Source organism: Pleurodeles waltl, chromosome 9 (assembly GCF_031143425.1).
Source record: "Pleurodeles waltl isolate 20211129_DDA chromosome 9, aPleWal1.hap1.20221129, whole genome shotgun sequence".
In the NCBI taxonomy this organism is placed as follows: Eukaryota; Metazoa; Chordata; class Amphibia; order Caudata; family Salamandridae; genus Pleurodeles; species Pleurodeles waltl.
In genome coordinates, this window is record NC_090448.1 from 277,336,363 (window position 1) to 277,480,541 (window position 144,179).

Sequence of the window (144,179 nt, forward strand, 5' to 3'; positions counted from 1 at the left end):
TTGAGGGTCTACAGTACCACACTTAAGGCTCACTTCAGAGCTACACGGTGGACTCCCACAGATCTCCTTGAGATTAAGCAGATCTGGGATTTAGCTTTCCTGATGTGGTTGATAAGGCCATTATTGTCTTTATAATGGTCTACTAGTCCATTGATGCCAACTGCTGTATTTCCAGCAACTATGAGTTGAGATCAGTACTTGCTTCTGCAGCGGATGCTGCATTTTGTGCATAATAATGCTACATTATTGCCACATGATTACCCTGATTGTAGCCGTCCCTTTAAGATTCACCCTGTCCTTGACCATCTAGTAGATCGTTCCTCAAAAATCCATGTTCCAGGGAAAGATATATCTGTGGATGAGTCTCTGGTCTTGTTTAAGGGGTGTTTGGTTTTCAGACAATAAATTAACAGCAAGACAGCATGTAATAGTATTAAGCTGTATATGCTGTATGAAAGTGCCCCTGGATATACATATAATTTCCGGGTGTACACTGGTAGGGATTCTTCAATTGAACCTCCTGGTTGTCCTTCCACTTTTGAAGTCAGTGAGAAAATTGTGCAGGATATTGCCAGAGCACTTTTTCACACAGGTCACCATTTCTATGTGGACCATTTCTATACTGGTGTGCAGTGGGAAACATCAATCACAATATGTTCCTTACAACACAATACCTTTACCTTACATTCATTACCACGCATATGCCTTTCCCATGCATTGCCTTTACCACGTAAATCTTTACCATGCATATGCCTTTACCATGCATGCCTTTACAACAAAATGGTGAATACATATCAGGTATATATATATCCATACATATATATATATATATATATATATATATATATATTACTTAGATGCGGTCGCCACTAGGTAGTTAGGACCTAGTTTTTAGAGAAGAAGCATTTTTTGTCCTGCTAATAACTTTGGCGCACTTTAATGAATCTTCACAAAATTTTCCAAGTGAATATGACGCTCACTTCAGCATTTGTCTTGAAAGTGTTGCGGTGATCCGTCAAGTGGAGGCTGAGAAAGAGTGGGGGTTCCAACATGCTTTTTCACTGTGCATTTTTCTATAGGGGTTTTGAACAGGAATAGCGCCCAAACCACTCGACAGAATTACACCAAATTTGGCAGAAAGGTAGCCCTTGGTCCAGAAAGCAACCTTCTATCATTTGGTATAAATCCATTCAGCAGTTTTTAAGAAATGAAAGAAAAAAATAATTTGTATTAATTGGCTGCCAACCCTCTAACAAGGAACTGTTGGCAGCCATGTTGGGCTCTGCTTCGGCTTAAAAATAAGAAAAGGGCCAGGGTAGGGATCCCCTAACCCCTTAGCTGTGGTGCTGGCGTGTTTAAATGCAGGCCCGAGGTGGGCCAGTTCCCGGAAACATTGTTGTTTAGAATGTGGGAATGGTGCCTGGCCCTCTTGCAGCCCTCTGGACCCCCACCTCCCTGGGGCTAAAATCATTATCTGTGCAGAGTGGCTATCTGCCCCTCCCGCAGCACCGGGAACACCCACCTCTTTGGGGCCATTGAAATTATATGTGCAAGGGGCTTTCCAGTCCCCCGCAGTCCCAGGGACCACCACCTCCCTGAGGTATTAAACAAATTGAATGCAGAGAGCCACACAGCCCCCCACAGACCCAGGGACCTCCCTGGGGGTTCAAAGTAAATGAATGAAGGGGTTTCCCAGCCCCCCTGCAGCCCCTTCGACCACCACCTCACTCTGGCTTTAAACGTAATGGATGCGGGGCCACCTGGTCCCTCTGCAGCCTTGGGGACCATCACCTCCCAGGGACTTCAAAGTAAATGAATGCAGGGGTGCCCGCCACCCCCACAGCCCCAGGGACTGCCACCTCCCCAGAGCTTCAAACTAAATGACTGTAGGTGGGGCACCCATCCCAGGTATCCGCCACCTTCCTGGGGGTTTAATCATAACTAAGGGCCCCTCCCTGGGACTAGATTACATTGGAGGGGGGTGCACAGCCCCAGTCCTGGAGCCAGTAATGGCCCAAAGGACCATCACCCCCTCAGGGCCAGCTCTTGCTATGAGCTGTTTGCTTTGACTTGGTGGGAGTTTTGACAGTCAGAGCAAACATTCCACTTGCAGCATGTGTGAGCTGTCAAACAGCTCTCACTTGCTGGAAGTGGAGGTTTCCTCTGCTTCCCTGCTGGCAGAGATGCAGGCTTGGAAACAGAAGACACAATTACTCTCACAGAGAGGGAGCTGCATCTTCACAACATTTTTAAAAATAATATGACAGTCACTCCAGCTGCTGTCCTGAAAGTTTCCGGTGATTCCTCAAGCAGAGGCTGTGAAAAAGGGTGGTCCCAAAATACTTTTTCCCCATACGATTTCCCAAAGGGATCATAAACACGACTAAAGCCCCAACCACTAGATGGAATCACTAAATTTGTCAGTAAGGTAGCTCTTGGTCCAGAAATGTAACATTTTGTTATTTGGCATAAAGCTGAAAGCTGTTCAGTAGATATATAAAAAAAAACATAAAAAAGTGTATATCTAGTGGCACAAACACTTTGCAAAGCCTCACGATCTCGTGCAGAGATCAGATTGGCTGCCAACACATAAACCAGGAAGTGTTTGGAGCCTATTTGGAACTCAGCTGAGTCCCAAGCAAAAAGATAAAAAATAAAGAAAAGGGGCAAGCTTAGAAGAGGCCACTTTTTAAAATGTTACACTAGATTTGCAGATGCACCTCAAATTTCAGTGAAAATTAAAAAGAAAAACATTGTTCTGGTGGGGTCCGTTGGGGTCCTGAGCACCTGGGCTAGGGCGTCAGGGTTTTCCTACCCTGCCCCCTTTTCTTTTTCTGAAGGCTGTGCGTGGTGCAGTGCTGGTAGTTTAATGTGGCTTGTAGGTGGTTGGCCACAGGGCCTGGCTGCAGCACCCAATGCAGGGTTGGGTGCTTATAGCGGGTAGGTCACAGGGCGTGGTCATAGGCCAGGCCCTGTGCCCAACCCACACTGCACATGGCCAAAGTCTTAGGCTGCAGACCAGACCTTGCAGCTAACCCCTGCCACACTTGGCCAAAGGCCATGCGTGGCTTGGGGATGGGTGCTTATAGCGGGTAGGTTGCGGTGCCTGGCCACAAGCCAGGTTTTGCAGTCAACCCCCCCCTGTGCTCGGCCAAAGGCTGTGCGTGGTGCAGGGTTGGGTGCTTATAGGTGGTTGGCTGCAAGGCCTACCCACAGGCCAAACCCTGATGCCCACGGCCAAAGGCCGTTTGTGGCATAGGGTTGAGTGCTTATAGGAGATAGGCTGCAGAGTCTGGCAGCAGGCCAGGCCCTGCTGACAACCCCTGCCATGCACAGCCAAAGGCTTTGTGTAGCACAGGGTTGGGAGCTTATTGCGGCCAATCCCTTGCTGTGCATGGCCAAAGGCCATGCGTAACACGGTCTCAGGTGCTCATGGGGGGGGTTAAGCCAGGGGCAGGCTGCTGGCCACCCCGTGCCACCCATGGCTAAAGGCCATGCATGGCACGGGGTTGGGTGCTTATAGAGGTTAGGGTATAGAACCTTGCCGCAGGCCATCCCTGCCATGTACAGCCAAAGGCTGTGTGTGGCGCAGGTTGGGAGCTCATTGTGGCCAATTCCCTTCTGTGCACGGCCTCAGGCAGTGCGTGGTGCGGGCTTGGATGCTTATAGCGGGTATACTGCAGAGCCTGGCCGCAAGCTGTGGCTAACCCCTGCCGTGCACAACCAGAGGCCATACACTGCAGTGGTTAATTACTTTACGTTTGATTAACGTAAAGTAATTAAAATTACTTCACTTTACAAAATACATTGAAATTCACTGAAAAAACAAAGGTTACAAGGGCAATATAGTTAGGTAATACAATTAAAAAAGCCATAGAAATTCACTTTAAAAAACAAAGGTTACAGGGAAGTTATAGTTAGGTTCACATTTTACTGATACAAAGCCATAGAAATTTAGCAGTTATACTGATAGTTATCTCAATTAACTATAACTCATGCCCTAAGGTAACTGTAACTCATGCCCTCGCCATGCACTTTTAATTAAAATATTACATCACTCATGACATCTTTTATAAGACTAATGTAACATTTGCAGTAAAAGTATTAATGAGATAACTGTATATGGCGGGGATAGGAGTTATCATTTGCCTCTCACTTTTGCTGTTGTTTGGGAAGTTTCAGGTTGATTCGTTAAGCGGGCCGAGAAAAAGGGGGGTCCCAAAACATGTTTTCGACATGCAATTTCCAATAGGGATTTTAGACATGACTACAGCAAGAACCTCTAGACTGAATTAAACCAAATTTGTCAGAACGCTAGATCTTGGTCAAGAAAGTGTGCTTTTTTAATTTAGTGCAAATCCATTTAGTAGTGTTAGAGTTCTTAAGGGAAAAATAATCTGTAATAATTTGGAAATATATATATAATGCAGCGCAATTTGTGACCTGTAAAATCATTGTGCAATTCAAATTGGTGATCTTGTCTCATTACCCAGTACTCTCGGCCGAGGGACAACCTGCACAGTGGCCCCAAGCACAACGGCCTCTCCATCCTGTGATAAACAGTGGTGACTCCAGAAGTTAATTTTAGGTGGGGCACACATTTAGCCACAGTTCATGGAGAAACAGAGACCCAAAAATCATTCACAGACCCACACAACCATTCACACATCCACACACCCATTCAGCCACTCACACACCCACTAACACACACATACACACCACTCACACAATCATTCACACCCGCACAGCCACTGACACACGTCTCTCACAGACACACAAAACACCTCACACACTCACTCACAAACACACACAGCCATTCCACACCCACAGCCACTCACACCCCCACTCACACAGTCACGCAGCCACGTATACACCCAACTGCCCACTTAATCATTCAATAAATCAGTTTTTGTAAAGCGCGGCTGCTCACCCGTGAGGGTCGCAAGGTGCTGGTGGGGAGGGGCCGCATCCGAACAGCCATGTTTTGAGGTTCTTCCTGAAGATGGTAAACGATGGGCTTTGTCTGAGGTGCAGGTGGAGGTTGTTCCAGCTCTTAGCTGCAATGTAGGTGAAGGATCGTCCTCCGGCAGTGGTTTTGCAGATGCAAGGGATGGAGACTAGGGCAATTGGGTGGAGCGGAGGGACTTGGCGGGGGTGTCGAAGGAGACGCAGTGGTTCAGATAGGCTGGTCCTGCGTTGTGTATCGACCGGTAGCCAGTGGAGGGTCCTCAGGTGTTGGGAGATGTGTTCTCAGCATGGGAGGTCCAGAATGAGTCTGGCGGAGGCGCTCTGGATGAGTTGTAGTTTTTTTATGTTTCTAGTTGAGGTGCCGGCATAGAGGGCGTTGCCGTAGTCGAGCTTGCTTGTGACTAAGGTGTGGATGACTGTCCTGCGACAGTCTGATACATTCGAAGATCTTCCAAAGTTTGCAGAGTGTGTGCCAGCAGGAGGAGGCGACTGAGTTTACCTGGCGGGTCATGGATAGGGAGGAGTTGAGGATGATGCCTAGGTTGCGGGTGTGCTCAGGCTTTGCAGGGGCGCGCTGAAGGATGTGGGCCACCAGGAGTCATCCCAAGCTGAGGTGGCATTTCCGAAGATGATGAGCTCAGTCTTGTCGGAGTTGAGCTTGAGGCAGCTTTCTCTCATCCAGGAGGCGAAGGCTTCCATTCTTGAGTGGAAGTTCCTTTTGGGTGTGTCCTGGTCCGGGTGAGGGAAATGATGAGTTGTGTGTCATCGGCATATGAAATGATGGTTATACCCTGGCTTCTTACGATGGCTGCAGAGAGGGGCCATGTATAAGTTGAACAGTGTGGGGCTCAGTGAGGATCCTTGGGGGACTCCGCAGTTGACTCCTGTGGGTCTGGATGTGTAGGGCAGTTGTCGGACCCTCTACGTTCTCCCGGAGAGGAAGGAGTGGATCCATTCCAGGGCTCTTCTGCAGATTCCTATGAGTCTGGTGCACAGGGTGCTGTGGTAGACTGTGTCAAAAGCTGCTGAGAGGCCAGGGAGTATGAGCGCTGCAGTGTCGCCATGGTCTAGGAGAAATCAGATGTAGTCGGTGGCTGCCAGGAGGGCTGTCTCTGTGCTGTGGTTGCCGCGGAAGCCAGCCTGGGAGCTGTCCAGGGAGTTGTTGGCCTCGATGAAATTCCATAGTTGTATCTTGATTGCTTTCTCCAGTACTTTGGTGGGGCAGGGTAGCACTGAGATGGGTCAGAAATTCTTTAGTTCTGATGGGTCGGCCTAAGGTTTCTTCAGGAGAAGGCGTAATTTGGTGCGCTTTCAGCCCCCGGGAAAGGAGCCAGTGTTGATTGAGCAGTTGATTGTGTTCCGGAGCTCGGGCGATGGATGCGCTGGTTCTGAAGTATATGTCACGTGGGCAAGGGTCCGTGTGGGATATGGAGTGGGTCCTGTTAATGATGCTGACTATTTCCTCTGTGGAGAGCATGTACCAGCTGTGGATGGTCTTGGTGGGTTCTGGGGGGGAAGGCTCGGTCACAGGTTCTGTTGCCAGGATTTTCTGGGAGGAAGCTGTCGTAGTTGTCCTGGATCTTGCAGTGGAAAAAGGTGGCGAAGTGGATGCTGGTGACTTTGGAGAGGAGATCTGTGAACTCGTTGATGAGTGAGAAGAGTTCCTTAGAGTTGTGTGCAGATGAGTTGATGCACTCCTTCCTAACATTTTTGATTTTTTGGCTGTGGGCGGTAGTAACCTCTGAATGAGGTGAGGTTTTTCTCTGGTTTGGCTGTTCCTCCATTTTGTCTCTAAACGTCTGCGTATACAATTTGATTCTTGGAGTTCGGTGGTGCACTAGCTAGCTTTCTTAGGTACGCATTTGGCCAATGTCAGCCGGAGGGGGGCTAGACCATGTGCGCATTTGGTGATCCATGTGTTGAGATTACGTGCTGCTGTGTTGCCGTCATTGGAGGGAGGGATTTGGTGAGCAATGAATTTAGCTTCTCATTGGTGATTTAGTTCCATTTCCTGTGGGGGGGCCCTGGGGGTGCGGGTGCGGCTGCTGGGTGCAGTGATTATGAAGTGTATGCAGCAGTGGTCGGTCCAGTCTGGGGTGGATATTGTCTCAATGGTGATCCGGTTGCTTGAGGTGAAGATCCGGTCCAGTGTGTGTCCTGCGATGTGTGTGTGTGCGGAGACCAGCTGTCTGAGGCCGAGGGTGGTGAGGTTGTCGAGTAAAGCAGTGATGTTTGGATCGGTGTGATCCCCGAGGTGGAAATTCAAAGTGTTGTGTGACGCCAGAGCCTGGGGGGTAGCGGTGTCTACAACATTGTCAATGAAAGCTGGGTGGGGTCTGGGTGGCCTGTACACTAGGGTGCCACAGATGGAGGTTGGAGTGGACCAGGAAGTGAAGGTGGTCCATGGTGGTGCATTGTTCTTTTGGGATGGCCTTGACACGTAGTAAGGACTTGTGTACAATGGCGAGTCCTCGGCCCAGGCCGGGAGGGTAGGTCCCTCCTTAGGATGCTGTATCCATCGGGAATGGCGATGGCGATGTCTGGCCCGAGGTGGGGTTGGTCCAGGTCTCGGTAAGTAAGGCAATGGCTGGTCCAGCGGTGTCGATCAAATCCCAGAATTCGGGGGCGCGCTTGTGGAGGGAGTGGATGTTCAGGGGCAATCAGGTGATGGGTTTGTGGAGGCTGTTGGTATCTCTGTGTGCTGAGAGTACCTTCAGATTGTTGAGGCCAGCGCTGAAGCTGCAGTTCCTGCAGGTGAAAGGTCTGTGGATGTTCTTGGGGGAGATGATGCAGCAGTTGCTGAGTCATCCAGTGTTGAGGCAGGGGATGGTCTCGGTGTCGTAACGGATGCAGGTCAGGGGTTGGTTTAACGGAGATCCAGGGTTCCGTGCCCACTGCACGCGGATGCTCTGCAACCGCCATTAAGGAGGGGAGGGGGTGGGGGTATTGGTCAGCTGGGAGGCAGGAGGGTAGGAAAAGGAGCTTCTCGAGGGGATAAGGGGGCAGAGGTAAAGGAGGGGGGAAGGGAAAAGAAAAAGAAAAAACAAGTGAAAAAGAAGAGGAAAAACGAGTGAAAAACTGCAGAAAAAGTGAGAGTGAAAGAGCAAAAGAGAGCAATAGTTACTTGTGATGGCCACTAGACCACTAGGGATGAGGCGCAAGGAAGAGCCTGTGGGTGGAGGAGGGCCTCGAACTGAGAGTCAGGAGGCTCTCCGTTCGTCCCAGTCAAAAGGCAGAGGCAGCAGGCAGCAGCCAGCAGAGCTGGGGAGGACAGCAGACTCTGACCAGGAGGTCAGTGCAGTTGCCCAACCAACGACTCACAGACCCAGATAACCAGTGGGTTGCTGCATGCAGGGGGGATGGCCACAGGCATTGGACTGCAAGTAAGGGTATTTTTAGGGGTTAGGGGTGGGTAAAGGTATTTGGGTGGCACAGGCATATTTAGGGTGGGTAGGGCATTTGGTTGGTAAGGGCATTTTAGCGTTTAGGGTGGGTAAGGTAATTTGGTTGCTACGGGTGTTTTGAGAGTTTAGGGTTGGTAATGGTATTTGGGTTGTAGGTGTGTTTTAGGGTTTAGGGTGGGCAAGTGTATTGGGTGGCACCAGTATTTTTAGGTTTAGGGTGGATAAGGGTATTTGGGTAGTATGGGTAGTTTTAGAGTTTAGGATAAGTAAGAATATTTGGGTAGTAAGAGCATTTTTAGGGTTTAGGGTGGGTTACTGCATTTGGATAGTAAGTGTGTTTTGGGGGTTTAGGATGGGTAATGGTATTTGGGTGGTAAGTGTGATTTAGGGTAGGTAAGGGTATTTGGGTGATGTAGGTATTTTTTATGTTTAGGGTGGGTACCTGCATCTGGGTGGGAAATGTAGTTTATGGGTGGATAGGATATTTGGGTGGCAAATATATTTTAAGGTTTGGAGTGGTTACGGATATTTGGCTAGTATGGTTATTTTTAGGGTTTAGGGTGTGTAAGGTTATTTGGGTGGTAAGGGTGTTTTAGGGTTTAGGCTGGGTAAGGGTATTTGGGCGGTAATGGTATTTTTAGAGTTTAAGGTGGGAAAGGACTTTTGGGTGGTAAGCCATTTTTAGGGTTTAGGGGTAGGTAAGGTTATTTGTGGAGTAAGGGTGTTTTAAATGTTTAGGTTGGGTAAGGATATTTGTGAATTAAGGGCCTTTTAGGGTTTGGCGTGGGTAAGGGTAGTTGAGTGGTAAGGGTTTTTTTAGGGTTTAGGTCATTTGGGTGGTAAGTATATCTTTAGCATTGAGGGTAGCTAAGGTCATTTGGGTGGTAAGGGCTTTTTTAAGGTGGGTAAGGGTATTTTATGGTTTTGGATGGATAAGGAATATTAGGTGGGAAGACTGCTTTAGGGTTTAGGGATGGGTTAGGGATGGGTTCGTTTTTAGGAGACGAGGTGAAAAATTATGATGAATTTCTATATCTATATATATATGTAAAAATATACATATGTATATATATATATATTTCATACACAAGTCCCGGAATACAGGAGCTCCATACAGCGGTCCTGGATGGGCTCCGAGAGGCCCTAATAAATCCTCCAACACTCCCTTAAAATATCAGGAGAACCAGGACACCTCCAAAATGAAAATATTTCTTGAATTAATTTATTCCAGCATAGACATCCAATTAATTAATTGTAAAAGCATGTGTGGTTAAGTCATGTCCTGCATGTTAAAGGCATCTGTGTGGTAAAGTCTTGTGTAGTGAAAGCAATGCATGGTAAAGGTATTGCGTGGCAAAGGATGTGTGGTAAATGCATATGTTGTAAAGGCATGTATGGTTCCATCACATACCTGTGTGCAATTATTTAAAATATTGTTCAGAGTGGGCACTGTGGCATGTGGCACAATCTGCTCTAAGCATAAAGGTTATCCTAAAGAGCTTGTGTGTAAAAAATGAGAAAAGGAATAGAGCAGTGTTTTGTATAGTGATGAACTTCTTCCTGTGAAGCTTTCAGACAAAAGAGATGTCCACATGCTCACAACTATTATTGATGAAAATGCAGTGCCTGTGACTGTTTGGGGTCTGGTTGCAGAAGTGTGCAAAACATTTTGCAGTTTAGACTACAAGCAGCACATGGGAGGTGTAGATGGAGTAGATCAAAGGTTGATGGCTTACAATGCTGGTCTAAAGTCCTATATCTGGTTCAAGAAGTAGGATGTTAATCTATTTCATTTAACATCCTTCAATACTTACGTGGTTTTCAGAGATAGTTCTCCAAATTTCAAGATGAGTTTTGTACAGTTTCAGCAGCCTGTAAAAGGCAGCCTTGTTGCAACTAGGCAAACAAGTGTTCTTATAGTGAGAGTGGTAGAGTAAGTAGATAGATTGAAGGAACACCACTTTCCTGAATACCTCTGAAACCCCAAAACAACTTTCCTTGGCAGAGATGTAGAGTCTGTGTGCAAAGAGGAGTACGAAAAAAGAGTCTAATGTACTGCCCGAGTGTCCAACTAATCCTGGAGTATTTGTGTGCCCACATGTTTTAAATTGTACCATACACAACTGAAGTATTGGGAGCATCCATAACATCAAAAGGGGACTGACTGCTTTATATTGCTATATATTTTCTGTTTAGATACCTGTTTCGCAGTAGTTTGAAGTACTTAGTTACACCTATTGTGTATGCAGTCATAGTTGGTAATTCATATTCTACCAATAGGTTTATTCTTCATATTCGAAAAGAAATTGGTCTTTTTAGTTAGATGTTTTATTTTTTGCTAATCTATTTACTGCAGGAGTCATTTAGAAAAGAAAGTGGTGTTGAGCTTCGTGGTAATGTCTCAGTTGCATTTGGCTGACAGTGTGTATGGGCTGACATTGTGTAGACTGGTGTTTGGCTACTTGTATGTGTAGTGACCAGCAGCAAGTCACTACACACACACCATCACCGAAAGGCCAATTCACACATGCAATCAGCTGCCAGGTGATTGCTTTGTCTGAAATGGTGTCTGGCTGGTGGTGTGTGTGTGGCTGGCATATGGATGGCAGTGATTGTGAATTGGTGTTTGTGTGTGTGTGTTTGTGTGTGTGATAGTGACTTGCTGCTGGTCACTACACATGCACTGTCAGCCAAATGTCAGTCCACACACTCCGCCAGCTGACAGGCAATGTGTTTTCTGTATCAGTCCTGGAGACATATGAAAGAGATGGGCCTTTGAATGGCACTGTCTCTTGATGTGAGTATTGTAATGCGCTGGACCCATAATATGTGGTGTGAATGGTATTGTGTGTGAGACAACTTAAATGTGTGCCAATGGCCTGTAAAGCAGTTAGGACCACATGTATCAAAAAGTGGATTGCAATTTCCTAATAGTGAATCTTTGCAATTCGCTGTTAGGAAATAACAAACTGGGATGTACACCTACGTGTCTCATTAATATTCATGAGGCAGATCACAGTTTGCGCCCCATTTGGGTATTGCCACAATCATAGGGATAGTGGCCTGCTGGAAGCAGCAGACCGCCATGTCTGTGATTGCTTTTAAAAAAAAGCAATTTTTTCTTTTTAAATACAGCCTGTTTTTCTTAAAGGAAAATGGGATGCATTTAAAAAAGAAAAATGAAAAGTTTTCTTTTAATTTTCTAAGAGTAGGCATTGGTCCGTGGGACAACTGCCTGTTCTTATGTGCCGTTTGTGACTGGAAAAATACTTAGTATATCTGGCCCTTAGTGCCATGTCATGGCTTTACATCTCATAAGCTGTGAGTCACTAGTTTAGTGATTTCCACATTTTAGTTTTCATGAAATATTTGATAATATAATTTACACTTTGAACATTTCATTCACCCTCATGCTAAATCCAACCAGCAATGTGTGTGTACTCAAGTAGTAGATGGTGAGGCAGTAATATTTGTCTTTTCTGTCTTTCTCTGCCACAGTTTACATTTTTTCCAGGGAAAATCTACCAACTATGAGTGAGCAGGGTATGCAGAGTTCCACAATGTGGAATTACGCAGGGTGAAAAGAAAACTCAGCAAACTCTGCCTAGCTCCATAGGAATGGTTGTAGTTGTGCTCAGCTGCCCTTCTGTGCTGATTGGTGTGAGTATCGTGCTCTGCGTTGCAACACGAGTGTGAACAGCACCACATGCTCACCCGCATGCGCAGCCATCTTATTTTTCTTATTCTGTGCATGATGCTGGGCCTCATTTTCAATTCCTGCGATATCTTAGCCATCATTACTTTATCCAGCTCAACCTGCTGGGCATCCAGTTTGCATGGCATGGTGAGTGATAGTAATTATTACTAATTTTGTTTCGTCCTATCCTATAATGCTATTTTTTTTTCAAATAGCATGCTGCTCACACTCAGAGGTAAATTAAGTTAATGTAACGTAATGTTGCTAATATTATGTGATCCAATTTGAGCAAGCCAGGTGCTCGGTGCTAGCTAGTTACCTTCCCCTACTGTCAAGCGAATATATTTGATTAAAAACATTTGTGTTTGAGAGTGAGGCCAGGAAAGAAAGTGTGATTAACTGACTCTGATTTCATGTTTTGTGAATGGGATACTCTGTGACGAACGCGCCCAATAAAACAATAAAATCTATATATCACGTTCCTCTCCTTGTACTTCAGTGCATTGTTTTTTCCATTGTCTACTTACGACAGATAGGATATCTATACATGACGTGTAGGACATATTAATCACCATCTCCCTCTTTGGAGTCAGAGAAAAATTGAAAGGCATGTGGAGAAAAGCAGGGCCATTAGAATCAAAGATAAAAAATGTTGTCCAGTGCAGCTGACCCAGTTGCAAACTGCAGAGAGTACCAAATTTGTACCCGATGTGCTAGCTTACACACTTCCAGTCAGTTAGCACAATAAAAATAGGTTACTTGTACTCCATAGTGGATGATGCCTTACTCATTAAACAGAGTTATTTTTCTTTTTTTCATGCACCCCGCGATAGGTATCTCCATTCCTGTTGCCAGCAGACACATCCCCACATGACCACACACCTACATTCACGCACCCCTACTCACCCACACATTCACTTACAAACACTCCCACACACTTGCACCCAAACACTCACTCAGATACACACATTCACTTGCACACACACACTCAAACATACACATCCATTCACATGGACGCACTCAGACATACACATTCACTTGCATGCACGCTCTCAGACATACACATTCACTCACATGAATGCTCTCAGACATACACCCCCTCCTCCCTGCATTCACACAAACATACATGTACTCACATACACACACACACACAACACACCCCTACCTCCTCGACATACACACACTTACACACACACACAGACATTCCTCCCCACCCGCATTCATACACTCATGCAGACACCACTCACATTGACACAACACCTCCCTCTCCCCCCCCTTTCAAGACCATCAACTTATCTGCTTCAGCGAGGTGGCCATCCGGGAGGGGATGGATCCCTACACTTTCCACCGCCTGCACCATACCCCAAATCGGGCGAAAATCAGCACAATGTCGTAACATGGCGTTCTTCAGACCACCAGCACTGGCGGTCTTTTGGCGTCCGCGGCTTCAGCGGTCTTACCGAAAAGCCACCAAAGTTGAAATGGGCACCAAAGTGTCTATGTGGTTTTTATGAAATCCTTCAATAGAAAATAAATCACTCAGTTTTTTTTAATCGTATGTTGCCTTCTTTGTGCCAGTCAGTGGTTTTATGTGAGGCATGTGTTGTTAAATTCATGGATCTCCCTGTGACTGACTTTCCTAATCACATATACAATTCCAATGGCCCTAGGGGACTAGCAATTTACTTAAACTGTATCATTATGTAATTTAAAAAACAAGTGTTCGCACAGATCATTCTTCATAATTTCTCTTTTTTCTTTTTTTTCTTTCTTGATATAGCTAGTTCTGCTGGTGCACTACTGACCCCGCAGGAGATCGTGGCACGGCCTCTGGTGGCAGAGGCACGAGGCCATCAGGGCACACTATCAACAGCTGGTGGATGAGGAGGGCCCGGCACATGCCCCTAGGCCCAATCCCACCAGCCAACCACTTGCGCCTCCAGGGCACATCACTGCCACCGGCAGGTTGGAACTGCTCGTCCCCCTGCCACCCTCCTTTCAGACCAGAACCACCATTGCAACATGGTGTGTGAGCTGGTGCACTTGGACCATAGGATGGCATGCCTTGTAGCCCAGATTCAACACCTGCTGACCCTCATAGAGAATGCCCTCTATTAGTACTTTTATAAATGTTTTGTTTTGGTGGTAGGGAGTTGTGTTGGTTGGAGAGGGTGGAAACTTAGGCAGGGCCTTTTTCTTCTTTATGGACAATTTGGACATGGACATTTATATATTTATTTTGGACATTGGTTGGGGATGGGCAAAAGTGTGGGAGAGGGCCCGGTCCTGTGGTGGGAGGAGGGAGTGGGTTTTATATTTTATTAATTATATGTTAGTAAAGGGGCAATCTTTATAATCCACTTTATGTCTGAAGTTTTTTTGTGTGTTTCACTTTAACTTTGCACTGATGACTTTCGCGTAGCCTGACTTTTTATTCTAGTCATCAAAGTGTATGCCAGTTAAGAGAGTATGCTGCCATTCTCTATATTGCTTACAGAAGCAGAGCTAAACAAGTACTTATCTCATCTGCAGTCTAAGTTAAATATGTACTAAGTAAAGTAGTTCACTTTACCCTATAGTTCTCATACTTATAGATGAAGTGATGGTTGGCGGCGGCTCACTCTGTCAATCTCCCAACACCTTTACTGGAGGGTTTCCCAAGGTGCATTCTTTATGGTAGTGTGCTAACAGGGCAGGCATTGCAGCTAGGTCCCATTCCCACCTAGGTGATCTCCAACTGTAGGATTAATCAAAAGGATCACAGGCAACTAAGTTGAAAGAAAAAATAAGAGTTAGTAGGTTTTACATATACATTTATATTATTGCTTTAAGAAGACTGAGGAAAGACTACTACCATCATGACACATCAAAGAATACCACGTATTATACCAAAAACTAGCAGTCGGAAATTATTCTGAGAATGGGTGAGAATTTGAAAACCAGCATTATGAAATCCTCAAGTCAGGAAAAATGTAAGCATTTTATTTACATATAACAAATGTCTGAATGATGATGTTGATGTTGAAGAATGATGTTCTTACTTATGCGTGGTTGGGTAAGGGGGGGCTGGTGTTGGCTATTGCTCAGGCAATTGAAGATCCTACAGTGAGTTGGCGTTGCAATCAACCACATCCACCCAATCAAGTGTGTGATCTGTTTGGTGTAAATTAAAAATCACAGAGCCTGGGCAAGAAGGTTAGGGTTTTGATGAATGGATGGGAAAGGGGGTGTGAGGAAAGAGGTGACAAAGAGAAACACAACATAAGGACTATATTCATCAGGGCGATGAGCAGCACACCATCCTCATCAATCCATTGTGGAAGGAAATGAAGGAATGAGTATGATAGAGTTCAGTTGAATACAAACAGTAATTCTGCCCCAGAGAGCCAAGGTATTAGATGTGTATATGTTCTGTCATCTATGTTTGAAAAAGTTCAATTATGGAGCAAATTGAACCCACCCTGTTATAAAAATATGACTGTTAAAAAAAACGATACTGCATTGCCAAATTGGGTGGTGCATCTGCATTCTTCTTGAGAATGTCTGTCACTCTTGGGTGCCTGTCTGAACAGGTTCAGTAGGTAAGCAGGAGGGTTGAGCTCAGCTTTCATTTGTGCAGGACAGGAGAAGTCTTGCAGAGTGTAAAACAGAAACTGTATTGTACAATCAAGGAGAAGGACAGAAGGAAGGTAAGCTTCATGAAGAGTGTACCAAGAAGACTCAGAGGCAGAGCAAACAACACGAGTACTCAGAGTTTCACTTTTGCCAGAAGTGCAACATACATACTCATCAGCATTTCACAAATCAGCACCACTCTCCATTCCACGTAGTTGAGGAGTAGGCCTCAGAGTCATGGTTTCCCTCTTCTAGCTTTTGATGAGCTAGTCCCACCTTGAGTCCTTCTATCCTCCTCCTGATTCTGAGTAAATCTGTCCCAGTCCCGATTCAAGCAAGATAGACGTGTAGTGCACTGCTGTTGAAGAACAAGTAGAGAAATAGAATTGCAGTATGTAGTATAGATTTGTGTTTGTTAACTAAAGTGACCAGTCTGGTTTCTGAAGAGCCTGAAAAAAAGGAGTGTACTGTACAAGTCAATTTTTGCTCAGTAAGTTTGCAAAGGCCAATCACCCTCCGGAAAAATGATCACATTTCGGACACCAAACAGTGCAATCCACCAAAATCAAGTTTACTATTAACTGAACATCCTCCCTCACTATCTGCCACAACATAAATCATCAGTAATCATTCACAAGTACTCACTTATTGGTGCAATAGTTGTGGTTAGTTACCTCTTCCAATCTGAGCTTGAGTAGGTTAGGTACACAATTGTATCTTTGATGCGGGCAAGACATTTGAATTTGGTATTGGAACTCTTGTAAATCATTGATCATTTGGGGCAGCCTTGCTAAGTGATACAAAAGAAAGCTAGACATGCAAGGGAGGCAGGTATTGTCACTGTCCAGCTCCACTGCACACTGGTCCAATCTTACCAAATACCTGACTAAGAAATGGTGGGGCAGCAAAAATCTAACACAAACATAATGTTTCACAAGCTATTTTTTTTATAAAGAAATAAGCTCAACGAAAAGTTCTATGATGGCACCGACATACTGAGTCTGAGAAGTGGAGTTCATCCTACATCTCAGGTGATTCACACAGAAGTTGGTCAGATAAAACACTTGACTCTGACCAATCATTCTCCTCCTCCGCCTCCTGTGCGGTTTCAGGAACAGTGTAATCATGTGGTATGAAGTGTTGGATCATTTTGACCATGATCAGTTTATTCATGTTTTGAGGCAAGAAATTGGTCCTTCTCACTGTAACAAATGTACCACCTGCACTGAACACACAACTAGCAGACACACTGGCTACAGGACAAGCCAGATACGTTGCCAGCCTGCTAAGCTCTGGCCAATGGCAGATCTTCCCATACCAATATACAAATGGGTTTTGATCCACATAGACCTCTTTTGGGTCATCCAGATACTCCTGGAACATCCTCTGAATGGTCATTGGTGCTGCTACTTGCTCATCCTCTTTTGCCTTCACCTCTGCACTGAACGTGAGATCTGCCACTTGATACCAAGCCAATGAAGGTTTAGGTCTGATTCTTCTGTTGCTGGTGTTCTTGTTGCTGATGTTGGCTGCTGGGTTGAGACAAGTCTGCTGTCTCTGGAATTTGAAGGTGGCACCCCAGAACTGTGGAGTGAGACTCTAAGTTCCAGACGTTTTTCTTTCTGATGTCCAGCTTGTTCAACAATCCACCTCTTGTATTTTGAAATATCCCCTTCAGAAAAAGGAATGAAGGCGGGCAGAACTTTTTTGAACTGTGGATCAAGTAGTGTGGCACAGATGTCATTTTTGAATGAGAAGATGTCATTTTGAAGCATTACATAGCAAACCAAGAGAACGATTAAGCTCTCAACCAAGGCATGCGCCTTTGGGTTTTCGTTCACACCGACAAGTGTGAACCTTTTTAACACCCTCTTTAGCTGGTCCTGTAGCAGATGCAACAATGGGATAGCTTGGCCGATCGTACTGTCCTCTTTGCTAACTTCCTGTGTGAAAACCTCAAAAGGGAGTAGCATCTGTGTCAGGGATTTGAGTAGGCCCCATTTGTCCACATCCATGGTCATAGCTTTCCCAACTGCATCATCTCTTGACATAGCCATTAATCTGTCTGTACTGCTCAAACAGACGTTGCAACATGTAATAGATTGAGATCCAACATGTTGGCACCTCCAGTATCAGGGCTTTAACTAGTACTCGGTTAGCACGCTGAATAATTGCTTCTGGGCTTTAAAAGAATGGCTGAAATGAGTGCAGATTTGTCTGCAGGTGATCAATATGTTGCTGACTATGTCTTCTTTTTTTAGAAAGTCTTGGACAACCAGGTTGAGGCAGAGCGCCAAACACAGGACCCTGAAATAGCCACTGTCTGCCATTGCCTTGACTATGTTACTGCCATTGTCTGTGGCAACAAATCCAATTTGGAGACCTCTGGCCACAGCCATTCAGATTCCTTGCTGTTAAATTCATCCAAGATGTTTGCAGCATTATGTGATTTCTCCATGGTGACCATGGCTACTGATGCATGCCACTGAACGCTCTTAAAACTTAAAAAAGTCCCAAACTGTGGAGAAGTACTTTCCTAGTGGGCCAATGCCTGAATAAGAAATGGAGATAGTTGGGTGTGTTGTCATTTGCTTCTCTGTAGTGCATACCTCTTCTGAGGTATGGATTGGTACTGGTCTCAGCTGGGTACTTTACAAATATGCGAGCTGGCAGTGCTACCTGTGCCACATCCCTCGGAGCAGGTTGAATAGTAATGTCAGACTCCTCTGTGTCTACTTTCACAATGACTGGCTTGTTGTTGTCATCCTCCTTATCATCTCCTTCTAAGTCTAAGGCTTTCAGGAACTTTTTTTTCCTTGCCTCTCCTTGGGTCTCCTGAACTCTGTCAGGGTCTACTTCATGTCCCTATCATCATCGTCATCAGAAGTGGTGCTTGGAGAATATGGTGGTGTAGTACCCTTACTTTTCCTTGCTGGAGATCTCTGAGCCACTGATTCTAAAAGAGGAGGTTCTTGCTCAGCAGGAAGCTCAACCTTCTGTTCTGCTCTAACTTCAGGAAGATCTACTATTGCTGGATGTGACTGCTGTCCACTTTACTCTGTTTCCTGAAACAATTGCGTACTACTTTGCAAAAGGGACAAATCTAATTCAATATCACTGTTCGTTGGTGTCATCATGATGAGTGTGGCTGACTCACTGACAGAGATGGTCTTGGGCTTATGTTGGATTGGTGGTGTTGATGCAGGAGTGCTGCCCCCAGGTTCCTTTCCTGGTGCGGCAGGTGCACATCTCCCAAAAAAGGTTGTGGTCGACACAACATTGGTGGAAAGCTGCTTCTTCTCACTGACCACTTTCTTGGGCACAACTTTCTTTGGGGACATCTTAAAGGTCTCAGTTGGCAGTCGCACTAAGCTGCACAAGCGGGAGAGGTTGGAGGACTGAAGTCACTGTATAGGCATTCTGTTTCAAAGTACTGCCGGTGATGTCTCTTCTTCTCTTGTGCACCTAAAAGCCAACAAGCAAGAAAAATATTTAGTGAAACGTGGCATTGTTGCAGTTTGAATTAGTACAGACAAATGCAATATCAGGGTGATTGGTTACTTAGGTAATAAAAAATCGACCACTTTAAAGTCAAATCATACCACCATACCATAAAATTGAATTTCCAATAAGGAAACACAAAATACATATATAGTTCTTTATTTTATATCTATCTGTTCTAAAGGAGGCAGTCAGGGAAATGCAGGAGTAAATGGAATGATCTTTAAAAAAATGAAGGTTAGTGTGCGCCTGTGGCAGGCAAGGTGGTCTAGGGGGAAATGGAATAAATAATCATTAAAAAAATGAATGATGTTGATGTGTCTGCAGTGCACCACAGCCAGGGTGTCCAGGAGGAAACAGAATTATACCTAATAAAAAAACTGAATGCTGTTGCTCGTCTGAGCGTCAACAGTGGATGGAGGCAAAATACAAAAAAATAAATAAATACATTAAAAAAAAAAAAAATCAAAATTAAAGGAAATTTACAAATCTAAAATAAAAAGTGAAACATTAAACTGAAAAAATTAAAATATAAGTCAATAAATAATAACTGCTGATATTTGTATGGGAGGATGAGAAGAAACCTATTGTGAGGCAAGGAGGTTCAAAATAAAAAATGCATGTAATATAAACACTGTTCATCAAAATCATATTCATAATATACAAATACTACAATGATCCTCAAGTATATTATTAAACTGATAGCACATCCATCGAAACAAGCCTATGGCAAAGGCACACTGGCTGAATACACAAAATAGCCACCAGCCACATGGTCAAACAACAACAGCGAGCAAGGAAGCATGGGAACAAAGAAGACATGCAAGCCTATTCCTAAAACAAACTGGCTGGAGATTAAAGTGGCCACCGGGTCAAACAACAACAGTGAGCAAGGAGGCATGGTGAACAAAGAACACATTGTTGGCTCCGTTCAAGAACTCCGCACTCCTCCGTGTTGCATGGAGTGCCGAATTTGGTAAACACGCAAGCGGAGCCTGGGCCTACTACCAACCTGGGATATTTCCATACACTAAACGCCAGGGGGACTTATTGGGAGATTTTGGAGAATGCTAAGTGGAGGGAAGTTTGTGGCTTCCCACAGATTCCAGAACTTTCCTTCACAGAAATGTGAGGTAAATGTGTGCTTTAAGTCAAAGATTGAGGTTTGCAAGGGCTTCTGGGTAAGTAAACTTGGTGAGATCCATGCAAGTCACCCCACCCTGGATGTCCCTAGGTGTCTAGGTTTAAAAAATGTGTATGTTTGCTGGGTTCCCCTAGGTGCCTTCTGAGCTAGGGACCCAAAATCCAAGGTTACCCACATGGCAAAAAAGAGACAGTTTTCAGTGAAAAAATGTGATGTGTCCATGTTTCTTTGGACTCTTTTATATCGCAGGCACTAAACTTACCCACAATAGTGTGGGTACATAAACTAGTAACTGTTATTACCAATTGTACTTCTCTGCATTTGTGCCTTCCAAATGTAAGCCAGTGTGTAAGAAAGACTTTTTGAGAAATGCCCTCTAAATCACATGCTAGTATGGGTACCCACAAATTCAGAGATGTGCAAAGAATTGCTGCTCCTAAACTCCATATCGTAGGCCTATTCCAGTTACACATAGATTTTCTTGATAGCTATTATTCATTCTTTATATTTTACCATACAAATTGCTCCATACCTGGTACACAATGAAAAACCTTTGTAAGGTGCAGCTCAGTTATTGGTTCTGGGTATCTCGGGTTCCTGGAAAACCTACAGACCTTATATATCTCTGTAAATATCTGGGATCACCTATGGGTTTCACAGCAATTTCCACCACAAACTGGAAGTTGGTTGAAAGCACAAAAATCAGATAAAATGGGCTACGTCTTTGAAAAATGTACAAATTGCGGATTTTTTTTTTATTCAGCTCTGCATGTTCCCGAAAGCTGGGAAAATGGTGACTTTAGCACAGTGTTAGACATAGCATCCTTGGTGTGGTTTCCCCTGCCTTTTTGCCTCTGCTTCCTATTTTTTGACTGTGTGCTAGACTTCGCTTTGCTGCTTTTGGTACTCTGGGCACTTTTTTTTTACTGCTGACCAGTGCTCCTTGTGCCTGTCTCAATCTAAGGGAGTAAACCCAACCCCATATCTCAATGGGACGGCAAGGGTCTGCCGGTTGTCTGGATGGCAATCCTCTCAGGAAGTTGACGAGTCAACGTCAGGATCAGCAAAGCTGTCTGTGGTATGGTGTGCGTCCCAGGACATGACTGGAATGCCCTCTGTCCTCCTTATGCCAATGTGTTGTTTACATAATAACCCATATAGGGTTCTAAGGACAGGCCATGAAGTACTGATGTGTCTAAAAAGAAGGGACTGGCTTCTGGGCTCCTGGACTTGCAATACAAATTAGCATACCATGTACTGTATATGAAAGCCTTGAGCAGGACACAGAGTGCATGTTGTACAAATGGCAGATAAAACATGTAGGGTGAACAATTCAGTCTTCTTGGAAAGAGGCAGCTGATTAAAATATAAAAACAACAAGTTAAAAGCTGGCTGTGCTAAAAAATATGACAATTAATAAAATGCAGATTAATGTAAAAGGCACAGGCTACGGGCCTAATGCTGAAATGAGGGTGCCTAACCAAGGTGATAAAGGGGTCCTATAAAAATATGGCTAGGGATTACTTAACTGGTTTAACAACTGGTGGGATTCTATTCTCAAGTATGCACCATGACACCAGCAAGTGTCCCCTTAACAAGAAAGTACTGCAAGTAGAATGATAGTTAGCTTAGATTTATACTGTAGTTCAGGCTTCTGCCATTCTCCCACCTTCTTAGTGAAATAGGGTTTAATTATTTTTTGGATCTGTGTCTGAGGGTCTGATTTTCTTTTGTTCATTAGGAATAGGTGACATAGTAGATTGTTCTTACTCATTCGACTTTTTTAATGGCATTACACTCCTTGTGGTTCATGGCCCCAGAATTATCATATCATATTTTAAAATGCCCTGATTCCTAAGGTTCTAAAGAAAGTCATTAGGAAAAAATTCAGAAAAACATTTATGAGATTGGGAGGTAATTACAATTGTGATTGCAAATTGTATTCATATAGTGTTTCCTACCACTCACAATGAGTACTATAAGTAGTAGAAGTACTAAAAGAGTATTTACTCACGCCTACATGCTCTGGTGGATTGGTTCCATAACTTCCACTCTCCCTTAGTAAAACTGCAAAGACAGCACAGTCTATTTGCACTAAAGGATAAAATTCTACTTAGTACTTCCTGAAAGACTTATGTCCTCAGAGCAAGCTTTTAAGCACCAGGTCTCACTCCAGCAGGGGCTCCTTCTTCTATGGTCATCTGGGCCCTCTTGAATTTAGGACGCCTTCTGTTTTTTTGTGTCCATGAAGCATGCAAACAGGAGGTCAGCCACCTAACACTTGGAGAGTAATGCCAGTCTTTGTGACAGAAGGAATCAGGAGTTTCAAGACTTTGTTCCAGTCTGACCTTGTTCTTCAGATTTGGGAGCAGCTTTATCAACAATTTGCACTGATACAAAGCCATCAAAAGTGACACAATTGAGCACAAAGTATTGATTTGTTAATTTACTTTCCACCACAAAGCTTTTATTACACTGGAAAGTTCTAAAAACAAATGCTAAGTAGAAAATTCCACTGTTAAGCATTGCATTGCATTAAAGGAGCATCACATGGGTGGTACATGGACATTCCAAAACTACCATCCATGTTTTTTGAAGGAAAGTCCTATCTACTAAAATATTTTGACAGGGCTGTTTACCAAATAATAATACCTATTGGAGGAAGGCACTAACATGGGGAAATGTTTTTATTTCTCAAATGTTTCAAATTGTCCATGTGTGATGGACTGTATGACACATAAAATGCTTTAAAAGTTAGAACGAGTCTTAGAATATTGTTTTTGCACTGGAAGTGTATCTTTCCAATACAAACCAATGCTAAACATCATGCACACACATTTTAAATATGGTGCAAACGTGTGTGTGGCACTTGGAAGCCTATTTGAGTGTCAGCACAGAAGATGACAGCTGCAGAATCATATATTTGAAGATTTGGCTCTGTTCTGTGTTTTCACCTATGCATAACGCAGCACTACAACTTTAGTTACGTAGAATAACCTTTTAATAAATCTGCTCTGTGTTCTTCCCAGGCCCAGGAATTGATTGAGGAGATGGTGGTGTTGAGATGTCAGTATTATCCTAAGCACTAGCCAGTGATTTGAGAATTTATCTCTCCCAATCCTGTCAACTTCCTCCCCAAATGAACACCTTTTTCAGCACTTTCCGTTCAATTTAAAGTAAACTTTTCCAGAAGCCACAAATCCAAAATTACTAACCTCTTTTTCAATCAGAGGTGACTAAGGGCCTGATCTAAGTTTTGGCAGAGAGACATACTCCAACACAAATGGGATGGATATCCCGTCCACCATATCACGATCCCATAATATCCTATATGGATCATAATATGGCAGAAGGGATATCTGTCACGTTTGTGATGGAGTATTCCCTCCGCCAAGACCTACATCAGGCCCTATGTCTCTTCCTACATGACTACTACTAAGACTTGGAGTTAGAAAGTCTAAGAGAGCTCTGGAAATGAATCTGAGCAGATCCTGTCAGCCCCATTTCACATCGCCAAAGCAGAAGAGATGATGTGAAGGCTGTCCAATATTCTGTCAGCTGTTCATGTACCCACACATAAAGGTATGATGAGGAGTGACCAGTGGTGGCTGACTGCTTTATAAAGTGGCAATCAGGCAGGTACTCCATGAATGCCCTTAGGTGCAACCCCAGAGCTCTCAATCACGGTTCTTTATAAACAGTGTTCATAGCGGACCAGGATTAAGAGCTCTGGCATTGAGGCTGAAGGCAAATTTCTCACACTGCCTGACAGTGTGTAAATAAAAATAAACACAGTAACAGTACATAAAATAAAATAACAAAAGCGTACTTACTTACCCCTCTCCAGTTCATCACAAAAAGGCAGCAGGAGGTGTCTGAGACACTTCCCCTAACCAATCCAAACTCAGCGCTGGCTCAGCACTCCTACAGTTCTGTGCCACCTCTCCACCAAGCTGTCTAAGATAGCTGGGGTTGGAGAGATTTAAAGAACGCATATCAGGCTGGCTGGCACAAGATAGCCAGCCAAAGTGGCATGCCCACTTTAAACTTTAGGTGTGCACCATTCCTCCTCCCCTGCTGCCAGTCAGCAGTGATGCCCCGCTTCCAACACTTGGCTCGGGCTGCCTGGTAGCACTGAAAAATAAAATGGTAATAAAATAATTTTAGTACCATTTTATTTTTCAAGTTTGCTGCACTGACAGCAAGGTGGGCAATGCTCCTCCGCTCTTGTGGGGGCACCACTGCTGGGAGTGAGAGATATAATACATCCACTTTACATTATTTCACTCCTGTGCTGGACTGAGTAGGTCTTGATAGAATCTATTCAGGAGCAAAGGGGAGAAGCACAGAGCATGCGAGGTATGGCTCATGCTTTGTACAACCCCTTTTTCTACCCCTGCCAGGAGCAGGAAACAGCCCTACAGGCCATCCAGTTGTTTTTTCCTGAAAGTAAGTGAAAGAAGAACATATGACTCGTTTGTAATATATAGAGCTCCTGTGCACCAAAGTGATAGAACCTAAACATCTGTTATTTAAAGTTGATAGTTGACCACCATGCCGGGTGTGTAGGCTCATAAGAGCGTTTGTCCAAACGTGAGCCTTAGAAACTCATTTATTCATAATTATGGAACATTTGCAGTTATTCTTGTTTTCAGTGAAAGCTAAGCATTCAGTAATTACGGGTGTTAGAAAAGTTGGACTAATTTACTGGTTCATAAACACAGTAAATAATTTGATTAAAATGGAGCGACTTTCTTACTTTCCCTCGTTGAGTAGTAGGCTGAGAGAATGGGTGACATTATATTAGGGTCTTATTAAGACACCTTTATGAACAGTCTATAAATATTCGTTTATTTGGGGAAACATTTCCATTAGCATGCCCACACTAAACTTTGTCGTTGACAAGTATTTCACGATTGAATGAATCGGGGTTAACGTATTGCTGTATAGATAATTTTTAATTCTGCATTGCATGATTAATAATCACATTTAACAGCTGGAGCGAATAACAACTCAGAATATTTCCAGTTCTTACAAAGATGTTGAACCTTCTGCGTCTTCTCTGGAACATAGAAAGTGAGACATGTGCTTTTCTAATTCTGGCATCTAACAAAAACTCATCAAGGTGTTTGATTTCTGCATCTAAATTTCTTTTCGAATTCCCTTTGTGTGATTTCTATTAAAAAATTAAGAACAAGTTTAACCAATAATATTCATCATACTTCTACCATCTACACTTCCTTCTTCCTCGTGGAATCCACATTCACCCTATTGACTTCTAGTCAGTGCTTTGAATTACGATTTACGGTGGTTGAACAGGCTGCCATTTGCTACTCCATATATTTTGCTCCTTTACTGATGCGGCAGCTACCCTGAATCATTCTTACTTTTTGCAATATTAGCCACCTGCCATACATTTTTTTAAAAGGATTTGTTCGAATGCTCGTCGGTAGCGCTCATTTAGAACCCACGTCAACTCAAGTGGTACTACCTGATACACATGGACGTCACTTAGGGGTCGCACCTGCGACCCCTGGTGTACCCCTTGCGACCTCTGGCACTGCCTTTGCGACCCTTGGCCTTAGAGGTGGCAAAATCAGTGCCTGGAACACAGCGGTAGCTCGTCCTAGCGGACATGTGTTGGGGATCCAAGTTTCAGTCATTTTTTATTACAAAAATCTTGAATATTATTATTCACTATCTTTGTAATAAAAAATTGAGTATAGTTGGCTGGAATATGACCCTATCTGGCAGGTAAGGTAAGTAAAATGCTTTTGAATGTATGTGGTATGCATGCTTGTGGGTGAGTATGTTTTTATGTGAAAGAGAGTGTGTGACTGTGTGTGCATGTGTAAGTATGTGTGCGAGTCGCAGTAAAGGTCAAATGTCATGTGATGTCACTTTCGCCACCCCTAACATGTGGGTCAATTGACCCCCATGCTGATACAGTAATTGGGTTGCAACAATCCGGACCTGTCTTATTGCCACAGGACCGAAAGTCGAGCATGGTGCATTATTATTATAATTTCAAATTTACCATATTCATGAGAACCGAGTTACAACCAACGTTTTGCTGGTACTGCTCACTTTTTCTTTTCTGGAATTCGGTATTACTCCTTTTTTATGATTTGTTCCACACTGCTGAGTATGCTCCAAAATGCTTAAATATGTAGTCACATACATAGGCACCTCATTTTCAGCACTACCATTGGCCACTAAATGAAGTGGTCTACTGTTACTTTTACCTACTCATTGTTTTAACTACACAGGGAAAGGTTTATGGACTGACAAGGGAGGGCGTTGGAGGAAAGAGGCTTTCCTAAATTTCTTGTTTTTTTATTTTTGAAGAATGCGTTACAACCTCAAACAGTGACTGAGGTTATTAACAAATTCCAGTCAGGACCCACTGTTGCTAGAAAGAGCTGCTCCTCACTCTAGCATATAAAACCATACAAACCATTCCCTCTCCGTACCGCGCCCAGTTGGTCACTTCCCACACTCTGTCACATTCTGTTCAATCTTTGAATGTTATTATGGTGGCAGTACCTAGACCCCGTGTGCCCCTATCAAAGTTCAGATCAATTGAACTACTTGTTTGTCTTCTTTGCGCCACACTCATTTACTAACTCAAAGCCATTTCCTACCTTCACCAACTTTAAAAACACTAACTACTTAGCCGTAAATATCTGACCTATATGTCTCCAGCATCCTAGAAGGTGTAAACGTGTATACATGTAGATTTTCTCTCTCTATGGAGTGTGTCTGAATTAATTATATTGTAAGGTTCGCATCCTTGCCTCACTCTGCAAACACAGGCTACATCATATCCTTTAGGATACCTGCTACTCATTTGAAGTTTGAACAGCACATCTTTTAGAAGCTAATTCATTGCTAAATAAATGTAAGAAAATGAAAGAGCAGGATGAAGAAAGAGAATGTGTGCAGTCAGGTCAGATGGTAGTGCACTGAAATGTTGCAGGCTGGAACTGTATCAGATAGAGGAGATCAGAGTTTTAGAAGATCAGCAGGTTTCTATACATGAAATTGACTGGTCTACCCGTCACTTATAAGTGCTCTTTTCTGTCTTGGGTGCTCATCTCCATATAGTGTGTCTGCTGCATTAGGAATTTAGGCCCTCATTACAACCCTGGCGGTCAAAGACCGCCAGGGCTGTTTCGACGGAAGCACAGCCAACAGGCTGGCGGTGCTTCCCATGGGATTACGACCGCAGCGGAAGCGCTGCGGCGGTTGTAAACCCCCCAGGGCAGCGCTGCTTGCCGCGCTGCCCAGGGGATTACGAGTCCCCCTCCTGCCAGCATTTTCATGACGGTGTGAACTGACATGAGAAGGCTGGCGGAAAGGGGAGTCGCGGGGCCCCTGGGGGCCCCTGCACTGCCCATGCCTTTTGGCATGGGCAGTGCAGGGGCCCCCTGCCACGGCCCAATGGAGCTTTTCACTGTCTGCATAGCAGACAGTGAAAAGCACGACGGGTGCAACGGCACCTGTCGCACCGCCGCAACACCGCCGTGTTGCAGCCGAGATCCCCTCTGGGCCGCCCGCCGGCCCAGCGAGGATCTCCAAATGGCCACCGCAGGAGTGCGGCTGCATTGGCGGCCGCGCGGCGGATTCAACTTGGCGGGCGTCGCTTGCCGCCCGCCAAAGTTTAAATGAGGGCCTTAATGTCCTGTATGCCAAGAATACCATAGGTATGCCAAAAACTTTCTCCATCCTCTCCCAACATTCCCACCTTTTCTCTCAATATGTGTCAAACCACACACTTTTATAAGTATATTGTTTCCAGAAGCAACTGCATTACTTTGTTTCTTTTTCATCCTGTGCAGACAGTTATGTTACTCACAAACCTACAGCACTCAATACTGATGTGCATCACTGCAGATACGCTCCACAATCACTCATGTCATTAAATAGACATGTTCTATCCACCCTGATACAAACTTCACTAAATAAATCTTAGCACTAATGGTGGAGGCACAGCCTCATACCTAGAGCAAAATTAGTGGTGACACCTCCTTCAAAATAACTCTTCCTTCACAGAATACACAGAAAATCTTCATCCATCAAAGCACATCTACTATCTTTGAAACATAGTTTCCAAGAAACAGACTTTAGGTTTCAATGTAAAGCATTCCCCGTCCTTGCTAAACCACTAAGACTTCAGAATCTATAGACTTGCACTTACCAAATAGTTAATTGCCAATTTCAATCTACTTCTCTGCATCCAAGCGACCATGCTTTCCCTAGCCTTGTACCAGTAGAAAGCAGCTAGCACAGAGCCAAAACAAGAGGTCTATGCATTTTAGAAAGTGAATGTGTTTAAGAACTTTTTGCTAGGTCTACAATAGAGGATCTCACAAAAAGGAAAAATGCCCATACTGTGAAAACCAACAAAGAACATTGCACTGGTATGTGTTTGCCAAAGTTAGATTTCCTTTGCATAGCAATGCTTGACAAATGTTTTACAATAAATACCTTGTTCCATTTATAGTTTTTGGTACAACAGCAATGGGGTGTAATGAAGCATGCTTTTCCATGGGTAAGGACCCAATTAGTTATTGACTAGGGTGGAGTTAAGAGGGCCATGACAAAGCAGAGAGCACAAATCACCCCAGTCGTACATGGGCGTGCACTCCCTATTAGACAATACAGATATTGTAAATCAGGACGTTAACATTTGGGGTAAAATTCACAAAATAGTTTGTAAGATTGCATGCTTTTAATGTACTAAATAGGTGAAAGATAAACATTTCTGTTGTTTTTTTCATTTTGGGGATAGCACTCTGCTGTTTCCATCCTATTTCAATGCATTGAGATGAATAATTGGTTCTGAAGTTCACAAAAAAGAGAATTTAGAAAGGGTGATAAAAGACTTTAGTTACAATATAATCATATATTGATGGTAAATTAATTTTTGGAATTTTTGTGACTTCTAATGGGATTTCACTTTATGAAAAATACTGATTCTCTGCTGGGGGTTGATGAACCATCTTTGACAGCAAATGGTTTCCCTCCGTCATCTTCTGATGGAAATTATAGACAGCACTAAAAAAGTAAAATGACAGCCATTTTCTAAAAATTCACAAGCATCATGTCCACCCACATAAGAGAACATCTCGACATGCTGAATAAAACATGGACTGCCACAGCAGGAGCAGTCTATTGTGCTCTACTGTAGCCTCACCACTGAATTTGAATACACAACCATTGTGCTAAAAATCCACATTCATAACAAAAGTGAGCCATTCCTAAATGCCATGTTCCTGGAGTGGAAGCTGTTGCATGTAAAGTCTTTCCTATGGGGCAGGCTGAAGTAAATGAACATTGAGGAGTTAGTGCAGATATGAAACTAACTGTGGTGAAGTATGGGTTTTTAATCATTTATGGTAAAGTATACTTTTAAAGGGTTAAAAATGATTAATTGAAGAAATTCCTACGGAAGTCCAGTAAACTCTTTCCACATTTCCTCAGACTACCCGTCATGTTGCTAAATAGCTCCTTAATTTTAAAATAGTAACATTTTGCTAAATATAACAGCTTTTTTTTAAATTATAGAATAAAATGCATTAGAATAGATTTTGTGAAGTGCAAAAAGTTACTTCCAGCACCGTAGCTTATATTTAAAATGAATGGATTTGCCTTAATATGGTTAGTGACACCTTCACTTGTTTTTGGACAATTATTTTTTCTTTATACCATGACATCCTATTGTCAGTAGTTCCATCACCCTGCATGGACGTGCACTGGTTTTTAAGTAATTGTTTGTTAATGATTAGATAAAAAATAATAAAACATGGTTACAAATATGCATTTATGATTTATAAAACGGTCTCTATACACCTTATAAATGAGAAAGTTCGAAAAAAATAATATTTAAAATATGTGACATTGTAACCTGGACAGAACAATGAAGCAGCAGTTTTAAAACACTGTGAAAACCCTTGAGGACTCCCGAGATTTCATTAGACTAAGTACATTTTAAATATGTAGTGAAGATAGATGAAAATTAATGCTTTGGGGACTCATTCATTTTAGGAACCTGTAGTTCCATAGATGAGAACTACATACATTTAAGATCGGACTGGTCCGACTAGGCATCGGGCATTTCCCCGGGAGGCTGGAATGGGGGCCCGTTTTGTTATTCGGGCCGATTTTGTAGTGTAACTTTTGTGGAGTTTTGAAAACACCAACTGCGGAGTTCCTTGTATATCCAGTAGTTTTCAGGCAACAATAAAAGCATCAAGTAACTCTGGTGATTAATGTTGCTAAAGAGGGTGTGTTTGGGTAGAAATAAATTCTTATTAGTAAAGCCAACCCTAACCTCTGTGTTACTTTCCTAATCCAGGGCTTTTGCTTCTCTAGACCAAGCACTCTTACCAAATGCCTACCAGTAGGCATGACATGAATCCTACACCTTGTAGTCTCCTTTGTCTTATGTAACATTTCCTATACACTGATGTACACAAGTATGATTCATTGTCTCTGTATTTGTGTGTGATGTAAAATGCTCTGACACCCTATACTGGTATAGGATGTGCTATAAAGCATATGAAATACATGTGAGAGAGGAGGTATGGAGAGATGAGGGGCACTGTTGGAAGGTGATAGTGAGGAGTTCCAATAAATGTTTTTGAATCCTGGTGGAATGTAAGGTCATCATTTACTAATCTTTAATAGCTAATGCAATTGAATAAACAATGTAAAATGTGTTGCAGATTATGCCATTTTTGCCCAAATTTTCTTGGGGCAAGAACATCCCCCCTCCAAACAATTCTTGTAGTGGTCAGGCTTGCATACTGCAATCAATATGCACTGTATGGGAGCTGGTCTGACAAAATTTGCCAGGACTGCTTTGGATTCCCAGTCCGGAACTGCATACATTTTCAGCCTTCTTACAGTAAATAAAAGATTCCAAGGCTGTCTTCTACAGCAGCATGTCTCCCAGCTCATGCACATTCTGTGAGGAAGGTGAATACTCCAGTTTGTGCGTCACAGAACACCCAGTGATATGTGGGTTGACACTGTAATGAGGCGTTTCCCTAGTACTGGCTATGAATTTCCAGGGCAGACATTAGATCTAGAGTCTAGCAAAATGCAGCATTTTGGTGGTGTACAGATTTCTGATTTACAGTGTGCTGAAATAATGGTGTTGGTACCCAGTTAAATACTACTCATTTCATCAACCTAGGAGCAATAAAAGACAAAGCAGAACTCGTGAGCTGCATGCTGCACACAGATTGATGCTGCAGGCGCATAAACCGTATGAGACAAGGGAATCATAATTGACCATTCAATTCTCAATAATCACAACAGATAACCAATGTCAAAAGCACACCATAAAGATGACACATAGTGAAAATTAGAGACTACCGTTACCCGTAGTCATGAGCAAATTGGCCAAACACACCTTGAAGACTCATTAACTGTAGATCTGCAATTCATGAAAATCAGGAGGGCCACCAAGGACTACGACCAATTTCTACTAATCATGATATAAATGCTTGCAAGACTTTTTCCACGAATATCCTTTGGTCCCCTCCCAACACCGGACTAAACCATTGCCGGTATGCATCTTGTTGACATTGGCAGAGTTTACATGATTCATAGGAGGAACGTTTTGTGTAAAAAAAAAAAAAATTGCACTAAAACATGACACATGTGACCGGTAGCAGGACTTGAAATCAACCCACATGCAAACCATTGGTGTTGGACTGGCTTGTCAGTCACTCTGGCTTTGCCAGGTGGGCAGCTTCAAGGGGCCAGTGTGTGAGGTATTTTGTTTCATCAAGTGAGCCATGACGGGACCAAAAAAAGAAACAAGTTTCGATCCAGCCCATTCAACAGTGACAAAGTGTGCAATAGACCAGTCCACCACATCAAATCAGTGTCTAACAATTATCTATAGTATTCCAGAAAGGGAAGTCAGATCAGAAATTATTTTATTGAGGTTGACAAGAGGTCGTTGTCTTTCTTTGTAAGCAGTTTCAAACTCCACAGAGACAATACTTCTGTTGCGAGCTGCTTTCCCAAGTTGAGCAATTTCAACCTCACACAACATTGCACCCAGCTGACTCAGAAATCAAGAAAGGCCAAAGTCATTGACGTTGTATTTGTCCAAAATGAAAACGTAAATTGCCAAATGTAATATAAATTTAATGAAGGTATCTTGCATTTACCAAATCTCATTCCTTTTGGCATTAGCACCGAAACAGTCAGCATTACCCTTTTACTCACAGATTGACCCTTTTGTCGAAAGTTACAGATTGACAAACCTGCATATATTTTGCTAAAGTATTACACTTCACAATGACACGTTTTACCGACAGCGCATTCTACACACATCTTCCACCTGCTGCAACATGTCAAGCTGTTATGAGCCTGGTTATTCCAAGACCAACAACTTGGAATTAACCAAGCTTGCAATAGCTGGCAACTGGATTGGTAATAGCAGACAAAATCTACTGCAACTGGGCCTGGTATCTTTAGCCTTGATTGCTGGCCATCTCGCAACGAGCACAATATTACTGCACAGTGGTGTAATATAACACAGAAATAAAGCCCAATCAAGCAGTGGTGAGTGAACTTTCTAAGGCAAATGTGTAAATTTAGGTGGACTCATATCATCACAAGAATTTATGGGTGTTTACAAATCCCTTCCTACCCTGGAAATGGCTGGTGTTTTTCGCCTGACAATGACAGCAAATCTTTATAATCTAAAATACAAATGAAATAATATTCTCCCTGCAGAGGTAATCTAGTCCTCTGAAAAACGCTAAAAACAATAACCACTACATATCTGACGCCTACAATTTACTGTATTATGCTGACATGCATTCTAGTCCTTCTTGTACTGGGGATTCTGGTAGTGGGCTAATGTGATGGAGATATAAGTACATTTGACTAAGGAGAGTGTAGGGTATGATGATAATAGCTGTAGGTTCAAGCCATTTTCAGAGCTAGGAGCATTTTATCCCATCCAGTAATATGTGTGTGCCGTCCTGCCCTATATCACTGGCGGGATTCTCTGCCTGGACCCACCAATGGAGCTCAGTTTTCCAGGTGGGAACGGGCAGAGGGGGAGGCAGCTTTCCAATTTATCACTATCACTCATTTTGTAAGCTCAAAGGCCGAGTCAATGAATTTACTCCCAGCCTTGGGTGGGGCATCAGCCCCAGCAGGTATGACTTTGATGTGTTTACATGTCACCTACCAGTTACTCGGGTAAGGAATTCATACATCTCATTCCAGAAGGGCTGAAGCTCAGTGCACAGCCACCTCATATGGTACAAATATGTGTGTTCTCTTTCGTAGCTGAGGCATTTATAAGGGGAGGTGCCACATACCCACTGTAGTCTGGCCAGAGTCAGGTAGGTACTACGAACATAATTGAATTGTAGCAGCTTCAACGCTGCATTTCTGGGATCCTTGGGAATGTATCCCAGGACTGTGAACCAGTTGTTTATCAGAAAGGTTAATCTGGAAGCCCTAACTCCAATGAGTCCTGGGCAGGCAGCGACATTCCCCTCCCCTCTCAGTGAATAATATATATTCATGATCTTGTGTTGTTAGGCGCTCCACTTCAACAGTTTGTGTAGCTTGCTGTCTGTGTCAGGTTCGGAACAGGATCCCTTCACGTACTTCCTAGTGCCGTGCAGAACACTGCAGGTGTTAAGAATTATCACAACATTAGCTTGTATGCCTCAGGAAGATCCACAAATGTGAGGTTAGCCACCGAATCAAAAAGTTGACCCAAGGCCACGATGAGTGGCCGCAACCAATGCGGCCTATTGGCCAGTAATCCAAACTTAGTATAGCCTAGCAAACACAGTAGTGGAAGGTCTGGTGAATATAACATGCATTTGTGCAGTGCATGCTGTGAAGATGTCGAAACCAGGAGTAGCATGCTGTGCAGCTCAGAAGCGGTGCCCAAGTATTTCAGGGAGTTTCCAACGAAACACTTCTCAGAATAGACAGTCTAGGGTCATGATGCCGAAGATACCCTGCCTCTGGAAGTGCCTCCCGAGTTATCCAGCGTAAGCCACTGTGATTGTGCCACCAAATAATGATTCATAGCCCTGTGCTCCCAAGACATCAGTATCCAGTGGGAGGAACAATTTGTACAAAGCCACTCGGTGCCAGCTCGTTACCCATATCAATTCAGAGAGCTATCTCTTGAGGTCACGGAACATTGGCTATTGCAATAGCCGGAGAATATTGGTGAACAGGGACAGAAGGCGCAGCAGAGCCACCTTTTGTACAGTGCTTTAGATCCCACCGGGGAGCGCTATACAGGGAGTGCAGAATTATTAGGCAAATGAGTATTTTGACCACATCATCCTCTTTATGCATGTTGTCTTACTCCAAGCTGTATAGGCTCGAAAGCCTACTACCAATTAAGCATATTAGGTGATGTGCATCTCTGTAATGAGAAGGGGTGTGGTCTAATGACATCAACACCCTATATCAGGTGTGCATAATTATTAGGCAACTTCCTTTCCTTTGGCAAAATGGGTCAAAAGAAGGACTTGACAGGCTCAGAAAAGTCAAAAATAGTGAGATATCTTGCAGAGGGATGCAGCACTCTTAAAATTGCAAAGCTTCTGAAGCGTGATCATCGAACAATCAAGCGTTTCATTCAAAATAGTCAACAGGGTCGCAAGAAGCGTGTGGAAAAACCAAGGCGCAAAATAACTGCCCATGAACTGAGAAAAGTCAAGCGTGCAGCTGCCACGATGCCACTTGCCACCAGTTTGGCCATATTTCAGAGCTGCAACATCACTGGAGTGCCCAAAAGCACAAGGTGTGCAATACTCAGAGACATGGCCAAGGTAAGAAAGGCTGAAAGACGACCACCACTGAACAAGACACACAAGCTGAAACGTCAAGACTGGGCCAAGAAATATCTCAAGACTGATTTTTCTAAGGTTTTATGGACTGATGAAATGAGAGTGAGTCTTGATGGGCCAGATGGATGGGCCCGTGACTGGATTGGTAAAGGGCAGAGAGCTCCAGTCCGACTCAGACGCCAGCAAGGTGGAGGTGGAGTACTGGTTTGGGCTGGTATCATCAAAGATGAGCTTGTGGGGCCTTTTCGGGTTGAGGATGGAGTCAAGCTCAACTCCCAGTCCTACTGCCAGTTCCTGGAAGACACCTTCTTCAAGCAGTGGTACAGGAAGAAGTCTGCATCCTTCAAGAAAAACATGGTTTTCATGCAGGGCAATGCTCCATCACACGCGTCCAAGTACTCCACAGCGTGGCTGGCAAGAAAGGGTATAAAAGAAGGAAATCTAATGACATGGCCTCCTTGTTCACCTGATCTGAACCCCATTGAGAACCTGTGGTCCATCATCAAATGTGAGATTTACAAGGAGGGAAAACAGTACACCTCTCTGAACAGTGTCTGGGAGGCTGTGGTTGCTGCTGCACGCAATGTTGATGGTGAACAGATCAAAACACTGACAGAATCCATGGATGGCAGGCTTTTGAGTGTCCTTGCAAAGAAAGGTGGCTATATTGGTCACTGATTTGTTTTTGTTTTGTTTTTGAATGTCAGAAATGTATATTTGTGAATGTTGAGATGTTATATTGGTTTCACTGGTAATAATAAATAATTGAAATGGGTATATATTTTTTTTTGTTAAGTTGCCTAATAATTATGCACAGTAATAGTCACCTGCACACACAGATATCCCCCTAACATAGCTAAAACTAAAAACAAACTAAAAACTACTTCCAAAAATATTCAGCTTTGATATTAATGAGTTTTTTGGGTTCATTGAGAACATGGTTGTTGTTCAATAATAATATTAATCCTCAAAAATACAACTTGCCTAATAATTCTGCACTCCCTGTAGTCTCCACCAAAAGACCGACGAGGACTGGAGGGACATCAGTGTTTTACCAAAGTTTCCTACATGGACATGGTCTCAGTGTCTTTGGAAATGGTCATCTAAATACATGAAAGTCTTTAGGTCGGTTGGGATTCCGTAGGGGCTGTCCTCAGTCAGAAGAGTCACACACAACCCTGTCAGTAGGAACATGCAAGACTTTGTCTTCCATGCCAGTGTAAAGGTTAAAAAGTCAACACCCCACTTCAAAGAAAGTATTTTGAATTCTACAAATCAAAGCATCGAAAGCTCAATCATAATAATCGAAATCAGAAATGTTTTTTTCAATCATTATTTTGTTATTCAACGAACGCAAGATGAAGCTTATTCCTGCTGTTATATCTGTAGAATTCAGCACTCAACTGCCAAAGTCCGATGCCTAACTTGTAGATAAAGGCTGAAATAAATCTGTTTCAGTATTCAGAAATTCTCTCCTTGTTTTTCGAGGATGGCATAGCTAAAGTGTCTAAACATTCTCTTTTTTGATTGCTGTTCGTTTTTGGAGTCCTGTAGAAGGTGTTATGGCAGTTTTCCAGGGCATCACAGGCTTCTTTATTTTCTAGTACAACCAATCCCTTTGCCAATGACTAGAAAACTGAATTGTTCTGTGATTTTCCATTTGATGTATGTTGTAAGATAATAAATTCACACTTCTTTACTCTCCTTATAAATATTTTTGAATTTGTTTTGAATAGGACACTTTGAAAAGTTATTTTAAGTATTCAATATATTTCAATATTTAGCCATTTCAACTGTAGTTCTCAATATGTTTACACCCTTTCCCAAGTACTTTTTTGTAGATCCTGTAGTTCTTTATTATTAAGGGCCTCAAATGTTTGTATTTCTTGCTTCTTAATTCTTGACGTGTCTTTCATATACAGACCTCTCATGAAGCATTTGAGACTGATACAGATTGAATTTTGCTCAAGCTCCCATTCTTTGTAGTCATGTAGAAAGTGTCATGATAGATTTTTCTCTATAAATAGTTTTTGCGTTACTGGTTTTTATCATTTGAAAACAGAGAAAAACAGGAACATAAAAGAAAAAGGAAAACCAACTCTGTGCCACATTATAGGTAGAAGTTAATAATATATATAACTTTCATACTGTATCCAACGGTTTGTATCAGAGTTTCATTTTCATATGTGGGTAGAACGCAAGGCTACCCAAGAGCTTTGTCATTTCAGAATAGGGATGTCAACATCTAGGGTGTCATCGTTGCAATAGTGAGGGAGTAGAATCCATGAAGAATGTGCAGGATGCTTGTCAATGTATGTTATATTTAGGGTGTGTAGTATGACTAGTCACAACATCGCATATATGTATGGAGAGGTGTTAAAGGCCTTGAAGGTGATATGCAGTATCAAGTGTCTGCTACCTGTGTGCCTTCTGTGTCTTGTTCCAAATTGAGCAGGTATGTATTGGATCCGATATACCTCTGGATTGAGATCATGGGGGTAGTACTTCGGCATAGGTGGTCAGTTGTTGTTTACAATAAATTAAGTCTGACATCCATTCCTTGAATGTAGGTGCTTTGCGGCGTCCCCATCTACATGCAATTCTGCGTTTCGCTAGGAGAAGGCCTAGTGCCACATATTTTCTGTAACCCGCTTCAACCTCCCCGGGATGTCCCAAAAGTGCCATGAGTTGGGTAAGCACCATGTGTTGGCCCACCATTTCAGTAAGCGCAGTCGATATTTATCAGCAATATGCTTGTATTGAACTTCAGGACCTGGCCAGATGGAGAAAATCAGCTCCAGCGAGGCCGCACTTGGTGCAGTTATCATCAGGCGAAAGCTCATATCGGTGCAGTCTAACAGGGTGGTAATATCTTCTGTGCAGAAATGTACACAGTGTATTATACGTAATCTGCTGCTCTGGGCAATTTGACCTGTCTGGTTACAGCAGGTGCGCCACTGTTCATCTGCGAGAGGGGACCCCATATCTATTTCCCATGTAGTCCCGCTGTGTAATGATAATTTTCAAGTGCATCAGGTTTCTTTGTTTTCTAGTTTTCTAGTACAACCAATCCTTTGTCATTGCTTATAAAATGAATGTAAAAATGTTATCTCACATTCCATTTGATTGATGTTGTAAAATGATAATTTCCACCTATTTGCTTTCCTTCCAAATAGTTTTGATTATGTTTTCAGTAGGACAATTTTAGATTTTCTTGTATGCATTTAATTTATTTCATATTTGGTCATTTTCACTATTGTTCTCAATTGATTTACCCCCTTTCTCATGTACTCTTTTGTAGACTCTGTAGTTCTGTTTTTGAGGGCTTCAATTGTTAGTGTCTGGCTTTTTAACTCTTGACATTTTTCCATGTAGAGACCTCTCACAAAGCATTTGAGACTTTCCTGGAACTATATTGTGCTCAAGTTGCCATTCTTTGGAGTCCTGTAGAAGGTGGCACAATAGTTTTTAAGCGCATTACATATTTCTTTGTTTTATAGTACAACCAATACTGTGCCATTGACTATAAAATGAATGAGTGAGTCATTTTCCATTTGCTTTAGGTTGTAAGATAATACATTTTCCCTCCTTTGCTCTCCCTCTGTTTATTTTTGGTTTTGGTTTGAGTAGGACAATTACTGATTTTCTTGTATGTACATAATTTATTTCATACTTGGCCACTTCAACCATTGTTCTCAATGCTTCCCTTTCACAAGTACTTTTTTAGACCTTTTAGTTCTTCCATATAGAGAACTCTCATGAAGCATATGACTTACCCAGAATGATATTGTATTCAAGTCCACGTTCTGGATTTCTGGGAGGGAATCACTTCCTCATAATTCTTTCAGATTCTTTATTTGGTAGTATTTTTGTTTTTATTCTCCAAATGAAGTACCTCTTATCAAATGATGATACAGTAGTTGCAACAGCCTGTTGATCATGGTCACAAATTACTATACTTTTTAATGTTGCACTGAATACATATTGTTCACTGTTTGAATGACCTAGGCCTGTTCTTAAACAGGATTTGTGAACACTTAAGTAGTAGGTGTAATAAATTGCAATTGAATTTAGCAAATCCCATTAATCAGTGATACCAAATGTTTTACAGATGTGCAGAAACTTCAATGAGCTTCATGGTTTTATCAGAGTAATTTGTGCTCGTTTCTCAGACTGGGCCAGGTATCAAAATATAATCTCCCCCAACTAAAGGACTTTTGGGGTTGATTGTAATAATGGCATCAACCTCTGTTCATTCAGAAGAGAAGAGGGATCAGCACATGGAAGGTATATGTTAGCTATGGTTATAATTTTCTCTTGCACTTGACAAATAATCTGTGTGTCAAAATGCAGTCATGAGTGATCAGTTTCATGTTACTTGATATGTGTAGAGAATTCCTACTGTACACAGCTTAATTGTAAAAGAGTCATGATATTCGTGCCTTTGTCGTAGTTTGGACTCTTGCTCTGGGCAACACTGCAGGTTCAAGGGATGACAGTACTTTTGTTTGTAGGCGACTATGCCTATCCTACAACAAATCGCAACTGTTGTCCCAACCTTATCGGCTCACTAGCAGCACCTCACCAGAAACACAATAGTAAAAGGTGATTTGTGGCAGCCTTTATGCATGGACTCAAGAATAAGACATCTCAAGGAATGTCGTGGTTAAACGGAGATTACCCCTTTCTCACAGATATATCATGTCTCATACAAACACAGGCAATGACAAAGATGCAGTAAAGTTTCAATAGTTTTTATTTAACAAAACTGCAATTTGCGATAAGTTGCATGGGCTGCAATGATTAGGATAATGAATAATGCAAGAAACAGAACTGTGAATACAAGAGTCATTATTAAAAAAGACCCCCACCATCTTGCAATGCATAAGGAAGACATACGAGATGTACTATGCCCTAATACCCTAATGTGAGAGGCCTAACCTCCTACCTAAAGGAGAGCTGTGTTTGCTAGACTTAATCTGCCAATGCAATGTCCATGAGAGGAGCCCCCAACCCTTGGAATGAGGTCTCTATCTCTGACTCTGCAGGGACACAAAGACTGGGTCAGCGTCAAGACGACTGCAGCATCGATATCAGCAATGGTGGCGATGCCCTCTGGTCGGAATCCCTCTGATTATCTGTCTAAAGAGCAATGTATTTATACAGATCTAGAAGGACCCCTGACGTAGGTGTGTTCCCAAACAATAGATAACAGACATGCTTGGGACGGTAATTAATATAAACAATCCCTCGAAAGTATAGAGAGGGAAAATCCCTAAGTGTGAACACCTACTGTTTGTTTGTCTTTGTTGCTTGATCTTGACGCCTTAGCGCAGTGACACTGATAATGTAAATCATAACAAGTAGCCTAACTATAAACAAGGCAGCCATCTTAGAAGAATTAAATAATTAAATGGGCTAAGACAGAGCAAGCTAAGTAGGTTAAAAGTCACAAGGTGACGGGGTCACAAGTCTGCAAGCCAGAGGCTAAGCTAACTCCTGCTATCCCATTTAAACGAACTAGTATTCACTACACCTTAACCATTCTTTTTAAAGCTTTAGAGACTTTTGCTCATTTGAATAGGTGTTCTGTAATAGTACTGTGCCACTATTTAAATGTTTCAGCTTGTGCTTAGTATGTAGAAGAATGAGTACCAGGACTCAGAAGCCAAGAAGCCCCCAGCTAGTGCTATTAAATGTTGGGACACCAAACATCACCAAATGTTGGACACCAAAAATCAAGGTTGCATAGCCTTAAATCCACCTCATGCCTCTTTAATCCACTACCAGACACTCCCTGCCCATTTATTATTGCCCTGTTTTCTCCCTTTGTGATAGTTTTTCCATCTTTCTCTCCTCCTTATTTCCCCTTTGTGTGTTTTACTTACTCTTGGTAAATGCCTGTTGAAGAAAGATAAGTGCTGGTCCCCATAAATGAGTGCAAGTGGGCCCCACTGGTAGTCATCGGCTGAAATTAAGCACTGGTTTTAGCATGTTTAAAGTTATCTTCCTCTTTACAATGTTATAAATCATGTTAAATTTTAAAAGGCATTTTGCAATTTCTTGTTAATTTTTCTCCCTTTGTGCCATCTATACACTTTCTTAATGAATCTGAGGCATGTAGGCCTGTTAACCAGTTTTGATGAAGATTTGATGGACTGGCATACCTTTAAACGTGATCTATGACACCCTGGGTGATTGACCACTTAATAAAGTGCTCACAGCTTTATTCTGCTTAATACAGATTATGTGTGTCGATGACCTCTGTGCACATCAACAGTTTATTAAAACTTGTGTCCTCCCATGAACATAAGTTGTAGGCCAGTGAAACCTTGGCCCACTTAATGTTCTACATGGTTGACGTTACACATCAAAAATATATTGAAATGGCAGTAGCTGAAATTGATCATACAACTGACCCATTAAGAGAATAATTTACTGATATTTTAGATTCAAATTTTCAAACTGATATCAATAAAAAATGTTTTAAAAGTATGCTTGTTGATGAAGGCACGGTAATTAAGTCTAGGAGAAACAAGACTAACTAGGTGGACAACAACAAACTGCAAACAAACAGCAAATTACAAGCTACAAATAGGTTGTGATCTTTTCACATCAGCCACACCCGCTTGCAAAAGGAACCATAACTAATTGTTTGAACTGTCAAAATAGTTAATGCTAATTATTTAAAGTTAGATATATACATATAAATAGAGGAAATGCAGCAAACCTTTTGAAAACAGCTCTACTAATCACACACAGATAGTCATATTTGAAATATAGATAAACATGCTAAAAGAAAGTGGACAAAAGTAACAAAAATAACTTTTGTGTCTTTTATTTCATATTCTGGGAGAACTTGATTGAAAATATCCAGTGGCTTATAATGTGTCTTGTCAGTAGCTGGCTTTAACAATATGTATGAAATAGAAGATGAGGACAGAACTGGTAACATTGTTTAAAAGTAATTTTTTTGTCAAACCTTTCCTCTGGTTAATAATTAGGGCCTTCTTATCTGGAGCTATCAGTAAACTGTTTATAAATTCCTTGTGCCTTAATGATATTGACTTTGGTTTGCTAGGCTACTTGCTAGGCTAATATGACAGTTTGTATTCTTTTCAACTACAGTAGATACTGATTCAAAAGGTACCAGGGAAAGTAATTGTAAACACCTTCACTAAAAAACATAGGCCCATATTTATACTTTTGACGCAAACCAGCTCCAGCGCCGGTTTGCGTCAAAAACGTTACCGCCGGCTAACACCATTCCAACGCGCCAGGTGGGCACCTTATTTATGGATTGACGTTAGCAACGCTGTGGCCTGGTTAGTGTAAAAAAAAAATTACTCTAACCGTGCAACGCAGGCGTAGGGAAGAATGGGGGTTGTGCGTCAAAAAATGGTGCAAGTCAGGTTAGAGTCAAAATTCGTGGCTCTAACCAGACTTGCGCCATTTTTTGACACACAACTCCCATTGAAATGACTCCTGTCTTAGGAAAGACAGGAGTCATGCCCCCCTGCCCAATGGCCATGCCCAGGGGACTTCTGTCCCCTGGGCATGGTCATTGGGCACAGTGGCATGTAGGGGGGCTCTACTTACCTGTACTTACCTGGGATGGGTCCCCCCATCCATGGGTGTCCTCCAGGGGAGGGCGAAGGTGGCAGGGGGTGTCCCTGGGGGCAGGCACGGGCACCTGAGGACTGCTTTCATGGTCAGAGACCACATTTCCCTTAACGCCTGCCCCCACCCAGGCATTAAAAAACTGTGCAAATCAGGCTGGGCGCCATTTTTTAAGGCCGCCCCCTCCTGTGCGTCAAAATGACGCAGAAGTATAAATAAGGCGCACATGCCTTAAAGTCATTTTTTGGGCATGTCATTAATGCAAGCCAGTTTCACGCATCCAGAAAATGATGCACACTGCTGAATTTTGACGTTCACGGGGTCGGGAGTCAAAGTTTAAATATGGTGTTAGGTTTGCACCAAATTTGCGTCAAAATTTTTGACACAAATTCAGCGCAAACAGAGTATAAATATGGGCCCTAATTTGCACAGAATTGAGAAGGCTGAGAGAAAGTATGTATCACATTGTTGAACACAAATTCCACAAGCCAAAGCATATTTACTCAGGAACAAAGATGACAGAAAACAACAGAAGTATAGTTTTCAACTCTGGTTCACCCTTTCTATCAGTTGAAGGATGGAGACTACAGACAAACATAATTTTATGTTAAGGGTCAAGCACCAGGCTTTCCCGAATCTGTATACAAATCGGGCTTCTCTATCTAAAACAATGCATCTTTGCAAACTAAGCAAACTTACTACCTGATTTAAAAATAACTGTATTCAGTTAGTAGCTGAAATAATTCATTTGCGAGCTAAAAAGTACTCAATTTTAATGACCTTATCTACAATTACTGTGGTACAATTGTGTACTGCTTTAGGTAGATGATCCATTATAAAAAAAAAAACGAACTGGTATCTGAAGCCTGAGGTGGAGTAACCCTCATGATCAATCTGATTTGGCCCTGTCACACATATCACTTACTTTTTGTAAAATGTCACCCATCATTTCTTAGATTAGGCCGCCAAACAGTCAAGACATCTTCTACTTGGATGCCCTGACAATGTTATATCATGGCATACTTGATTGCTTTCTTTATGGTGTTCTTTTGTACAAATTCTTACTGTGAGAAGTTAGTTGTTTTTGATCTTTCTTCCTAGTACTTTTTCCGCCCACTCAATCATTTCCACCAATGGTAAAGCCACCTAAAGTTAATCTAAAAAACTTTGAATTGGACTAGCACCTATCACTTGACCCTTGGGAATGACAAGTGATGGATAAGGCCTTGTTTCCTTGTTTTTCCTATCTAAGAATCATGATAATGAATCCACTTTCTAGTTATCAATGCAGGGGCATAAGGTTTATCCAAAATAGTAGTCAGCAAAAAAATAAAGTCAGCCTTAACTGCCTCGGTGCTCTAGCCAATTTCAAGAATTGCAAGTTTTTGTGATCTGTACATACTTTTCCTGTATTCGTTGCATTCAAAAGCTGGTGTTTTCATTCATTAATAATGGCACAGATAGCTAACAGGTCTTCTTTTCCTACTCTACAGTTTTGTTCTGCTGGGGGAGCTTTTTTAGATAAATATCCCACAGGATGTGATTGACCTGCCGTCAAATGTCATTGTGACAGGTTAGTTCCTAATGGGTCCTCTGACACAGCGGCTTCCACAATGAAAGGTCTTTCAGTGTCAGTATGCTCCAACATAGTGACTGTTCTGAAGGCAGCTTTTGATTTGTTAAAAAATGTATACTCTTTAATAGACAATGTTAAAGTTATTACTTTTATAAGAGTTTGGTAAAACAAGTAATTGTGTCTGAAAAATGATTGATGAATCTGCGCTAAAACTTAGGGAAATCTAAGAAATGTTCAACGTCTTTCAAATTTGTAGGTGTGGACCAATCATTTACCGGATCTTTCTCTCTGCCATCATTTTGTTTTTGTAGATTGAAAGCAAACCCAACCAATCCAGTTTTGTCACATGAAATCCACATTTGGGTAACTTAAAATATAATACATGTGGATGGAGAGTATACAAAATTGTTTCAACTGGTTGAACATGTTTGCCTTCTGAATCAGAATAGATCAGAATACCATCAGTGAAGACAAAGGAAAACGAATATAAATATTATTGTAGTACATCATTTAAGAAACAAATTGAAACACTATTGGGGCTTTACATAGTCTTGAAGCTTTATACAATGTTCCTGAAGTTTGAATGGAATCTAAAATTCTGTTTTCCCCTCATTTCCAGCACTGACGCACTCTAAAGAGTATGTGCCTTGTAAATCCACTTAAGGCTACAGATAAAGTGGAAGGGATGCTTCGGTTTTTCAGAGTGACTCTGTTTAAAACTTGATAATAAAGCAAGTTCACAATTTGCTTTGGGGATATACAATAGAAGTGATGCAGCAGGAGATTTAGATATTTGAAAAATAAAATTTTGGAGATATGTATATAAATATTCTTGCGCATGCACATTTTTACTTTTAGGCATGCATAATTCTACTGCAGGAGAGCCTTGCACACAGACCCAATTTGTTTCCCAGTTGAAACTCCAATGACGAGGGAAAGTTTGTGCAGTTTCTTCACTAACTACATTCAAAAATTCTTCATTTGTTTTGCAAAATGGTGTTATTTTCTACTACAGTGGCAGGTACACAAGTGATTTATGGTAAAGATTTTAAAGGCCTGATTGGTATATTCTTCACAAATCGGAGTAGTGAATTGAATACCTAGCATTGTCAAATTTATACATATATGGATTGTGTAGAGTTAACCAAGGCATTCACAGAATCTGTTCAAACTGCAGGCATCTGTTATATCAAAATTATTCCATTCCCATTGGTATTTATGAATATCTTCACAATAATAAAATAGGACATGTTTGATTAGTATGGGTCCTGAAGTTAACATAGTTCCATCCACTAGTGTAACTAATTCTCGTTTGGATGTATTTGATAGTAGGAAGGCTTAATTCTATTAAATACAATAAAATTTCCTGAGGTCCCTGAATCTAGCATTGCTACTACCTCACCAGAAAAATGATTTGGTATCTGAATCTTGCCTTTAACTTTAAGTGAGGCATGAAACCCTGGAAAGTTTTGGCAATACTCATGTCCAGGAGAGGTTTGGGACATGCTCAACTTATTCTCCTGGTTCTGCTTTGAGTGAATTAGTTTCCTGCCTGATCATCTTTAGGGTGCATTGACTGCACTGGACAGTCTCTAATAAAAATGACCCTTCTTAACAAAATAGAGGTATCACCTGTTTATTCACCAAGGATCTCTCTCAACTTAGGATAAAGGGCCTCTAGCCCAGTTGATCTACATAGGTTTAATCCCTTCTGATACAGATACATTTTACTCTTTCGATTAGAAGAAAATCTTATTTTGATGTATCACCTTCTCTTTCTGCAATTCTGCAGTATAACATTGTTGTAAGATTAAATGTGTACACATCTTGGGTTAAGATGAATCTGAGTTAAAATGTACTTGTCTTGTCACCTATAAGCCCTTGCTTGTACAATGCAGAATACCTTTTTCATACCATTTGATGCCAAACAATTAAAATGTGTAAGATATGGTAAACGCTCCTTGGTTCCATGTTTTAACGATAACAACTTATGTTTGCAGACATAGTAATAGGCCTGCAATTGAAAACTATTGACTTTGGACCTAAATTTGGCCCAATTATAAAGTATGGGGTAACTTTGGCCCTCATTATGACATTGACGGTAAGTACTGCTTACCGCCATGCTGACTGCCGCCAATATACCGCCGCCGCAACGGATTACCGCTACCCATATTATGACACACACATAGCAATCCGTCACTATACAGCCATACACACACAAGTCCGCCAGCCCAAAGGTCAGTGATAAACTGGTGGTAGCAAAACCCACACCGTTACGCCAACAGAACTACGCCCATAACATTATGACCCACGAATCACGAATCACCACAGCAGATATTCAATGGCGGTAAACCATTGGCGCTACATACCGCTGTGCTCAAAATACACACACACTAACAAAACAACACTACATTGGACATTTTGAATAACACACACCTGACACCTATACACACACCACACCCACACCACTATAAAAAACACACCCACATTATCAACAACCCTTTATGACTAAAAACAATTGCCACAAGGGAGATAGCAAGACCACAGACAAGACCACAGCCACACACCACCATCACCTATTCACCATCCACACAACTTATATAACACACCCCAACACATCACCCCACTCACCCTCACCCACACCGCTCACACTACACCCATGGCACCACAACGACACCCCAGGTTCTCAGAGGAGAAGCTAAGGGTTATGGTGGAGGAAATCATCTGGGTAGAGCCTCAGCTATTCGGATCACAGGTACAGCAGACATCCATTGCAAGGAAGATGGAGCTATGGCAAAGAATTGTGGACAGGGTCAACGCCGTGGGACAGCACCCCAGAACAAGGGATGACATCAGGAAGAGGTGGAACAACCTACGGGGGAAGGTGAGTTCCAAAGCAACAAGACACCAACTAGCTGTACAGAGGACTGGCAGCGGACCCCCACCTCCTCCCCACAGCTAACAACATGGGAGGAGCAAGTCTTGGCAATCATGCATCCTGAGGGCCTTGCAGGAGTAGGAAGGCTGGACTCTGATAAGTCAAATCTCTATTACTATCACCCCCTACCTGCATGCTATCACTTACCCCCACCCTCACTCCATTCACTCCAGCACCTCAAACACACCCCACCATCACAACCCACCTCTCCCAATACCAAGCCCTGCATGTAACACCAATGCACGGACCCCCATCGCTGACGTGTATAGACACCCATCACTAAAGCATGCGCGCTAGAGAGAATCACCTAGCCCACCAAATAACTACTAACACAAGGCAAAGCTGCCAGGGCAATAACAAGCATAGAGGGCAACACCCCCATGCACAAGATGTCATACGCAGAAACAATAACACTGCATTTACATCCCCACAGGTCCCCCACCCAACATCACTGGAGAGGAAGTGCCAGCAACACCCAGTCCCCCCCCCCCAGAAGAGGACCACAGTGATGACAGCAGCTCTGGACGCCTGGATCTGGATGACCAACCTGGCCCATCAGGGACCTCCGGACAGTTGGTTACCCAGGCACAGTCCCATACCACCACAGAGCCTCCCCCTCAGGAAACACCACCACCACACCCACCCAGTGGGCCCAGACCTCTGTCCCCAGGACAAGTCAATCAGCAGTGTGTCCACTACTACAGGGACCCCAGGCAACCCCACAAACACAGGACAATCAGGGACCTGGGGTCAGTGACAGTGGGCATAAGGTTCAGGGAACAGAGGCACAGGACAACAGGGAAGCTGGGAGGACTTCTGTGTGACAGGGAGAGGACAGGCCCAGGGAACCTGCTCTCCAGGAGGCACTCACAAAGATCCTGGGAGCATACCACCATTCCCAGGAAACGATGGGCCAGATACTGGAGAAATTGCAGGAGACCCAGCGGCTGCAGGTGGGACAGTACCTGGGGCTCAGGGAGGACTTGAAGGACATAAACACCACCCTGGTCACCATTGCAGGGGTGCTGGTAGACATGGCCAACACCATGAGGGAGGCAGTGGCAAACCAGCGTGCCCCTGACACTAGCCAAACCACAGAACAGCCTTCCACCTCCGCTGCCGCTAGTGGACAGGAGGCCCCGCCACAGGACCAACAGGCCACCAGCACCCCTCCCCCTGTAGAAGGAGAACCACCCCGCAAACGGTCCCCGCAATCCAGGCTTCTGGCCAGAGACTATTGCCAAGACTCTGCCAGGAAATAAGACTCTCCTGTTTGTCACCCTTGTGTCCCACTCAGTCACCCTGTCCACCTTGAACTGCCATTGCTCCACTTCCTAAGCCCTCTTGGACAATACACCTGTGATACAAATAGACTGGACTCTACCCTGGACTTTCCTCCATCATCACCCCAGCCCATTCCCCTTCCCCCTCTACTTATTGGCACTTAAATAAACACAATTTGAATAAATACAAGTATGGATTCTGTCAAATGATTGAACTATGTATTCGTTTAAGAATCTTTAAACACTGAAATACAACTGTACAGTAATTCATGCATAGGAATGACCTGTAGTTGGCTGCAGTCAACACACCAGGAGCAATAGTGGGGCACAAATATCTGAAAATAGAGATGCCAAAGGGTACAGTAAGTGGCCATAGAAGTGGGAAAATCATCCTGCCAGTGACATTGTCAAACACAAAACTGTCAATGTAAAGTGAGGTTACAGTGTCTTCCCTGTGTGTCATTGGAAGTAATGTTGTATTATTGCACTTCTGTTGTCCTCATCCTCTGCCTCCTCATCTTCACTGTCCACAGAGTCCACTGCTGCCACACGCCCATCTCCAGCCTCATCCTCGTGCAGAAAAGGAATCTGGCGACGTAAGGCAAGGTTGTGCAACTTACAGCATGCCACGATGATCTGGCAGACCTTCTTGGGTGAGTACTACAGGGATCCACGTTAGATGGAGGCAATGAAACCTGGCCTTCAGGAGGCCGAATGTCCTCTCCATGATTCTTCTTGGTTACCCATGTGCCTCATTGTAACGTTCCTCTGCCCTTGTCCTGGGATTCCTCACAGGGGTCAGTAGCCATGAGAGGTTGGGGTATCCAGAGTCACCTGCAAATATCGAGGGACAACTGTTAGACACACACCAACCCTTAGGGCCCACACCATACCCATACACCAACACCAACTGGGTGTGAACCAGGGATCACCTATTAGCTACGCCCTGTGCTTCTGGAGTTGAGCCATCACATATGGGATGCTGCTATTCCTCAGGATAAAGGCATCATGCACAGACCCAAGATACTTTGCATTCACATGGGAGATGTTCTAGTCGGCCAGGATCTTCACATTCATGGGGTGAAAGCTCTTTCTATTTCTGAACACCTGTTCATTTCTCCAGGGATGAGGACAAATGCAATATGTGTACTACCAATAGCCACAATAATGTTGGGGATATGTCCCATAGCATAGAAATCAGCTTTCACTGTGGCCAAATCCTCCACCTGGGGGAAAACGATGTAGCTGCGCATGTGTTTAATCAGGGCAGACAACACTCTGATCAGCACTATTGAGAGCATTGGCTGAGACACTCCTGCTGCCAAGCCCACTGTCACTTGGAAGGAGCCAGTTGCCAGGAAATGGAGCACAGATAGGACTTGCAGAAGAGGGGGGATCCCGGTGGGCTGACGGATTAGGTCAGGCTCCAATTGGGCACACAGCTCTGTGATTGTGGCCCTGTCCAGTCTATAGGTGAGGATAATGCGCCTGTCCTCCATTGTTGCCAAGCCCACCAGGGGGCTGTACATGGGGGGATGTCTCCATCTCCTATTCATCCGCAGCAGTTGCAATCTAGGGGGCAAAACAGTGAGCAGCTGGTCAGTATTCCATATTTACAAACACTACACTGCATTGCATGTTGTGACTGTAACAGTATATTGTTGGATAGGCCCAAATAGTGCCCATGTGTACTGTGACGCAGTTAGGTGCCATGGCCTGCCCCTCTCCCACCCCCGAAATGGCGTCCGCCTGTCCTGTATGGAGGGACATGTGGAAATGAGGTAATTCTGCTGACGTTGTGCTCCGTTGCGGTAGGCGGTCGAGAACCGCCGTGCAACTCCTCATTGGATACCATTGGGCCCTATAGGTTACAGTGGCCAATGGTGATGTACGCCGGCGGTGATGGTACGCACCGCCGTGGACATGACCACCATTTTCTATCACTCACTTGCTACCTGACCTTCAACAGGAGAGGACCTACACTGTAAGTGCTGCTGTGACCTGTGTCTGGAACTGACCATGGCTTGTGTCACTGGGGAAAGGGCCCAGAGCTGCGGAGTTGGAGAGACTGGTGGATGGGGTCTGAATGCTGTATGGCCCTCCAGACCAACAGGTAAATAAAACTGTGAGCACAATACATGGGGCATGAATGCATGCAGTGATGTGTGTGAGGGCCTCGTGTGGGGGGGTTGGTGGAAGGGCCCTGGGCAACGTGCTGCATGTTTGGTGGGCAATGTCTGTGAGTAAGGGGATGTGAGGGCTATGGTGGCCCATGAGTGTAACAAGCAGGACGGTCTGACTGATACCTTTTCCAAAGTGTATTCCTCTGCAGGTCAGCGGCCATCAAAAAAAGGGTATATGGCGTGCCCTCGCCAAGGACGTGCAGACCCTGGGGGTCTACAGCAGGCGGAGCACCAACTGTCGGAAACGGTGGGAGGACCAGGGATGGTGGGCATGGAAGACTGCAGAGGCCCAGCTGGGGATGGCCTCCCAACGAGGAAGGGGTGCCCGTCCTGACCCTGACCCTGACCCCCTGATGGGCCGCATACTGGCAGTGGCCTATCCGGAGCTGGATGGGCGCTTGGGGGCATCACAGCAGCCACAAGGGGATGAGTACAGTGCCCCAATATACTACTTGTGCGTGGTGGGGTGGCATCCGGGTGGGGGATGTGGGCCTGTTGGTGCCCCTAGGCCAGGATGGACATTGCAGGGTAGGTCCAATGTTGGGCAGGGTCTGATGTAAGCCTTCTCCAACCAAGGTAGTAGGCATCCACTACTGGGCAGGGGTCTGTGGGTCTCAGGTATGCTGCAATTGGCGTTAGGTATCCCTGTCCATGGGCTGGTGACTAGCATTGTGACTGTTAGTGCATTGCCTAGTGCGTCGGGCTGTTCCCTTTGTGTGTGTGTCGTGTATGCCAACGGTGGTGTTGTTGCCGCCATTGACAAAGGGTATCCTTTGTCTCTCCCCCCCTTTTGGTTTTGTCACCCTGTCCTTATGTGCATTAGCATCATCTGGCGGAGGAGCAGAGGCATCAGCAACGGCGAGGGCCGCATCCCACAGGGCCCAGGAGGCCGAATCCACCGATGTTGAGGGCACCAGTGGGATGGGGGGCGAGGGGAGCATCACGGCAGAAACTGGAGGGGACAGTTCTGACAGTGATACCTCCTCCAATGGAAGCTCCCTGGTGGTGGCGGACACCTCTGTGCCCACCCCAACTACAGGTACAGCCACCACCCCGTACCAGCACCGCCCTCCCAGCAGCCCCTCAGCATCTTTCCTGTGCCCACTCACCCCGGAGGGTGGGCATCTCCTTTGCCCCAGGCACCTCAGGCCCTGCCCTAGTTAGCCCTGCTTCCCTGAGTGAGGAGGCTATTGACCTCCTGCGATCCATCTCTGTTGGGCAGTCAACCATTGTGAATGCCATCCAGGGGCTGGCATCCCATTTGCAACAAACATATGCATTCCTGGAAGGCATTCACTCGTTCATGGCGGCCGAACAGAAATCAATCCAGGCTCTGGCTTCCTCCCTGATGACAGCCATTGTCCCTATTTCTAGCCTCCCCCCTCCAACTTCCTCTACCCAATCCCATTCCCCTCAACCCCAACCTATCCCAAGCACACATGCAGACCAGCATGCACACAAGACAACACACAGGAGTGGTTCAGGCAAACACAAGCACCACACAGCATCCCACAGGCACTCACACAAACACTATCCAGATGCAGACATACCAACATCCACTGCCTCCACTGTGTCCCCCTCCTACTCCTCGTCCACCTCCCTCCCAGTTGCATCTCCACTCACACCAGCATGCACTACATCCTCATCCACTACCACCATCACCATCACGCCTATCACTACACGCCCCTCACTGGCAGTCAGCACCCCCACATCCATGCACACGTCCCCTGTGTCCACTCCCACTGTGTCTGTGCCCCCTCTTCCCACAGTACACAAACGAAAGCACTCAGACACTCAACAGCCATCCACCTCACAACAGCATCCAGCCCATGCACCTGCACCCAAATTCAGCAGACACCTCCTACAACCACTTCCTCCACTCCCAAACCTTCACCCTCTTCCCACCCCAATGTCCCTAAGAAGCTTTTCCGCTCCACCGTTGACCTCTTCCCTGCCACTCCCCCCACCCCCGTCCTTTACGTCGGGCCAGGGTGGTCAGAACCCAGGCAAGCACCTCAGCCACCCAGTCCACGGCCACAGTAGAGTCAACAGCTACTGCAGGTGGGAGAGGATCCCGGGCACCAGTCAGCAAAACTGAAAGGGTGCCTGCACCAGCAGCGTCTAGGAAGGGCAAGGAAGCACCACCAGCTGCAACAGGGAAGGACAAGGAGGCACCACCAGCTGCAACAGGGAAGGGCAAGGAGTCACCACCAGCTGCAACAGGGAAGGGCAAGGAGGCACCACCACCAGCATCTAGGAAGGGCAAGGAGGCGCCACCAGCTGCAACAGGGAAGGGCAAGGAGAAATCCCCAGCTGCTGACAGAAAGAGCAAGGGGCCTGCACCAGCAGGCAGGAAGGACAGGAGGTCTGGTGCTGGGACTCATTCGGAGCCCCCACCATCAACCATGGTGGTTCAGCCATCCAAGGCTGCAAGGAAAGAGCTGGAGCCTCCCCCCACCACTGCCAGCACCGCCACTAGCACCGCCGCCAGCACCGCCACCAGCACCACTGCCAGCAACAGAAGCCCCAGTGGACAGCCGTCCAAGGCTGCAGGGGATGGGCTGGAGCCTCCCCCCACCACTGCCAGCACCGCCACCAGCACCACTGCCAGCAGCAGCAGCCCCAGTGGGCAGCTGTCCGAGGCTGTAGGGCATGGGCTGTAGCCTCCCCCCACCCCCGCCAGCACCACCAAAAACACCACTGCCAGCAGCAGCAGCCCCAGTGGGCAGCAGTCCGAGGCTGCAGGGGATGGGCTCGAGCCTCCCCCACCAGTGCCAGCACTGCCGCCAGCACCGCCACCAGCACCACTACCAGCAGCAGCCCCAGTGGGCAGCCGACCAAGACTGCAGGGAATGGACTGGAGCCTTCCCCCACCACTGCCAGCCCCAACAGCAGCACCGCCTCTGCCACCACTGAGCAGCTGTCACTGCCAGTGGACAGTGTATAGTCCTGCATCCATGGGCTGTTGTGCGTCCTTGCCCCTGCACATCCTGTGGGTCTGACACCCAGGGGAGAGACTGTGACCTTGCACTCCCCAAGATCTGCATCACAGGGCACAATGCCCTCTCCAGTACCAGTGGAAGAAGCCATCCACTCACCCATCCTTCCCAGGATGAAGCCCTCGGCACAATGGCTCCTCCAGAACCAGTGGAAGAAGCCATCCACTCACCCCATCCTTCCCAGGATGAAGCACACTGGGCATAATGCCCCCTCCAGAACCAGTGGAAGAAGCCATCCACTCACCCCATCCTTCCCAAGATGAAGCACACTGGGCACATTGCCCCCTCCAGAACCACTGGAAGAAGCCATCCACTCACCCAATCCTCCCCAGGATGAAGATAACTGGGCACAACCCCCCTCCAGAACCAGTGGAGAAGCCATTCACTTGAGAGACTGTGGGCTTGCACTCCCCAGGACCAAGCAGTGGGAAACCACCCACTTGAGAGACTGTGGCTTTGCACTCCCCCGGTACCAAGCTGTTGGCAAACCACCCACTAGAGAGACTGTGGCCTTGCACTCCCCAGGACCAAGCAGTGGGCAAACCACCCACTTGAGAGACTGTGGCCTTGCACTCCACAGGACCAAGCAGTGGGCAAACCACCCACTAGAGAGACTGTGGCCTTGCACTTCCTAGGACCAAGCAGTGGGCAAACCACCCACTTGAGAGACTGTGGCCTTGCACTCCCCAAGACATCGCACAGGGCATGTATCCCCCTTTAGGACCAGTGGTGTTGTACCATCTTCTGGCTGAGGTACCCCCCATTCCCCGTCCCTCTGAGGTGCCTGTGTATTTTCAACCTGATCCCCCTGCAGTGTTCTTTCCGTGTTGTTGCAGGAGTGAGGTGGGGCATTGGCCTATGTGTTGTGGCCCTGTGGCCCACGGACATTGAGGACTGGGCAGTGTCTCTCCATTTGTAAATATGTATATACGTTTGTATTTTGATGCACTTATTCCTAGTATTTTATCGTATTACACTCACTTTCTTCAAATCATTTTGTCCTTGCATTATTCCCGAGGGGTATGGGGGAATATGTAATGTTACTGCATCTGGTTGTGTGTATGGTGTTGGGGGTGGGGTTGTTGCGTGTTGCGTGTGTGTGTTACTCTCTTTTTCCTCCCCCCTCCCTTGTGTGCTAGATGGCAGTACTCACCGTGGTTGTCTTCGCCGGCGTTGCTGTTTATAATGCAGCAGAAGGTAGAAGGGCATCGGAAATATGTGCAGCTCTGGCTCCATGGCGTCGTGGATGTTACCTGAGTCTTCACAGGTGAGTCCTTTGACTTCTGGGCTCTGTTTCCGCCATGCTTTTGATGTCGTTGGTACTGCCCCAGAAAAGGTGGCGGATTGGACTGTCTTCATACAGTGGGTGGTACATTGTCTTCCGCCTGGCTGTTGGCGGTTACCGCCTTGGTGCTTGTTGATTCCGCCGGGGCGGTCGGTGTGTTAAAGTGGCTGTCTGTTACCGCTGCTTTATCACTAACCGCCAGGGTTGTAATGAGGGCCTTTGTGTGCTAATGTGGTTGCCCAGAAAAAAAACACCTCCTCTCAGATGGAATATCAAAAATGCCACTGTAATTGAACATTAAGAAATACCGCTAGTTTGACCATGAAATGAAATTTCACATGGGTGAGAAACATTTGTACTTTATTTGGATCTCTAGGATGTTGAAAGTTGGGCCAGTGGATCAGCTGTAGGTATGATAACTCCAAATGTAATTGAAAAATAACATTTTCCACATCCTGGACTTAACACTTCAGAGTCAAGAAACTGTGTGGTGCCAGAGCAGGGCTCTTACAGGTTGTTTTTGTGCTACCTTTGAGGGTAAGACTGCCATCTCACCCTGAGAGACTGATGATTACTGTTTTATGTTTTCCAATACTTTACATAACTCATTCATGGTAGTCATTTTGCTGAGTACTGTTCAGAAGGAGAATCCTTTTTGGGCTTCTAAATCTGTAAAAATGTCACTTGATCCTCTGGAACAGTACACACCAGAACCCCACCATCCAGCAACTCTGTTTTATTCTTAAAGAGGATTAAAGGAACCAAGGGCCAGATGTAGCAAAATGCAAAATTGCGACTTGCAATTTGTGAGTCCATCCGACTCGCAAATTGCAAGTCGCAATTTGCTATGCAGTACGGTGTCTCAGACACCGACTGCGACTCGCAATGGGGTCGCAATGACCCACCTCATCAATATTCATGAGGTGGGTCGCAATTTGCGGCCCCATTGCGAGTATAGGCACTCGCTAACATGGAGGCCTGCTGACGTCAGCAGACCTCCATGTTCGTGACCTGCTTTTCAATAAAGCAGTTTTTTTTTTTTTAAGTGTAGCCCGTTTTCCTAACAGGAAAACGAGCTGCACTTAAAAAAAAAACGAAACCTTTTGTTTCGGTATTTTTTCAGGGCAGGGAGTGGTCCCTTGGACCACTCCCTGCCCTGAAAAAATATTTTGGGGTCCAGTCACAAACTGGAAGGGGTCCCATGGGGACCCCTTCCAATTTGTGAGTGGGTTACCATCCACTTGAAGTGGATGGTAACTGCGATGCCATTTGCGACCGCGTACGCGGTCGCAAATGGTATTGCATCCCAATGCGACTCGCAAATAGGAAGGGAACACAAATTTGTGCCTTTTTATTCTTACTTTCTATTTTATATTTGAATCGTGAATATTTTAAAGGTAAAAATACTGTATGCCCAAAAACTAGGATTTCTGGTGGACAACCATACTGCATCTCCTTTGTGATATACTGGCTCTGCTCTACGACCTTTTTTAGCTGTCTTCTCTTAGGGTACATGGGCCTCAATTAGATTCACTTATGTAGGCACCTGGACACCTACCCTGCCACTTGCCTGTGGCTTCCAGTTCCTGCTTTTCCAGACTGATCCAGTGACACCGCAGCCTTCTGGGTTTTCCTGTCATGGTTTTCCTGACTGGATTTTTCCCACTCACTATTCTTCCCACCAACAGAACCTCCGCCTACCCCAGAACCTCCTTAATGCAGGCAACAGCATGACTACGCAGCGGATGTACCAGTGGTGCTCCAAAAGTGCACCAAAGACAAGTCCATCAGTGCCCTTCTGTGCTTGGACCATGCCCAGCGCCACAACCCCTGTCCCTCCCTCCCCCTGAAGATACACCATTGCTGAGATCTACTCTCTCGACCCTGCCACTGTGCTGACCCATGCTCCACATTATGACCCTTCACCTGCACCCACTGCCATTCACCTGCCACAGGACAGATACCAGCCTATGACCAGAACCACCCCGAACACCACCTGAACAAGAACACCAACTCGCATGTGCCCTTCTCAACACATGCTTAATTTGCAAGCATTCCACTGAATTATGGGACCTCATCACCTCCCTTGCATGAACCTGACATCGTCTTCCTCACTGAGACTTGGCTCAACCCCACATCTGTCCCAGACATTGCCACAGCAATCCCTGGTGTATATAAAATCACTCACCAACAAGCTGGGAGGAGGTACAGCCATCATCCACAAAGAGACCATATAGTGCACCACCACCCCCATGGAACATCTCAACTTTAAGCTTCACATGGATGACAAAACAACCATCAGAGACACCCTTGCATACCGAGCCCCAGGCCTATGCTCCAGCTTCTGCAACACCATCACAGACTTAATTGCACCCATAGCTTTAGACTCCAATGACTACATCTTGCTTGGTGACCTAAATTTCCACATCGACAACCTCAACGACAACAACACTGCACACCTCCTCAACAGTGTGAGCAGCCTTGGATTGACGAGATTGTCTACAGCCCTACACACATTGCAGGACACACGCTGGACCCCATTTTCATCTACAACAACCGTGTCAAATATAGCCATGTTCCAGAACTTACGTGGACCGATGACTCTAACGTACACTTCAGCATCTCCAGCCCCAGTATCTCCACCCCCAAGCCAACCAGCAACACCCACGAGAGGTGGGACAAAATCTCAGAGACCAACTGGGTGGACGCCCTAAACACCTCCAACCCCACAACCACCACCAACCTCGAACAGAGAGTTAAAAACTTCAACACTTGGATCACCAATTGCACCAACAGCATCAAGTGCAACATCCAGAGAAAATCCTCTAAAAGCGACAGCTGGTGAACACGAAAACTCAAAACAGAGAAACGAGACAGCAAACAGCTGGGGTGGAGATGGTGCGCCAGCAAGGACACCTCTGACACAGCAGTCTTCAAGACCTCGCTGAACCTTTACCACCGCCTGCTGAGGGCAACAAAGAAGACAGCCCTTGCCACATTCATCAAAACCAACACCAACACCACCAAGGAATTTTGACATCATTAAGGAATTGTCTAACCAGCTGCCAGTGAAAAAATCATCACACCCTCACAGGAGCTGTGTGACAACCTTGCCCACTTCTTCCATGACCAGATAGCGACCATATACAGAAACCTTAAACCCCAACCTACATTTATGGACTTCCTTTACAAATATGCCACCACTGTCATTGACACGAACCACATACTGACCACCTAGAACATCCTCTCCCCCCAGGACAACACCTCCACTATGAAATCATTCCTATCGGAGCTCCCACAGTCCCATTCCTGCACTACATCTTCAACCTTGGAAACCAAAGGATCAGCCAGGAACTCACCACCCTGCTCAACACCTCTATGCCTGGAAACATGCCGATGTAAGACCACTACTCAAAAAACCCTCCACCGACCCCAGTGAACCCAGAAACTACCAGCCAAACTCCCTGCTCCTATTTCTAGTGAAGGTACTGGAAAAGATCATCAACAAGCAACTCATGACCTACCTGGAGCAGAACCAAATGCCCAATGCCTCCCAATCCAGCTTCTGCAGCAATCACAGCACTGAAACTGCTCTTATCGCAGTCACCAATGACATCCGAACCCTCCTTGACTGAGGACAAACAGCTTTGATCCTCCTTGACCTCTCAGCGACCTTTGACAACATATCCCACCACATGCTGATTGTAAGACTCCACCACATTGCCATCCAAGGGGACATGCTCAGATGGATCACCTCCTTCCTCACTGTAAGAACCTAGATGATCTACTTCCCACCTTTCATCTACAAACCCAAGGAGATCATCTGCGATGTCTCCCCAGGGCTCATCCCTTAGCCCCACGTTCTTCAATGTATATATAATCAGGCTGGCAAACATCAACAGATCCCACGGTGTCAACATAATTTTCTACACAGATGACATCCAACTCATCCTCTTACTCACCAATGACCTCTATACCACCAGAACCAGCTTTCACAGATGCACAGACAAGACAGAAGTACTGATCTTTGGGAACATCAACAACACATAGAACAACTCCTAGTGGCCTTAGACCTAGGACCAACACCCACTCCCTACGACCACACCTGAAACCTCAGAATCTTCATTTACAACAAGCTCACCATGAAATTACAGATCAATGCCGTCTCCCCCGCCTGCTTCCTCACTTTGTGCATGCTATGTAAGATCTTCAAGTTGTTACCTCCACACCCGACACGCACCGTGACACAGGCCCTCATCACCAGCCGACTCGACTACGGCAATGCCCTTAATGTCAGAATCAGCGCAAACCTCTTACAGAGACTTCAGAGTATACACAATGCTGCAGCTAGACTCATCCTCGGCCTTCCCCAATGAACCCACATTACACCCCACCTCAGGCCACTCCACTGGCTCCTCCTACAGAAGAGATGCTAATTCAAGCTGCTGACACCCGCACACAAGGTTCTATGCAACCAAGGAAACGTGTACAGTAACCACAGCCTGAACTTCCATCAACAATCGAGAATATTACGCCCTGCCTCCCTTTCGCTTGCTCATACTCCCCACATCTACCAAAGCAGAAGTGGAAGACGCTCCTTCTCTCATGTCACAGCAAAAACCTTGAACAGCCTCACACCTCTGGACCATCACCTCACTTCCAGAATTCCGAACGGCCCTCAAGACCTGGCTGTTCAAATAAGTCTGTTGAATCTGGGCTTCTGGTAAATTAGAGATCTCTGAAGGGTGTATCAGATCAATGAAACTTGGATGAAACCCATACGCGCTATAGAATGGAGTCAACTTAGTTGAACTGTGCTTTGCGCTGTTATAAGCTATTTCTGCCACCCATAGTAAATTCAGCCAAGAATCAGTGTTTTCTTCTATATAACAGCACAAGTGCTGTTTCAAGGTTTGGTTCAACCGTTCTGTCTGGCCATCAGTTTGACAGGCACATTGTGACATGATTGGAGTACTTCTTTTTGCTGCTGTTTAGACGGAACCAGCAATTGTTTACCACATATAGGACGACCATAATACAACTCCCACTTTGGATAATTTTTAAGCCAGTTTGCCCAAAGAGATGTTTGTGTTGTTTGCGCTATTTTTTGTAAGAATTGTTCTGTTTGTAAAGCACAAACAACTTGAGTTGAGTTAAAAAGTGACTGAGCTTTCTGTGCTGTGGGCATGTGAATTGATTCTTGTCTTGTAAATGCCCCTAACTTATGATTCTCAGTGCCTGGTCTGTAGGTAACTGTAAAGTTGTACTCAGAAACAAAAACATCCACCTTAATTGCCTGGGTGATAACATTCTAGCAGATTTCATACAGTGTCAGTTACAGTGATCCATATGCACTGTTATGAGATGTTTGGATCCCATGAAATAATGTCTCCACTCACTGAAAGCATCTTTTATGGCCAACAATTCCTTCTCTGCAATAGTATAGTGCGATTCTGCCTCTTTTAATATCTGTGACATATATGCAACCGGATGCATGTGTGCAGATATTTCATGTTATTCTGATAAAATAGCTCCTATGGCTACTTCTGAAGCATCAGCTTCCACTATGTATGGATTCTCAGGAGTGGGATGCAGTAAGATAGGGGCTGTAATGAATGCATGTTTCAACTGTCTGAATGATGGTTCTGCCTCCTCTGACCATACAAAAGGTGTATTTTTAAATATAAGTCTAGTTATGGGAGCCACCAGTTTAACAAACGTATTAATGAACCTTTTGTAGAAATTAGCGAAACCCAGGAAACATTGAATGTCCCTCACATTTACAGGGATAGGACACTCTTCAACTGCTTGAATCTTTCAATCAGCCAGTTCTTGACCCTTGGAAGACAGCATTACTCCTAGGAATTCAACTTTTGGTACATGAAAATTCACACTTACTGAGCTTACAATACAAACCCATTCTCTTTAATTGCTTGCAACACTAAATACACATGCTGCCCATAATCATCTGTATCATGTGAGTATACCACCACAAATACATCCAGGTACTCTCTTAACATATAATTCAAGAAATGTTGAAAAGCCGCTGGCACATTACAGAGCCTAAAGGCATCACTGTAGACTCAGAGACCATAACGTATATTAAAGGCCGTCTTCCATTCATCTCCTTTCCTCATTCGTACCAAGTGATAAGCCGCCATTAAATCCAACTTACTAAATATAGTTGCCTTCTTTACCTGATCCAAGACAACCAGAATTAGGAGTAAAGAATACCGGTTTTGACTGTTATGTTGTTTAGGGCTCTGAAGTCTATGCAAGTTCTCTTCTTGCCTTTTGCTTTGGGTATAGAGGACAGAGGCGAAGAGGCCGGTGATTTGGAGGGGTGTATAAACATGTTGGCTAAGTATTTGTCAGTGTATAGTTTCATATGTTTATTTTCTGGTTCAGTGAGCACAGAGATTCTACCACATGGTACAAGGTGCTCCAGAAATCTAATCAATTTGGCAGTCATATTGTTCATGCGGGGGCAAGATATCATATTTTTTCTCACTAAATACATCATGATATTTGCAATATTACTTGCGATGAGCAAAGTCCTTCTCCGCTGCAGTGGCTATTCAGGGGCTAATGCCTTTGTCATAAGGACTCTTGCATAGTAACAAGACTGCTGGATTTGGAGCGGCAGCACCTCTGCGCCGTAGGTGACTGAGTAACTCGCACACCAGTTGGCAGCTGTCGACCCAACCCTCCTGGCTCACTAGCAGTACCTTATCAAAAGCCAACCAGTAAAAGTGATTTATGACAGCCTTGCATGGACACTGAAAACCCCTCAGGGAAATCGTGGTGGAAACAAGTTTTCTTTCTGCATACAAGGCACACATACACATAGGCAAGAAAAGAGATGCAGGACAAGATTCAATACATTCATTGAAAAGAATGCAGTCTTGGATAAAATGCATGAGCTGCAATGATTAGCATAGCGAAAAATAACAAAATCAGGATTCTGAAAATTGGAGATTTGAATATAAACAACCCCATCATGATGGGGTTGTTTATATTCAAATCTCCAATTTTCAGAATCCTGATTTTGTTATTTTTCGCTGTTATACAATTCTTACCTAAAAGCCTAATCTCTAGCCCCTAAACAAGAGCACGGCAATGTAAGCCAAATCAGTCCAGACAGTGTCCATGAGAAGCACACCCCACCCCCATTACCTTGGTACAAGGTCAGGCCACCAGTCTCCAGATCAGGATCCGTTGAGACACAAAGGCTGCAGTCAACCAAGAACTAGCATGCAGCATGGATGGACCCCTTCTAATACCCTTTGCCCTGCAAGATGTTTTTATTGGGGACATGTTTCTGGTCATGCACAGAAGCCTGATGCATGTATGTACCTAAGCGCTGGATGTTTACCCAGGCTTGGGGTCGGCAATACAAAATATAATTCTGTGTGCCTCACATTCTGTTCTTGTGATTCTGAGGAAAAGAACATGATGCAAAGCATGTCATCCCTCGCACTGATAATGACGCTTTCGCAGAATAGCAGCTGATATTGGAATTAAAACAATACTGCTAAACGTTTTAAGAAAATAAAATGAATAAAAACAACAGAGCATAATAATTGGGTAAAAGGGCATAGGCCACCAGCCTAGGCTAAGCTATCACTGTGCCTAAGCCACTAATTAAAATGGACCTACAACACCTTCACTGGATGAACCATAGCCATACAACATTGTTCTCTACAAAACTGAGACTCAAAAATGAGAGAACTGTTACCCCAATCAATAGTAGGATTATGCTGTTTAACCACAGTAATCCCAGTACTACACCATATTGTGGGGCCTTTATAATAACAAGCCATAAATGTAACTGGGAGGTGTTCAGTATTAAATCTGATGGGGCCAGATGTAAGAGCCCTCCCGTCTACCGCTAACAGAATTTCAGGATTTTTCTTTCCAAAAACGTCACTGGAAATCCTTGAGCTACCATCTTGTCCATAAAGATCCCTGTAGCCCCTGAATCTATCATGGCCTGGATTTGTTGCCATCCCTTTGATGTCTTTACTTGAATGGATAAAAAAAAAATGTTCTCTGAGTTGTGCGCCGATTCAGTCAATGAAGGGATAACAATGGAGCTTAAGGTGTTCCCCTTCCACCACCCTTGAGCTAATTAGTTTTATGATTATTTCTCAGTACTGGCGACTGGCACTTTAAATCACCCTATCCCATTCTCAGTTTTTTTCAAACAATATTTTAGGTAATTGCCCTACTTGCCACAATACAGACAAAGGTCATTCCTTCTTTGCTAATCTTGTTTTTCTTGGGTAAGTGAGGTTCTAACTGTACGTATTTCAATGGGTTCAACAGAATTAGCCAACACCCATATCCCCAGGTTTCTACTTCTATCGAACATATATGGTGGCCTTTTGATTCTTCTTTTGTCCCCTTTGCATTCATTCAAGCGATAATCTAAACACTTGATCATATTTATCAAATCAGTGCACGCAGTGGGTTGAGGGTCGATCTGCGCTATGACATCTTTAAGCTCATCTCGCAACCCTTGATTGAACACGGCCCCTTTTTTCCATTACAACAACTGTGTTTCCAACACCAACCTTTAGAAGGTATTTAAATATATCACTAAATCCTTCATTCCCTGACTTTAATTCCAACATCACTCTATCTGTGAAAAAGGTGGTGGCCCTACGATCAAAAAATCTCAAATTCTGTATGAAATGTTACCCAATCATATATGAGCTGATCATCCTCTTCTTACTAATGGTACTGCCCATTGTGCAGCATCCCCTGCTAAAGAGGAGATCATGAATGCCACTCTGGCTTGATTGGTAGTAAAGGCCTCAGGACGACAAGTGAAATGTAAAGGTTTTTCCATTACGAATACCTGTACCTTAGTAATGTCCCCACAAAAGTGTTCTGGTACTGCTAGGGGTATGAGAAGTGGCTACTTCAACTGTGAAAGGGTGGTTCTGTGACGTGCTTCCATTTGATACCCAGGAAGCCCCGCCAGTAGTTCTCCCATTATTTATGTCAAATGGATTATGTTGCATTCTATAAATTCTATCCTGCACGGCAGCTGTCTCAACTCTAGATGCAGTCACCTCTTGTACCACAGCTAATGCTGCTAACACATCTTCTAGTCTGGCCATATTATCAACCGACCAGGAGGTAAATAATACTTGGGCAGATTATTCTGTTTTGCTGTCGTAATCAAATCCCTCATGGTCGGCTCGATGCTCAAAAAGTCCACCTCTTGAGAGCCTCAATTCTGATTGCTATTACAGCACAGAACATTAAGGTGATCAAGCAAGGTAAGGAAGAGACGGGATCAGCTGGGATGGAGACCTGTAATTGTAAAAAGAAACGTCGCTTACTCTGAAAACAAAATTCTTTACCTGTACTGAAAATAATCTTTAGCTTTTATTCAGAGAAGGGATATAGATGCCATGTCCGCTCATATGCTTCTACGCTCCTCTTCAATGAAGCTGTAATATTAAGATAGCATTACTCATGTCCGACAATGTATTTTCCACCTTGGTTTCCCCTTGTAGTGAGATGATAAAAGACTACCAAAAATAATAAGGTGCCTTGCCTCACAGGGAGAACCAGCTCCAAGGTCTCTACAGAACCCCTGTAAAAGATGGCAAAGGAATAACATAATAAACTTCATGAAATAAACTGTGTGCATATTGTTCAGCATAGTGCCATTTCGTTAACTTTGTCTTATACAAACAGCAGTGGTTATTCCCCATTACCCACTGTTTGAATTGTACACAATGCCTCTTTTCCAATTGCATCCAACATGCATGGTAATGCAATACGCTGTCTATAGTAGTTTCAGTAAAACAAGTATTGTTTTCACACAATACAAATCAAGGTGCTGACATGATCGCCATCATTTCAGTAAATCATAGTAGTGTTCAATCCATCAGAATAATGGATTATGAATTCTATGAAGTAATTTTGTCTGATCCTAGCTCATAGAGTGAGCTTCAGCAAATCACAAGATGGCGTAGCACAGTGGTTTCCAACCTGTGGTCCGGTGAGCCCTCTGGATCTACGAAGCCTTCTCAGGGGGTCCGTGACTGCTTAGAAAATTAACTAATATTAACAGATTAATAAAGTGTATATAAAGTGGTTAATATTGACATTTTTAAAATGTACTGTAAATGACAAAGAATTTGAAATTGAAGGCTAAAAATTAAATTAGTATCCTCAGATTGATTTGTGCGAGCAGTGCAGGTGCAGAATATAGTATGGACAATGTGTGGCTTCAAATGAATTTAGAAAAGCTCCAACCTTCCCATTTAAATTGTTATTTTTAAATATATTTGTTTGCACATTAAATAGAATGTGTTTTTTGTGTATGTGGTTGATGGAATGCTTGTTTCTGTATTTTGGGTATACTGTTTTGCGGCTGAAATCATTGCCAATGCTTAATCAGTCAATGGGGGGACCCCAGATTCCAATAATGATTCAGTGATTCCAGTATTGCTTCAGTGGGGGGTCCCTGGTTTCCAGTAATGATAAAGTGGGGATCCACAGAAGTCAAAAGGTTGGGAGACACTGGCGTAGAACGCTGTTACTACAAACAAAGGTTTCCAAATGGCCGTTTAAAGAACGTGCAGCAGCAGTAACACAACTCCTGATAAACATACAGCGACAGTCAGGAGCTTGAAGGAGGAAAACACACAGTTGGTGCAGAGTACCCTTACCACACCAAGCAGCGGAACAGAACCTCCCGCTGCAAACTGGACAGGTTACACATGATGAATAATCTGCCCTGACATTCTTGGGGAAGTGCTACTTATACTACTTCCAGTTTAAACACCATGCGGCCAATCAGCTTTCCAGATTTTGCCTGTAGTTATTTCTCCCTTTTCCTCCCATGATTGATATAACGCTTGTTTTTCCCAAAAAAGTACTGAATGACACAACCCCCACCACTCCGTGAGTGTACGGAACAGATTCACCAACCTGTTTACTCCAGATGGAGATGCAGGACCATTCAGAATGGCCATGATTTGTTTTTGCCTGACAGCGTTCACAACATTCAAACCCCTACCCATGGTCTTGTGTCTTGTGGGTTTTGGGATGTCTGCAGCAGAAGTGTCCTTTGACTGTAATTTTTGGGGTGGGAAGTGGAAGAAAGAGATGATGACTGAAGAGGAAGTGCAGTGGGAGGCCAAATAGAATGGGGATCTCGTATGTTACCAATGGGCTGGGTACAGGCCCAAATAGTGTGGGGGCCTGGTCTTGGAACATCACAGGTTAGTCTTGCCCACGGCAAGGAAGAGACCCAATAACTTCCTCCTTCTGATTGGTGGTGTTCACATCCCTCAACACCCCAAGTTGCTCTTCAGCTTCCACCCGGAATCTTTTGGTGACAGATCTATATGCTCTCTGAGCAGGCACACTACCTCTGCTAGTTGTTGATTCCTCCTCCTCACTGGAGGTAGCAAGTCTTTGTGCCTGCCTCCCAGCCAAGGCACTTCTGTGCCCAGTTCCTTCTGTGATGTTTTCCAGCCTGCTCAGCTGAAAAGTAATGTGAAAAAAGAAGGTGATTTTGAATGCAGAGGGTCAATAATGTATATCTGCAAAACATCTGCTAAAAGCGATTTGTTTTCTCATAATGTGCTGACACTGTGGAGTGTTTATCAAATGACCCACTATCCTCTACTTTCATATTTCTGTAATTACAAATAGTTAAATAAGAATAATGCATCATATCTGTGGAATCAATAATCTAAAGGAGAAAGAGTTGTATTAAGAGTTGTATTAAGAGCTGATCTATGTGAATAATTCACTTTACATTGTTCAAAATGTTGCCTTTCAAAATGCTACGCATGTTTCTAATTTGAGAGGAGAGACTTTTGAAACAAAACACTAAAAATGTTATATAACTGCTATATATATATATATATATATATATATATATATATATATATATACATATGTTAGACCTGGAGTCCTTGGTGTGGTCTCCCCTAACGTTTTGCCTCTACTTCCCAGTTTGCTGTTGTGTACTGGAATCTGTTTTTGCTGCTTTTGTTACTCTGGGCACTTTACCACTGCTGACCAGTGCTAAAGTGCAAGTGCTCCCTACGTGAAATTATATGTGTAATTGGCTTTTCCATTATTGGCATATTTGATTTACTAGTAAGTCCCTAGTAAAGTGTACTAGAGATGCCTAGGGTCTATAAACCAAATGCTACTAGTGGGCCTGCAGCACTGGCTGTGCCACCCACATGAGTAGCCCTGTAAACATGGCTCAGACCTGCCACTACAGTATCTGTGTGTGCAGTTTTAAACTGCCAATTCGACTTGACAAGTGTACCCACTTGTAAGGCCCAAACCTTCCCTTTTTATACATGTAGGTCATCTCTAAGGTAGGCCCTAGGTAGCCCTATGGGCATGGTGCAGTGTATGTTAAAGGAAGGACATGTACTTGTGTGTTTTTACGTGTCCTAACAGGGAAATACTGTCAAATTCGATGTTCACTGTTGCAAGGCCTATCTCTCTCATAGGTTAACATGGGGGCTGCCTTTAAATATCCTGAAAGTGAAGATTCCCTTTGACAGCAGATAGAAATATGGAGTTTGGGACCTCTGAACTCAGAAAGTGGGCATTTTTGTGCTTAAACCATTCTGTGACTCTGTCTGTTTGTGGATTCCCTGTCTGGGTCAAACTGACAGTTGGGCCATTTGTGAATCTCCTCTAGACAGTGAGACAAAGGGGAGATCGGGTGTAGCCTGCATATCCTGATGAGCCATCCGGGCTAGAGGGGCGGGAGGAGTGGTCACTTACACCTGAATGGGCTGTGCCTTCCCTCACACAATGCAGTCTCCAACCCCCCGGTGTGTGTCTGTGGCCTGGCCTGGGCAAGGCAGGATCCTGTAAACAACAGAGACTTTTCTTTGAAGTTGTGCAACTTCAAAGGCAGAAAGGGGTATAAGTATTGGACCCAAAACCCCAGACTTTAGATCACTTCTGGATTCAAGAGGAACCTCAGCCAAGGAGAAGCGCTGAAGAGCTGAGGAGAAGTGCTGCCCCTGCTGTGACTGTGCTTTGTTGGGCTATCCTGCAGTTGCTGCTTCTGCCTGTGAAAAGAGACAAAGACAGGACTTTGTGGTATATTCCTGCTTGAGAAGAATCTCCAAGGGCTTGGACTGAGCTTACCCCCTCTTCTGAAGACTCAGGGCCATCAAAGACTCCCTCTGCCAGCACCTGGACTCTCTGCTGAGACTCCTGCCCTGCCAAGTGGTACCTAATCCAGTCCCTGGGTCCTTAAAAAGAGAAGCTGGTGGAAAATCAAGAAAAAACAAGTGTTCTGACTTCGGACGGCCCTGGACTGACGCCACTGCCGGATTCTGCGACGATGCCTGCACCTGAAGCCATAGTCCTCGCTGGTGGGCGTTGACTCCGCAGGCCCGACGCCGCAGCAGCCCCGCCAAAGTCCGCGACTTCATGAGTCCCAAAGTGCCATGTCACAAACGTCCGTGACACCCAACTTCACTGCACCACACTGTGAACACCGGATATCGACCCCGCCAGAAGTGCGTGGATACAGCGCTTCACACCGGCACTGCCTCACCTCTACCGCTCCACAGCAAGGACCCGACGCTTCTTTGTGATGCCTCCGCTCCACAGCATTGGAACTGATACCCCATTGGATCCAGCAACACTGCTATCCCCGACTCCATGCACTGGCTGTTTTCCACACTTTTGCTAAGGTACTGTACCTGAGGGTCCGTGTGATTCCATAAATGGCGCCAGTAGCGTCGCCGTGTGGGAAACAACTCAGTCACGACAACGCTTGACATCAAATTGCAGCATTGGTTCTTCTAGGCACTATTTTTGTGTTTTTCATTGCTAAAATCATATTTTTTATCATATTTGGTCTTGTTTACTAAGATAAATATTTACTATTTTTCTAAACCTGTGTGGTGTCCATTTTGTAGTGTTTCACTGTATTACTGTTTGTGGTGGTATAAATACTTTACACATTGCTTCTGGGGTAAGACTTTCTGCTCGTGTCAAGCTACCAAGGGGGTGAGAGGTGGTTAACCAGGTGTGTTTCTCCTTTGCTCGGACTGCCAACCAAAAACCCAATTTCTAACAATATATATTAAAAAATTCACACTTTAACAATTGTGTTCAATGGGAAGGACAAAAGTAAAAAGAATATGTTGGTCAGGAGGTAAATACATTTACACAATGTCAGCATCACATAAATAAAGGTTGGAAAAATGGAAATAGCACTGAATTGAAAATCAGAGTTTTTAAAATGCATTTCCATTATGCCAAGGTCAGTTGATTTGTCAAGCCAAACGTAACCAAAACAATGCGTGTTAACAATAGTTAACTTTCAAACCTTTCATACCACAATATAATCTTGTTAAATGTGATATGGAAGGTTATACAGTGTCCTTCCAGATTTGGGACTGCATGGCACTGCGCAGCTTGGTCTTTTGACCCTCATAAAGCTGAGGGTACTTGTCAACCACTCCCTGGCAGATGATCTCTAATTAAGACTCAGAAAAAGGGGGGCTTTTTATCAAGCCCTCACAGCCATGTCGGAGGCAACAATAATGCAGGAAGCATTAGGGTGGAGTAGTGTGCTGTTATCGCAAGAAAGGATGTCTTAGAATGATTTCAAAATGGCTGACTTCTTCCTGCATGTCACTTCCTGTCTACTGCGCTAGGCGGAGGTATTTGCCCTGAGTGCAGAGTCTCTGTCCCGCGTGCAGGGCAGAGATGCTGCACATGTGTGGAGATCTCTGCATGCCGGAAGGCACTCTCTGCACTCAGAGTGGAGACTCCTTAGGTGGGAGGGAACACATTGTATTGGGAGGAAGTACCACCACATGCAGGAGGGAGAGTTCTGCATGTAGCAAAGTGGCTAATAAAAAGTAATACAAATAATTTGGGTACCTAATGTCTGTATTATGACACTTTAGGTGAGAACTGGTATCTGGTAATGACTGCTTCCTTGATCATGCCAAAGGTGTTGATTCTTTGCCTGTAAACCCTCTCCCTTCTCCTCCTCTTCCTCATCCACTGTGCTGAAGGTCCCCACATGGCAAAGTCTGGGAAAGTTTGCCATATACCTTGCCATGGGGAGATTTCTATATAGGCTCTGGAGTGTCCTATGGTAAAGTATAGAGAAAAGTAAAAATGTTTAAAACAAAAAAGCAGTAAAAATATGTTATGTTAAATATTAATTTAAGTTATTTGTATATATTTATTTTAACTATAGAATTTTTGAATTAATAACATGTCTGATTATTTAAATATATTAAATAAAATACAACTATTTTCTGAAATTTCAATTAAAAAATCAATTATGAACTAAAGTAACAAAAAAACTAAATGCAAAGAAAAGAGCAAAACCAGGGCACTCCTCAAAACAAAAGTAATCAGTCCATGAAAGTCAAGTTGCAGAAGATGTTTTAATCCTCTATAGGGTCAGAAGCGAAAATAATGATCAAAAGGTATTTTTGTCCATGTAGCAAAAATGGGTATAAGGGAAAACAGAAACCAGCCAACACGTGTTTCGTCCTCTCTGACTTTTTCAAGGCTCAAAAGGCTGAAGTTTGAGAAAGATAACTGTAAGGAAGATACTTCTGTTGGATCTCACAAAGTATTCCTATAGCCGAAATGAGGGGAAATCCAATATGTTCGTACGTAATGTATCACAATAACCACAGCAGCGTTATCATGCGCTGCGCATGTCCGGACTTTTCGGAGCTTTCAGTCCCTGACTGTGGGACGTTTATTTACACAGACTTTGGTCCATTTTAGACCTCCATGTGAAGTGGTGCCTGTACTACGGATACATTGCTGATAAGATTTCTTCTATTTTGGAAACTTTTCTATCTCCACTAACAACCCCCCTTTTTTGAGTAACAAAAAAACTAACGAGGCGTTTATATTTATTAAAAATGATGTTTAGAATTCATTAAAAGTAATTTAAATGCAGTTTGTGAATAGGCCCTATAGCCTTTTATGTGATTCAGATCTGGATTACTCTTTTCGAGGAGTGAGACTATCACTGCGGTATAGTGGCCTGCACATCATCCATACCTGGATGCCCACTACCTACCTGAAGTTCAACCCACACAAGACAAAATTTCTATTTGCCAAGAACAACAAACAAGAAACAACAAATCTGGCTCAATGATGTAAACATTGACAGCTTTGAAAAACAACTTTCATTGGATGTCAGGTCACTAGGGCTCACCCTAGTTACCCTAGCTCACATCAACCTTCCCCTTAAGGACAGAGTGACAAAAAACAAAATGATTGGTACTATCTCTCTCTTTTAAAGAACCCGAAACTGTTTCTTCTAGAGAGTAAATAAATCCAGGATTTGTAAAGGGTGGCAAATCATCTGTGAGGGTCTCAAGGCCCTGAATTGTAGGCACAGGAAGATTAAGTGATTTGCCCAGAATCACAGGATGTTGAGCAGACGCAGTGAATCAAACCTGGTTCCCCAACTTCAGAATTGATTTTGTAGCCTTTGTACTCTTGTATCTGGATGCTGGTAACCCTGCTCCATGATCTACCAGACTGCCACTGTCCTACATGCTGCAGCATGTCACATCCAGGGCCTGAAGAAATATATTACCACCCTATCCAGATGGAACTCCGTTGGCTTCATCTCTGGTGATCCTTTTCACACCTACAGACAGGACACTATCAGAGTGCAGACTAGGAAATGTAACAAAAATAACTAAGACAGCAGGGGCCAGATGTAGTAAGCGTTTTGCATGGCGGAAACTGCGAAAATCGCAGTTTGCACCATGCAAAACGCGCATCGCGATGCACGTCGCAAATAGGAAGGGGCGTTTCCTTCCTATTTGCGACTCGCACCGCGATGCAGAATTGCTTTGTGACCGCGGTCGCAAAGCAATTCGCAGTTACCACCAGTGTCACTGGTGGTAACCCATTCGCAAAAGGGAAGGGGTCCCCATGGGACCCTTTCCCCTTTGTGAATGTTGCCATTAATGTTTTTTCAGAGCAGGCAGTGGTCCAATGGACCACTGCCTACTCTGAAAAACCGAAACCAAATGGTTTCGTTTTTTTGTTCGTATTGCAACTCATCCCTGTGAGTGCAGGGAATCTCAATGGGGTCGCAAAATGCAACCCACCTCATTAATATTAATGAGGTGGGTCTTTACGACCCCATTGAGATTCGCAGACGGTGTCTGAGACACCGTTCTGCATTTGATTTTGCGATTCAGAAATTGCGAGTTGCACCGACTCGCAATTTCCGATTCGCAAAATCGGAATTTGCTACTTCTGGCCCAGGTCCTTTCCATCTGTGCACTTAGGATCAGGAACAACATCCTGCACCCATCAAGCCTGCCCCAATGCTGCTTTAATTTAGGAATGAGTTTGACACACCTCTTTAAAGAACCTTGTATTACAATGCATTAACCATCATCAGCCTAACCTCCTCTCCTATCACTCATTTATTCATGCCTGCCTTGAATCCTGTAAAGGATTCTACTCTCTTATGGCTAGATTCATGTTATACAAATATCACATATAAATATATACATGTTGTGTGGCAACCTCCAAAAAATAGAATGATGTGTCCACAGCACATAACTATATATCCCCCAATTATTACTGTAATTCAAACCCTCAAAAATTATCACGATCCATTGTATGTTTTGTATGCACATAAACACTACATCTGAGCGTGTTTTCAATCAGGACTTGGACTTTGCAAAATGTTGTCTTTGGGAGTGTATACGTTCTCAACCTGCCATTGTCAAACAGCACACCAACACAGACTCATTCCATTGATGGGGTATAGTCTAGAATGTGTATAGACCGAGGGATAGTTGTGGTCCATAGGAGGCAGGATTAGTGTGTGCAGCTTAGTCTGGTAAGGGAAGGGAAGAGAGAAACTGCTCTCTCTTCTACTCGACTCTCTAAAACCTAGTGGCAGGGGAACCTCTTATTCTGCATGTGATATGCTAAGTCATCCTTGCAGAGGTTTTAGTAAGCGCATTTAAAAGCCTTGGACTGTGAATGTTCTCAACTTGAATTTGAGAAAGAATTAAATATTCAATGTACTGTAAATAAACATAAATAGTTTAAAAATAATACTGCCTGATTACTGGAACATTGAAGCAAATCTTTTGAAACTAGTGTTCATTGTTACCTGTCTTTTAACAAAAAATATGTTTCCCACCTTTTTTTTTCTAAAGGGTGCTGATTAGCATGAGTACATCTGAACGTGTGAATTTTATTTATCGCGGTCTTAATTATTTCAGTGTTCTTTTTTTATTAAAGGCGAGACACGTGTTTTTTTTCTGAAGAAGACTGTTATATAACCACGAAGAGCATTGTGAGCTATGATCACAGTTTACTTTCACTCACAACACAGACCATTCACCCTGTGAGTGAGATGGCAGGTGAAATGCACAACTTGGGTTTGAGTTGAGCCGGTCACTCCTTTTCGGTGGGTTTATACAAAGGGGCCTCTTCCTGAACATTTAGTCTACCGTGAGGCAGTGGCTTTTGCTGCGCTGAGACAGCATACATCGGGTCCTCTTTTACGCTGGATGTGCTCTGCAGGCTGGGATAGTCAAACAAAGTGCCTCACTGTTTTCGAACTCCCGGCGGCCTGTTCTTCTCGAGGAAATACAACTGTACAGTTTCGCCGCTCTGCAGCTCCCGCGCTTTGCGACGTCACGTTCACAGGTATGTTGACAATAATATAGCGTTCGCAGTTTTTCCTCATTGTCTTTTTATATCATTCGACCAGTGCTCATGATAAATGCTTTAGAGCAACATTCGTGTTTGAAATCATATGTCACAGTCGTTCTAGTTCTATTGAAGTGCAGCGTGCATGAATGGTCGGGTAGCCTTTCATCCTGACAAGATACAGCGAAAAAGTTAGGTTGCGCTTGCAAAACAGTCGTTGGTTTTGAAAAATAATTGTATAGCCAACGTTGTTAGTGCTTGTTGAATCGTCTTTTGCGAGTGTAATGTTATATATAATGCACTCATTGTTTCATAAAAGTCTCTAAATACTGTACAAGAGACAGCCGAATAGAGGACAGTTACGCCAGTTGAGAAGTTGAGTTAAGAAAGGGCCGCCCTCTTAGGACGTGTGCTCTGTGATAGGAAGGCTGTGTTTTCTCTACTGAGAGAATGAATCGTCTCCGCATCGGTATTAACAGCACACTAGAGATGTTCGCCCCGGCGCAGAGAGCAGCATTGCCGCATAGTGGGAAACTTGATCCTGCAGGAGAGAGGACAGCCTTACGCCTCCTGTGAGTGGGAGAGCCTTGTGGAGTCTGCATGCCGGGCTCTGTCACTCCCTGGCCGTCGCGGTGGCTTTAATGTGCGGGTAGTTATTGCCGCAGATGACGCTGATATTACGCTTCAAACGGAAGTGAGCAAATTATTTCAAAATGAATAGATGAACAACCCCTGCGTTCACATTTTTCTAATGGAGTAAGAAAAGGTAGCAAGAGGATAATAATAATTGTGCGATAGTACGGTGGTGTGTTCACAGAGTGTGAGCTGCATATGTCACTCACTTTGCCTTTCCTTGCCTCTGTAAGAGTGTAGTGCAGGGATCATCAAACTGGGGGGCGTGCTCCACTAGGGCAGGCTCAAGTAATCCCGGGGGCGGGGGGCCACAGGCCCTGGCCAAAAGATGCATTATGCAGATAACAATGGTTTTTTTAGCAGAAAAAATATTGATTGCATTCTCAAAAAGGTAACAGAACCTAACTACAGTGTTTAAATAAGTCTAGACATATTTGAACATTGCTAACTTGATAGAATAATTGTGAAAAAGTCTGCGGGGGGGGGGTCTGACGAGTTTTCCCCCCACTGGGGCAGGGGTAGGGGGGTAATGGGGGGGGGGAGGTGTTGGGATTGTGACATTAAAGTGTTTGAAAACCACTGGTGTGGGGTATCAGATCTTGCTGAATTGCTGCAACCTTATTAGCATATGCCATCTCATTGGTCTGCTGGGGGCAAATCGGTGTACAGGATTCGCAGAACTTGGTAACAAGGAAGTCACTAGTCAGCTTTCTAGTTTTGAAATAGCAATTTACAAATATGTCGTCTAATTACTAACACTTTATGTTTCTACGCGTGTATATTTTTTAGCATACAAAAGAACATTCTTTGTACAAGAAATAACTCGGTCAAAGTACTTTATGTGACGGGGCTTTTGTGCTTTTAATTTTTGATTGATGTAGAAGGCAGATTTTACTTAGAAACACAGGCAGGTGCTTTAACTTTACATAACAATAGCTATTTGCATTTCCTTTATTATTTGTGGGGACCGAGGTGGATTTGATTATAAAAACATATTCCTCATCCAAAGTGCTAAAGACTGAGCAGCAAGGATAAGGATGTTTGTTGAGTAGTCCACACACCGTTTGAATGCAAGAAATGCACAGAACGTTTGTAAATGGAGTATGGTACAGACTTTCACTTTTGAGTTTCATGTTCCAGACCTGGGCTGCCAAATTTTGGTGCAGGATGATGGGATCTATGCCACAATTTTGTGATATCCAAGTAAGATGCGCTTCCATACAACAAACCTATATGAAACTCATTTACATAGTAAGATCACTGACAGAATATCGTAAACGGAAATATAGCGTGGACCGAATATGGAGTCAAAAATATTGAGAACCAAAGAATGAAGAAGGTAAGTGCAAATAGGTAAGTATGGATTTACTATTCTTAACTCCACGTCTACGTAGCTTGAAGATAGATATATTAAGATACATATATTTGGATATATATGTAGCAGAACGTTGCTTATGTATAGAAACTTATCTTCACAATATTTTTGTCCTCTATATTCTTGACGCAATATTTGTCTCATGATATTTTTGTTTCCGATATTCTGTCTAAATACCACGCGGCCAGTGTCCACCTACATTAGGCACACATGGTCTAGAGTGTTTATATAAATCTTATTGTCGGTACTCACTTCTCACTGCTTTCACATGCCCGTGATATTGTTGTAAAAATGTGCGGAACAAGAATGTGCATTTTACTCCTGCCACTTTTAAAGATCTGCTCCTGTAATTGCACAAGTGTTATTTTGGGATGAACAATTTCCAGCAGGAGCGCGCGGATACTGGAAATGGAATAGACCTGACAGGTATTTTGGGGATTTCCTTTTGATTACTTTCCAAGCCAAGCATAGAACTTTGTTTTGAATCTAGTGATCTATGGGTAATCACATCAGTCAAGCTTTCAATACAGATCCATGATAGTTTGTCCTCAGATCATACATTATCCAAACGGCTCTGTTTTGTGTGAATTGCTTTTTCTGAACAGGTTTTTTGGGAAGACTTAAACAAGCAGCAATCCAGTATTGTAGTCTTGACACTTCTATGCCCATGTTGGTATTTTTTGGTTTTCAGTTGTTATTGGGCACAGTTTTGATAGATCTTGCCAGTGGGAAGTGGCAGATTTCACAGTGGCCTCTTAGGTCCTAGTACCATTGGCACAGCAAAACATTATCCTCCCCACCTACAGATAAATGAGACATGCTCCAGCCATTTGAAATTGAAAACCATTTTTGTTTTGTTTTGTCTGTTTTGTTGCGGTATCTGATCTTATGAATACTGGGAACGTTGTGTGAGTTGGTCTACACCATTCACTGGAGATTAAATACAGTTTAATCTTTCATAGGACCTACACTGATGTGGTGATTTTATTGAACCAGTTGGATGTGGTGCAGTTAGCTTTTGGTCTGCTGCATTCAAAGTGGTTTTTAGCACTGGACTTTCCCCACAGCTGAGGTTCATCTTTGCTTGCCTTCTCAATCACATGTACTCTCTTTTGTTTTATGGTGCTCCTCTCCTTCCCAGTTTGCATGGTGCTATCAGTATCATTGCTCTTTCCTGTTGGTGCTGCATTGGGTGAGTGAGTTCTGAAGATCTCTGTGACACTCTGTCTTCTTAGTCTCTTTCTGTCACCCACCATAGGTCCACTAACACAACAACCTCTTGGACCCCTCCCAATACATATTTTGAGCTAACCAGCAATCTACAACACCAGGGCCCTCATGGACCACAGCAAAACAGCAGTCCTCATCCTTCTGGACCTGTCAGCCGCTTTCAACACCATCCGCCATTACATCTTTATCAACAGACTCCATCACACGGGAATTCAGGGAGACACCCTCAAATGGATCTCCCCTTATCTCACCGGAGGAACCCAGAGAATCTGTCTCTCACCATTCTTCTCGAAACCCAAGATCATCTGTGGCATCCCCCAAGGATCAACCCTTAGCCCCACCCTCTTCAACATCTACATGACCCCCTTAACTGACACAGTCAGATCACATGGACTCAAAATCACCTCCTATGCCGATGACATCCAGCTCATCCTCATGCTGTCAGAAGATCTCTCCATCACCAGAACCAACTTCCACAACCGTATGATGTATGTCACTGACCAGATGAAGGACAATTGTCTCAAGCTCAGCTCGTACAAGAGAAAAGTCCTCATCTTTGGGAACAACACCTTACCATGGAATGACGCATGGTGGGCTGCGGAACTCGGCCCATCCCTCGCCTCGACAGTCCACACCTGCAACTTTGGCATCATCTTGGACAACAAGCTATCCATGAAGAAGCAGGTAAACGCAGTCTCATCTGCCTGCTTCCACACTCTATGCATGCTCCACAAGATCTTCAGGTGGCTCCCAGTCAACTGCAGGAGGACCACCGCATAGGCCCTCATCACCAACAGGCTGGACCACCCTCTTTGTAGAAATCATTGCATGCCTCCTGAAGAGACTACAGACAATAGAAGACTCAGCTGCAAGAATCGTCCTAGACCTCCCCAGAGGGGCTCACATCATACCCCACCTGTAGAAGCTACATTTGCTCCTGATCCAGAAGAGATACCAGTTCAAGATGTTGACCCACACATGCAAAGCACTGTACAACGAAGGACCAGCATACATCAACAAACTCATGACTTTCCAGCAACCAACCAGACACCTACAATCCGCCTCCTTCTTCCTTACAGAAACCCCCAAGCAACAGCGGAGGATGCTTCTTCTCACACCTGGCAGCCAAAGCTTGGACAACCTTCCCCTGCACCTCAGAACTGCCTCATCATTTCAGTAATTCAGAAAAGAACAGTCTCTTTGTCTCGAAATGTTAGTGTTGTTGTTTTTGGTATACATTATAGTTTGTCAGACCTTTCTTTCTGAGATGACCATAATTTGTGTCCTGTAAGTAGGCATTGCTGTTCTTATTTTGAATTGTTCTACATTTATGATGACATTTTTCCTGTTGTTGGTCTCTGATTTCATGTCAGTAGTAGCTATGCAATGGTTCATGCATAAATCCTGCACCAGATTAAAATAAATACATGCATTTGCACTTCGTGGGGGTCACGACTGAAGACATAACATAAAAGTGGCTACTGTGGTCTGTTCTGACCATTCATTCTTGGTTTTCATGAGATTGTGGAAATATATGCACCCTGCTCCAAATTTTGACGTCTCCTTTATTATGGGCTTCACTCCGCTGACTCCTGTATGGGCTGGTGCCCCTTACTAGTGGGTGGTTTGTTCTGTGTCCTCTTTCTTGCTTACTTGATTATCGGGCAACTTTGTTGCATGTTCTGTTGTCTTGGATGCCACATTTTAATCAGTTTGAAGTTAAGATATCCATGTCTTAAATTCACTCCATGCAGAACTGAGATTCTTTATCTGTATTGGTCTTTATAATGTGCCCTATTTGTCTCTTTACATGTGTTTAAAGTAGGTTACTTGTGCCATTATGCATGTACACGCAGGCAGCTTTTCCCATGAAACCAGCTTCATATGTGTGTTTTAGTGTCAGCTGCAATAAGAATGTCTTTCACAATCCACACGGCAGGCAGTGCCCCACTTCTGCCCTAGAATGGATGATACATTTGCCACTGGCATTAGTTGGTTAATTAATATTACAATTTAGATGATATGGTTTTATTTTAACCTGGAAAAAACTTTCTATTAAACATGAGTATGCCTTTGCATTTAAGCAGTATCATTCGGTATAATTTCTAGTATCAGTCGCTTGTTTTATGGCTGTGCTTCTTTTGTTTGCATTGAACACTCTATGACTATAGATGCCAGGGGCTTTTAAGGGATACTCTGCTAACGTGGCACTGAGGTTTGTATGTGACTCATGCAAACTACGTTTCTTAGGTCTGTCGTAGAAGCAGCTTTAGTTGTCTCTCCAGCCTCATGTAATAAAAAAAGTACATTTATTTATACATAAAGGGGCATTTGGTAAGCCCTCTTTTTCTTTTGGTTTGGTAAGCAGATATTCACATTTTACTTCTTCTCACTACAGTATAGGGCAGTGGTTCCCAGCCTGTGGTCGGGGGACCCCTGCGAGTTCACAAAGCCTCTTCCGGGGGTCCGCGACTGCTTAGAAAATTAAATAATAACAATTTAGTAAAGTGTGTATAAATAAAGTGGCTAAATGTACAATTGTTAGAAATGGGGTCTTTGGTTGGTAGTCAGGTTACCCCCTGTCCAAGCAAGGGCCCTCACTCTAGTGAGGGTAAGTCACACATAATCCAAATTATCCTGTGCCCACCATCTGGTAGCTTGGCACTGAGCAGTCAGGCTTAACTTAGAAGGCAATTTGTAAAGTATTTGTTCAATAAATCATACAATAACACAATATAGCACCACAAAAATACATCACACAGTGTTTAGAAAAATATATAATATTTATCTGAATAAATCCAGGTCAAAACGATTAAAGATGAAATAAGCAAATGTAGGGATATCACTGAAAGTGATATAAAGTGTCTTAGAATTGAAATATTACTGTAAAAGCAATAAAAAGTGTCTTAAGTTTTCCTAGAAACAACAAGTGTCTCTTGCAGGGCAAAGTACCTGGTTTGCGTTAAAAAATCCTTGCAAGGGGCCACAGAGGAGGAGATGCGTGTAAAATGGTAGGTGTGCGTCAGTTTCGCCCCTTCGCACACGGACTTGCGTCATTATTTTCCACGTGGGGAAGACGTTGCGTCGGTTTCTGGCACGCGGACTTGGATCCTCTTAAGGTTGCAGGGTTTTTGGATGTCCCGTGGACGATGCGTGGAATCCTGGGCTTGCGGAGCGAAGCCACAGTTACTGCGTCGATTCCGGTGGGCGATGCGTGGAATTTTCTCCCGCACGGCAGACGCTGTGTCGATTCCTCTCAGGAAGTCGGGCTGCGTCGTTCTGAGTCGGCGTGCGTCGATCCCGTAGGGCAGTGCGTCGTAGTTCCGGTTGCGTCGCTAGCGCTGCGTCGATCTTCTGCCGCGAAGTCGGGCTGCGCCGTTCTGGTCTCGAAGTGTGGTGAATTTTTCACTGCGAGCAGGCTGTGCGTCATTTTTGGAAGGCGTTGCATTGAATTTTCGCCACACGGGGATTTCAGCTGCAGGAGAGAAGTCTTTTTGGTCCTGAGACTTCAGGGAACAGGAGGAAAGCTCTATCCAAGCCCTTGGAGAGCATTTCTGCAACACAGCAAGAGAGCAGCAAGGCAGCAGGGCAACAGCAAGGCAGCAGTCCTTCTCAGAAAGCAGTCAGGTGAGTCTTTTGGGCACCAGGCAGTTCTTCTTGGCAGGATGCAGATTCTGGTTCATGTTTCTTCTCCAGGAAGTGCAGAGAAATGCTCACTTTCTAAAAGTGGCATTTCTAAAATAGTAATATTAAATCCAACTTCACCAGTCAGCAGGATTTTGCATCATCATTCTGGCCATACTAAATATGACCTTCCTATTCCTTTCAGATCAGCAGCTACCACTCAAACAATATATGAGGGCAACCCCAATGTTAGCCTATGAAGGGAGAAGGCCTCATAGCAGTGTAAAAACAAATTTAGGAGTTTTACACTACCAGGACATGTAAACTACACAGGTACATGTCCTGCCTTTTACCTACACTGCACCCTGCCCTAGGGGTTACTTAGGCCACACCTTAGGGGTGTCTTATATGTAGAAAAAGGGGAGTTTTAGGCTTGGCAAGTACGTTTAAATGCCAAGTCGAATTGGCAGTGAAACTGCACACACAGGCCTTGCAATGGCAGGCCTGAGAGAAGGTTAAGGGGCTACTTAAGTGGGTGACACAATCAGTGATGCAGGCCCACTAGTAGCTTTTAATCTACAGGCCCTGGGCACATATAGTGCACTCTACTATGGACTTATAAGTAAATTAAATAGCCCAATTGGGTATGATCCAAGGTTACCATGTTTAAAGGGAGACAGCATATGCACTTTAGCACTGGTTAGCAGTTGTAAAGTGCGCAGAGTCTAAAAAACAGCAAAAACAGTATCTCAAAAGTGGAGGGAGGCCTGCAAAAAATTAGGGGTGAGCACCCTAGGGCTGTCAGGTCTAACAACAATATACTGTAAATGTCAAGAAATTGGTATCCTCAGATTGATTTGTGTGAGCAGTGCAGGGGTATCAAACAGAACATAGTATGGACAATGTGTGGCTTCTATTGAACTTAGAAAAGTTCCAACTTTCCTAAGAAAATTAATAATTTCTATTTTTATTAATTTATATTTCTTTGCAAATTAAATAAAATGTGTTGTTATTTGTGCATGTGTTTGATGAATGTTTGGTTCTGTATTTTAGGTGTATTGTTTTGCAGTTCGAATCATCAACAATGTTTAGCCCAAGGTCCCTTCCTTCCAGTAATGACTCAGTGGGGCAGGGATATCACCGGATTTCAATAATGACAAAGTGAGGGTCCCTAGGTTCCAATAATGATAAAGTGGGGGTCCACAGAAGTGAAAAGGTTGGGAACCACTGGTATAGAGCAATTGATTAGCCCGCGTCAGCTATCATCTTCCTTTCACTGAGAGTCACAGAATTTTACCTCATCACATAAGCACATCTGCCTAAAAATAAATGCACTTCAGAGCCAGACCTAGTGGGCCAATACTTTAGTAATTATTCTTTATCTTTCCAGTCTTTAGCTTCTTATTTTTTTAGTCATTCTCTTTTGTATTTAAACTATGTCTTCTGCTTACAGTGATTTAAAGCCAATATTAACTTTTTTTTGTGCCAATAACTATCTTATCACATGTGCTCTTCTATTAAACTTCAATGCAGTAGTTAATATTTTTAATTTACATGTTTGTATTGGCAAGCATATGGCAGCCACATTTAGGCAGCAGCATGTTTTCTTTCTGTATTTATTTTTATGACTTATGCTTGCAATGAAAAAAAACTTTTAAAAATTGCAACTTCACCAGCTTGGCAAAGCCAGCTTACCAAAGCCAGGACTATTGGCTGTGTAATTTCTTGTTTGTTATTGCAAACTTGGTTCTCTGGCTGTTTATAACTCGTTATGCACTTTGACGTTTTATTTTAATCCTCTAGTGCTGGCCACCACAACTGTGCAGCCACTTAAAAATTGCTTTCTCCACCTGGCTTCAGGGACAACAGTCTCTACGTACATGGTTACCTTCATGTGTATATGACTGCCTCACCTTAAAATGGCCTATGTATGCTTGTAAGACCTGACACAATCAGGTGTCCAGCAAAGATGGATGACCGTGTGCCTCAAGACCCTGCACCAGCCTGCATGTATAGCTGCTTGGCATTGTATTGGTCACTAAAACCTATGAACCGTGTGTGATTGCATCCATTCTGGAGTTGCCGGTATGCTGAAAATGTCATCTTAGGTTTAGTTGCCTATTGTTTACACATGCTTCTAAACAAGGTCATTCCCCGTTTGGTCTGCAGCAACATCTCTGCCAGCACTATTCACCTGGGCATTCGCTCGACCTCAAGACTTTTGCTCGCAGCTCACCCTAGGGCCATGTAATTAACCCATTCTGTGTAAACTGTACACCAGTTGCCGCATACCCACTTGCTAGAATGATAGTGTAGCTGCATCAGGCATTTGTCACAATTCACATTTGTTTGTTGTTATTGTTATGTTGATAGTACAGAAAAATAGATGACACAGAAGTGGAAATGTGCCAGCCTTTTCAATATTTATTCCCTGCCTGTTACATCATTCATCTACTTCTGAAGAAAACTGTCTCCCAACAAATTGACGTGTTGTCCCTATGCTCCTCTCACTAGTGTGCCCAGCTTCTCACCTCATTTGTCCGATCTCTGGGACAGGAAGTAGTATATGGGGCCTCCGCTGTTGTAGTCCAGGGAGGATTGTATATTCCATAGTGAAAAAGCTAACTGTCCTAGGGCTTAAATGTCATAGATGTATATAAAGTAGGAACACAAATGCTGATCAGGAGAGAAGAAACTATTGGGAAAGTTAGACTGTTATCCTTCCTGAATCTTGGGTCATAATGTACCAAAATAAATGCAAATTAGCAAAAATAGCAAATTTATGGAATCTCACACACATTCCCTTTCTGACATGCATACTAAGACGTAAGTTGCACATTAGTAATTTGCTAAAATTCACAAATGGGCTTAGCAAATCACTATTTATTGATTCACAAACATTTGCTAAGACTGCAAATTCTCAAACATTTTATATGTATTTGGCTAGCCTTCACTGTAAGATAAACCTGAGGTAGATGGAAGCACTCAGATGCGCTTCATTCCTTTCAATGAAGGAGGGAACATGTTGTTCCCCAGCCCCTCCACCCTGCTCTGAACTATAGGAGATAAAAACAATATAGAGACCATCTAAGATAGTATCAAGATATTGGCATATGTCATCAAGGTCATTAAAGTCAACATTACTACGTAATTACTACGTAATTAAAACCATAATTTCCCTACTGCCACAGACTGCCATGTACAAACAGTTGTCATTAGTCGGTGTACCTCCTACAGCACACCTAAGTAACACATACTGAGCTTCATATGATTTTACAAACATATTGTACTTATTTTCAGCAATAATGCTTGTGTTCTTGTGAAAGACACATTTGTCAATAATTTGAATGGTTATTTTACAGAAGGAAGATTGATTTTATACTGTTTTGTAAAGATAACACTGACTTTCTATTCAAAGGCCAGGACTGCTCGAGGTCGCTTTTCTACACTGAAAAGAAAATTGTTGAATTTTTGATCCTGTCAATTGACTGGCTTTTTTCGCTATTTTAAAAAGTTTTTTTTTCTATTTAGGACAACCTGCATTATCAAGCGGACTATGTTGTTTAAAAATCAATATTTTGAAAAAACAACCTTGTGGAGAGCTTTGTGACGAAAGGAGAAACAAATACTTTTGTAAAACAACCAGAAATCTATCTGTCTGACCTCTGGCAGAGAAAATCACCAAATGCAGTTAGGGGAATAGGAAATGAATTAAAAGTTTTCCATTGGAGAAGTTACTTTGACCAGAATAAAGGTAGAACAGTAAGCATAAATTTTCTAACGCTTAAATTGATTAAGGGATTAGGAAGTAAGCAAAACATTAAATAATGTTGTCTGTTCCTCTATTGATAATTTCTTTGATGTAACTTATGGACTTTGTCACAATGGATAGTAATACGTTTATTATGTATTTACTATATGTCAGATGTTCATGGATGCAATAGATTGACCCATGTGAATGGATCACTACATTTATAATAAAAGCTTTCCTATAGATATATGATTTAACTCACAGCAGGTCAAACATCATTTGATGAAAAACATTTTGGGCAGAGGGAACTCTGAGCAAAATGGGTCCCAGTGTGAGTTTGAAAAAATAAGCGAAATCATGTTCAAAAGTATCCAATTTTGCCAGGTACCACGGAGGTAATATGCTTGATTCTGAACTGTAGATAGAAACTGTACATTCTGTATGGACATGTTGAAGTAATTTTCTTTTAGCATCTATGTGCCTCTAATATCATTTACGATCACATAGTAGACACTTACCTAGAACTGAGTGCTATGGCAGGAGGACAGCAAGATGTGTCAGCTGGCACGTGGAAATATTCTAAGAGGGGAATTACCAAACACATTTACACTGTGGTGCAGAAGACACACAAAACACATAGGGCAAGAAATGCTGCGTTGCAAATTTCAAGATGCTTATAACATCTTGAGGCATGATTATTTTTATGATAATCCATGGTATTGCAGAAGATATAAGGGATCTATATGATCCTTCAACCTCCACAAAGAGGGATGAGCCCACAGATGGCCCAAAGGGAACCTTCCTATAAACAAGAGTGACTTACTATACAGTGTCCCCTTCAAGTCTTTGAGAAGTCTAGAGGATACTAGAGAAACCATCCTGTAATCCACATTGTTTAAGAAATGCTTTCTACATGAAATAGGCAGATATTTTTCCTTTGAATGTCAACAGTAGGAAATAATCAGCTTTGCTTACCAAAATACCTTTTGGCCTATGCACAGGATGTAAGACCGAGTATCATTCATGAGGCTTGTCGATTTAATATAGCATGAAAACAGAGACAACACATTTTGACTCCGAAATCTTACCTAAAAATTAAAATGGAATGGAATATAAGGCAATGGTTAACAAAAGTGTGATCTCAATGAAGTGGTGCATAGAACCACCCTTCACTCCTTATGACCTAGAGAACTTTACACAAAGAGACAATACTAGAACACCCTTTCTCCATTTTTGCATTAAAATAACATTCAAAGTCAGCCACCCCATACAGCTATGAAAAAATAAAGTCATAGTTGTTGTATTTTTGCTTTGTAGCATACCTGTATTTTTATGTTTGGTTCAAGACAGGTTCAGCTGTCTGCCAGAGCTCATATGATCCACAACAACAAGTATGCAGAGAGGGGTTTTATATCCTAGATGTTATGCCATGGGTGCACTAGATGGAGGAATGGACTCTAGGTAAAGAGCAGTAACAGACAGAAATAGTGTTTGACTCTGAAATGTCAGCCAAGTTCACCGCAATCTTTGTCCACTTCTTGTCCAGACATGCAGAACACTATTTTGCTGCTGAACTGATCAAGTGCTGAGTACCACTTCCCAGCAGTCTCTCCATCTCCACATTACAGCAAGAGTTATATTCTGTCTCTACGGAACACTACTTTTTATCTCCTAGCATCCCCCTTCTTTGCCCACTCAATGTGGGCCTCATTAGTTCCACTACATCTTTCATTTGAACAACTTGAAAGAGCTTTGCGAAAGCATAATGGATCACCCAACCATTAATGGATGAACAGAGATGCAGTACCAAAAACCATTACAAGGTCAAGTGGAATTTTGCACCCTGCCACCATTATAGAATTACATGGGTTCTTTACAAAAGGACTCTCCTAGGTGGTGTTCAGCAGTGATGGATAGAAATTTATTTAGCACCACGGCTCTTAAGTGGGTAACATTTTTTAGCCCAGAATCATTACCCCATTACTGTGATACTAGCACAACAGGCTTCATACTAATTATCATTAAAAAAATAATATTTAGGGAAACGAGGAAAGAAACGGATGACAACAAGGATCCAATCATTAATAAGGGTGTACATTTGAACTCCTTGCATAGCTTCAGCTAGCGGATAGGTACGTTCAGATAAAACAAAGCTTATTGAAAAAAAAGCTAAGTAAAAAAAAAATTTAGTAAAAGTATTAATAATCTCACCACCTAGCATTTGCCGAATAGAGTTGTTTAACTGAACTGATCCTACTCAGTTTACCCATTTCCAGGCAATGCGATGATGTATATAACACCGTCGGGCTAGATTGTCTTAAGAACAAATTCTCCTGTAGTTCTTGATTCTCTCACCCATCTCTGCACTTTCACACCAATCATTAGTCCCAGTGCAGCTTTTTCCACACTTAGAAACTGGCTAGAACAAGCTGGCTGCTGCCCACTAGAGAATCAACAATGATTCAAAGGCCAAATGTCTAAGTTCTGAGACCCATTGCTACTCTCCTCTCGATTCAGTATTTCAAAAGACACTTCTGCTAAAATTCTTCAGCCCTAACAAAATCATAAACATTACTGTAACAGTTTGCAAGAGCTAGATTTGCATATTCTATTTCCAACCCCATAATTAGATATTCAAGGCGCAGTATCACAAAACATTGTCAAGTGGTCTTGTTATTCAACATTACAGCTGGACTACAAAGATGCAGTAAAAGAGGTCATTAGTCTGTGTAGTTTTGGGGCTGGTAACATCACTGAATTTCAATAATGTAGTACCACACATTGTTACTGAGTGATGCTTTACAACCTGAAATAATTGTTGCACCAATCTGATGATAGTACTGCAAACCTGTTAGAAGTTCTTTTTCTTTAGCGTGGCACAATTTCTGGGTTACCGCACCAACAGCCTTTGTTAGCATGGCAAAACATGCAAGTATTTGGGAAGTCTTGGTTGCTCACAGTATATGTTATATATATTTGAAATATTGTTTGTACTTTAACATTATAGAAGGAATGGGCCTAGTTTATCATTGTGCAGTGTCCATAGAATGTATAAAGATATTTTTTTTGTCCAAGTATTATCTGGTCTTCTTATATGTCTCAAAGTTTTTGTGAGTCTTATTTCGTTGCACATTATTGTGTATTCATTTGTCTTTTATCATCTCATAGTTTTTTAAATACTTCTACAGTAGTTGCACTACTGGGCCAGAGTATGCTGGGCAGTTTTTCAGTTTAGTATAGGCATAATCAGTTGCACAGTGCCTAAAGCCAGTGCTAGGTTTTGTTTTGTGGCTTGCCGCCGCTGCTGAATTCATATGGCGCATTATAGGAAACTGGTACTCTGTGGTAGTCTACAGTTCTGATGGATTACAAAGAAGTTGTACGGCAGATGCTTAATCAGTGGAGGTTAGTAAAGCTGTATGCCTAAATGTCAAAGGTGCAGTAGTATATGCCATTTCTAGATGATGTTTTCCATCCTGGAACCAGTGTGCAATTATAGTGATGGTAGTACCAGATGCCTGCTCTTATATAGTGTCCTGCAGTCTATCACCAAATATAGATTATTATACAAAACAATAATGCTTTATGGGCTTGTCAAAAATGTAAGTGTTATCAACATTTGTATAGAGACATTATTTTTTATATTTTCTAGATAATATTTCTAGATAATATTTATACAATAAACTCTACATAAGGAATTAAACTGGCTTTGTACTGTGTACTGTCTATATATTTTGTATATGTTCTCATTAGGCTTACCGGTATCCAGATATCTTGAATATATCTGGGCTTTTAGTGCCCTCTATTGTCACAGGTAGCTCAGTATTTCGTAGCTTTGTCAACCATCTGTTAATTTCAGGATTAGTCCATTTTGTCCATCACTTAGTTTTTAGAAGTCTATTATTTTCTTTGCAAAGTCTCTGATGGGGTGTTTACTCATTGTTTCATGTTTAGCACCTTTTAGAACAATTTTATATTGCTTACATTCCTGATTACCGAGTTTTACTGGTCTACCTCTTTTAATAGCGTTACTACCAATTTTGTATTCAGGCAGTATTTGTCTATGTATGGTGGTTTTTTATTTGTTCTTATTAAGTGCCTGCAAGATTGCTCTGCAGTCAAGTGTCATTGCTGAATTACAAGAATTCTGCACTCACCCATTAATTTTGCATGCACTCAGTCTCTCAATCATTCATTTATTGACTCATTCTTTCACTCCCTCACTCACCCTGTCGCAGAACCACACACAAATTTACCAAATAATGAAGAAACACTTTCACTTATAAAATAGCTTAGCATACTGACTTTTCCAGTGTACATTTACATGGTTTTAGGAGATTTATGGTTTTAGTAATTAGTATTGCTTTTCCTGTGTTTTCTACACGTTTTGATTTTGCATATTAGAGACTAAGGGGGTCATTCCGACCCCGGCGGGCGGCGGGCGCCGCCCGCCGGGCGCCGCCCGCCGGGCGGAAACCGCCCAAACACCGCCCCGCGGTCAGATGACCGCGGGGGACATTCTGACTTTCCTGCTGGGCCGGCGGGCGATCTGCAAAAGATCGCCCGCCGGCCCAGCGGGAAAGCCCCAGCAAAGATGAAGCCGGCTCCGAATGGAGCCGGCGGATTTGCTGCGGTGCGACAGGTGCAGTGGCACCCGTCGCTATTTTCAGTGTCTGCCAAGCAGACACTGAAAATCTTTATGGGGCCCTCAGGGGCCCCACGACACCCGTTCCCGCCAGCCTCTTCCTGGCAGTGTAAACCGCCAGGAATAGGCTGGCGGGAAGGGGGTCGGAATCCCCATGGCGGCGCTGCTTCCAGCGCCGCCATGGAGGATTCCTTTGGCCAGGGGAAAACCGGCGGGAAACCGCCGGTTCCCCTTTTCTGACCGCGGCTTTACTGCCGCGGTCAGAATTGTCCAGGAAGCACCGCCAGCCTGTTGGTGGTGCTTCCACGGTCCCCGGCCCGCCAGGGTCGGAATGACCCCCTAAATATGAAAAGTCTAATTGAAGTCATGATTATATCCTGTACATTTCAGATATGTAGGCTTTGAAAAGAATAGCCAGTGAGGACAACACTATAGTTAAATCATTCCTTTTCAGTAGTTTTGCCTTTAGTCTAATCATGTGTTCTGGACATAGAGGCTCTGGTGTGCTGCAGTACCTTCAAAATAACCATGATGGTGTTCAGAAGGTGAATGATGAATAAAAATGTCTTGAAATCTTTGTTTTAATTTGTCATATTTGCTGTGTGTTCAAAGATAGCGGTCAAATGTCAGGCTATGCCTTCTTTCAAATAGCTGCTTTTTCTTTTAACACGTGGATTGGTGTTTACTTTTCTTCCTCTGACTATAAAGTTAGAGGATTTTGTAAAGTGAACTATGAGCAATCTTGCGGGGTACAGGCATTGTGAAAGGAAAGTTTGTAATGTAATTTTGTTCTAATACACAATAAAATTGAAGAACCTGTAAATAAACTGTATAAATTATTCAAAATTTATCAGCAGCTAGTAAAGCACAAATTAAGTAATATTTGTAGCTCTTAAGTATGATGGAGATAAAGGTTTTAATGTGATCAAAACAAATTAAGGAACTTTACTTGGTGATACACAAATGATAAATATTTGTGAAACCTGACTTCCACACAATATTGTTTATGTGCTGTTTAGTTTAATCAATAAAGCTGCATGTCTGAGCAAATTTAGCGGCCATCTCAATGGAAAATGTGCTGTCTGTAAATGACAGTGTGCTGCAACTCCATGGTTTAGTAATATATGTGTGACTGTGTGATCCAAAATGCACCACAGTCTAAATACTACACCCTTACCACACTGGATGAGTGTGCTTGGCTCATTTACTACACTTGTTCCTAGTTTGACACTTGGATCTTTCACTATTCTTATGACTTCATTGATGTTACATTGATGGCAGTGCACCCACTCTGAAAATTGTTGCAAGACCACCTAATCTAAACTAAAGGTGGTCCATTTGTAAACTGCATTTATGTGAAATCGGATGGCATCTTCATTACAAAGTATGACACCTTATGTTTGACTGCCAATCACACTGAAGATAAAGACACACAATAGAAAAGTATCAAATTTCAGATGAATGGGCACTTTCTTAGAAAATCATTATATCAGATGAAACAGTCAGCACATTGCTTGTATTAAAAAGTCTGCTAGTGTTAGTCTCTTACACAAGTGACTTTTTCTGTAACAGTTCGTTTTCATACAGCTTTCTAATTATTTTTCCTGGTTTCAAGTACATAAGCTATGCATTGTGCTGCATTTACCATAAAGTTATATTTTTCCGGATTTGGTTTTATTTTTCTGCTGTGTACAATTGTTTGTAACTTTGCTATTCCGTATGTTGTCCCATCAAATTGTAGCTACCCATATTTGGCAAACGGCATTGCAGTTTGGGAATGTAGGTCGAATCACCAAAATGCCTGGGGTAGTGGAAATGCATGTCTTGCTGTTAGACCATGCGATGACATCACTGGGCAGTGACAAATCCATGACCTCTCAGCTTGTTGGATTTACAGAAATGTAGGTCATTGGAACTTTGCACCGTATCACATAACATTAACCGAGGAAATGCTGGGACTTAATCTGTGAGTGCAAGCAGGTGTTAAGCCCACTGAGGTGTCTGAACGCTTTCTAAATATAGCCTTCGAGGTTTATGTTCCAAAACTTCCAAAATGTTGTAGTAAAATTGTGGAATAAAGAAAAGATTAATTCAGCCTTCTCGTACTGCTATCTACGGATGATTATTGTATGAAATGCACAGTATAACTAGTTAGGCTCCCACTGCTGTCCATCATGCTTTCCTCTATCTGTCCCACAAAGTCACTCTTCCTTCTCCACTCACAGTTTGCTGACTTTTATTAGGCTTTCCCTGATTGACTGATAAAGGTTTTCCCAGCACACATCTTCGTGGACACATGATGTACCTGAATAAAGGCAGAATGTGAAAAATGTTGTTTGGTTACTTTTCCTCAGGATGGCTCTGTGACCAATATGCCAGGGTCACAGATATAGTGCCAAGGCTACCAAAGTGCATGCTACGGGTTGCAGATGCTACCCGTGGTGACCCTATATGATTCTACGAATTTACCCTGATGCAAACTGTACCTCCGTAATTAAAGTCTGAGGCTCACTTTTTGACAGAATGCAGTTTTATACAACAAGAGAATGGCCGAAGGCTGCTAGATGGCTTTACCATAGAACAATTAGCTTACAAGTCAGAACATGGTTAAACACTTAATTAAAGTGCAGTCAGGGTACAAGTATGTGACATTTAGGCAACCATCAATACAGAAGCAAAAAATAACTCTTTGCCAGTCTGAACATAACTTATAAAGGATGGCAACGCGTGCAGTATTTTTTATATAAATTTGGATGGGGAAAATTAAAAGGAAACAATATGAGATTTGAGTCAGATTAAGTTCTGAACAAGTGAATAGAAAGTCGATAGAAAGTGGATAGAAAAAGCAGCAGGGAAGTTAAGTAGATTTAGAAGCATTTTTAATAGGTAAATTGAAGAACAGAAGGTAGAAAACCGAACATTTTGAGAGAGGTGAGAGAGAGACACAAGAATAGGTCTCAGCAATCTAAAGAAGATGGAGGCAACAACTGATTGAGAATGTACATAAGGACCAGACAGTGTCTTTTAAACAGAAAGAATGTTCCTTTCTGAAATGTTGACAGACAGGAAGTGATAAGCAAGGTAGTTAGAACAGAACTGCAAAGTCTTGTCATACTACCAGAGAAATATTGAGAGAGGGCCACTATTTTTTTAACATCATAGACTCCAGAACAATATAATCTGTACTGCACAGGAGATGTTGGCCACCAGAGATCTTCAGCTTTGCTGCTAGATATGTGGCAGAAGCTGTATGTATGGCTTTGTGAGTGCCACAAGCCATCTTCAATTGTGCTCTAGCTTCAGTGGGGAAGACACTGGAGTATTAAAAAACATGTTCAGGATGTGGCCTTTTTTGCATCCAGAGATGAAGCTAGCTGTTGCATAAAATACAGTTCTAAGGGGAGCAAAATTGTATGCTTGTGAGTTATGTCTTGAGAGAACAAGGACTTTCACTAATGTCTTCAGATCTTGTTCTGAAATAAACTGCCTGAAACCCCTTTCAACCTATGTTAATAGCATGTGGTCATAGCTTAGGATTTGTGATTGAAGGTTAAGTCAGTTATCAAGGATAACATTCAAAGAGTTTGTATTGCCAATAACAGTAGGGGTGCCAACCAAGATAATAAATGAGCTGGTTAACAATTACTCTGGTAGCTTGGACTTCTTAGGTAAAATGAGGAGGCACTCTTAGTTATGTGGGTTACGTTTCATATACAGGGTAGCCGTTCATCTTTTTATGGTTTCCACAGTTTTAGAGAATAGAGAGATCCCATTCTGGAGAGGAAATGTTTAGGTATAGCTGTAAGTCAGTAGCATATTCATGATACAGTATAACTGCTTTAATAGGGATGAACCCAAGTGATTGCATGAAAGGAATGAACAATGTAGGTGACAAAATGTAACCTTGAGGAACATCTTCTTGTAAACTAACAAGACTAAATAGAGAGATTTCCCAGTATTTACTGACTGGGACCGGTTTGACAACTAGGAGGTGAACCAATTTAAAACTAACCCGGTGACTATTCAGTATGTTAGGATGTTAATCTGATAAGAGTGATTAACAGTGTCCAACACTGTAAATAAGCCTAGAAGGAGGTTAGAATTTCCTGAGTCAGGACAGTCTAGTTCTTCATCAACAACCTGTTGAGGAGCCATCTCAGTGCTATAACCCTGCCAGTAACCCAAATGAAAATTATCCAGGTATCCATTTTACACAATATGGTGTGATAGCTGAGAGTAGATGCAGCTTTCAATGATGTTCCTGAGCAAAGAAAGTACTAGCACATCACAGAAGTTATTAAGACTACTTGCATCTACTGACAGATGATTCCCAAAGTGTGAGACTTGGTTAAGAAAGTCTGGGAACTTGGCTTGTGAAAGATACGTAAGGAAAATAGTCCATTAGGGTGAAAATTGACAGGTCGGTTCTTTATTAGTGTTACCAGGAACCTCATCAAGTGAAGTGGCTTTCACTATTTACTTATTTATTTAGTAATGTGAATTTTGTAGTCAATCGTACATGCCCTACTCCGTGTCAGGGAAGATGGTTAGAGGGATTGTCTCAATTTTTTCTTAATCTCTCTGAGTGATTTACTTTCCTCAACATAGGCTTCAAAGATGACTGAGGGCTTCACTTTCTTCTTTATACATTTTGGATGGTGGTAACTGTTCTAGAAGGTCTCTCATGCAGTTGTTGTAATTACCATGCAGAAATATTGCCATCTTGACTAGAGCAGACAGCATGAAGGATATTCAGTGTCATAGAAACCATGTAATTAATTTCAGTGTGTTTTTTATGTCAAGAAATGTCTTTAACTCTTTTTTGCCTGAAAAACGTTTTGCAATGTGTGATGTGTAACATCAAATCAGAAGGAATCATAGGGATGCGGTTGTTTTTAGACATTAAGGAATCCTTGGATATTGTTAGATCAAGAATGGCTTCTTCAGTATGGGTAGGTTTAGATTAATGTTGCAGAAGATTGCTAATCTTCAGGAAGGAACAGAGCAAAGTAGTTGTTGTATCATTGTAGTCCCCAGTTAAGGATTATAATATCAAAGCAAAACATTAAACATGGTTAAGACAGTTGGCGAGGAGTCTTCTAGCTGCAATTAATGTGGACTACAACATGAATCATTGTGAACCAAATAGAGTTCTTTATAATTATGTAGTATTGCAACTTCCACACCATGGCTTTCCTCTTGATCACATGTAACAAATAGAGTATTGTGAGGGAAGAAGGAGGCCCATGTTATGTTATGTTATGTTGTCTTGTTTATGCAGATTTCAGTCAAAACAGCGAGAGCTAAATGAAAAGTAACTGTTATCAGCCACCTCCAATGTGTGCTTTGTAGCCGTACAGAATTTGTGTGGCATACTCTGCAATGAGGAGCTGTCAATTTCAGAGAGAGAGTAACTAATAGTGCATGAAGAATCTAAATACAATTGTTGGGCTCAACATCCTTTGACAATTAGATTGTGCAATAAGGCCTATGGTAAGTATTAGCCAAATGGGTAAGGTAGGATCAGCCTGGTCATTGTAAAGACTGGGATGAGTGGATTGGCGTTGTAACTCTCCAAAATGTCTTGAATTTCAACATCAGTGAGAGACATCATTCTGAGATGATGAGAGTGTTGATTATCTGTTCATAGGTCTCCTGGACTACATGTAGCTGTCCTTCAAATGCAGGGAGATTTTTGGCAGTGTTTGAATAGGTAGTCAATGTTGAAATTGTCAATGGTATGTGGCAACTGATTAATCACCTTAGTGAGAAGATTACCTTTGAGGGAAGAATGAGCCAGGGAAATTTATTTGACATTCGTTAGACTCAAGGAACTTCAAGGGTATACTTCAAGAACTAATGGACTTCATACATTGATCAGCATAAAAGTCAATGGGGTGGGAAGATCAGCACCCAGCAACACTAATGGTAGTAACAGTGAATAGGTGAAATAGGAGTCAGAATGTAAGTGGGGGTTGTGTGCTACACAACATTCAGATAGGGGAGGGTGTTTATATATTTTTATGGTGTGTGGTCAAGATTTTAATTGATCCTGATGTGTCATATCCTTGTCCCTGTTCTTCATTTGAGTAAATCTGGGTTAAGATCTTTGCCAATCCTCCTTGTAGTTAGATAAAACGTGTATACCAATGTTAAAAACTGGTTTTGTAAGAACACAACATATTTTAGGACCGCCCTGCTTATTTTTCTTCAATGCCAGTTAAGAAAAATACAAGTAGCTACCTGGTTAGAATGTTTTTATGATCAATAGTAATTTTCCTTTTACCTTGCACATGAGTTTCCATCTAAGTTCCTAGAAATTCAAAATGTCATTATGCACAGATATTCATGATTTTTACAATATTATAGACATTCCTTTCAGAATTTATTTTTAAGTAGCACAAAAGTAGATTTTTGCCTTCTCACTATGAGTGGGCCCTTAATTTCAAAGAGGCCAGTAAAGGCAGCTTTAAGTTCCATCAGAATTAAAATATCTGTGGAAATGATGCAGATCTGTTTACTCTCAACCAGACATTTTGACTTCTGAAAGTAGACAAAATATCCAGCGAAACTCTGGGCTAAAATGAGGAATTACTGGGTATCAGACCCAAGATTTCACGCTCCTCTGGTAAGCCCTCATTCGTCAGTGGGCCCTCAGGGTACAGCACATAGTGAGCTGGATTTTCCCAGTCCTCAGCGTACCCGTACCCCGAGTATTTATGACTCTGTTGATGGGAAAATACTAGCCCATTTCCTGAGCAATTTGTTATGATGGTTAGGGCCTTCTTTCCAGAAACTCTTAATACTGTCAGTCATAAATCTCAAGTCAGCAGTTGTGCAGATTTGACAGCATGGGCAGTTGAAAAAAGAGATCAGAATTTGTAATACAGCTTAAATAGCTGCAGAGGAGCCTTCATTTGTACTGCAGTGCTAATGTTTACGGGTCAGATTTTTTGTTATAGATGGAAGAGTGCATTCAAATCCGATAGAACCAGTGGGCAGGTTTCAGTTAAATGAATGTCTAAACCTATGTTTTGCATCCTAATTTTTCAACTTATCATAAAATTAACATGCATAAATAGTAAAATGTTGCTTAAACCTAAAACAGTTAAAAATTAAATATCATAAAACTGGGAGTTGATCTCCTAAGTTGTGAGTGGACGCTAAGCTGACACATTTTCACTTCTCTTTAAACATGCATTGGTAAAGCCAGTAGGTTTTGGCTCTGTCAACCTATTGGTTTGCCAACTTTGCGAATCGCATGTGAATACATGCATGAAGATGCCCACAAACCCAGTCAGCAATGTTGCAATTAATTTTTCATTAATACAAACTCATTCTAAGACGGTCACCGACGTACATTCATACACTGTATTGGGGAAGAAGGACGCCACATCGCCTTATTGTGTGTAAAAGGCCGCTTTATTGGAAACAGGTGCACTTACAACGATAAGAAACCCTTGGCCTAAACGCCTCACAAAACTAAAACCTCACTATACATCGAGTTATCCTATCATACCTCCCTCTCCCTCTCCCCTACTCTACCCTCCCCTCCCTTTTCTCTTACCACATGGCCTCTTATTTCCCCTTACATTGTAATGATTCCTTGCTGAAATCTATTGTCATGTTAATAGTTTCCTGCTGCTTCCTACCCCTTAAATGTGCAAATCCCCAAGAGCCAAAAGAAGCAACCATTTTGGAATTGTTTCACTTTTTAAAATAAATACAGACAGGAAATATATTGTTTTTTTGTATGTACTTATCTGTAAAAACCAGTAAAAACGGAAAACTGGAAGTCTTGATCATAACATGGTGGCCATTTTTATTTACCTTTCCAGCATGGCTAACATCCATGTTACCATGATAAATAAATAAAAGTAAAAAAGAAGAAACATTTGCGTAAGTACCCACAAAAATGGGGAGTGAGAGGATCAGCAGCATATTGAAGCTGTTGGGCCCTCATGCAAGATCAATAAATACATAAATAAATAAATAAATAAATAAAGTAGAACAGGGCATGGAAGTTAGTTAGTTTTAGTTTTGTAATGTGTACAGCTACCTCAAGGGGTTTCCCAGCGCATGGCACAAATCAGGTAGGGTGGCAAAAGATAGAAGTTCAGAACAGCCAAGTTTTCAGGCCGTTGCAGAAGCCAGTAACATGCTACAATTCTTTAGAGCTTCTAGCAGAGCATTCCAAAACTTGGGGCTGAGGTGAGAGAAGGAGCGTCCTTACATGTGAAAGAGGTGAAATCTCGGTACCATGAATAAAGAAAGGTTGGTGGAAAGAAGAGAGCATGTAGGCTGATACGGGCTCATCAAGTCCTGGATATAACGTGGTCTTACGCTTTGTTTGATTTTAAATATGTAGCATGATGCCTAAAACCTGATACGTTTCAAGACCTTAAGCCGAAGAAGGAGGGAAACTGACACAGATTTAGGCAGATGGAAGAGCAATCTAGCAGGAGCATTTTGGACTATTTGAAGGTGATGAATGGTTGCCTTGTCAGCGCCTAAATAAAGTATATTGCCGGAATCTAGTCTAGATAAAATCAAGGCCTGAACTACGGTCCTCTGAGCTTCAGGAGCAATTAACCAGATATTTTTTCTCAACCATCTGAGAGTGGCAAAACAAATGGCCATGATCTTGGTAATCTGCTGTTTCATAGGCAGCGTATCGTCAATCCCAATTTTTTTTTTTTACCTACCTAAATGGGTTGGTTATAGCTCCTTAGTCAGACGGTCAATGTCTAGGACCTCAAAGATAAGGATTCTTGCCCAGGATCATAACCTCAGTTTTATCCCCATTAAGCTTAAGAGAATTATTCCTCATCCAACTTGAAATAATGCTCAAACCACGATTCAGAACAGAGGAACATTGGCATTGATCAGAAGAAAGAGAGAAGACAATCTGTGTATCATCCCTGTAAGAGAAGAGACTTAAACCCAGAGCTCAGTATCTGACTTGCTAGAGGATGAACATAAATATTTAATAGAAGTGGGCTTAAAACCGAACATTGAGGGACTCCATGAGTCAAAGCCCAAGGCATGGATTTGGTATCTGCTAAAAAAGACTTGGAACGTTCAGTCTGTCAAAAAGTATTTAGTTATCTCAGAGCTGAACTTTCGAGACCAAGGGCCTTCAGGCTGTCTTGTAAGATGAAGTGGGACAGAGTGTCGATGCCTTCACTCAAATCTAACAGAATGAGTGCAGCAGTACCACCACCATCCAAGTGTTGTCTTAGATGTTCCATGATGTGCAGCAAAGCAGATTTTGTGCTGTGACCAGCCGTAAAGCCAAACTGAGATGAAAGAAGTTGTTAGCCTCAATAAAGGTAGTGAGTTGGGCGTTAACATGTTTTTCTAGTACTTTAGAGAAGACCGGTAGCAAAGAAATGGGTCAATAATTTGCTAAATTAGAAGAATCTATGTTCGCTTCTTTCAATAAAGGCAGGACCATGGCATGTTTCCATCTCAACGGTATCACCCCATCCCATAGAAAGGAGTTAAGAAGCTCCGTTGTCAAAGTTAAGCACTTCAGAACCAGCAGGTTAAGTTTGTTGGGAGGTAAAGGATCCAATGAAGATCTAGATTTAATGGATTGAAAAGTATTTAGAAAAGAAGTATAATCAAAGAGAGGCCATTGTTTTAAGTTGATATCCAAATTTCTATCCAAGATGGCATGGCTGAACCATTCAAAAATTAAATTCTCTGTGTCCATAGTCAGGTCAGGATCAAGTTTCCGAGTTGCATTTGTTAGCTGTGCATGAATTTTTTCAATCTTGTAAATGAAAAAGTCAGCTAAATCATCACATTGACTTTTTGAAAGTGCAGGGGCAGAGGATACGTTACTGACATCGGCTAGTTCTTTCATCACTTTGAAGAGAGTGCGCGAACAGTTTGGGGTATTATTAATTTTTCCCTAATAGAAGGATGCACAAGCATGTTTATACTGGGCATGGTAAGCCTTCATGGACTCTCTGTATTTACTCTTATCCTCCTCCGTGTAGGATATCCTCCATTGTCTTTCAAATGCTTTGCAGTGTTTCTTTTCACCTTTAAAAGCATCAGGGAACCAAGGCGCCAGAGGATGAATTCTATCAATGTGTTTGGTAGTCATGGGTAGAGAGACATTGATGGGCTCAGTGAGCCACAAAGGAATTGTGTCCTGGTATAGCTCAGCCTGATCTGCTAATAGAGGTTGACTAATAACTAACTGTTCATTCAAAGTTGAGATATTAAATTTAGACTAATTCCTATATTTCACTTTAGGATTAGGGTGAATTGTTAACAGTGGAGACCGGGCCACTAATTTAAAAGGCACAGTGTAATGATCTGACCAGCAAAGTGTGAGCGGAGGGCTGGTTAGCAGCTCCTTTATATTAGAAAAAACAGGGTCAAGGAGATATGCTGCCTCATGAGTAGGCACAGAATTTAAAGGTCCAAGACTGAGTGTGTATAGGTCCTCAAAAAAAGAGGTACACATCTTATTTTGAGCATCTTCTAAATGGAGATTAAGATCCCCAAGTAGAATGAAGTTGGCAGATTTTAAAATATAAGGAGCCAATAAATCAGGTAAAGAGGTGCACCACTTTCCTGCATTGCCAGGGGGAATAGTAGATCAAGGCTCCAGAGAGCGTAATTTGATGGGTAAGGGAGAGAGTAAAAATCAGGGCTTCCAATCAAAAATAGAGATTTCTTCGATTTTACAAGAAAATACTTTTTGAAAAACAACGACAACACCGCAGCCTGTTCTGCCATGTCTATCTAACTTCACAAGAACAAATTTAGTCAGTAGAGATGCAGTTATATCAGGCATGGACACAGGATGTAGCAATGTTTCTGTTAAAAAGACTTAGGGGGTTATTACAACTTTGCAGGAGGTATTAATCCATCCCAAAAGTGACGGTAAAGTGGCGGATATACCACCAGCCGCATTACGAGTCCATTATATACTATGGAACTCGTAATACGGCTGGTGGTATATCCGTCACTTTACCGTCACTTTTGGGACGGATTAACACCTCCTCCAAAGTTGTAATAACCCCCATAATCTGGATTAAAATTACAGAAAAAGCTAAAGAGATGCTTTCGCTGCTAGGGAGAGAGCAACAGTTAAGACTACAAAAATGAAATGTTCTCTCCAAAGTCTTATCTTGACAAATGTTAGATCTTCTATCAGGATTAGGGATACAAACCAAGCTACCCACAGAGTGTTGTACTGTAGATTTAACTTCCAGTTTATTGGCAGTGGAGCAGACAAAATTATACCAGCTGCAGCTCAGGGAGCTATCCCAGGGATTAATTTCCTGGCAGCTTCCACTGGGGGCTGGCTGCATTATTTTAGGTCAGTTGCAGTATAAGATATACTTTTTGACTGTAGGGGACCATTTCTGGCCCCAGGACTAGGCCGGACGTGGACGTTCGCAGACAGGCTTGCCTTTGGCACGCCATCGACGCTTCTGCTCCCGGGTCATCTTAAGTAAGGCCTTGTGGTTGGGAGGTAGAACGCCAACCCTCGAATGCAATTCAAAGATGGCTGCCGCTACAGGGACACAGAGAAGCAACTTCATACATGCTATACTACGTGGTACCAGTAAAAAAGAGGTCAGTGGTACAAAGTGTCTCAATGCACTCCACCCGATGAAACATCAATAAAATTATGAGAGCCCCAATTCCACCAAACCAAAATTGTTAAAAGCACGATAAAAAATCAACACTCAAAAATGAGCAGCAAAGAGAGGTCACAGATAAAATGCAGAGCGACAACAGGCACCCTACGTAGGCGCTGCATGTGTGCTCCCGGGCCATTTTAAATAAGGCCTTATGGTTGGGAGCTAGAATGCTGGGAAATGGGGGAAAGAGGGCAGAATAAAATCATAGGAGTGCACTGCGGAGAAGGGATAACACAAAATCACAGGAACGAATGGGAAGCAGGGACCACTGGGGAGAAAAATCGGGGAACCAGGCAAGCTCTTGAACCATGATGTTTGCTATGTTGGGTGGGAGCAAAATGTGAATGATGGTTTAATAGACCAATGGAGTAAAGTCAAAGCTCCTCTTGGTATCTATATTATGGCTGAATGCGTTTGGAAACAGTTGTCTAATGAGATTATCTCCAAGCCAGTACCAGAAAGCAAAAATGGAGTCCCTGAAGGATGTAGTGGAAGGATGTAAGTCATCCATTCAAAACACTTTGATCAAAATGCTCCAATTAATAGAATAGAAAGGAAAGCCATTAAATTAGGAGAAGACATCTGACACAAACAACAGGGCCATCCAATCATGAGCAAGGGGCGAACTCACAGCCTGCTCTTTGTTCATGTAATGTTAACTGTTGACCAGGTTTTCCTATATAAGGTGCTGGGAGTAGCCTGTCATGGTGTGATTTCCTATTTTATGTTTTTGCTCTTGTTTTGGACATGAAAATCTTTATGCCTTCCTCCTGTATAATTTTGTAGGGCAATGTTTATTAAAAAAGAAAATGCAGACTTTGGGGGTCATTACAACATTGGCGGTATAAGGTGCTTACCGCCGTGCAGAAGACCGCCAATACACCGCCGCGTCCGCGGTAGACCGCCACAGCTATTATGACACACATCACAGAATCCGCCGAAATTCAGACACCCACACAATACCGCCACACCAAAGGTCAGCGATAAACATGCGGAAACAAATCCTGCACCTCCACGCCAACAGAAAAACGCCCATGCTATTATGACCCACGAATCCACGCGGCGGTCTTTCAACTGTGGTTATCCATTGGCGGTACACACTGCCGCGCTCAAAATACACACATATCTCCAAAACACCGCCACATTGGACAATTCAAAATACACACACCTGATACACATACAAACAACACTCCCACACACCCAACACAATATAAAACACACACCTACATCACCCACAAACCCCTACGACCAAAAATTTGAGTTGAAGGCGACAGAGAGAGCACAGCAATAGACAACCCCACCACACAGAGGCACACGACACCATCACCCACACAACATCCACGCACGAAACACCACATACCACTACACTCACCACACTCATCAACACATACACCACCCCACACATCACACACACCACCCCATGTCACGCCAAAGACACCCCTGCTTCTCCGAGGAGGAGCTCAGGGTCATGGTGGAAGAAATCATCCGGGTAGAGCCACAGCTATTTGGCTCACAGGTACAGCACACATCAATAGCCAGGAAGATGGAGCTATGGCAAAGAATAGTCGACAGGGTCAACGCTGTGGGACAGCACCCAAGAAATAGGGAGGACATCAGGAAGAGGTGGAATGACCTACGGGGGAAGGTGCGTTCAACGGTATCCAGGCACCACATCGCGGTACAGCAGACTGGCGGCAGACCACCACCTCCTCCCCCTCAACTAACAACATGGGAGGAGCAAGTCTTGTCCATCTTGCATCCTGAGGGCCTCGGAGGAGTCGGTGGAGGAACGGACACTGGTAAGTCAAATCTTAACTATCATAACCCCCACCCTACCTGCATGATATCACACACCCCCACCATCACACCCTCCCCTATCACCCCAAATCCTCACCTATCTACCCATTACACCAACCACCCATCCCAAACCCAAGCCCTGCATGACATAACTAAGCATCAACACCCATCACCAAAGCATGCCCACTGCACAGACCCAGAACACCCCCCAACCATCAACACACAAGCCCCCCCACAGGAATGCCTGCACTGGGGTTCACGCACACCCAACCATTGCACACCATGAAACACACACATGCAATAATCATGTACTTATACCCCCGCAGGAACCCGAAGGAACGTCACCACACCTGAGGGTCCAGACAACACCACTCCACCCCCAGAAGAGGCCCACAGTGACGGTAGCAGCTCTGCCCCACTGGATCTTGATGACCAGCCCGGACCATAGTGGGCCTCGGGACAGTCGGTTCCCCTTGCCCAGCCACAGCCCAACACCGAGCTGCCACCCTCTGGTAACACCAGCACAGCACCCACCCAGCGGGCCCAAACCTCTCTACCCAGGACAGGTAAATCACCACTACAGGGCACCCTGGGTAACCCACCACCCCAACAACAACAGGGACCTGGGGGCAGTGGTAGTGGGCACACGGTCCAGGGGACGGAGGCACAGGAACATAGGGGAACTGGGAGGGCTGCTGTGCGACACAGGAAGGACAGGCCAAGGGAACCCACTCTCAACGAGGCCCTCTCCTCCATCATGGGAGCCTACCACCACTCCCAGGAGACGATGGCCACGGTCCTGGACAAGTTGCAGGAGACCCTGCGTCTGCAGGAGGAACAATATTTGGGGTTCAGGGAGGAGCTCAGGACCATCGGCTCCGCCCTGGGCACCATCGTAGGGGTGCTGACGGACAGTCAAAAGACCTTGAGGGACACCGTGGCACTCCAAGGGGCCCCTGACACTAGGCAGGACGACGAACTGCCTACCACCTCCACCGGCGCTAGTGGACAGGACGTCCCACCACAGGACCACCACACCAGCACCCCACCCCCTGCAGACGGACAACCACCACGCAAGCGGGCACTGAGATCCAGGAACAGGACAGAGCAAGATGGCAAGACCCCCACCAGGAAATAAGACCACCCTGATTGTCCTCCCACTGTCCCACTTTGTTACCCTGCCCAAATCGGACCTGGGCCAGCTCCACTTCCAATGCCCAGATGTGCAATGTACCTGTGAGACTAATAGACTGGACTCTGCCATGGACATTCCTCCACCATCACCCATCACCATTTTACAACCCCCCTTCATTTTTGTACACTTAAATAAACACCCTTCAAACACCCAAAAAAATGGAGTCAGTCAATGATTTGTAAATCTGTATAATCAATTACAGTTGCATAATGGGTTACCCATTGGAAGGCTAACATACCTATGTCACACATCACAAGCCCTTCAAGGATGCAAACAGTTGACACGTAGGTTACCACACTTGTGTAACTGAAATGGAAGGGGACAACTCAGTTAACAAATAGTGAGTGAAATTGAGGTACAGGATAGAGGTAGATGTGTGAAAGTGAATGTAAAGGTAAAATAGAAAATGTGCTCACCTGTGTGTCACTGGAAATATTGCTGTATGACTGACTCCCTATTGTCGTTTTCGTCTTCCTCAGCTTCATCCTCATCACTGTCCACAGGCTCCACAGGCTCCACAGCTGCTACAACACCGTCATCTGGATCATCCTCCTGCAGAAAAGGCACCTGGCGTCGCAAAGCCAAGTTATGGAGCATGGAGCAGGCGATGATGATGTCCACACCTTCTTCGGTGAGTAGAATAGGGATACACCTGTAATATGGAGGCAACTGAACCTGGCCTTAAGAAGGCCGAAGGTGCGCTCGATAACCCTCCTAGTCTGCCCATGGGCATCATTGTACCGTTCCTCTGCCCTGGTCCTGGGATTCCTCACTGGGGTCAATAGCCAGGAAAGGTTGGGGTAACCAGAGTCCCCCAATAGCCATACACGGTGCCTCTGGAGTTCACCCATCATATCGGGGATGCTGCTATTGCGCAGGATGTAGGCGTCATGCACAGAGCCAGGGAACATAGCATTTACCTGGGAGATATACTGGTCTGCCAAACAGACCATCTGGACATTCATAGAATGATAACTCTTCCTGTTCCTGTACACCTGCTCACTCCTGCGGGGGGGACCAGAGCTACATGGGTCCCATCAATGGCACCTATGACGTTGGGGATATGTCCAAGGGCATAGAAGTCACCTTTCACTGTAGGCAAATCCTCCACCTCAGGGAAAATGATGTATCTCCTTACGTGTTTCAGCAGGGCAGACAACACTCTGGACAAGATGTTGGAAAACATAGGCTGGGACATCCCTGATGCCATGGCCACTGTTGTTTGAAATGACTCACTTGCAAGGAAATGGAGCACTGACAGCCCCTGCACGTCAGGGGGGATTCCAGTCAGATGGCGGATTGGTGAAATCAGCTCTAGCTCCAACTGGGTACACAGTTCTTGGATTGTGGCACGGTCAAACCTGTAGTTCACGATTAAATGTCGCTCCTCCATTGTCAACAGGTCCACCAGCGGTCGGTACACCGGCGGATTCCGCCATCTTCTCATATGTCCCAGCTGACGGTGCCTACGAAGGTCAACAGCGAAGAAACAGTTACAATTCTTCCAGGTATGTACCCACAGTCACACACAAGACTACCCCAGACAATAAACCCTTCCTGTATGTGTGTTGAGTGTAGGCCTCAGTATGTGTGACGCAGTTGAAAATGAATCCATGTGGGCCCCTGAAATGGCGGCTGCCTAACCTCTAAACTGGGACAATGGGATTGTGGGGTAACAGCGCTGGCGTTGCACACCGTCGCGGTAGGCGGTCGTAGAGCGCGGCGCAATGCTGCATTGGTTAACAATGGACCCTATGGGTCCCAGGAGCCAATGAACAGGTGTGCCGGCGGTGATGATGCGCCCCGCCGCGGACGTCACCGCCACGGACGTGACTGCCATTTTCTATCTCTTCAATCACTAGATACCTGACCTTCGACAGGAGAGGACCTACACTGCTAGTGCTGCTTTGACCTCGGTCTGGAAGCGACGATGGCTGCTGCGTCTGGGGAAAGGGCCCCTGCCTTCACATCGTAGGAGTTGGAGAAACTTGTGGATGGGGTCCTCCCCCAGTACACGGTACTCTACGGTCCTCCAGACCAACAGGTTAGTACACAGGGAGCACGTTGTAGGGGCTAGGCCTGGGTGGAGAGGGCTGGGTGGAAGAGGGAAGGGGGCAGAAGTCATACTACAGTAAAGCATGGGAATATATGGGCCACATGGTCAGAGTATGGAGGGGGCCACACACATTGATGGTGCAATTGGTAATGACTGTTCCTCTTCCCTTGTGCATGTCATGTAGGTCAGCGCCCACCAGAAGAGGGACATTTGGCATGCCATCGCCAAGGAGGTCCGGACCCTGGGGGCCCACCAGAGACGGGACACCCACTGCCGGAAGAGATGGGAGGACATTCGCCGCTGCAGCAAGAAGACGGCGGAGGCTCAGCCGGGGATGGCCTCCCAACGTGGGAGGGGTGCCCGTCGTAACATGACCCCCCTGATGTTCCGGATCCTGGCGGTGGCCTACCCGGAGTTGGATGGGCGCTTAAGGACATCACTGCAGACACAAGGGGGTGAGTACAAACTCATTCTGCGGACTTTGCGTGCAGTGGAGGTGTCTGGGTGGGGGAGGTGGGCTGTGGGTGTCCGTAGGCCAGGGCGAGTTAGTTAGGCAAGGCCCCTCCGTAATGTAGGCCATGTGGCACTCTACCCCACCTCAGAAAACTAGCAAGTTGAGGTATAGTTGTCCCTGTGGCATCCATGTGCGCAGATTTCCAGCATTGCCATGTAGCCCATATCCATGAAATTGCATGTGCAGAGGGCAGGAGCGCGGCGTTGTGCATGGGGCTGCTGCGTCTGTCTTGTCCGCCAACGGTAGCGGTATGCCATGTACTAAAACTCTCTTACTTCTGTCCCCCCCCTTTTCCTGCTCTCCCTGTCCGTTTGTACATCAGCATCAACAGGCGGAGGTACAGTGGCACCAGAGCACGAGGGAGCTGCATCCCACATGGCCATGGAGGGCCACACCACAGACACTGAATACACCAGTGGGACGGAGGGCGAGGGGAGATTCACGTCGGCCACCGGATCACCAACCAGCGACACAGACTCGTCCGCTGATGTGAGGTCCCCTGTGGTGGCGGCACCATCTGTGCGCCCCACTTCTACAGGTACAGCCGCCACCCCCCCTACCAGCACCGCCCTCCCAGCAGCCCCTCAGCGTTCACCCCGTGCCCGCTCACCCCGGAGGGTGGGCTTAACCTTCGCCTCTGGCACCTCAGGCCCTGCCCCAGTCACCCCTGCTGCCCTTAGTGACGAGGCCATTGACCTCCTCAGGTCACTCACTGTTGGGCAGTCCACCATTGTGAATGCCATCCAGGGTGTAGAAAGGGAGTTGCAACACGGTAATGCATTCCTGGAGGGCATTCATTCTGGTCAGGCTGCCCTTCAGCGAACCCTGCAATCTCTGTCCTCAGCACTGATGGCAGCAATTGTCCCTGTGTCCAGCCTCCCCCCTCCAACTTCCTCCACCCAGACCCAATCCCCTGTATCCCAGCCCATCCCAAGCACACCTACAGACCAGCATGCAGACAAGTCAACACACCCAAGTAGCTCAAGCAAACATAGGCACCACACACACCACAAGCACTCACACAAGCATCACACCCTTACAGACACAGCAACATCCACTGTCTCCACTGTGTCCCCCTCCTCCTCTTCTCCCTCCTCCCTCCCAGTCTCGTCTACACACACACCTGCATGCACCACATCTACAGGCACTAGGATTCGCACCAGGACACCCAGCACCACACGCCGCTCACCTGCACTCACCACCTCCACTGCCATTTACACGTCCCCTGTGTCCTCTCCCAGTGTGTCTGTGACGCCTACTCCCAAAGTACCCAAACGCCGGCAATCACTCACCCAACATCCATCCACTTCACGACAGCCTCCAGTACCTGCACCTGCACCCAAAACACCTAAAGTGACACCTCCTACAACCACCTCCTCTTCCTCCACTCCCAGACCCCCTCCAGCTACCCATCCCAGTGTTCGTCAGAAACTGTCAAATTGACCTTTTTGCCCCCCCTCCAATTCATCAGTCCCGTCGTAGCGCCTCAGCCAAAAAGCCTCCAGGACCAGTGGTGCCTGTTCAAGGTTTTTGGAGTGCACCGTCCACCAGGGCAGGCAGTAGGACCCGGAGCCAAGGCACAGGCAGCCCACCCCCTGTAAAGGCTCCGAAATTGGAGAGTGGACGACAGGACCGTGGCAAGACTCCTGGTGGGACAACAAGTGAAATGGGATCGAAGGCGATTGGTGAGTCAGCTGTAACTCCAAAAAAGGTGGGGAAGGTCCAGAGGAAGTCTGCCCAGCCTGTTGTGAGTGTCACGGCGGAGAAGTGCGCCATCATTTCCGGCGGTCCAGACACAACCGCCAGCACCGTCGTCACTGGTCCAGAGACCACCGCCAGAGTCACAGCCCAGGAGGGCTCAGGTATCGTCACTGATCCAGAGAACACCGCCACAGTCACAGCCGAGGAGGGCTCAAGTATCGTCACTGGTCCAGAGACCACCGCTAGAGTCACAGCCCAGGAGGGCTCAAGTATCATCACTGGTCCAGAGACCACCGCCGGAGTCACAGCCCAGGAGGGGCCAGGATGCCACAGCCCGCTGGGCAATAATGGAACGTCATGCCACACACCAATGTCCAGTGTGGAAATCGTCATGCCACACACCAATGTCCGTATCAGAACCGCCATGTCAAAGCACAGCTGAAGAGGGCAAAGACCACCATGTCAAAGCACCGCTGAAGAGGGCAAAGACCGCCATGTCAAAGCACCGCTGAACAGTCCTGAAACGCCATGTCATAGCACCGCTGAAGAGGGCAAAGACCGCCATGTCAAAGCACCGCTGAACAGTCCTGAAACGCCATGTCATAGCACCGCTGAAGAGAGCAAAGACCGCCATGTCAAAGCACCGCTGAAGAGGGCAAAGACCGCCATGTCAAAGCACCGCTGAACAGTCCTGAAACGCCATGTCATAGCACCGCTGAAGAGGGCAAAGACCGCTATGTCAAAGCACCACTGAAGAGGGCAAAGACCGCCATGTCAAAGCACCGCTGAACAGTCCTGAAACGCCATGTCATAGCACCGCTGAAGAGGGCAAAGACCGCCATGTCAAAGCACCGCTGAAGAGGGCAAAGACCGCCATGTCAAAGCACCGCTGAACAGTCCTGAAACGCCATGTCATAGCACCGCTGAAGAGGGCAAAGACCGCCATGTCAAAGCACCGCTGAACAGTCCTGAAACGCCATGTCATAGCACCGCTGAAGAGGGCAAAGACCGCCATGTCAAAGCACCGCTTAAGAGGGCAAAGACCGCCATGTCATAGGACCGCTGAAGAGGGCAAACACCGCCATGTCAAAGCACCGCTGAAGAGGGCAATGCACCGGGTAGGAATGAGTGGCCCGCCACATCAGGCATCCTTATCCCATGAGCAGCTGGGACAGTGACAGGACACTACCATTCACGGGGAGACTCATCCAGTCTGGGCACCAGTCACCCCCCAGTACCAGTATGGACCTGCATCAACTTGAGAGACTGTGGCTTTGCACTCCCCAGGATGTGACAGTGGGCAACCCACCCACTGTATAGACTTGAGAGACTGTGGCTTTGCACTCCCCAGGATGTAACAGTGGGCAACCCAACCACTGTATAGACTTGAGAGACTGTGGCTTTGTACTCCCCAGGATGTGACAATGGCCAACCCACCCACTGTATAGACTTGAGAGACTGTGGCGTTGCACTCCCCAGGATGTAACAGTGGGCAACCCACCCACTGTATAGACTTGAGAGACTGTGGCTTTGTACTCCCCAGGATGTGACAGTGGGCAACCCACCCACTGTATAGACTTGAGAGACTGTGGCTTTGCACTCCCCAAGATACATCAATGGGCATGGAGCCCCGTCGTGGATCTGGCTTTGCGTTTATGTGGCTGAGGTGTCCCCCCTTCCCTTCCCCCTGAGGTGCCTGTAGTGTTTCTATCTGATGCCCCGGCAGTGTTCTCTCCGATTTTGGTCAGGTATCTATTGTGGGCCTCGCCCATGCATTTTTGGACTGTTTGTGCACGGACATTGTTGTGTACATATCTGCACTAATTCTCGGATTGTATATATGTAAATAAGAGTGATTTTATAATACATATATTTGTTTATTTTTGTATGACATGTATATTGGCACATTACAAAGTTTGTCCGAAATTCGCATTGTCTTTGCATTATTCCGGGGGAATTGTGGGTTGTTACTGTGATGTTTGTGACTGCATTGGTGTGTATGTTGTAAAATGCGAGGGTGGGGGTGTTTGGTGGGTGTCCCCCTAACTTTTGCCTCCCCGCTCTCCTGTGTCGTAGGTGCTGTACTCACCGGTATCTTCTGCGCCTACGTCGCTGTTGGTCGTGAAGGAGCAGAAAGACAAGGGCAGGTAGTATATGGAGTTCTGGGTCCATGGAGTCGTCGTTCCTCGTGGGATATGTTAAGGTGAGCGTTTTCCCATAGCAAAAGCTGTTTCCGCCATGTTTTTTTCCACGGTGAATCCGCCCCGGAAAAGGTGGCGGATTGGCCTGTTGTGATACTGTGGGCGGTACATTGTCTCCCGCCTGTCTGTTGGCGGTGACCGCCGCGCTGCTTGTCTGTGCCGCCGTGGCGGGCGAAGTGTTAAAGTGGCTGTCTTTGTTGGCGGTTTCCGCCAGGGTCATAATTCCCTTTTTTTGTCCGTCTGACTGTTTGCGGTATTAACGCATCTTTAACACCGTCCGCCAGGGTTGTAATGACCCCCTTTATCTTTCTAACCACTTATGTATGATCCAAGAAAACATTGTGCAGATTGGTGATAAGGGAATTATTACAGCTATTTGTCAAATGTAATTTTCATGTTCACATTCACGCTTTGCAAAAAGAGCACAAAACATTCAGTGTTTCGGTATCAGAGTTGACATAAAGGCAGTTGCACAGATTTCTGAGAGTCTTTTTAGGTGGAGCCTACTGGACAGCCATCTAGTTATGAATGAAACATTGTGAGCTAACCAAGAACAAAGAGGGGCTTGAAGCCTGCCAACTGCTTGCCAGTGGTTGGTCTTACTGCCACTGTCATTTGCCTGCTTCTTATTCAGTGGGTCTCCTTGTCCATCTTGTGTCTGTCCTCCCCTGAAATTTTGCCAATGTACTAGTGTCCTTCCATTGCTCACTTTTAGGGCACTATTCTTTTCTTTTGTCTGAAGGATTTAACAAACATGCATGTGTTTCCTAGCTGCCCTCCAAGGTTGCTTCCCTACCTCCCTTACGCTCTGTTTTTCTCTCTGTTGCCTATGTGCTTCTCCCTGCCCCTCTCTGTGCACACGGTTTTGTGTGCTTCTCCAGCATGTTGCTTTCTCTCCTGTGTGCTTCAACCCCCTCAGGTCCACATTGCTGTCTCCTGACCGTTTGCCCTTCTGCCCCCCTACATTCCACATTGCTATCTCTCTCGCTCTCTCTCTCCATTTGCTTTTCTCCTCACCCCTGCCCATGCCCTCTGTGTTGCTTCCCCCACTCACGCCTTTCATGTTGGTTCCCACACCTATATTCCCAGTGTTACTTCCTCCCACTCGTGCTTCCCTCTGTTGCTTTCACCCCTTCAGCCCACTGTGTTGCGTACCCCATGTTGCTTCCACCCCCCCATGTTGCTTACTCCACCAGCTATAAAAAACACTGTTGCACCTTTTTGTTTAAAACAATGAAAAAGCACCCACATCATTTTGTAGGCATGCTGATCTGTGATGTGTGTGCCTACAAAAAGACTTTGGCAGCTTCTTTAGCCTTGTTGCATAGCACCTGGAATACTGTGTAGCATCTCTGTAAACCATTTCAAAGAAATTAGGACCTAAATGTGAGACTGTGAGGAAAAGACAAAAACAGGGAGAGACTTACCTGCAGTTGGGAATCCTTCTTCTTTGCTGCTCGAGGTGCTGCCCCAATTACAGAAACCAAAACAGATCATAAGAGAATGGGCAGAGAGAGAAGAAAACAGGGACAATGAGCACAGGGAAACACAGGGTCGGGTAGACAGGAAGAAACATTCAAACTGACTAAGGATTACATTGTATAGAGAGGAGATAGAATTCAGGGGGTTAAAAGGACACAGGAGGCTGAAGAGGAGGAGGAGGTGGGGATGAGAACATCATGGAAATGATGGTAATCCAGAGAAATACTATGGAGCATGGAGGATAAGACTACACACAGAGGAATGATGCAGACCTATTACTACGCAGGGCTCTGACCGAGAAAAGGACGATGTGGGCACCACAACCAATGAGAAGGATGAGGATGAGTGGTGTGAGAATTGGTTGATGCTGCCGGTGGTCACAAGAAAGCCCCACCACAACTCAGGAGAGTTGTGGCAGACTCAGTGAGTGACCAGGGCCTCTGATAAAGGACTAGGGAAGGAGGATAACTGTGTGCACAATGTTGGTCCTTTTTCATATAACTTTCAGTCCATATAAGGTAGAAAGAAGGCACATGAGGAAGGGTGGAATACAAAATACAGTGAGGGGAAGAAACACCCCTCCACACCTTTAATGCCTAGCAAACCTTCCCTTGGGCCGGTGGGAATACTATATCAAATGAGGAGGGAATCCTAATCCTGGGCCAACTAGGGATATGTGGACACCATTTTCACAACTCCCATTGAGTGTATGAGTACACAAGCATGAAGGATGGAAACCACTCAAGTGACAGAGAAACACATATAGGTAAAGGAAGGAGGCTTTTGTATTCATTGTATATACTTACGTGGGTGTTCAGGTCTTCTCCCGAGGGTGTTGGTGGCATCAAATCCACAATACCATGAGAGAAGAAGAAGGAAAGGAACTCCTTAAGCTGAACAAACCGAAGATATATATGTTGACCAACCCTGGAATGCTTGTATAAGCCAGAAATTTCCCACAGTTGTATTTTCCAGTGCTATTTTGATTTTCGTTCTGTAATATACGTCTGTTAAAGCAATGGCTAGTTTGGCGATTTAGTCACCAAACTAGCAGACAGGAAAAAACAGAAAATGCATGGCCAGGGCCACTGAGGACAGAGTCATTTTAAAAAAATCCTCAAACCCAAATGGAACAAATAGGTACAATGGCACAAGGGCAGGATTCCCCCTTAGAAAAATTGGCTAATGTTTTGGGGCAACGACCAGGACATATTGCATTACCTTCTGTTTTGTTACAGAAATATACTGAAGGTGAAGACTCCAATTGTTTTCCTTAGTAATTTTGAAATAATTGCCCAGTCTGCAGCGTGATGGCTTGAGAACCACCCCTTTTGCTGAAATCAAGACAAATGTGTTAGAAAGATTCGGAATGGATGAAGAAACATACAGGATCTAATCGCACCATTTAAAAAAAGGGCCCTGGGCTTTGTTCTTTAGAGTAAAGGATTTAACCAATATATGGCTGAAACCTGAAACAGCCACGAAAGAGGAAATGTTGTAAAATATATCTGGAACTTTTCTGAGTTTCCTCCATCCACTATTCCAGCAAAGGGTGAAGCAACTGGGGGTGGCTCCTCAGTTAGAGCAGAGAAGCGTCACATGCCATGGAAAAAGCCCAAAAGCCCTGAGATGAAAAACAAAATGGGAATAAAGTTCATTTATTATAATTTTATTTTTCATCAAATTGTACCCAGTGTCGGGATGGGGTGGGGCCTGCTGAGTAGCAGCAGCAGGGAGGAGTGATGGGCTGCCTGTGCCCTAAAATTTAAAGTGCGCATTTCCCTTTGGCCGACTGTCTTGTGATGGTAAGTCAGACATGCACACTTTAAAACTCTCTAACACATGCCTCACTGCCTCAGGAGCGGCGAGAGGCCGCTCCCTCCAATCCTGGCAGGCCTGGATTGTTTAAGGGAGTTGGTGGGCCCACGCTGAACACAGGACTAGAGTGAGGAGGAGGACATGTCATCCATGCAGCATGTAAAGTAAGTGAATTTTTATTTAGTGTATTTGGGGCATGCACCCATCCACCACCCATTTACCCACCCCACCCCACCCCTCTCCGTAGATGCAAGCCGCCACACGAAACAACACAGTAATCTTACCCTAGAAACTGCTATAGCCGGAGCATGTAGAAGGGCCCAAGAGTCGAGGGGCCAGATGTTCAACCATTTCCTTTTGCGACTCAGTTTGTGAGTGGCAAAAGGAAATGGATTATTGTCACAGACACATTTAACGATTCCCAATGGGGTCTCAATTGACCTGCCTCATCAATATTCATGAGGCAGATCGCAATTTGTGACCCATCGGGAATGGCAGTAACACAGAGATGGTGGCCTGCTGGGGAAAGCTTTTAAATAAAGCAACTTTTTTTTCAAGTGCGTCCCATTTTCCATAAAGGAAAACGGGATGCGTTTCAAAATGAAAAATGAAAAGTTTCGGTTCCGTGGGACCACTGCCAGCTCTTATGAAACATTTTCGCTACCAATCACAAAGGGGAAGGGGCCCCTGGGGACCACTTTCCATTTGCGAATGGCTTACCACCTAGAAGTAGGTGGTAAACTGCAATTGTTTTGCGACCGCATTCTGGTCTCAAAACAATCTTACATTCCCCGGTGACTCTGTGACTCGCTATTAGGAAGGGACGCCCTTGGCACAATACTTCGTAATAGCGACTCCTAAACCCTGTTTTGCAAGTCGGTAATAGGTTACTGACTCGCAAAATATGGTTTGTACATACAAGATGCCATTTTGGCAGTCGCAAACATGCTGAATCTCCATTTCTGTCTGCTAAAACAGTTGTGCATCTGGCCCGAGGAGTATCTGAGAGGAGCCCAACCCCGTGACCTTAGGGCCATCGTCCAATAGAGGGAGAAAACACATAAATATAAAGATAGGGAATTTGGTACCCTCTAATAGCGGGACTATCACGCGTACTATTCCTGAGACACAGTTATTAATGTGGAGGATGGGTCCATATAGTGGGGTATTGCCCACAGAAACCCAAACCTATGGAGATTGGGGTGTCTAAACCAATCCTGTATGGGCAGCAAGAGAGTAATAGTCCCTAGCATTGTTTTATGAAGGTTAACAGGAAAACCGTAAGAGCTCTATTAGATATGGGGTGCTGGCAAACAGTTATGAGGCCACACCTTTTGGCAGAGGAAACCCCAACTCCACAAGGCTCTGTGACTATACATTGTGTTCACGGAGATAAAAAAAATAAAATCTGATCGTGCAGGTGGAGGTCGAAAGAAAGGGGCAGCTCCCATTCTCTTACTGTAGGCTTGAGTCCCAAGTTACCGGAGCCTCTAATCATGGGCACCAACTATCCACAGTTGAATACCCTGGAACAGGATACCTGGAAAAAAAAAAAAATGCTGGAAAAGGGCTTTCTCTGCAGGGTCGCTCCAGACTTAGGGGGTCATTCTGACCCCGGCCGGCGGCGGAAGCCGCCGGCCTGGCTGGGACCGCCAGAATACCGCTGCGCGGTCAAAAGACCGCCGCGGTTATTCTGGGTTTCCCGCTGGGCTGGCGGGCGACCGCCAGAAGGCTGCCTGCCAGCCCAGCGGGAAACACCCTTCCATGAGGATGCCGGCTCCGAATGGAGCCGGCGGAGTGGAAGGGGTGCGACGGGTGCAGTTGCACCCGTCGCGATTTTCAGTGTCTGCATGGCAGACACTGAAAATCTTGGTGGGGCCCTGTTACGGGGCCCCTGCAGTGCCCATGCCACTGGCATGGGCACTGCAGGGGCCCCCAGGGGCCCCACAACACCCCATACCGCCATCCTGTGCCTGGCGGCCAAAACCGCCAGGAACAGGATGGCGGTATGGGGGTCGGAATCCCCATGGCGGCGCAGCAAGCTGCACCTTCATGGAGGATTCCCCAGGGCAGCGGAAAACCGGCGGTACACCGCCGGTTTTCCGTTTCTGACCGCGGCGGTCAGAATGCCCAAGGGAGCACCGCCAGCCTGTTGGCGGTGCTCCCGCGGTCGTTGGCCCTGGCGGATTTTACCGCCAGGGTCAGAATGACCCCCTTAATGCCTTCCTAGTCACTGCTGTGAGGGACACCAGGCTAGTCATACCATGATGGTGGAACAGCTAATTTCCTAGAGGAGTTAAATGGCCAGGTGTGTAGGGTGACTCCAGCCCATGAACAGGACTTTTTCCTCCCTATGGCCCTTGTTTCCCTGGAGCAATGTTCTTCCAACTTTTAAATGCCGTGCCACTCCCAGTTGAAAAATAAAAATCTTTGCCCCCCCCCAATCAGACTTTTTCACACTTATTTTATAAAGATGGCAATTTTTAAATATGTCTATGACTTATTTAAACATTGCAGGTAAGTACTTTTACCTTTTTTTAAATGCAATAACATGTTTTTGCTTAAAACAAAGCACTGTTATCTGTATAATGCTTCTTTTGGGCAGAGCCTGGTGCCCAGCCCCTGGGTTCACTTGAGCCCCCCGATGGGGGGGGCTCCCAGTTTGAACACCCCTGCAATGCAGTGATCTGAGCGAGAGGATTGTCATAGTTAATCTCCAGATGCCCATAGACTGCATTCTGGGGAATGACTTAACCCTGGTGGCTGGAGAATTGGGAGGGGTGTCCCCCTTGGCACCCTGATAGCTCAGTTTTCTGGACTGCCACTCCACAGCAGAGAGCACAGGAGCCCAGAGGTAGGGGCAGGGTGAGGGAGGACTCACTCACTACCCCCTGTTCCACCTAAGGGTATAGACCCTGGGTTAAGAAAAACAGTTTCAGGCTACCACTCTTGAACTAGTGGGAGGTAGAGTGGAAAAGGAGTGCAAGTCACCTGGGGAGACTGCCCCCCCACTCTGAGCAACTTCAGAGGTCCAAGAGCCAGGGCCTGCCTCTTGTCAATGAAGCTGTCAGTGGCCTCGGTTGGTTGTTGTCCCTGTGGACAGAGTTTTCCCTGGGTTGGGGACAGAAGTCAGACCCATGGGGCGGAATTGCCCACATCACATTTTAATGGCCCTGGTGGTACTGTCTGTCTACTGGGATGCATCTGTGAGCAAGTAAACATGTACGTGCTGCACAGATAGGGTCCCAGGTGAGTAGAAATGTTTCCTATGGGTCAGTTTAAGTGGCCCCGGAGAGTAAAGACAGAGGGAACCAACTAGGTTCAGAGAGGCATAGAACTGGCAAGTACCCCTCCAGTAGTGGGTATTTGTCCATGTTCTGTCGCCCTAAGCAGGGAAGTCCATCAAGGTATTATTTAGTCTACCCTGGCTTTAAGCTGGAAGGGGGTCATGTTGGGAAATAGACCTCTCTGAAGGGTCACTCCAACCTTTTTGCCTTCCTCCTCATTTTGTGATCTTGTTTTAATGGCTTTAGGACTCTGTGCACTTTGCCACTGCTAACCAGTGCTGATGTGCTTGTTCTCTCTCCCCTAAAACAAGGTAACATTGGCTCATACCCAGTTGGCATATTTAATTTACTTATAAGTCTCTAGTAAAGTGCACTACATGTGCCTAGGGCCTGTAAATTGAATGCTACTAGTGGGCCTGCAGCATTGATTGTGCCACCCAACTAAGTAGCCCCCTACCCATGTCTCAGGCCTGCCATTGAGGTGCCTGTGCTCACAGTTTTAAACTGCCATGTTGACCTCGCCTAAATCTTCCCTTTTTTAAAATAAGTCACCCTAAGGTAGGTCCTACATAGCCCACAAGAAGGCAGGGTGCAATGTACTTGAAAGGTTGGGCATGTACTTTTAAGCTTTATATGTCCTGGTAATGAAAAACTCTTCAATTTATTTTTATTACTGCAAGGCCTATCCCTCCCATAGGTTGACAATGGGATTACCATATTACATTGTTTAACTGTGGGTTCCAATAGGTACAAGATAGATATTTCAAGTTTGGTATCCCTGGGCTCACATTTGAAAATCACAGCTTATGGTAAGGTTGTATTTTAATTTGCAAGTCTAAAAATGCCACTTATAGAACGTGAGCATTTTCCTTCCCTAAACTATTCTGTGCTTTTTTGCCCATCTTCAGTACACATCTGGGGTGGGTGTTAGCTGGGCCTTATGCATTCCCTCTAGACAGCCCACACAAAGGGAGCTTGGATGTGGCTGATGGATCATTCACTTCCTGATGACCCATCACGTATTCCTGGGCTGGATAGGAGGAATGAGCTGACACTTGCACCTGAAAGGGCTATCCTGCCCATGTGCAAAGAGCTGGATACCCCTCTGTAGTGTGTCTGGTGCCAGGGCAAGAAGGGCACGGTCCATGTGCACTTCAAAACTTTTCTTTGAAGTCTCTCCCACCTCAGAGGCATGACTAGGCATAAGTGCTGGACCCCTGACACTACCAACACAGTACACTTCTGGACCTGTGACTACTTTGCCAAAGGAGAAGAACTGGTCAGCTGAAAGGACTGTTACTCTCATGGACTGCTGCTTTGCCGAACTCTGCCTTGCTGTGCTGTTGCCTTACTGAGCTGCCTTGCTGCCTGTTGTTCCCCTGCCTGGGTGAGAAGGACTGGACACTGCATCACTTGACCCCAAACTGTCTCCAAGGGCTTGCTGGCTGGCCTCCTGTTGCCTAAGTTTCAGGGACCCAAAAGACGTAGAACCCTCCTGTACCAACCCTTGGGCTGATCTGCTTGTGAGTCTGTCCTGCCAAGTGGTGCCACCCCAGTCCTGGACCCTTGAAGTGGAGCTAGGGGTTTGCTCCAGTGGAACTGACACACCCTCGCTGCAAGAGCAGAATTGATGTATCAGCGCTGTTGTATGAACCGGACCGGCACATCACTCTCGGAATTACAGCATAGCAGTCGGAACCACAGATTTGGAACCAACGCTTTGCCGTCACTGCTTGGAGAAGATCAATGCAACGCTTCTACAGCTGGGAGAAACCTGGTGCATTACACTTTGAACTGCTGCACTTCAGAACCGACGCTGTGCTCACAGACCCGATGCATTGTCAGATGCATGGTGAAATTCAATGCAACACCTCATCTGTGTGGATACCAATGGCGCATCTTGCTGTTGTGACCAGGATCAAGGTAGTTTTGCTCCAGGGTCTGTGTAGGTCCTGGATCCGGCCCATGCTCCGTCGGCCAGCCTGAACCCTTGACTTTTTTTGGTCCGATGTGACCAACTAACTCTGTAGGTACTTGCTTCTAAGCCCTATGTTTTACCTTCAAACTTTCACAATTCATATTTCAACTACTGCTGGATGGATTTTTGTCATCTTGGTCTTGTTCTATTTATAAAATTGTGATCTGTTTTTCTAACCTGTTGTGTGAAATAGCCAAGGCTATAATAGAGATATAGTTAATAGTAAAATTCCAAAAGGAGATACTAATCGACCAGGGAATTCCTCCTACCTCTAAGTTAATGGCTCAAATTTGTCAACAGGCACGTATTTGTCAAATCAAAATGGCAATGGACCATCCACAAAACAATGTCCTTTTAGAAAGGCATTATGCTACATTAAAACTCATATTAAAAAAATTGTTGGAAAGGAGGAAAGGCGACCTGGTTATCAGTACCTCTATGTGCCATAAGGTGTAAAGGACAAAAAAGAACAGGATTTTCTCGTTTTGACCTATTGCTCGGAAGTAAACCTGGAACCCTACTCAATATGGGCTAAGACATATGGGAACAGGAGAGGGATGAATCTGAAATTATTCTGGAATATGTCAGTCAGTTAAAAACAAGACTAAGGGAGATGAAGGAGATAGTCTGGAATAATTTAGAAAGCAGCTAACAATAACAAAAACATACATGACAAAAAAGCAAAACTCCATCAGTTTTCCCCAGAGAGTCTGTTCTCCTCTCAATACCCTCTGAAGAGCAAAATGCTGAGTCAGTGACAAGAGCCTTTAAAGTGTTAGAAAAATAACCCATGTCACCTACAATTTAGAAAGCAACTAAAGGAAAAACCACACCCAAGTCTATCACTTAAACCTTCTTAAGAAGTGAGAGGGACCTATTCCTGCCTTATACAACAATAACCGTAAAAAAACCTAGAAGAGGAAATCCAATATATTGATTCAGATCTCAGTCAGGATAAAAAGGTTAGATCTCTGAGAGTGTCTTAATTCTTGTACTGAAATATTCTCAATAATTCCCAGACATACACAAGTGATACAACATTCAGTCACTACAACCCCATGGAAAATTATATGTCTCAAACCCTACCTTGTTCCAGAAGCAAGACCTGCTGTGATAATGAGGAGGTCCAAAGTTTGCTCAGCCTAGGGATACTAGAATCTTCCATAAGTAAGTGGAATTCCCCGGCAATCTTAGTCCTAAAGTCAAATGGTTCAATATTATTTTGCATAGATTTTAGAGAAGTGAAGACAATATCACAATTTGACACCTCTCTTATTCTTCAAGTAGATGAGATGATCAAAAGGTTAGGACAAGCCCAATTTGTGAGCATGTTAGATCTTTGTCAAGGGTGTTGGCAGATCCCCTTAAATTCTATAGATAAAGAGAAAATAGCCTTTTCCATGCCAGAGGGTTTACATCAAATTACAGTATATCTGTTTGGATTGCATGGGGCTCCCACCATATTTCAAAGAAGGATTAATAATTTATTGAGAAAATATGAATGGTATGGTCCCGCATACATTCATTGCATCATGCTACAGGCCCCACAATCCAAATAATATCAGGGATTGTTAGAGCTGAGGGTAGTTAGGGAGTTTTAGTGTGCAGAAAAGGGTACAATTAGGAGGTAGTAAGGGTATTTTATGGTTCAGTGAAGGGTAGCATTAAGGTTTTTGTTGGGGATTTTAGGGTTCAAGTATGGGTAAGGATTTGTAGGGGTCACAGAAGGGTAGGGTTAATGGTATTAAGGGTTTCTTTTAGGTTTCAGTGAAGGTTAGCAATAAAGGGAAGAACGTTTTTTGTAAATTTACGGAAGGGTAGCGTTAAGAGATGTAAAGATTTTTATGGTTCAGGGAAAGGTAGCATTAAAGGGTAGTTTGAATTTTTAGGGTTCACTGGTGAGCACCCTCAAAGGGTACTAAAAGGTTTTTCAGTTTCAGGAAAATATAGCAGTAAGGATAGCAAGGAGTTTTTAGGTTCAAGAATGGGAAATGTGAAGGGAAAGTAAGGATTTGGGGTTTTGACAAAAGGGTAGCAGTAAGGGATCATAAGGGGGTTTTAGAGTTCAGCAAAAGGTAGCGCTAAAGACTAGTAACAGACTGGTAGTGTTCAGGGATTGGTAGCATTAAGGTAAAGTTAGTGAGTTTTTTGTGTTCAAGGCAGGGTAGTCATGTGGTTGTAAGGGTTTTTTAAGTATTAGGGATGGGTAGTATTAAGGGTTAGTTCAGGACTTTAAGGGTTCAGGGATCAGAAGTGTTAAGAGGTACTAAGGTTTTTTTTAGGATACAGTGAGATACATTAAAGAATATATTAGATAACACTTTTTAGAATTCAACATTTTTGTAATTGTCATAAATGATAATGAAGAACACTACATTATTACCTCAACAATTTTAATTTAGTTTTTTTTAGATGATTCAATAAGAGAGAAATATTGACAAGCATAAATACAAAGTTAATTAGTTAAGCAGTATGGTATTACTTATTAAAAAGATTTGATATATCAAAAATCATCAAATAAGTGTTGCTTAAAGAACATTATGAACAAGGATAGACATTTTGAGAAAAGAAATCAGAGGTTCCCAGATGAGTAGCGACTAATGGTGTTTCTCATCCTTTTAAATAATAGCTAGCTCCAAGCCACACATGTTGAAAATTGAGCCCACCAATCCTCAGGGGTAGAAGGACTTTTTTATAGCCAAAGTTTAGGTATTTTCAATCCTGTGAGAACTATGGCTATATAATAATTCCTGTAAACCGACAAGGAATTTGTTCCAAACACCCAAATACTATACATTTGGTAGTAGGAAAAATTGATATACTAGGCAATCTGCCTAACATACAGAATACATTGTGCCAAAAACTAAAGATATTGGCCTCTCCTCAAAAATGTGTACCATATTGGCCACGTTGTTAAAACAGTGGTAGGATGTAGAATCGGGACAAAAACCCTAAGAAAACAGTTGGTTTGGTGTGTAATATATACCCTGCATAAACTTATAATGATGTATTTTCAATTGAGAGACATTTAGATATTTATGACTCAAAGCAAGGATTTGTGGTATATCTGTTTTCTCAACTGGTTCAGCTAGCCTACGTGTTCATTGGCTGCCTAATACTTGCATATCATCAGGTTGTTTATCAAAGAGCAGCAGACAGGAATGACCAATTGTACCCTTATATCTCTTGAAAACTTAGGTCTCAATATAAGGACTTGATCTGAAATTAATAGGACATTCTCCCATAAAAAAGCCATTCCTTGAAATAGAATATTTAGTCACGAAGGAATCAAAAGAGTGAAACGTTTGTCCCTCAGACAACTATACTAACGTTCATAATTGTGAAGAGGACCAGGCATAATCAAATAAATCACTAGAAAATCTAGAGAAGGAGGGATTGTGCTGCAAAGATGTATAAACATCAAGTTTAGAAAACTTTAATTTGGTTGAACTGGCTGACCAAATCTCATTGAATGCAGGTAATGTCTTATATCTTGCTTGTTTAGAATATGTGGGTTAATAAAAACAAGAGTAGGTGAAAATATGTGGGATTGAAAAAAAAACTGGAAATGGTGATAATTTAAGTTCGACTTTAATTTAATTGGTGTCGAAATAAATATTTAAGTTAGCATTATTGCTTACGGGGTTCTATGTTAAGTCCCTGCCACCACTATTTTCTATGGAAAGGTGTTGAGGTATCAGTGGTTGGCCACATGTGCTGTTGAACTCCCTACTACTCCTTTTTAGGAGTGTTTATTTACACTTGTAAATTTGGCTACGCCCATGTTTAAGGAGGTGGAGGCATGTAAGTATACACTTTTAATTAACATTACGCTCAAAAACAGAGAATAGCCAAAAGTAGTAAAGTTACTTGAAATTGTAAGAATAAACTTACACATGCAACTTACCCACAAGTCTAAGTTATCTTTGTGACTAACCCTGATAGATGTTTGTGTGGCAGTGTAATACTGAAGATACACCTTTGAAAGTCAATGACATCTGTCTCACGATTAGACATAGTAGAGGGGGTATATTATTTTTCATCATATAATTTTACATTGAGAATAAACGGTTACACATTGTATAGAAATCTCACGTCAGTGAACTTATATTACATGATTGCTATGGATGTCCAGAAAAGAAATCCCTAGCCTATGCTATGGTGAACTGATTAGGGCAAAGATATTTTGTAGTGTTCTGAAGCTATATAATTTGAAAGTAACAGCAAAGAGTAGGAGATTTCTATGTAGGGGTTTTATTAGGTAGCCTTAAATGTTTGTACTTTAATGATAATCATAGTAACTTTGGGGATGAAAATTGTCCTCTGGACAGTGCACTGGTCACTTGGATGTTTTTAAAATGTGTAATATTCGAACTGGATTAATGTTTGATGGGGTTGTTTTTGTAATATTTGCAATGATCTTATTTAGTTTATTTCAAATACAAATACACAAGAAGTGCTTTCCTAGTCTTGAAACAAGCACTTATGTTGCTTTTTGTATTAAAAGAAAAGTTAAAAGAGGGATTTATATGCATTGTGGCCAGATTTACACCATTCTTTTTATCGTGGTTGATACCTCATACCAAACAACGACTCGATTTTGTACAGGTAACACCGCTATTAAAGTTTGTTCGAAATTAAGATTTTGCTATGTGTCACTCCCAGAAACTGGCAAATATTTAAAGTAACTTACAAATAAAATGCAACTATATCCATTTTGAAACTGCCAACTTTTCTTTTCACACAGCACAAAGATCATAATTCTGAAAACCTGCAACCTTCTCCCAACATTACATGGTTTTAGCTGACCACCCTTGGAATATTAAACAGAACATAGAGGAAGAAAAATAATGTAGACCACAACATTGCCTCTACTGGTAGCACTGGAAAATTACAACTAATTATATTGCTCTATGAAGGATGGGGGACGTTTGGGTTACTTGTGCTGTCAAAACATTTGGAAGTGTCATCATAGTCCAGCATCCTTAGTTGATTATGGCAAGTAGTCAATAAAAAGGAGTGCTATAGAAAAAAAGGGAGGCTTGATTGGAGAGGAGAAATATTGTGAGTGAAAAGGGAGTAGTAGCTTCCATAAAAAACATTTACTTGAGCTGCTGAGAGAAAGTAAGGCACAAAACCATTCTGAAATGATATGGCCTTGTAGGAGGATTTTCCAGCCGCACAACTCATCCAAGTATAGTGCGCTTGATTGTGCTAGCTGTTCAGCCATTGTATACAACACTGAACATCATGTAACTTTAGTGAACATTAGAAACATTTACAAATAAATTGTACACTGTTTTCTATGAAATATTAACCTTTCACTTGCTGAGCAAAATATTGTATATGAATATGAATGATTGCTCTGACAGAAACTAAAAAGGTGTGATGACCTATAAATTACTATTTGAAGACTTGATGTTTTTGTTCCAGTGATTGAGACCAAAATATACATGGACTGATAAAATGAAGGCACTAAACTATCTTAAGGAATTTTCATTGTCAAATGTCTGTTTAACAACAAGCTACTTACATTGTCTTTTGAATGAATATTGCTTTGAAATAATCATAGTAAATTGCACTAAGCCACGTTATTCTAATGTTCTCAATGTTTTAATGTTCTCTTGTTCAGCCACTTAGTATCTTATAATATAAAGAACCTAGTTGGAAATTAAGAATGAATGCATACTCATGAGATGCTTTCAAATCAAATAGAGTTATGTTCTTGGCAAAAACCAGTTTCTCTGGATAGTTGATAAGATCACAGCTCATTCTAATTCTTGTCTACTTGTAGTACAGACTAAGAGAATAAGAGTAAAGCATTTTATACTGTTGACAAAATAATATTTGTTTTAAGACTTGTTTTCAGGCAAGGTGAGGTGTTTTACGGTGGTTTGCATCAAAAACCATTAGGTGACAATTGTGAGGGTTTAATTAGGAAGTAAACAGCATTTTACAAATTAAAAAGTGTTCATTTTATAGATGTGTGTTTTAAGAGAGTGTGGAAGACTGGATGCAGTGTTTTAGGTACCAGTTATACCATGTACATTCATATTTCAAATTAGTGTTTTTCATACACTATAATTAGTAGAAATGAATGTGATCCTGTAGGGAACTTTTTACAAGTCCATATAGTTACCAAATCCTGTGAAAACTATTGACTATTTTGGATAATCAATGAAGGTGAGTGTATAGGCATATGGTGTTGGATGTGTTGGTGTATGATGTTAGTGGTGTGAGCTTACCAGGGTAGTTATTGTGGACCATCTTGATATAATTGATGATGTGTAGTGCGTTACTTTGCCTTAGAAACGGTGTTCCAAAGTTCAATTTTTCACTCTTAATGGAACTCTAAATACCCTTACTTCCCTTGCCTAATCTTCACCAAACTTGGGTGGTGGTCATAGTTTAGCCAGACATCTAAGGGCATTCCAAATTTAGTGCAGATTGCCTAAGTGATTAAAAAAAGTATATACGATTTCCACATTTTTTAACCTGGCACAATTAAAATGGTCCTACCCATAGATTATTCTCTGGTCATACCTCCACAACCTCTGAATGAATATTCTCCACATTTTTATAGCTCATTGGTCTTTTGATTATTTGATGCCTTTTTTTGTTCTGGAAAATCCTTTAATCAGTTTTTCAGGTCTAAGCCAATATATGAGTCTCCAGTGAGCATGTCAGAGTATGAATAATTTCTATTATGCTTGTGAACAATGCATAAAAGATTGCAAGCAATGGAAAATGCATAGTATGCACTGTAAGGCTTTACTCATCTCCACAGTGCACTCCAAAGGCGTACCCTGCCAATGTTCACTGATCCCAAACATTGGGTAGAAAAATAATAGCAAATACAGTAGCCCAGTGAGAGAGCCATGCTGCATTAATCATTTGCCTGGCCCTTCACCAGCCAAATTTGTATATCTATTCTTGTTTGTCAAGCAGGGTAGAGGAGAGATGGGGAAAAAAGACCTTCACCTGACACCCTGACTGGTGGAGCATTCATGCTAGGAGGTTAAACACACCCTGATGTTTCCAATACTAAACCTCTCTGTCCTCCTACATCAGCCAGTGTGGGGTCTTTGGGGCAGCCCTGGTCTTGCTGCTTTCACTTATGGAAATGAGAGAAAATGCCTACCTTATCAACATTGCTCAAGTGTGAGGATCTTTGCATTCAATCAAAATGCATTTGCAACCTTAAAACACCACTCCTCTCACCTTGCCTACGGGTTAATATTGGAGGTCCATATGTGACCCTCATTAACATCCCAAAGGGCAAGTGGTTTCTAATATCTTAACTACTCTCCCTTTCCCAAATGATAAGGTAGTATATGACCTTATGCCTTTTCCTTGCCCAGGGCAAAGACAGAGGGGCAAAAAAGTCTGCAGGACACGTAGTAGATGCCTACTCTTCTGAAGCCATTATAGTGCTTTGGGCCACATAGGACTGCGTCAGCTGGTACCAGACTTTGGGGGTCATTCCTACTTTGGCGGGCGGCGGAGGCCGCCCGCCAAAGTTCCCCCGCCAGAAGACCGCACCGCGGTCAAAAGACCGCGGCGGTCATTCTGGCTTTCCCGCTGGGCGGGCGGGCGACCGCCAAAAGGCCGCCCGCCCGCCCAGCGGGAAAGCACCAGCAACGAGGATGCCGGCTCCGAATGGAGCCGGCGGAGTTGCTGGTGTGCGACGGGTGCAGTTGCACCCGTCGCGATTTTCAGTGTCTGCCAAGCAGACACTGAAAATCAATGTGGGGCTCCCAGGGGCCCCACGACACCCGTTCCTGCCAGCCAGGTTCTGGCGGTGAAAACCGCCAGAACCAGGCTGGCGGGAAGGGGGTCGGAATCCCCATGGCGGCGCTGCTTGCAGCGCCGCCGTGGAGGATTCCCTGGGGCAGCGGGAAGCCGGAATAGCCCCTGAAGCACCGCCAGCCTATTGGCGGTGCTTCCTCCGGCCCCTACCCTGGCGGTCTCGGACTGCCAGGGTAGGAATGACCCCCTTTGTGTCATGTTCAAAGTTGCGAACAAGGTATGGGGCAGGTGTCACTTGACCTGCTCCTTTGTGGCCCTGGTATGGTACAGGCCAGGAAGAAACTGGTCAGCAAGTGCCTGCCTCTGCACCCTGCTTGAAACTGGGAACAGGGCACCGGCTTAAGTGCCCGTTAAAGCACTCCTCTATGACCTACAGCAGATCAGATGCCACCCTACCCTGCATACAGGGAACAAGAGCAGGTGGCAGATCAACCACTTCTCTGTGGTGTGCAGCACTGTTTGGGCCTTGGAAGAGGAATTTTTAAATCTCTACTTACCATTGGGCAAGGTGAGGGGGTCATGAGGGGTCATGAGGACAAATACTAATCCCATACTTGAGCAGTGAGTAAGAAGGTAAATTGATAAGCCTCCAGCCTAGGGCAAGGTAGGAGAATGAGAGCACATGGTGCCCTCACTCTTGGGCAAGGTGAGCTTAGCAATTACTAAACGACCCCCTGCCCCAGGGCAAGGGAAGACTAAAGGCCTTTAATACCACCCTGTTTATCTCAAACCCCCAGCACCAGAGCATTTTTTTAAATCTCTCCATCTTCATCAGGAGATATTTTTTCAAACGTTGAGCCTGGGGATTAGATGATGTAAATGAATGACCACAGCAATCTCTATGTCATGGCCCTCATTTTTCCTAAAAGAATTCCCAAAAGAAATGGAACATCACCTTGGTCCTTCCGGCCCTCTCCATAATTTATGTGGGCCTCATTTGGAATAGGCCAGTATGGGTGTGGAGAAGGTGACAAAAGAAAAAGAACATGCAACAATGGAATGAATGTTAATACCAATAGCACACTGCCAGCAAGTCAAACCAATAGCACACTAACATACCTGTACACATAATGTTCATAGAGCTACTTGCACAAACATGGAAACACTATATTGGGCCTTTTTGGGGGTATTGCTTTGCAGACCAGAATTTCTCTATATATGTACCTCTAAGTCACCTGAGATTTAGGAATCTTGGCAGCCATCTTGTAACCACACCTGTAAAACGTCCCACCCTGTGCCTCACCTTCCTGAGCAATTGCGAGTTCAGCAAGTACAACCCCTGACCTTGAGTTCCAGAACAGTGCCTGAATTGCTTTCTTGAAGTAGGCCTTTTGTTGCTGGTGCAGCTCCCAGACTTCATAAGACAAAAACACATTTCAGAGAGAATTAAGCAATTGAGTGAAAGGTCAAAAAGGATGAAGACGTTGAGTAAAGACCATAACTCAACAGTGATATTCCTTATAATCCCTGAATGCTGTTGGGTCTGGTGATGGAACCAAGGAGGGCTCTATCAAACATTATTTCTTGCTGGTCAACAAGAGATTAGCCTATAATCACCTACATGAGAAAGCGTAGGAATGAGAAGTATGATTGAAAGAGTTATCTCTATATTAACCTTGTCTGACAGATTGCAGAGCCCACATTTTCAAACCAGCCTGAGCAGTGGACATCACCAAGGTCTTGGAGTCTATTTTAGATGCGGTCACTGTGCTACAGGGAGAGATTTATGTGTTCAGGTTATAGAATCAAGAGTTACTTAAGGATGTGGGTTCAGTTCATAGAGAGGTAGCAAGATTACTCCATAAAGGGACGGGGGAGTCCAGTAAGAGGGTTTCACTAAAACCATGGACCTTGTCTCCACTACTCCCCAGATCAATGAATCATTCCCCGATGTCAGGGTACTGTTCAATTCCAGGTGGCACTACAGCCTCCATACATCAACATCATACTTCTATCCAAGTAGCACAACCACCCCAAATCGCTTTAGCTCTACCTGGCCGTTTCTATGGCAACCCCAAGAACTTTGTCATTGTCATACATCAATGTAAATTACATTTCCTTTGTAAGCCCACAGTGTTTTCTGATGAGCAGTCAAAAACAGATTTTATGTTGTCCTACTTGGGCAGCAGGACCACCATGTATTCAGTTCCTTTGCTTGATTGAAGTCATCCTGTATTATACAATTTTAGAACCTTTTACAAATAAATGCTTAAGCTCTTTGACAGTTTAGTTCATGCATTATCATTAAGCAAAGATGTGTTGACTTTATGACAGGGATCATAGGATCTTCTTACTTACATTACCACCTTTAATAGTTTGGTGGTGGAAACTGAATGGTCTAAGGAAAAGTTTGGTGGTGGAAACTGAATGGTCTAAGGAAAAAAAGAGCATCCTTATTTTATCAGGGTCTTCAGGGGGTATTAAAGAAGGTTCTAGCCCAAGTAGTGAAGCTCCCCACTGGCTGCGAGGAGCTAATCAAATTCAGAGTACAATTAAACCATCGTCTGCTAGAGAGAAAAAATGATAAAACAAAGAGTGAGTCACAGGTGATAATGTATGACCTTGTAAACCTCCTACATAGGAGACATGTAAGACAAATGGGTAGAACCAATGTAGGTTGGGGTAATCTGGGGGAATTATCCTCTAATGAAAGAGAAAGGAAAAGAAACTTTAAAGTATGATTTTATTGTGGCTGCAGCGGGCATGTCATAAAAAGATTGTAGATCCAGGGAAAAGAACCAGACTTAAAAAAAGGTAGTAAAAAGTCAGGCAGTAGTAATGCCATATTATCTTGCCAAAGAGGCAGTCAGAAAACTTGAATCCTTGGAAATGTCAAAGGTTTCTTATCTGAGGATTAAGCTCCCTATTACCTCAACTTATTTGGCTTATTTGGATGGTATGGGTGTGGGAGAATGCTGTGTCATGCCAGTGATGAGGAAATATGTATATATATCCCATGCAAATAGGTGGGGCCCTTCTCCTTGTATCTGTGCCAAATAAAAAATGAGAAATTAACTGAAAAAAAGCACAGGTTAAAGTTATGGTTAGGTAAGGGGCTAAGATTTTAGTTTACATGAAACGAACCCTAGAAATTCACTGAAAAAAAAAGGTTGAAATTATGTTATAGTTAGGCCTTTTAATAATATAAAACCTTTTTTTTTTTTTTTAAAACACTGAAATTCACCTGTTGTAGTTTACTGAGCTAACTATAACTTGCACTGCTTATTATCTGATATATTACAACACTCATGGCATGTTCAGTGACAACGTTGATGACATCAATGATAGCATCTCAAATGACATCATTAATGAGATCACTGATAAGCCCATCCAATAAACGTGAAATTTTGATATATGCTTATCATAATAGAAGGCATGGAGCAAGGTACATCTAGATCTAATTTTCTATAGAGTCTTTGCAGCTAATAGATGTAAGCTTTTGCAACATGCTTTGCCTCCTAATGGCTCTTGGGTGTGTAAAGGCAGTTAGCTCTCCCATGATGGCTGTGCAAATGATGGCGATCATCATGTGCGGCATAGACTTGCCAACTCGTGTCTCTTTGATTGCCCATAAGAGGTCAGCTTTTGTAAAGCTTTGCTACAGGGTAAAGGTTGTACTTAACAGGAACTTAGGGCCTCATTACGGGGTAGGTGGACCGACCATTGGCCCACCAGCCCAGTAGAGAGGAGACTGCTTTGGAGTTAGTGGACTTCCTCGTCAAGCTTTCCACTGGGGTGACCCGCGGAAAGCTCTGAAATCAGAGGTTTCCACTAGTCAGCCCAGTGGAAACTGTGCCGCTGCAATGGCCTCGGCTCCTCATGAACCAAAGCCAATCTCGTCACACAGAGGGTACTGGGCAAGGATGGCCCTGCACGTCCCACAACATGGGCATGGGCAGTGATGGGGGTCTTTCTGCTAGCCTTTTTATGATAGGGTCTCCGCCATGAAAAGGCTGGTGTAAACTGGATTTGTGCTGTGGCTGACCACAACTCCAGTCACTGCCACCCTGGTGGGAGCCTTGTTACTGACGGTGGTCTGGAGTGCGCCTGTAGTGCGGCGCTCCAAACACCAGCCTCATAATCAGGCCTTTACTCTCCCAATGGATCTTTAGTGTCTGGAGAGAATGGGCTATGCATGAGAAGTTGTACAAAGGAGTGAAGATTGAATACACAAGTTACTTGTCCACCCATGTGTGCTAGGTTGCCCACAAGAGGTTGGCTACCTGCAAAGTGTTCGTACAGGATGAGGGCTGTGTGCAGTAGAGTCTTCACCACCAACCAAGGGGCCTGGGGTCTACAGGCAGTGGGCTCTCTCTGGTGGGCATCCTCCACAGGGTAAAGGACTGTTCTCATTAGGTACTTTCCTACCCATGTCTGGTTCATTGCTCATTAGGGGTCAGCTATTCGAGAAGGGTTTGCTACCTCTGGGGCCTATAGAAGGTCTTCAGGGCCACACGGTGACCATGCTGGGTCCTGCCATAGTATCATGGGACCCACTGCACAATTTTTTGTTTTTTTATTTTGAACCTACGACCCCCCCCTCACAAGGGCCAGGGATTCAGAGTACCCCTAACCTGCCCTCTTGTACCTTATTTATCTTTTGAAACTCAGGACACAGAGACCAAGTCCCCAAGCACTCAAAATGGCGGTCACAGCATTTCTGTTGATGTTGTGTGGCCTGTCAGTCAGATCGCTCAGTCCAATCCAGTTATCATTAACTTTTGAACACTAATTTCTCAAAAAACCCTGACCTGATTTACACCAAATCCCAAAAAACACATTTTCTGAGTAAACCTGTAGATTTCTGACAAATTTAGTGTAATTTTGTTTAGCCTTTTTTATAAAATGATCTCTAAAATTCCTATGGTGCAAAGCACAGAGAAAACATGTTTACCGCGCCCCCTTTTCGAGGATCTTTCTTGATGGATCACCTGTAACTTTCTAGAAAGGCGCAGCAGTGGATGAATCTTTTTTTGGAAAATGTTGTGACGATTCGTCAGACGGTGCCAGAGTTAATGGCAAAATAAATAACACTCTTCCATTGATATTATTATTATATATATATATGTAATTTAAGATGAGGACATCAACAAGTGTAAAATGAATGGGTTTGAGTTGTTATTAGCGTAATAGAAGTAGCAACTTTAAAAAAAAAATCATGGATGGGTAGTGTATAAAGGTTGTAAGGAATTTTAAGGGTTCGCAGATGTGTAGGGAATAAGGGTATTAAGGATGTTTTATGGTTTAGGAAAGGGCAGTGTGTAGGTGTAGCAGTGATTTTTAGGGTTTAGAGATGGGGAGTGTATATGAGTAATTAGGAGATTCAGGGATTGTGATGAGCAGTAAACCCTAATACTTTTTTAAAATAAATAAAAAAGGGAGTATGGTAGTGTTATCTAACGAGCCATTGTTTAGAAAGATACATTAAAATGAAATGATAGTAAGTTACAATAGTAGTTTATATTAAAAATAAGTATATATATATTTTAGGTAACTTACAAATGTATTTATATATATATATATATATATATATATATATATATATATATATATATATATATATATAAATATATATACATATATATATATATATATATATATATATATATATATATATATATATATATATATATAAATTTGTAAGTTACCTAAAATTGTATTATTTAATAAATATTGTATATCAAAGACACAAGATTATAGATAAATAACATTAATTTAAAATGTAATGTTTTATTTAAAACTCAAATAATAAATTATAATACAAGGTTTTAAGTCCAGTTTAAAAATTGAATAATTATTTATATTTTGTAATATGTATATTTTCTTAAATATATCTGGAATGCCTACCAACTTACTTGTGTGGTAAAGTACTCCTAATGTAACATCCAGTGATTTGGTACTCTCTCAATGTAATGACCGTGATGCAACAACCAACGAGGTAATCAGCTATGAAGTAACAATAGACATTTCAATAATGACTATAAACTTTTTTGCCCTTTTTGGAATCCCTAATGTATAAATCAACAGTGTAGATGAATTAAATACCCTGCACTTGCTGATATTTCACAGCTGGATGGACATTATAAGCATCTTGTGTTCAACTATATTGAATCTGAATTACCTGTTCAGGGCAAGGTAAGTCAGTTACACACCATAAATTGCTCACCCTCTGGCAGCTTGGCACAGAGCAGGAAAGTTGAACTTAAAAGGTGAAGTATAAAGTGTTTGTCCAACACATAAAACAGTAACACAGTGAAAGCACAATAAGAAGACTCCACACCAAGTTAGAAACATAGATTATAATTGTATGAGTAAAACATGACCAAAACAACAAAAAGTCCCATAAGTAGAAATGAAGATATGCATTTTTAACGAATAAATGAAACTGTAATGCTTAGAAGCATAAAGTGCCAACTGAGGCTATCTGGTCGTGCTAGACGGGACAAAGTCAAGAGTTCAGGCCGACCGCAATGGAGTGTGGTTCGGCTACAGGACCTAACCTTGTCCTGCTGAAATAGTACCATGTCGATGGAGGATGCCTTCACATCAAAGATTTAATGCGAGGAGCAAAGGTGGCGAAGGGCAGATGATTCATCAGTTCCAATCTGCGCAGTCGAGGATGTGTCATTGGCGAACCCTTAGAGAGGAAAGTGATGTGTCGTCATGGAGTCACACAGCCGGCGATGTGAAGGTGGTGTGTTTGGGCTGAGGGCAATGTGCTGCAATGTCCTCATACTCAGTGGTAGCGGCAATGCTTTGGCATCAAGGAAAGATGAAGCGGATCCTATCAACGCAGTGACAGCGATGCATGTGTTTTGTAGAAAAGGCTACAGATCCCACTTCCAAGAGACCAGGACTGGTTGGCACCACTTGCCAGGTCAGGACTTTACAGTTGAGACAGTCCAGGGGCTGTAGCAGGGGTGAGTGAAGTTGCAGATGTCCTGAGACTTCAGAACGGGAGGCAAGCCAGCTAACCCTGAATTCACTCTGGATTGAAGCAAGATTGGTCCAATCCTTCCTCAGCAGGGCAGCAGTGCAGCACAGCAGAAAAGCAATTCTTCCAGAACAGCAGTCCAGAGTGGCAGTCATTGTAGCAGCACAGCAGTCCTTCCTGGCAGAGTTCTTCACAGGTCCAGAAGTGTACTGATTTGGTAGGTCCAGTACTTATACCCAGTTGTGCCTTTGAAGTTGGGGTGGCTTCAAAGAAGGGTCTTTGAAGTGCAAAGAGGTCCTTTCATCCTGCCCTGGCTCCAAAATCACTACAGGGGGTTATGCAGCCCTTTGTTTTGAAGCAGTATACTGCCTATTCAGTTGTGCCAGCTCCTCCCACCCATCCTGTCTAAGATGGGCCATCAAGATGTTGATGACCCATCCGTCACACCTTTCACTATTTATGTGTGTCTGTCTGGAGGGAATGCCCAAAGTTCAGCTTTCACCCAGTCCCAACGTGTATTGGAGACAAACTGCAGGCATGCAGGGCTAAGAGCAGGAAAATGCCAACTTTCTAGATGTAGCAGCACAAAAAGATGATGGACTGAATGCTGAACATTGTCAAACATTCACCCCAGTCACAGATCTGGGTTTAATCCATCATTTTGTTTGCTCAAAACCCCACTCCAATTTGGACCCAGCCATATGTGAATCAGTTTTGACCCTGCTCCCCAAGGGCAGCCCAAATGTCCAGGTCCTCCCTGGACTGGAAACAAGCATCCTGGGACCAGTTTCGGGGTGTCACCCTTCATCAGCCAGGCGAGCTTGAACCAAGTGACACAGTGAGCACAGGACTCATGTTTCCTAGGGGAGCAGGGTCAAGACTGATTTACAGATGGCTGGGTACAAACTGCGTGGTGTGGTGGGCAAAGAAATGATGGATTAAACCCAGATCTGTGGCTCGGGGTGATTTTGTGACAATGTTCAGCATACCGTCCATCGTCTTTTTGTGTTGTTAAGTTGCCCTAAGTGGGAAGGGTATGCCCAGATGTGGGTCCCATGCTCACTGTGCCACTGGATTCAAGCTAGCCTGTCTGATGAGGAATGATATCCTGAAACCGTCCCAGGATGTTGGTTTTCCGGCCCAGCGAGGACCTGACCTGCCAGTTCGGGCTGGACTGTTCCCATGGGGTGCAGGGTCAAGACTGATTTGCATATGGCTGAGTCCAAACTGGTGTGGCCTAGTGAGCAAAAAACAATGGATTTAACCCAAATCAGTGAATGTTTGACATTGTTCAGAATTCCATCCATAATCGATTCTTTTTGCAACTATCTAAGTAGAGTGTCCTGAAAATTGTAAAACTAAATCCAACTTTACCATTAAGGAGGATTTGTTATTATAGTTCAAGGAGTACTAAACATGACAGGTCTATTCCTTCTAAATCAGGAATTACAATTTATTAAATTTAATAAGGAATCCCCAGTGCTATCCTGCGATAGGTGTAGGCTTCATAGTAGTGAAAAAGGAATTTGATAGTTTTTCACTACTAGGAAATGAAAAACGTAATAGTATATGCCATGCCTTTTACTTACATAGCACCCTGCCATATGAGCTGTGTAGAGCCTATGGAAATGAAAAACTTACAATTATATGTCCTGTCTTTTAATTACAAAGCACTCTGTCACATGGGCTACATAGAGCCTACCTTAGGGGTGACATGTAATAAAAGAGGTGTTTAAGGTTTGGCAAGGGGTTTTAAATGCCATGTCAACATGGCTGTGTCATTCTGCCTTCAGGCTGCAATGGCAGGTCTGGGACATGTTTTAAAGGGGTAATTAAGTGAGTGACACAAGCAGTGCTGCAGGCCATGTAGTAGCATTTAATTTACAGGCCCTGGGCACATGTACTGCCCTTTACTAGGGGCTTATAAGTAAATTGAATATGCGAATTAGGTATATATCAATTCAAACCATGTTTTAGGGAGAGAGCACAAGCACTTTAGGACTGGTTAGCAGTGGTAAAGTTTACAGAGTCCTAGGGCTGACAAAAACTAACTCAGCAAAAAGTGGAGGGTAAAAGGCAAAACATTTAGTAGTGCCTCTGCATAAAGGGCCATTTCCAGCACAGATCCTGGACATTTTCTTAGCATTCCCCATTTATTTCTCACTTACAAGTCTGTTTTACAAAGAGCTAAGAATTGCTGTAGGCCTCCCATGACCACAGTATAGGTATTTCACTGTGTGCCATATAAATTGCAGATTGAAAGGGGCAAGCTCTTGACTAATTGCTAGTACAGCTGAATTTCTTTGACAAGATTAATCCTCTGTTCTCCTTGTACATCACGTCTTGCTCACCACTGCTCCGACCACATCCTGTTACACCATCTAAAACCATTTCACACACACCACACTATCAAAACACCTCTCTGAACCTACTGCAATATATAAAATCACTGTATCTCACAACAAGCCAATCTAGACCAAATTAACCCAATTTACTTCACACGTAATCTAGCCACTACACAACCTGTTTTAGCACATCAAATACCACCCACTGCTAATACAATTTTCAGATCCTACACCTAACCAAGGTTTTTGCGAGAAATCATTAACCATGTTGCCCGGATCTAAAGAGAGAGATGTATGCTTCCTCATTTCACCATATCCACCAACAAACCAATACAATTGTAGTATGCAGGTTGGTTTTAGGCAAGGGAAAAGCTAAATGGAATAAGCGAGAGAAAATTAACACACTGGAGAGTGCCACTGTGACTCATAAGTTCTGCGGGCGTGGTTTTAACAACTGCTCCTAGCAGTTATCTTTAATGAGTAAGACTATTGGTGCCCATGAATTATGCTGCATCTAACTCTATGTACACTGCAACTGATCATATATACATGCACACACTATGCAGCAGATTTTTAAAGGATTCTGGCAGGGAGACAAAGCCAATGCAGATCTTTCATTAAGGGTAAGTATGCTCAAATTGTTTTTGGTTGAAAATATATGGTTAATTAGGTCACTCCATGAATGACTACTTTAAATGGTATCAATCAGTGTCACTGGTGCTTCAATAGTAAAGCATTACCTATATCTATCCAATACGTGACTAGGCCCTGCAGTATGAATCAAGAGCTCAAAGCTGATACGAATGCTTCATTTTTCTCAGTAAAACAAACTGGAATTTATCAGTGCTTTTTTGCTTGATGTTTGTCCTTAAAGGATAGTGAGGAATGCGCAAGAAAGCCCAGGAATTGGATGTAAAATGAAAGGCAGGGTAGAAAGCATATTAATCTATATTAGACGTCCTTCCTGAGTTTATTATTACATCTGCTTTTGTGGACAAACTCATTGTTTGCTATTTTAAGTTTTAGATATACTGAATATATCCAGGTTTGAATGAGGTCCCATCAGAATTTGAGGATGTCTTTAACTATAGGTGGGTGTCATTAATAATATAATACATAATAGCGCAAATAATAATTTATCGGGCAGCCTTTAAGCTCAAACTTCCGACTGCAGAGGACATCTTCTTCTTTTGATGTACCTAAGGTACCCCTTTCTTCATACGCCCACAACAAAGTACCCTGACACTAGAAATAAAACAGCACGCCCTGTAAATAACTGAACAACCATGTAGGATCTAGTTTAGATATTATTGTTACATATATTTCACCGACTTCACTATCACTCATAAGCCTCTGCCTGTCCACCAACGAGCAGTAAAGAATCGTGGTGATATTTCACTGCCAGCAAGGGTCAGTATTCTACGTAGGTTATTAGTGTTGAAAAAAGATTAGCTTAAGACAGTTGGTTGAATATGACCTTTGTCCCTGCTAGCGAGTCCGGGGTGGATGGAGCTTGATATTAATAAAAAAGTTGTTCACCTTTTCATGCGTTGATCCCAATTATGTGAACAGAAAGTGGCAGGCTGTTATGTTTCTGTACATGTCCCACGTAGTTTTGCATCAAAGAGTACACAACGTGCATTTGGTGTATGTTATACACACACCACCTCTTGGATTATTTTTTCTTGTGTTGTAAAAATATTTCTTAGCTATTTATTTGTGCCGCATGCTACTCACAAGTCTTACGAAATGTTACGCTTCGGTCATCACAGTACCGGATATTTGTGGGAGCCTCGAATACGGAGGTAAGGCGATCCAGACTGCACTCAGAAACGTGTGGTTGTGATAGAATTGCAGGAATTAATTGAAATACGCAATCCGTTAGGTAAGTAAAACATTATTTCTGAAAGAATGGAGAATATCCTATGTACTCAGTACAGCGTATGCATATTGAGAACCCATTCTATTGGTAAACTGCATTCTGAGGCTGTGACTCACCCATTTATTTAAAGTGAAAATAAACTGATAGTTTTCGAGATAAAACACACAGGCCTGTTTTTTTATTTTTGTTTTGCTGAAGAACAAAGCTGCCTCGTCTCCCCTCCTTTCGGAGACCCCCATGCTCTTCTGAAGCCTGGCGCTGACTGGCACGGATAAGCAGGAGTCCTGTGACCTGACTGTTTTTATTAACTGCTTGGAAGTTATTCACCATTAAACACAATTGGACTCATTTCTTTTTTTAGGTCAAGCGCGCAAGCACTTTTCAATATGTTGTATGTGTTCTGTGAGCTTTTAACCACGCCCATCTCACAGCCATCACTATCACTAGTTCTGGGCTTACCTTTCAGAAATCCCTTGATCTCATCGATAAATGCTTTACGTTTGTTCTGCCTTTGGGCGTTTTTTTTTACCACCTTGCCCACTGACCTTGTTACATGGATTATTGCATGATTGCTGGTATACTTCAGTGTGGGCAAACAATTGTTTTCTTTTGTCTTTCACCTTCATGCTCCATGACAGCAATGAAGCTCACAGCACAAACAGCACAGATAGTGCAAACTCCATTGGCGATATTGAAGCGCTGGTCACATTGTTCACACTGTTACCTGTGAACGCTGAATTTATTACCAGTGAATTTTATGTATTACGAGTTATGAATTTGCAGAGATTTTGGTTAACACAGAAGATAATGCGCGATTATGTGCCCACTTGAGTGGCCTCCATGAAATACATAGGGGGTCATTACAACATTGGCGGTAAAAGCCGCTTACTGCCGTGCATAAGACTGCAACACACCGCTGCAGCAGCGGAATTCCGCCACGGTATTATGACCCACTGCTCGGAATCCGCCAAAATTCAGACACCCACACAAGTCTGCCACACCAAAGGTCAGTGAAAAACTGGCGAAAACAAAACCTCCACTGTCACGCCAACAGAAATACACCCACACTATCACGACACACGAATCCACGCGGCGGTCTTTCAACCGCAGTATTCCATTGGCGGTACACACTGCAGCGTTCAAAATACACAAACATCTCCAAAACACCACCACATTGGACAATTCGAAATACACACACCTGATACACATACACACCACTCCCACACACCCATTACAAGATAAAACACACACCCACATCATCCACAAACCCCTACGACAAAATTACCGAGAGAAGGCCAGAGAGAGACACTACAAACAACTACCAAGCATTCACATTACTTCCACGCACCTCACACAACACACCACTACATATCACCCCACTTATCACTACACACACCACCCCACACATCACCCACACCACCCCATGGCACGGAAAAGACACCCCAGGTTCTCTGAGGAGGAGCTCAGGGTCATGGTGGAGGAAATCGTCCGGGTAGAGCCACAGCTATTCGGAGCACAGGTGCAGCACTCCTCCATAGTTAGGAAGATGGAGCTATGGCGCAGAATAGTGGACAGGGTCAACGCAGTGGGACAGCACCCACGAAATAGGGATGACATCAGGAAGAGGTGGAACGACCGACGAGGGAAGGTGCGTTCCATGGTCTCAAGACACCACCTTGCGGTTCAGCAGACTGGCGGCGGACCCCCACCACCTCCCCCACAACTAACAACATGGGAGGAGCATGTCTTGGCGATTCTGCATCCTGAGGGCCTCGTAGGAGTAGATGGTGGAATGGACTCTGGTAAGTCAAAGCTTTAACTGCTTCATCCCCCACCCTACTTGCATGCTATCACATACCCCCACCCTCACCCCCACCCCCATCACTCCAACTCCTCACAAATGTCCCAACATCACAAACCACACATCCTAACACCAAGCCCTGCATGCAACAACAAAGCATGGACACCCATCACCGAAGCATGGCCACTGCACATACCCATACACCCCCCTAAACCACCATCACACAAGGACCCACACAGGAATGCAAGCACTAGGGTACACGGTCACCCACCCATTGCACACCATGGCACACACAGATGTTACAAACATCCTTTCATACCCCTGTAGGACCCCTACCCAACGTCACTAGACAGGAGGGACCACACATGTCCACACCACCAACAGAAGAGGCCCACAGTGATGACAGCACCTCTGTCCAACTGGATCTAGATGACCAGCCCGGCCCATCGGGGACCTCTGGACAGTCGGTTCCCCTCACACAGTCACAGGCCACCACAGACCTTCCCCCCTCTGGAAACACCAGCACAGCACCCACCCAGCGGGCCCATACCTCTGTCCCCAGGACACGTCAATCAGCAGTGTGTCCACCACTACAGGGAACCCAGGCTAACCCACCACCCCAACAACAACAGGGACCTGGGGGCAGTGGCAGTGGGCACATGGTCCAGGGGACGGAGGCCCAGAAACATAGGGGAACTGGGAGGGCTGCTGTGCGACAGGGGGAGGACAGGCCCAGGGAACCCACTCTCCACGAGGCCCTCTCCTCCATCAGGGGAGCCTGCCACCACTCCCAGGAGACAATGGCAACGGTACTGGCCAAGTTTCAGTAGACCCAGCGCCTGTAGGAGGAACAGTATTTGGGCTTCAGGGAGGAACTCAGATCCATCAATTCCACCCTGGGCACCATCGTAGGGGTGCTGAAGGAAGTCCTCAACACCAGGAGGGACACTGTGGCACAACAAGGGGCCCCAGACACTAGCGTGGACGATGAACTGCCCACCACCTCCACCGGCGCTAGTGGACAAGAGGCACCGCCACAGGACCACCACACCAGCACCCCACCCCCTGCAGAGGGAGAACCACCCCGCAAACGGTCCCTGAGATCCAGGACAAAGACAGAGAACGATGCCAAGACCCCCACCAAGAAATGAGACCACCCTGAATGTCATCCTTCTGTCCCACTGTGTCACCCTGTCCATCCTCAAACTGCCCCAGCTCCACTTCCTATGCCCATTTGGGCAATGCACCTGTGAGACTAATAGACTGGACTCTGCCATGGACATTCCTCCACCATCACCCCTCACCATTTTACAACCCCCTCCAATATTGAGCACTTAAATAAACAATTACAGTGTCAAAATGCTCTTTCAAATGTAATGTCAACATACCTATGTCACACAGCTCTAGTCCATGAGGAAACAAAGCAGATGTCACACAGCGGGACCCACATCTGTGAAATCGTAAGGGAAAGTGACAACTCAGTGACCATACACTGGGTGAAAACGACAGACAGTAGAGAGGTAGAAGTGTTAAAGTACATGTAGTAAGCAGGTTTGTATTCTTATCTGTGTCTCACTGGAAATATTGCAGGATCACCGAGTTCCTGTTGTCGATGTCCTCTTCTTCTGCTTCCTCGTCTTCGCTGTCCACAGGCTCCACAGCTGCAACAACACCGCCATCTGGGCCATCCTCCTGCAGAACAGGCACCTGTTGTTGCAAAGCTAATTTGTGAAGCATACAGCAGGCCACAATGATCTGGCACACCTTCTTTGGTGAGTAGAATAGGGATCCACCTGTCATATGGAGGCACCTGAACCTGGCCTTCAGGAGGCCGAAGGTCCGCTCTATAATCCACCGAGTTCGCCAATGGGCTTCATTGTAGCGTTCCTCTGCCCTTGTCCTGGGATTTCTCACTGGGGTCAGTAGCCATGACAGGTTGGGGTAACCAGAGTCACTTGCAAATGGCGAGGGACAACTGTTAGACACACACTAACCTGTAGGGATATCCCCAGACCCAGACAACCATTCCCACTGACTTGCTTCCAGGTGCTCACCTAATAGCCACACACGGTGCATCTGAAGTTGCCCCATCACATAAGGGATGTTGCTATTCCACAGGATGTAAGCGTCATGCACTGAGCCAGGGAATTTGGCATTGACATGGGAGATGTAGTGGTCTGCCAAACACACCATCTGCACATTCATGGAATGATAACTCTTCCAGTTTCTGTACACCTGTTCACTCCTGCGGGGGGGTACCAAAGCCACATGTGTCCCATCAATGGCACCTATGATGTTGGGTATATGTCCCAGAGCATAGAAGTCACCTTTCACTGTAGGCAAATCCTCCACCTGAGGGAAAACGATGTAGCTCCGCATGTGTTTCAGCAGGGCAGACAACACTCTGGACAACACGTTGGAAAACATAGGCTGGGACATCCCTGATGCTATGGCCACTGTTGTTTGAAATGACCCACTCGCAAGGAAATGGAGTACTGACAGCATCTGCACTTGAGGGGGGATTCCTGTGGGATTGCGGATAGCTGACATCAGGTCCGGCTCCAGCTGGGCGCACAGTTCCAGGATTGTGGCACGATCAAGCCTGTACGTGATGATCACATGTCTTTCCTCCATTGTCGACAGGTCCACCAGCGGTCTGTACACCGGAGGATGCCGCCATCTCCTCACATGTCCCAGCGGACGGTGCCTATGAAGGACAACAGCGAGCACAGAGTCAACCAACTCAGTGGTACGTACACACAGCTTACACAGAACACGAATCATAATCTGAAATTTGGCCTGTATGAGTGTTGAGGCAAGGCCTAGGTATGTGTGACACAGTTAAAAATTAAGCCATGTGGGCCACTGAAATGGCGGCTGCCTGACCTGTAAAGTGGGACAATGGGATGTAAGGTAACTGCGCTGCCCTTGTACAACGTCGCGGTAGGCGGTCAAAGACCGTGGCGCAATTCTGCATTGGTTAACATTGGACCTTATGTGTCCCAAGAGCCAATGACAATGAACGTCGGCGGTGACGGTACGCACCGCCGCAGGCATGACCGCCATTTTCTATCTGTGCAATCACTCGATACCTGATCTTCGACAGGAGAGGACCTACACTGCGAGTGCTGCTGTGACATCGGTCTGGAAGAGACAATGGCTCGTGCGTCTGGGGAAAGGGCCCCTGCCTTCACATCGGAGGAGTTGGAGAAACTCGTGGATGGGGTCCTCGCCCAGTACACGCTACTCTACGGTCCTCCAGACAAACAGGTAAGTACACTGGGAGCATGCTGTATGGGCTATGCCTGTGTGGAGTGGGGTGGATGAAAGATGGGGGGGGGTAGATTGAGGCGTGCATGAAACAACGGTGAGTGCATGTGCCACATGGCAAGGGTAGGGATGGGGGCCAATGACTGTGACAGTGCAGTTGGTAATAACTTTCTTTTCCTCCTTTACAATTCATGTAGGTCAGCGCCCACCAGAAAAAGGATATTTGGCGTGCCATCGCCAAGGACGTCCGGACCCTGGGGGTCTACCACAGACAGAGCACCCACTGCCGTAAGAGATGGGAGGACATTCGCCTCTTGAGCAAGAAGACGGCGGAGGCCCATCTGGGGATGGCCTCCCAACGTGGGAGGGGTGCCAGTCGGACCATGACCCCCCTGATGTTCAGGATTCTGGCAGTGGCGTACCCGGAGTTGGATGGGCGCTTGAGGGCATCACAGCAGCCACAAGGGTTGAGTACACTCTCATTCTGCTGATTTTGCGCGCAGTGGAGGTGTCTGGGTGGGGCAGGTGGGATGTGGGATTCCCTAGGCCAGGGCGAGTGTGCTAGTTATGTCCCCTTGTTCTGGCAGACCCTGTGGCACCCCACCCCACCTGTGGACAGTGCCAAGTACACCTAGTCAGGCTCCTGTATCATCCATGTGTGCAGATGTCGGCCATAGCCTTGTAGGCCATGTCCCAGGGATTGAACAGTGGAGCCCAAGTGCGCGGCGTAGTGCAGGGGGCTTCTGTGTTTGTCGTGTCCGCCAACGGTCGCGGTAATGCATGCACTCAACATGTCTTTCTTCTGTCGTCCCCCCCTTTTTGTGGTCTCCCTGTTCTTGTGTGCATTAGCATCATCAGGCGGAGGAGCAGTGGCACCGGAGCAGGAGGGAGCTGCATCCCACATGGCCCTGGAGGGCGACACAACGGACTCGGAGTTCACCAGTGGGACGGAGGGCGAGGGGAGCTCCACGACGGGGACAGGAGCTGACACAAGTGATACAGACTCGTCCTCTGATGGGAGCTCCCTTGTGCCCCCACTTCTACAGGTACAGCCGCCAACCCCCCTACCAGCACTGCCCTCCCAGCAGCCCCTCAGCCTTTGCCCCGTGCCCGCTCACCCAGGAGGGTGGGCCTCACCTTCGTCCCAGGCACCTCAGACCCTGCCCCAGTCACCCCTGCTGCCCTCAGTGAGGAGGCCATTGACCTCCTCAGGTCCCTCACTGTTGGGCAGTCTACCATTTTGAATGCCATCCAGGGTGTAGAAAGGCAGTTGCAACAAACAAATGGATTCCTGGAGGGCATTCATTCTGGTCAGGCGGCCTTTCAGCGAGCTTTTCAGACTCTGGCTTCAGCACTGATGGCAGCCATTGTCCCTGTCTCTAGCCTCCCCCTCCAACTTCCTC

General features: G+C 44.1%; 1 long non-coding RNA gene across 1 annotated transcript; it reads right to left on the minus strand.

The window, feature by feature from the left end:
* Positions 1–19,121: 19,121 nt before the first annotated feature.
* LOC138259167 (uncharacterized) lies at positions 19,122–119,867 on the minus strand. The gene is made up of 3 exons (XR_011198655.1): positions 119,822–119,867; positions 84,908–84,968; positions 19,122–19,149 (listed from the first exon to the last, which is right to left on the minus strand). It is a non-coding gene; the product is annotated as an uncharacterized lncRNA (long non-coding RNA).
* Between the last annotated feature and the right edge of the window lie 24,312 nt (positions 119,868–144,179).